Source organism: Chionomys nivalis, chromosome 6 (assembly GCF_950005125.1).
Source record: "Chionomys nivalis chromosome 6, mChiNiv1.1, whole genome shotgun sequence".
Taxonomy (NCBI): Eukaryota; Metazoa; Chordata; class Mammalia; order Rodentia; family Cricetidae; genus Chionomys; species Chionomys nivalis.
Window position 1 is genome coordinate 70993747 of NC_080091.1, and position 144179 is coordinate 71137925.

Sequence of the window (144179 nt, forward strand, 5' to 3'; positions counted from 1 at the left end):
CAGGTGTAAGATGGTATCTCAAAGTTGTTTTAATTTGCATTTCCCTTATCGCTAAGGAGGTTGAGCATGACCTTAGGTATGAACTTAAGAAAACTCTTCCACCGGGCGGTGGTGGCACAAGCCTTTAATCCCAGCACTTGGGAGGCAGAGGCAGGTGGATCTCTATGAGTTCGAGACCAACCTGGTCTACAAGAGCTAGTTCCAGGACAGGCTCCAAAACTACAGAGAAACCCTGTCTCGAAAAACCAAAAAAAAAAAAAAAAAAAAAAAAAAGAAAACTCTAAACTAAATTAATGTTTATTAATGCATTGTTAAACCACAGAGTTCTAATGCCTGCTGCAGCCCTGACTTCCTTCCTACAGGCTTGCCCACTAGCAGCCTCGTACTTTAATAATTATCTCCCTTGATTACTGTTATTTGCTATCGGTCTATTTTTGCCCCAAACTCATGGGTCAGAGCTTCAATTGTCTTGCTCATCACAGGTATTAATACCCAATCACTGCCTCAGCTATTTATTCATTCATTCTTTCTTTCACCCATAAATGGAAATAGACAATTTCAAATAGCAAATAATAATATTCTTAAAAATAAAAACAAAAATAATATGAGAAATACTGTTCATAGAAAAGGATTTGAGTCGATATGCTTATGTTCTGGATGATGAGTGGAAAAGCAGAGAACTCAAGAAATTAAAGCAGAGTGAGATTAAATAACTTTAGATGATTACCCTAGTGTTTAAGAGAGGAGGATAAACCGAGTAAGGCTGGGTGGAAGGAGGCCTCAGATGAGGAAGTGGCACGAACACACAGCTAAACAATATGAAAGATCTGCAGCAAGCATATTGCAGGTAAACAGAATAAATATGAAGATTCTTAAGTGGTAAATTTTATAGCGCCAGAAGTAGCAATAAGGTTAGTGAAGAGGAGGAAGAATTTGAGGTGTGAAGTTAGGAAGGAAAGGCATGTCACATGGCCCGATCATTCAGGCAAGCACTTTAAAATTTTAATGGACATCTAATTCATCTGGAACCTTGTTAAAAATGCAAAGTCCAATTCAGAAGTTCTAGGGCAGGGCCAGGGATTTACAGCTCTTCAGAGGATTCCAGAGAATGCAATCTGTTATTCTAAGGGCCAGTCTTTGCCTAGAAACTTCTGAGCTGTGCAATGGAGGCTGAAGTTTCTTGTACATATGAGTGAAAGCCATTAAAGGGCCTTGGATGCGTACGACCGTAAATAAATCTACATATTCAAAGGCTCTCATGTACTGTGTCTATAAATAACCCTGCTGCACAGAATGCACGGGAGAACGAAGTCAGTGAGTAGACTGCTTCCTTTAGCCAACAGTTAAAGCGGCTTGCATGGTCCTGGCAGGGAAAGAGCTTGAGTCAGTTCCTTTTTGCCACCTTGGCAAGACAGCTAGAAAACAACCTAAAGAAGGAAAGGCTTCTTTGGGGCTCAGAGTTTCAGAAGCTGCAGACCAGTGCTCATTTGCACCATTGGTTCTCAACCTATGTATGGTGAGACACAAACCACGGTGAGGAGCATATGGCTGAGCAGAGTAGCTCACCAACACCAGACAGGAATGGGTCACAGACTAGACATGCCGTCTAAAGGCTTTCCCTCTGGGATCTACTTCTTCCAAGCTGGTCCAGTCTTCTGGTTTCTATTTCCTCTCAGAAACAACATCAGATCAAGAATTCACCAATGTATTAGCCCATTGATTATGTCTCTGACCTTCTGATCCAGTCCTGTCTCAGTAACTGAATGCACTATCTGAGAAGCAAGCTTGCCACGTAAAAGACCTTTGGAAAAACAGTTCTTATCCAAACCATAGTGGGGCTCATGAGACACGGTCACAATTAAAATGTCTGTTCGTGACAGGCTAAATTAAATATTGGACAAGATATTGATGGGAAAACAAAAGTGATCAAGACTCCACTAATCACAAAATTAAAAAGATTTTTTAAAGACAATGAAGAGGACAGGATAGAAATCAAGGGGCTGATTTCTTGACTTGTATGAGCTTATCATACTAAAAATCAAATATAAATATTATGTATAATTTGGATATAGACCAAGAGGCCAGGGAAGAGAATGTACAATGCAGATAAAACTTTGGACTCACTATATTTGAATATTATTTAACTGAATGAGCACAGCCAATAACTTCATATCAGATTTGTGACTGAAAGGTAGAAAACGTCAGCCAAGGTGACAGCTAAGAGAGGTGGCCATTGCAAATCCATGTGAAGAACTCAGTAATTCCATACAGGAGTCAAACCGGGGACCGACAAAACCACCAAGCCAGGACCACTTATCAAATGAGATGAAACTGAAAATTCACAGCTGAATGTTGTATGGTGTATTATCACCAATTTGACAAAGGTGTTAACAGGATGAAGAGTTATTGAGCTGATGACCAGGAAAAGCAAAGAGGAGGTAATAAGATAAAAGCAGAGATAAGACCGCCCTTTCAAGATATTGTTTTCCTATAAAGAGGACTAGAGATATAGACTACCCTTGAAATTTTTATTTTGAGTTAGTAGAAACCAGATCATGTTTATATGCTTGTATGAATGAGAACTGAGAGAAAATACTGGGGATGGAGGAAAGAGTGATGTGGACAGAAGAAAGTAATGAAAGGGAAGCAGAGCAGATGTAAGTAGAATGGCTTGTAAGCAGATAGATGTGGTGGGAAGATGAAACGATGATCTAGACACTTAGAGCTTTAGATAAAATCAGGTCAGAATAACTAATGAGGAAGAAAGATTAGAGAGCTGAGAATAAAGTACTGCTGCTATTTGGTCATCTTAGAACAAAGACAAAATTCAAACAAACATGTAGTATAAGGTTAAAGGGCAGTGCTGAGGGGCATTTCAGAAACTTCAGTCACATTAATACAAATATGTGGGATTTTTCCATCGGAGCATTTTACCTCTTTGGAGCAAATATAGTAAGATCCTGTGGGATATATACAAGGGAGCGCTGCAGTAACAGACCGTAGCCTTTAAAGCAAGCGAGAGAGAAGTGAGAATGTGGTGAGCCGACACCTTCTCTAATGAGACCGCATAACAGTTGTTACGGTAAATGAAGGTGTTTCGTTGACTCTGTGTAGATAAAACCCCTGAACTCTCCAAAGGTGCCAGACTGTATAAATTTTAACCATATGCACATAGTCATGAACGTTTTTGAAAAATATTTATTATAATTAATAAATGTTAAGCATAGGATGGTATTTTACTAGAAATGTCTATGGAAATGAGAAAAAGCAGCCTCTATCAGTACAGAGATTGTATCTCTTAATATTTCAAAAAATATTTTAAGTGTTTTAATGCTCCAAACTGAAAAACGAAAACATCATCGCCACCAAGCAGGCTATTAGAGCGCTATCCTTGAGTGCTGCTTTGTCTCTCTGCTAATATTCTCTCAACAGCCATAAACAGAAGTTATCTTGCTGAATTCGAGTGCTAATGCACTTCCAGAAAAATCTGAACAGCAAGCAAGTGGGATCTTGCAGAGCCACATCGAGCAGTCTTTAGAAAACCGTCAGAAGGGCAAACAGCCCATAAAACAAGGCACAGGGGTAAGCCACGAGGAGCTGCTGTCCTTCCATGGCTAAGGCGGAAATGAAGATCTTAGAAGCTGAGAGACTGCACCAGGTGATGATGAGCAGGGCTGACACAGTTCCGATGTTGCCCCTGTAACAAAGAGAGATGACAGCTGTCTTATGGCTGGAGAAGAGGGGGAGACTGAGTCAGAGCTACCCCTGAAATGCAGCGCTGCATCTGCCAAGAATATTGGTCTCCATTTACAAAGGTGAACCATTACCCGGATGAGCTCAAAAGATCTCAGCCAGTTGGAAAAGATTTCACTAAAATCCACTGCTTATGACTGATTTGTTTATATTTTAGTAAGCCTAGACCAAAAAAAAAAAAAAAAAAGCAGAAATGCTTGTTATAATCAGTCTCACTTACCAACATCCCCATTCCTTTCCCATTCCATATAATGTATTTGTAAGTCATCTCTTACGGTTTGGATTTTTAATAAAGTCTATGTGCTACACATTACTAGCTATAGCGGAAAGTGGTGGAACTAACTTTAGGCCTGAGGTAGTACCTACAGGGAAGACGTTTGGTCAACCACCAGATGCTTCTCATTCTCTTTTCTCCAGGGTACCAATATGAGCAGCTCTAGTCAAGCAGTTTCCTCATTACCATTTCTGCCCCTCCCCAGAAGATCACAACCACGACCTGACACTAAGAGTCAGAGTAAATCGCTCCCTTGTGTAAGATAATTTCCTCAGGTGTTTTGTCAGAGTTGTGAGAATCTAACTCACACATTAGCCCTTATAATTTCAGGGTGGAAATGTCTAAACTGCTAGAGATTTTCCAAATCTAAATTTTATGAATAATCTTCTCTTCGTCCCTTAGCATTTATGTCATTTAAGATGTTCTAAATACCAAAGTCACAGAAAATACCCTTGGACACTTAGAATTTTAAAATTGTACATTATAATAGTATTATTTTGTGAAAACATCAGACAGCGTTGTAGAACCATACCACACTACTATGTCAGCACAGCCCTGTATAGAACAGTATGCCAGAGTCAGCAGTTACACAAACAGCTGTGTGCTTCTTTATAAAACATACAATGATGTATACATACATGTAATAAATACAGCTTGTTCTACTTATGCATTCACAGTGTCCATTTTCTATCAAATTATTTTGGTAAATCCGAGTACTCATTGATAAAGTAAATATTGGGCTCCAGTAATTCTCAAGTATGTTACAATAAAAAATGAGACCATATTTGAACAGAATGAGCACATTTAAATCACTCTCAGTAATTTCATAAGAACAACTCTTTGTGATAACAAAAATATCATAAACGTTTACTTCTCTAACCTGATTATCCTTGTAGTGATAAACTCTCTATATGACAACATCCTTTCCAATGTACCATTAATTACCTAAGACCCGCATCATCCAAGAAGAAAAGGCAAGTCACATCTCCTTTGGACATGAAAGAATGAACAAAAGGGTGAGTGTTTATTTCCAAGTGTTTTGTAGACATGACAGGTAACTGTGCAGTTGCTTGCTTGCTGTCACTGAGTGCTGGCGGTAGGCATGAGCCTTGGGAACGTGCTCTGGGAAACACATCTACGATATCCTTATGAATAGTTTAGAATTGCAAATGCCAGATGTCTCAGTGAAGAAAGAAAAAGGAAAAAATGTATTGACTGAGCATGTATGCCATAAGTTCCCCAGAATTAATGTCCCCATCGGGGTTTCTGGGAATTCTCAGCTGTGAGGAGTCCAGCGGAGACATAACAGTCGCTTCTTACCTAGAAGGCGGATGCCTGGGCACTGAAGTAATTTGTCAGAATTCAGCAGGCATTTGCTCTTCCAAAATCAAATAAGTGAATTTTCTGTAGTTGTTATGTTACCCGTGCCAATAGTTTAGATTGAAGAATGTGACAACTTAAAAGTAGAAGTTTTAAATATTACATGGTTGGATTTATTTTTTAAACTAGTTTAAAAAGAGCAACACCCTAGCCAAACTGAACCTATTCTGCCTCTGAATCTATGTGTCACTTTTAACAAGCATGATTTCCCTCAATTTCAATGATAAAATGTTAAGAAACCATGATTGCCCTGGCCTGGCAGGCCTGAACAAAGATGGCGCATGTGGAGTCAATTAGTACAAACACTTACTGCAATGAAAAGAAGATGGCACAGCTGGACAAGATGACCATGGGGAGCAAACAGTATCCCAGCACGCTGGCCACGCAGCCATAGGAAACCCCTGCAGAACTCATCAGGTTTAGTAAGGTGTGAATCCCAAGGCAGCCAATGGCACTCATGCCATATACGTAACCAAACTGGGCTTTCCCTGCCTGGAACAACACAAAGGAAATGACTGGAAATCACAATATATATGAGATGAAATAAGAATAGCAACAGTACGGGGAACAGTCAAGAGTTTACTCAATGCTGCTGAATATTATGGTAGCTACTATCATCAGGGCTCTGAGAATTCTGGTTAAAATAAGACCTGGCCTGTGACACAAACTACAAGCAAGCATTCTGAATATATGTGCATGAATGTATATGCATGTATGTATAATATTTGGGATGAGCTATTCATGCTTCAGAAAGGATAAAATATTGCCAGGATCATTTTTTATCATGCATTTTCTATAGAGAATGCAATAAGTGACACATGATTTTTTGCCCCATTCTTACTGAATAGCTGAATAATTGAGCAAAAAAATAAGACTTAATATAGCCTCAAACACTTATAAACAGAAATACCCTTAAGATTTTGTTACAAATTTTAACAAAGATTTAATATTAAAATATAAAATAAATCATCTGGCTTTTCACCTCAAATGTCTAAGATCCTCCCTGGGTAATTTACCCATGTTAGCAGGTCTTGATCTAAAATACTTAGTGTTCTTCTAATTAAACACTTAAAAGAAAATTTCTTGGCTGGGCCATGGTGGCACACACCTTTAATCCCAGCACTCAGAAAGCAAAGGTAGGCAGATTTCTGTAAGTTCAAGTCTAGCCTGGTCTACAAGAGCTTCTTCCAGGACAGGCACCAAAGCTACAAAGAGAAACCCTATTTTGAAACCTCTCACCCCCCAAAAAAAAATTTCTTGTAGTTCAGAGGATCAAGCCCCAGGCCTAGTAGATATTAGACAAGTGCTTTACCACTAAGCTACATCTCCAGCCTGGTTTTATGAGACAGGGTCTAGCTATACAGTGCCCACTGGTCAAATTTTTGTATCTTATACTTCCATCTCCCAAGTGCTGGAATGACAGACATGCAGCATAATACCCAGTCCTAACTGTACTTTTGTGTTGCTCATTTTGTTGCTGATTTTCAGACCATACTGATAGCCTGACCAGAACAGTTGAATGAGAATGCCTATGAATCATGTGTTGATATTGGATAAGGAAAAACATCGGAGTGGCTGTGGTTTGCATATTTCCTAAATGCCTATGTATTCAAATGCTTCGGGAAGTTGTGGACTCTGTAAAGATGGGATCCAGTAGAGAGAAGTAAAGTCACTAGGGGCGTGTCTCCTACAGATGATTGTGAATCCTAATATCCAGAAGTATGTAAGGAATTTGAATATTGTCTCTGAATTTAGTTTGCTTTTTCTAATATAATGAATGGTCTATGCAATGAACTTTTAATTATAGAATCAAGGGAGTGCAGAGTTGACTTGGCAGCAAATAAATTTAATCCTGAAATTTGACTTATCTTAAATTGGAGTTTTTGGAATGTCATTGTTGGTACCTATTAACATTAATGTCAATAATAATTGCTAATGAAAAATGATGAAAAAATCTAAGTGTTAATATTTATGTAAAGTGTTAATGACATATATATTTTTCACATATTTCATATAATTTTAGAACTACAAGAAACCTCAGTTTCTAGTAAACTTTATGAAAAAGGTAAAACCTTTCTGTCTTGAAGTGAAGGAATGGAAGCATATAAATGTGAAAACAACATATTAAGATCATATTTATTGGGAATTATGGGTAGAATTCATTTATCACCCCCAGTTAAGATTTCCTTGTTTATAATGTTTTGTATTTAAAGCACAAGAGAGGATATTAAAATAACTCGTATTAGCATTATGTATCCAATAGTGATCTTGATGATGGAACTAACCCTGTCTTTTAAGAAATGATAGTCATTTCTTAAAAGAAAAACAAACAAACAGCTGTTATGTTACAAATGACTTGCAAGGGAAAGATGAGTTAATATATTAAACTGATTGTTTCTGACTATTTGATTAATTGGCATGGCCTTGCACAGCCGCTTAATCCAAGAATAGCATATTTGTGTGAATAAAGAGAAGAAGGGAGCCCTAAGAATAACTGGCAGCTGTGGTTGACAGTGTTTGAGTTAGAGGGCATTCACATTTTTCATACCACAAGGAAGGTCACTATCACGGTGCTGTTGCTGGATAAAAAGGGTGTGATCACTGGCCACACAGAAACTAGGTTTTACTCGGTATCTTGGCTGTCAAGTATTACAAATTATTTAGTGCATGGGAAGAGAACATGTATGTAGTCACAGATACTTTTTAAAACACATTTGAAGGTTATAGCTGCTTTTGTATATATGTGAAGATGCTACATATGTTCATGTGTGTTTGTGTATGTGTTTTTATATGTGTGTACAGGCCATCTTTTTTTTTGAGACAGTGTGTCTCATGGATCCTAGTGCTCACAGACTGGTAAAACTGCTGACTAGGGAGCATCACGGTCCCCAGTGGCTGACTAGTGAGCATCATGGTCCCCAGTGCTTGGGTTTTTAATCATGCTTCTCTACACCCAGCTTTTATGTGATGGGATCTAAGCTCATGTCCTAATTCTTGTTAGAAAGCAGTTTTCTCCTGTTTTAAAAGAAAATGCTTCAAAATTAGCTCCAGTGAAAATGAAGCTTGAAAGTTCAGGTTAGCTTTCAGAAGCTACCATAAGCAATGTGGCTCCCAGAGCCACACAGAAAAGAATGGGTCCCGTGAGATCTGTTTCATTCATGATGCTGCCATCTGCTGGCTTCATTGGGTTTAGCACCGTCAAGGTTTTCTGCCATATGTGATCAAAATTAATTCCAAGTTCTGCAAAAAGAAAATAAATAGTCTAACGTAAATATAGAAAACAAGAGAGTTTTATTATTTCAAAGTTAGTGTATCAATTCTTTTGGTTGACATCTCAAGACCATTGCTCTATTTTGGCATCAGAATCTAAATCTAAAGTTTAAGGCTATATAGAGTGAACAAATAACACACCCCAAAAAAAGAGTTTAAAGAAAAATTCTCTTCTGATGAAATTTTTATCGGTTTCATGCAGCAACATTTTAATAATATTTAGAAACATGAAATTGACATACAGTAAAACCTGCCATTGCAGCTAACAGACTAGACGTGCCTCCATTACCCCTTCAGATCTCTCCTCCGTCCGCACTTCCAACTGTGAGTACTTCTGGAATCCTGACATATCACCCACGGCAGAACTGGTTAGTGACACTCAGACCAAGTCTAGAGTTTTCCTTTATTCTGCCTAATAAGAACATTAACCTTGCTCTAAATTGATAAAACTCCACAAGGAAGAAAGAGAAGGACTCTTTTTGAAGAGAGCTGTGGCCATGAGGTACATGCTGATGTTTATAAATCAATGCACTGTGAGATTGAATCAATAAGCTCAAAGATTAAATACTAAGGACAAGTTCATCTTTTTCTTTTTATGAGTGAGAATATTAGAATAAAATCATCTCACTAAAGCAAGCTCTGACTGATTACTCAGGCTTTACTGGCCTTTCAAGATCTACAAGCATTGGTCTCACATACATATGATAAAGGTAGTGTCAATTCACTCCTATTGTATGCATCAACTGTCTGAGATGTTGAGAGGTTATATAACTTTCAGAATCTGAAAGCAAGTAATAGGAAAATCTACATTTCGACATTGTCCAATCTCATTCCTGTAAAGCACTGAGAAGTCAGGTCCATGTGCAGCTAAACTATCTACCTATCTATCTATCTATCTATCTATCTATCTATCTATCTATCTATCTATCATCTGTTTATCAAATTTATTACATATTTCCTATAAGGAAGGCTACATTTCTAAACTCAGCTCTATCTATCTATCTATCTATCTATCTATCTATCATCTAACTCTATCTATCTATCTATCTATCATCTATCATCTAACTCTATCTATCTATCTATCTATCATCTATCAACCATATACCTGATTTCTTCCATCTTTCCTAAGAAAAGACTACCTACCTTTCTAAATTCAATTGTACTTCCAAGTATGTACAAATAGTTCTGGTCAGATGACAAAAATAGTTCAGCTATTTATTTAGAGACACTGGGTACTAGGCACGCTATTTCCCATTGAGCCACATCTCCATTCTCAGATTTTTTTCAATGGTCACAAATACCACTTTAATATTTTTCAAAGTTGACATTTTGCATAAGATGGATTTCTAATGATCCTCACATAGAGACATAGAGGGGCCTTCCTTCAACAATTTAGAAATTTTTAGAAACCCTGTCAGAGGGTGCTAGCTCACCCAGGTGAACTAGCATAGGGAGACAAACTTTTATACATGCAATCCCCTGGTTGAAATCTGTCATTATACGTACAGAACAGAAAATTACTCAAACCTACTGGCGACATAGGTTAGGTTAGAGTTAAAGCAACAGCTTCAGATTTGTGAGGTTCTAGATTTTCCCCCAGTAGTGGGTTACGAAAGAAAGATAAAGAGAGAGAAAATAAACATTACTAATCAGTGAGCAAGTAAAAGCATACATACAAGTAACATTATAGGGACTAGACAAGTTGTATTTAGGGATGTGTGTGTGTGTGTGTGTGTGTGTGTGTGTGTGTGTGTGTGCATGGGATAGCAATCAATGAAAAAGGAGGCCATGAATTTGAAAAAGATCAAGGATGCATACTTGAGAGATTTTGGAAGGAAAAAAAGAGAACAGTGTAATTATACTATAATCTCAAAAAATAAAAAGAAGCAGTTTTAAAAATAGTAAGTTGAGTACATTTCTGTTTCTACATTTTTCCTTTACTTTCAGTGTATTATACTTTATGACCATATACGCTGGAGGAGATGGGTGGTTCAACAATCTTAAAGTGGGGCAAGATTTTACCATAATTGTTTCCTCTCATATATTACATCTGAACACAGTTTCCTCTCCCTTCTCCCCTCCCAGACCCCTCCACTTTTGTGCCCCCATTCACTTCTCCAATTTCTTCAGAAAGCAGCAGGTCTCCCATGGATATCAACCAAACATGACATATCAAGTTGCAATAAGACTTAGTGCCGATAGAGGAAAAGGTCCCAACATCAGGGGAAAAAAAAAAAAAAAAGTCAGGGACCGCTCCTGCTCCTACTGTTCAGTGTCCCAGAGGAACACCAAGTCACACAATCATAATATGTATGCAAAGGGCCTAGGTTGGTTCCGTGTTGGTTCCCCAATTATTGGTTCAGGATTTCTGAGCCCCTATGAGCCTAGGTTAGTTGATTCTGTGGGTTTTCCTTGGGGCCCTTGATCCCTCTGCTTCCTACTTCTTTGTCAGGATGCCCCAAGCTCCGCCTAAAGTGTGGGTGTGGGTTTCTGCATCTATTTCATCAGTTGCTGGATGAAGCCTCTCTGGTGGCAATTGTGCTAGGCTCCTGTCTAGAGTGTAGCAGAACATCACTAGAGATATTTCATCGATTGTTTTTTCAGTCCTGTTTGGTTCTATCCTGGGACTCCGGACTAATCAGCCTCTGCTTCCTGGTAGTAGGTAGTGTCAGGGGTAAGCTCCCTCTAGAGGCATAGGTCTCAGACTGGACCGATATTGGCCACTCCCATAATTTCTTTGCACCTTTACTCTAGTACATCTTGTAGAAAGGAAAAATTGTAGGTCAAAGGTTTTATGGCTGGGTTAGTGTCCCCGTGCCTTACTAATGTCTTTCCTAGTTATAGGAGATAGCTGGTTTAGGCTCTGTAACCCTCAAATACTAGGAGTCTTATCTAGTCACCATTGTAGATTCCTGGGAGTTTCCAATGTACTAGGTTTTATGAATGGCAGAAAACCATAAAAAATGAGGAACATCACAGTTTAAATTAATTTCATGCCAGGCTTCTGTCACTTTCAAATTTCATTATCACGATTAAGTGCCTTAGGTACAAAAATGTCTTTTTTTTCTCTTTACAAATAAGTAATAAGTCATTCTGAAAAAAAAACTCATATAAAAATAATATACAAAATCAATATTGGTTTCTACTATGTATTGATGATATATTTAAGGACTGCACACAAAATCATGAATGAATATAGGGTGAACTAAATATTTTCATGAGAAAAATTTGTTTCCAAATGACTATGTATGTTAAAAATATTTTCTTTTCAATTTTATTAGCAAGTATTTATTGTAGGAACCCCCAACATAACACCGTATTGTATAAAACAGAAGATAGAACCACTATAAAACTTGAATGTAAAATTTATTATTTTGCTGTCATCTAGTGGTAGTAAAGTATATGACATGAAGTATAAAAGTGAATTAAGATCATTATTTTTACATAAATTATGGCTCTGACCTTTCAGATGTATCAGCCTGTGCTACAAGAGAGAGCTATGAATTCCAGTAACTTTTTCAGCTTGACAGACTAAAGTTAACCCTTGTACTAGAATTAATGCTTATTTTTCCACTTTATCTTATAGGTCTCATTTATGAAAATATAAAACAAAATATTATTTTAAAATCTGAGGATTTTTGAGGAAATTAATATAAATGCTGTGTTGAACTAGAGAAACTGGTTCTAAATAAAACAATTGGAAAAAGTCTCCAAGAAATATTTTTAATTTTAAAATATAAATACTAAAATTCCCATGTTTCCCCAAAGATTTATAAGAAAATTACATTGGAAATAAGCAAGAAAAAAGTTTGTCCAAATTCATCTTCTGGTGTGGAAGGTCCTTCTATATATGTGTTGCTTTTATTGATTAATGAATAAAGCTGGTTTCAGCCAGTGGCTTAAAAGAGGAAAGCCAGGTGGGAAACCTAAACAGAATGCTGAGGGGGGCGGGAAATGAAGTCAGGGAGAAGTCACGTAGCCACTGCTGGAGACAGATGCCTCCACTGGAGCCTGCTGAAATTTTGCTGGTAGGCCATGACTTCATGGTGATACAAAGGTTAATGGAGATGGGTTAGTTTAGGATGTAAAAGCTAGCCAATAAGAAGCTAGAGCTAATAGGCCAAGCGGTGATTTAATTAATAGAGTTTCTGTGTGGTTTTTTTCGAGTCTGGGCAGCCAGGAACGAAGGAGCAGCCTCCGGCAATACATCTTCTAGAGGGCTATTAATCTATTGCTATCTAAATATACCTTAAAATAAGGAAAGGAAAACTAATTTAATGCTAATGTGACAAGAATCACAAAAAAAATGGAAAAACTAAAAATAATATACATGTAAACCTCTCAGGCCTCTATAAAACAGAAACACAAAGTAGTCATCTTTACTTTTTTACATAGATATTGCATATTTGACTCTAATGGTACAGTAGAAAACTCATTTTTGCCAGGTCAACTGACAATGTTCCAAGTGCCTCCTGACCAAATTCTCTCACTGTTACAGATGCATCCCAAATAATGCACACACCAAAAGATTTTAACTATGATGTTCACCAAAATAATACTTATTGTAAGCTGTAACCTGTAAGGTATGTTTAAATTACGGCACTTGAGTTTTGTAATATGATGATTATAAATCAAGTTTTAAATTTTTAATAGCTTTAAAAAACTCATATATAAAAGTTATCATGATACAATAACTTAAAAATAAGACCATATATTATTGTATTATTCTGTATTTTAAAATACTCAAATATTTTCACTGAAAAACAGTATTTACTTTTGGAGTAACGAGGTGTGTACATACATAATAAGTACACAAATAAAAAATAAGAGAGCTGCTGGAAACATTCAAATGTTTTACGGTTAATCCTTAGAGACAAGATTTTAATTGCTTTATATATTAATTCATACGTTTCTATATTTTCAAATATGTATAGTGAATGCACTTAGGCAACTGAAGGGCTTTTTAAGGCAAAATATCGTTAAAATCCAAAATATTTAGTGGAAATAGATTATAGCCTGGAGTTGCTGGCACACACCTTTAATCCCAGCACCGGGGAGGCAGACTCAAGTGGATCTTTGTGAGTTCGAGGCCAGTTTGTCTACATAGTGAGTTCCAGGATAGGTTACAATGTTTCAGAGAAACCCTGTCTTGTAAAAAAAAAAATAATTAAAAAAAAATAGCTTATGAGCTTCAAGTGTATAAGCTTCAGTTGTTTAGTAATTGCAGAGGAGAAATAGAAAGAGCTGATCAAACATAATGGATCACAAAACTTAATAGCTTCTAAGCTTATAACAGATCTATTGCCTAATTTTCTGTATTATTCACAATTATTTAAATCTTTCTCTTGTTTACATTTTTAGGCAAAGAAAGAAGACTATGTTAACTCCAGGAAGTTATTGAATTCAAATGAGGTAAACAGTCCTTTTATGGAAAACATTGATAATTCTAATCTTGCTTTTTACCTCACTCTACTTAGAGCCGGCGTACATGCAGAAGACTGGGACTTTACCACTGAGTAGTTATGCTTCATTCTCTAATGTAAATCCAGTAGAGTTTTAAGTTTTTTCTTGGGGTTGCTACTTCCAGCAAAACCTCTTAAGGCAGACATAGAACGTCTGGGTATGAATAGAAATAAATGAATAGAAAGTCCCTAAAATCTCTCTGGACCTCCAGCTCCAGGAGTCCGGAGTCTCCTTACTAAGAATATTTTTATCAACTAGAACTGTACTCTCCTTTGCCTAGCTTTGCCAAAATGACCAGAGCGAGCTCATGAGAACCAGAGAAGGAAAAGAGTTTGGACTGCTTCCCTGTCAACCACAAATGTAAATGTGAGAAACTATCTCCTTTGCTCCCAGGCAAACAGCAAAGACTAAAATTAGTGTTGTTATGAAGTGCATTCTTAGATGGTTAGAAAGTGCTGTTGCTTCGATATAAACACCTTTCCATAACATGTCTTTTCTGTTTACATAAGGTTCCAGTGCAAATCCCAAAAACAGAGATCATTCAATAACAGCAACAATGAACAATTTCACAGTGGCAGAACAAACAAGCTCAGAAACTTCAGCCAATAATGCAACAAACTTGTAATGGTTTTGGTGTATGCGCCCTGGTTTGGCAGACTCTTTTTAGCTGTGTAGTAATTACACACAAAGCACCGTGTGCCACATCGTGGCTGAACAGGATAAGCCCCGATTCTTGCTGTAGTTCTCTGAGCTGTGCACACCTTAAAAACAACACTTCCTTAACTTGCCTTCCAGCAAAGGAGGCTCCTCATCAAAACCGTCCTCTGAAGGGCACTGTGGATAATAGTCTGAGGTAGACGCTGGCTCAAAGAGCTGCCCTGCATAACTTGATGACAGGAACATCGCTGGTGGAACAGAAGAGGAAGGCTGAAGCTGCTCAGTGACTTGTGCTCTAGAAAATTAAAAATGTCTATATTTTACATACAAGAAAACAATATCCCAACAAATCAAGGAAGGGAAGCACAATCTTCCTTGTAAAGAATTCACTTAATTTAAGTTAAATTGAACTCAAATATTTGAAGTAAGGGATGATGAAAAAGCTCCTATAATAATGATCTACAGTAACGGTATTAATCAAGCATGTGCCATATGGTAGTCACTGTCCCCCTTTCTCATCTGAAACTCTATGTGGTCAAGACTGCACCGTGAATACCATTTCGCAGAAGAATAGAAAGAGTTTCAAAAGTAAATGATCCAAAAATCCAGTACAAGCAGTAGGGTTAAATCTTGGACCTTTCCCAAAGCAATGTGTCTTATCCTCTCTGTGCAGTGGATGGGGGTGGGGTAGGGGAATAAGTGAATGGGGGTGGAAGGAGGTGGAAAGAATAGGAACTTGGATTGGTATGTATAATGAGCAAAGATAGTGTTTTCTTTTTTAAAAAAATAAAAATAAGTTAAATTAAAAAAATAGATTTTAGAAAAAAAAAAGTAAATAACCCACAAAGCATTGTGCTTGGGTTTCTGGACTGTGTTTTACGAGCAGGGCTCTGCTCCCTACATAGGAAACATTCCTCTCTGCTCTCCATCATATTAAAGTTTCTAAAAGCTCTCAGGAATAACTAATAAAAATCATAGCTTAATAGTATTGTCAACATAAATGAAATAAAAATCTATAAAATCTTTTGTTTACAGAGAAATATACTCTCCAATACTGACTATTTCCAGAAAATCACTGTTCATCAAATTATCCACAACTAGCTAGAGCACCTTGTTAAGTATGCAAGTTACTTACTAACTTCTGAAAGTCTTTTTACAGAGAGAAATTTGCTTTTGCCAAAATATGATGTTTTTACATGTCCAGAAATGAGTATTTGTTTTATCATATGAATGAGAAACTTGAAAAATATTTGATCCTTGTAAATAACTTGCAATAGTCCTAGAGGAAGAAAGAAATAAAAAGAGCCCACAAAATTAGTTCATTTTTCATAGTTTTTAGTTGCAGAAAGGAAAGAAAAATCAATAACTATCACATTTTTTCATCTTTTATTTTACTTTTAACCAATGACCCATAGACTAGGATCAATGTAGAGTTCCAGATTCTGAAATGTAAAAATCTTGATATCTCTTTCTATGAAAATATTTTTAAAAAATACTCTTGAAAATTTTCTTCTATGATTAATCTTAATATAAAATTTTACAAAATCATATTCAATTCTTTTTACATATTTAACCTTGATCCCCAAAATGACCTATCTTGGCAAATGAAGCCGTAGACAAAGGGAAGAGTTTTGTCATTCATTAACCATTCATTAAAGGCAGAGATATGATCTAACAACTTTGAATTCCTACAGCATACATAGAGATTACTGTAGCTAACCCAGTCATATGAAATATTTCTCATTTTTTTTCAGTGTGGGACGGAACCATGGCTTATAATTGGGCCATGTACAGCCATGCTGATGCAGTGTAATCATGAACTTTTCTCATTTAGCTGTGTTATCACTTTGTCATCCTGATTTCTGAGACATGTTGGTATAAATAATCAAATGGGGAAAGAATGTCCAGTTGGGTGGAATAGGAAAGCTTAAGAATAAAGACTTAGTTTCCTCATATTAAACTTTATTTTAGTAAAAAAGAAATAAGCAGTACTCAAGTAGAAATATCATGTGGAAGAGGGAATGAATAAAGGAATAGGGATTTCAAGGCAATGTGCACCTTTCTATGAAACAGGGCACTTGAAATGAAAAGCCGATCACATTTTCTCATTTTCCATCATTACACTAACCATTCTGAAATAGCCTCATACTCAATGCACTCACTAAAGCTCAAGCACCCTCTAGTTGTTTCTTTATCCCTTTAAGTATAAATCATAAATGGTACCATGGGATAAAGTTTCAGACACTCACCATTTGAGGTTGTAGAAACATTATACAACAGTACCTTTCCCTTTCAGCTAGAACACCACTCAGGAATGAGTGTAGCACCCACTGGTCATGTGTGTAAGATGATCAGTTAGTAAGAATATGGTCCAGATTTCCCTAGACAGAGATGAAACTGAACACCTTCCATTCCCCCTCATATAAAATCGAACAACCTTAGACCCCAAACCTCAAGCCTGCTTCTTACTAACTGACTGTGATGGTTAGTATTTATTGTCAGTAAGGCTGGATTTAGAATCAACTAGGAGACAAACATCTGGCATATGTGTGAAGGAGGGAGATTCTAGATTGGATTAGTTGAGGTGTAACTACACCCCCTAACTTTGGGCTACAGCATTCTGTACCGTACCCAAATTTTAACAAAAGAATATAATGATGGCAACAGCAGCATTCATGTCCTTCTGTTTCCTGACTGTGGCACAATGTGACCATAATCTCTAACTATGACGTCTATGACTCCCCTCCCACTCCATAAGTGTCTAGTCTCAAACCTTAAGGCAAAGAAAGAAAACAAAGAAACAAAGCCTTTCTGACTTGAGTTGCTTATGGATGTTTTGTCATAGCAACAAGAAAAATGACTGATTAATAACCTTGAAAAAATTATCAATTTATCTCTGTAGCTGGCTTCTCAAAAGTAATACTTACCTCATAGGGTTGTTCAGGATTCCAATGCCATGTTTAATAAAGCTCAAGGCAGCTCATAATGCATGAAGAGTGTTCAGTAAATGTTAATTATGAAAGACATGATCCTTCCTGCAGTTCACTAACATAGATGCACAGAACAATGTGCAGAAAGGCAGCTGAGGAACCCAAATCATAGGATAGCAGAGTGCTTTGGAAACTTATGTTATTATTAATATTCAAATGATGGCTTTGCTTTAATATATACTTTTATAAATCGATGCATTTGTCCTTGACAAAAACTACACAAAGTACATGTCTTTATGTCTCTCAGCTGAAGAAATAAAAGCTAACTGTTCTCGGTATTACAGAGATAAACAATGCTAGCCAGGACAAATTTTCTCAGTTTGTGGGGGTTTCTCTGCTTGCTTGCTTGTTTGTTTCTTACTTTCTTTCTTTTTTCTAATAAAAATAAATACTAAATTCTTCTTCATTTCCTTTATTTAAAATTCAAGTTAAGAGTTTTCAGCCCCGTGTGTGTGGGGGGGGGGGCATACACGCACATGTAGAAGTCAGTGGTCAATGTTGAGGGTCTTCCTCAATGGATCTCTGCCTTATGTTTTTGAGATGAGGAATCTCTCACTGGCCTGACTCTTGCTAATTTGTCTAACATGTCTAGCCACCAATCCTCAGAAGATTTCCAATCACTACCTCCCCCATGTTGTGTTACAGATACATATCACTCCATCATGCGTTTCCACATTATTTCTGGAGATCTCAGCTTAGGTCTTTATGATTTTTTTTGAAAAGCACTTCACTAACTGATCCATCTCACCAGACCTTATAATTAAATTTATCTCCAATACCTAACACATCTTAAAATATGTTTATGTCAATACTGTCAATGGCAAATATTCACATGTTAAAATGCATGGTTTATTGTTCAACTCCTCAAAAATAAAACCTTATCTCTGTAATGGAAAAGACTTTCTAACTCCATTCTAAAAAAAAAAAAAAAACATAGCCTTATACCACAGATAAATGTAGCTTTTATCAGCAGACAAAATGATTATAGAAATTCATAACTGGTCAAAATGTTGAGAACTGGCTGTTGGGTGCCAATCCCACCTGATACACTTCCAATGCAATCCCTACACCTACGGCTAAAAGAACATTTCAGAAAGGGTGGGCAGAAAGACTGTAAAAGCCAGAGGACATCTGCTGTAGCATAGTATCTTCTACACATGACAGGAAGTAACATCGGTGGAATTTCAGTGGCATGGTTGCCTAAACAAGGTCACAAGGACAGTGCTAGTTGACATGCCATCATGAATAAGGGATAGGCTCCACCACTAGATGAAGACCTACAGACAACCAATTGCTGCTAAGAGAGCTATAATCAGTTGTATCCAGGTAAGAACCCCTGATAAACTATCTAGTCCCAAGTGATCAGCATGTATGCATAAGAGACCAACACCAAATGGACTCAGCAGATTCATGTACACACATGTCTGAATTGTGTGTGAGTGTGTGTGTGTGTGTGTACATACACATGTGCATATTCAACACTACTCAAGAAGAGTTGCTCATGAATTTGAGAGAGATTGGGAATGCACACTGGAGGGAGCCAGAAATTATGTGACTACAGTACATATGCAGAAAATTCTCATTTTAAAAATAAAAATTATAAAAAGACCTTGGGTTTCATCCTTACTGTGATTTTGTAGTGACCTTAATTTCTGAGAAAAATTAAACAAAATAAACGTCTTAAAATAGATGGAATCCATTTTTAGTGTCCAGATAACTATCAGGTAAAGGGCTCTTATTAAACCATTATTTTTAAAAGAATAAATGAAACAGTAACTTGGCATGAACACCAACTAAAAAAATATTGGCAGAAAATTGGGGTAATTTATCTGTCTTTTCTTGTTATTTAATGGGGGATACTTCATTGACAACTGCTCGGTTAACTCTGGTTAACTTCTTCCCTCAAGAGAGCCCATGTATCAGGAACTAACTGAAAAAACATTGACATTTCTAAAAGTGGGAGTATGTTTTCTCACTCTCAAATACTTACTCTCTGGATCCATAAAGATTCCCATGAGCATTAGAATCATTAGAGCTCTGCTCCTGATTCTCGATGACATAATCAGATTGGTAAAAGTCCAACTCATACTCTCCCAGGTTAGACATCCTGAAAAATTAAGAGTTTGACTGATTTTATTTCGTTTGTTAGGCAATTCAGGTTTTTGAAATATGTACAAAGATTTATTGATGGTGTGGTTATAGTTGTTTTCCTGTCAAAGGAGATATTATTCGGAGGAATAAATTAACTATTAGGGGAAAAGCAGGAAATTCAAGCTGGAAAGTCACTTTCAAAACCAATCAACTTCAACGACTATACTAAGTTTTCACACTTTCTTATTGTGGCTGTAAGATGACTTCAGCTTTTCTAAAGGAAACCACCAACACCCTTCCCCCATGCACCCCATTCTTGGCAGTTTAGAGAAAATTTTAAACTTGGTGTGCGACAACTGCACACCAAGCAAGTATCTGCAAACTAAGCAATTAAAAATGATGTACAAGTACACAGGTGTGTGCACACAGAGACATGTACTTAGATACACACACACAGTACAAAAAAGGTAGAAAGTAACAACTTAAATTATTAATACTTTTAATTTACCCAAGGATATAAATTTTACTAAATGTCTTTCTTGTTCACCTAAACAAAAAGTAGATCTTTATAAAATATTTCCTAATTATACTTAGGAATTCCTATTAACTATCTGGAACATTTTCTTCCTTTTTTTCAGGATGCTATCATGAGTTGTGAATGAGTGAGATAGAAATAGATTCTGTACCACTAGGCTAAGGAAACAGTCCTTTCACCTACACTTACTACTTTGCTTCAAGTCACGTCTGATAATTCAGAGTTCATGACTTTCCCTCATACTGAATCCAGAAACAATGGATGGAAAAAGGACAAAATGAGATCAAGAAGTGACAGAACAAGATGTCAAAAAGGCAGGATGGCTATTTGGTTCAAAATTCTAGGAGAGAGCAGAGACTTTTGGATTTTCAATCCTATGTTTTTGAAAACCATTTTTATTTTGAAAGAGTGAATTTAGAAACCACTGGGAGTAGTCCGTATAATTATAGTCATCCATGAAATACTCCCAATGATGAATTTAAAATTATAAATCCATAAAAACAGCATTAACTCTAAGATCTTCATTAATCAGAAATATTCAATGACAGTTGTTAAATATATCAGTTATTCGATTCAGTAAAATACAAAGAGCTTTGCAAAGGTGGATATAGCAATTCATGCAGCTGATTTTATAAATAAGTTACTTTTCATTAGTGATGTACATGAAGTAGTTATGAGTTATGAAAACTAAAACCAAGACTTAGTAATGAATCCTTTAACAAACTATAATATAAATTCGATATTAAATATAAAATAAAGACTAAAACTTAATAGTATAAGTTTCTCAGCCCATAAAAACAGTTATGAAGCCCAGAGGGGGATTTTCTTGAGAATACAGTAACTTTAGGTAACATGCCAAGTTTTATGTAACAGCTCTTTGAGTTCTTACATAATCCCCTTTTGTATTTTATTTAAATGCTAGGTGGTTTTTCAAAGGATCAGATAGACTAGACACGTACCTGTCTGTATGTATTGCTATGAGGAAAGATCCTCCAACAAACGTAGCTGTACTTGGGAAATCTAAACAAACCAGTGAGTGAAAAGGAGATGCACTGACCGTATATAAAAGTTTCTAAATTTGTCCGCTGACGGAGTGGACAGATGACACAGCCAAGAAAGCAACGCTGCCAAAAAGCCAACACAGTATCTTATAACACTTTTTTTTTGTGGCTTGAAACACAACGAGCAACATACAGACATAAATCAGATAATGTGGAGAAATAAATCCAGTATCCTTGTGTGCATGTCCATTAAACTTGGCAACAAGATTATTTGCTGGAAGTCAGCCAGGGAAAGCAAGGGGCTAAATGTGACTTCTGCTCTGGTTTTCGGTCTAGTAAGATTTACCAGTAATCTGTGATAAAAATAAATCTGTAGTGCTTGATCTTAACATGAAGAGCTCGGCACTGAAATAAAATGAAATGCTTTCATTTTATCCAAATCTGAGCAAATTTTTAGGAAGATGAATTATGGCGTGATCTTGGCTTTACCTGATATTAATTTCTGCAGTTGAGATATAGACACATTATTCTGACCTAGTTTTTGTATGTTTGTTTTGGTGTATGTTGGGACTGCATGCAGAGAGTGGCATGTTGCCAGAAGTAGTTGACACCAGGTGCCTTCTTCCATCATTCTCCATGATGTGTTCTGAGACAGAATTTTACTGAACAAGGCTAGTTGATTGTCTAGGTTGAGTGGCCAACAAGCCCCCAGGATCCTTCTGTCTCCATCTCTTGGCATTGAGATTAGAGCTGAGCTTCCACACCGACTTTTTACATAGGTACCAGGTTTCCAAACTCAGGGCGCTGTGCTTACACAGCAAACACTTCTTACCCATGTGCCACCTTCTCACCCTGGTCCAGTGTTTTTATGTACAGAATGTGTTCTGCTATATTTTAAGTCAGTTCGAGACATTGGAGGCTTTCTAACTCATCCTTGCCCTTGAAAGATACACAGTTGACCCTCTGTATTATATCATTGAGTCACTCCCAGAAAACATTATAGCTAGTAGTCTCCAGTCCTTCTGGATCAGATAACTTTGGGGCTATTTCCCCTATGGTTTGCTTTCTTCTGAATCTCCTTTCTAGGACTTCAGATTCCTTACTTGTTAAAATCCTGGTGTTAAATTTTTTTTAAAAAAATGAATTGTTTAACAATTTCTATTTCTATGTCAGTGGTAAAATAATATTTATCCACAAATTTATTGTGGACCAGCTACTGAGTACAGAGTACAGTACAGAGTCTGTTCTTATTTTGGAGGTAGGAATCATGAATGGCCCAGACCTATATAGTCCCTACCAACCTTGAATTCATAGAGATTCACTGGTCTCTTGCCTCTGTAGTAATGGGATAGATTAAAGGTGTGAGTCATCATACCTAGGTAGATTCCAGCCTTAATGTATGATTACAGAAATGGATATGCAGGTCTGAATTCAAAATTATATATTTTAGTGCATTAAATACCACATCTGCAACTAATAATGAATAGCTCAGCATCGCATACCAACTTTAACTGTAGGTAATTTAACCTTTGTAGCACTTACATGAGTTTTTATCTGTGCCATTTTCTAGAAAAAAAAGAAATAAAGATGAAATAATATGTCCAGAGACATCAGATACTCAATAGGAGAGACAATGTTTGAAATGTAGTGGACAAAGTTCAAAGTTGCATGATTGATTTAATTAAGGTGTCTATTGCTGCAGCAGAATACCATGACCAAAGAAACTTGGAGAGGAAAGGTTTGTTTGACTTACGCATCCTTAGCTCTGTTTATCATGGAAGGAAATCAGGTCAGAAACTCAAAAAATGCCGAGACCTGGAAGCAGTAACTGATGCAGAGAGCATGGAGGGATGCTGCTTACCACCTTGCTTCCAGTGACTTGTTTAACTTGCTTTTTATAGAACCCATTACTACCAACCCAGGGATGGCACCATCAACAATGAGCTGTGTCCTCCCCGATCAAACACTAAGAAACTGCCCTAAAAACTTGCCTGTAGCCCAATCTTACAGCAGCATTTCCTAAATGAAGATCCTTTCTCGCAGACGACTTTAGCTTGTGTTGAGATAAAACTAACCAGCAAAATGATTATCCAGTTGTGAAGGTCATGTGACTTCTTCAGGGGACAAGGCCTGAGAATAGCAAGACTGGCTCTCCTTATGGCAAGACCCTGGAGACTCTCACCCACTTGGCAAGGACCTGTGGACAATTGGCTGAATGATTCTGGGCCTGACTCGGGGGTTGTGTACTAGTTGCTCTCCTTGTGCGCATCCACTATGCTAGTCATACTGCTGGCCATGAAGTTTACTATTACATATCTGCAAATCTCTTCTTGAAAGAATTATTTAACAAGGGTTTTATATAAATGTTATTAAATAGATGCTACCAAGGGCTAATGGGAACATTCAAGTAACAAGGAATGAAGTAGAATCATAGAAACCCACAATTCCCTCATTTCTAATAAGTGTGCCAATACCCTAAGAAGTTAAATGAGATAGACATAGGAACAAGAAATAACCAGGGCCAACTATTAAGAGTAAGTGGCCAGATTATGTTGCCTATAGGATAAATAAAAAAAAAATACAAGGTATGCCTCTGAAGGGATGGAGTAATACAAAATGTAGAAAGAATTGGTCCAATTTGGCTGTTGAGTTGATCATGAGAACTCAGACCCTACCGGATGCAAATATTAACTACAAGAGACAAAACTATCTATCACCTTGTTTGATGTTGTAACCACTTGTTCTACCAACTGGGCACGCCATTCTACCTGTAATTGTGTCTAGTCAGAAAAGTTCCTTAATATCTTGCAAAACTGCTTATTCTTCTGACGGTAATGAACACCGGCAAGAGAGTTGGGAGACAGAAGAAGAAAGAAATAAGGAACACACTGACAATGATTATAGCCATTTTCAAAACCTTAGGAAATAAAAGCTGATGTTAAAATGATATAAATAAAGATAGCCCAGGATACACATGGCCACGTGCCTGAGCAACAACAGGTGCTCACAATTTCTTTGTGTTCCCAACTACACATATCCATCCAGATAAGCCTATCTGGAGCAAGGCCTACAGCAAACCAAGTTGATGTTAGAAATTAATGATGCAAAATGGAGATCTTTTTGATGATCTGTGAAAAGGTCTGTCTGAGCACAGAACTGATTAATAAAATAGAAGCCCTTGGGAGGTTGTATAAGAGCATTTCGAGAAAAGCCTATGAGATGACAAGGAGCTTGGCAATTTGAGGTTTAAACATAAAGCCAATCTGAGTAGTAACTTTAAACTTGGGGGAGGTTTAAGTAGATAATTCTGAGATGTAGACCAGATCACAAGGGAGTTGTAGGCCATGAAAAGCCATCCACATATTGTTGTATTTGAAATAAGATGCTCTTTGGGGTTTTAAGAAATAGAAAGGTGTGATCAGCTTTATGCAGAAACGGTAATGAGACACTAAGCGGAGGCTACTGCATTGACACAGCATGAGATGCAAATGGTTTAAGAGGGCAAAAACATCAGTGGCAGAGCTGCTGCCAAAGTCATGACAGCTGAAGGATGGATTGAGACGTCATGGCTGGAGCGTGAGTGTCACTGAAAAGGTTCAGATGGGGAAAAGGGTGAGGGAAGCCCCATAAAAATAAAGAGGAGTGAACAAGTACATTGTACATTTTTTTTACTTTGATCAAAGTATAAGATTCTTTCTATTAGATAAGAAGGACAGATTTTGAGTATGATTTCTAGAATGTGGAGAATTGTTCTGTCTTGTTGATATAACAATGAAGAAACATCAAATTTATGCATAGAAGCCACACTAGGATCATCAGTCTCCTCTTCCTCTCTCAATGTTCTTTTATTCTATTATCTCATTTTGAATAACAGGTACTAATGTCATTTATGATTGGGGTCTCGTCTGATAAACACACCCATATAATGTGCACTGATCAAGTCAGGGTATCTGCCATCAAAGTTTATTTTGAAAGGACCTAGGTTTTCATTAACAGCAGAAAATAGAGGAATGTTTTTTTCTGTCATGTAAATTCACTGAAAAGTTTATCAAAGATATTTTAAATTTTATTCCATTTAGATAAATTGAAAACTTTTCTGACTATACATTTTAAAACACAATTTCCTTCATGAAAGCCTGGTTTGATTAAATAAATTGAAAAATACATCAACCAAAAACGGTATATAAAAATGAAATTAGTTTATCTCAAGTGTACTGTAAGTTATGAAACATTGAAGACCAAATGACTTCAATTTCCTGAGAAGTACATTAGCGGATCATTAATACAGATGGTAGAGTACTTTAAAGCTACTCCTAGAAATGCAATGTTTTACATGTACGAAATGGGTTTAAATATTTTTCCCCATTAACAAATCATCTGATTGCTTTAGTGAGTCTTAAAGGACAGAGTGTAGATCAATCAAAAAGATAGCCACAGTGTCATCATTGATAATTCTAGCTTATTCATTTAAATAACCCTTTATAAGGTCTAATGGTCAAAATGAATTTGATCAAAGATCTCATCTGATAAGAACATGATCTTCTTACACACCCTTTCTTTCCTTCTTCACAATCCATTTCTTTTGCTCTTCTCCTCAATAGTTCTTTTTTGTTGTTGTTCTTACTCATTCTCATGGTTTTGTAAAATATGGATATGCAAACAATTTTCAGAAACCTGGACCTTTCTTCTCAGCTTCAGATAATCTACCTGATACACATTTCACACACAACGTATTCCAAAATGATTTCTTTGCCTTCCTCATTGTCTTAAGAAATGATCCCATCTTAAGGAATGATACCAAAATGTAACCATTCACACATAGTCAAAATAAGCTAAATTTTCACTAAGCTCTATTCACTCTGGTTCTAATCTGTCTCCCTCACCAATTCCTTTTGTTTCTACTGCTGTCTGCCTGATTGAAGACATTACCTTCTGATATTATCCTATTTGTAATTATTCAAGAATATAAAATAATGACAACAAGGTCCAGAATGGAGTATACACAGGCAAACTAAAATAATCCCATTATTGCTACAATGGCTCACTAAAACCAGAAATACCTCTCTGTGGTTGTCAGCAGCAGCAGAAATCAACACTAAAAATGTCTGTCTATAACTTCTTTTCTGATTTCATTTTTATTACAGCTGAATAAAAAGACAAACCCTCAACACTTAAGTTTAAGAACATTGTTTTCCTTGTGTTTTTATTTAAATGATAGCATTTTTCAAATGTCATTTTTCATGTATTTTAATATTCATTTCTAGCTTCATATATGCATACAAAGCATGTAGATCATTTCTACTTTGTCCTTTTGGAAGGGAAAGTCATTTTTCTTCAGGAATGTGACCCATGATAGGCTGCCCTACACCCATGTTCATATGGGCTGTACTAGTCAGAATCAACAAAGAAGAAGAAGAAGAAGAAGAAGAAGAAGAAGAAGAAGAAGAAGAAGAAGAAGAAGAAGAAGAAGAAGAAGAAGAAGAAGAAGAAGAAGAAGAAGAAGAAGAACAAGAAGAACAAGAAGAACAAGAAGAAGAAGAAGAAGAACAAGAAGAACAAGAAGAAGAACAAGAACAAGAAGAACAAGAACAAGAAGAACAAGAAGAACAAGAAGAACAAGAAGAACAAGAACAAGAAGAACAAGAAGAAGAAGAAGAAGAAGAAGAAGAACAAGAAGAAGAAGAAGAAGAAGAACAAGAAGAAGAACAAGAAGAAGAAGAAGAAGAACAAGAAGAACAAGAACAACAAGAAGAAGAAGAACAACAACAACAACGAAGAAGAGGAGGGGGAGGAGGAAGAAGAAGATATGAACTGTGATAGTAATAGGGGCATCCTTAATTCCTTAGCATCTTTTATGTGAACTATCAAGTGGTGAGACACTAAACTGTGAAACATCTGTATCTGCAACAACTCACCTTGTACCTGACCGTTTGCAGACATATATTCAACTAAATGACATGTAGAGGGATTCTGCATACTCCAAAGCAATATGCAAATTGGTGAAACTTCATGCTGCTTTTTTTTTTTATTACGAACCACTTAAAAATTTAGTAGCCTAATTATCAAAGAAGCTTAGGTAATACAGAGGCTCCTCTGGCTCTCCTCTCCCTCAAGTGGTGAAAATATCTGATGCTGACAGTGTTTATCCCAGAGGTTCCCAAGTCATTGTTTTCTACAAACACATAAGCTGACATTTTCCTTCTGCAGTATTTTGAGCTGTCCTCACTGCTCCTGTGTGACCTCGAGAAGCTAACTTATCCCCTTGGTGCTATGTGCTCCTCATCAAAACAATGACAATTTTGGACTATATGACCTGAAATGACACCTTCTAAAGTTACTGAAAAACTGCAAACAACGAGACCTAAAAGTAGTAGGCTAGTCGCTCACTACCCAAATATGCCAAAAATGAAAATAAAAATCTGATAACATCTTTTATGAAAAACTTAAATTTTCTATTATCTGAAGAAAACTTTTGCAAGCAGTTTTCAATGCATTTTTGACAGCTGTTTTCCTCATGGTCCTAGAACAGCTTTAAAATCCAGTGTTTATTTCTTATATTCTTTACTCAAGATGCGACAACTCCTTTCCTTAGTAGCAAAAATAAATAAAAATTTTACATCTGTCACAGGGAAATAAAGACATTGGGAAAAGACTGTCCTGAGGTAACTTGCTTTTAAATAAGTGTGAGGTGTTTAACGACAAATCAGAGGAATCAGAGGAGGAAAATTCACCAGGATTATATAAATAATTACATACTTGAAAGAATAAAAACAAGTGAAGGAAATAAAAAGCCAAGTATTAAACAGTAGGTACTAAATGTTATTTTTCCTTGTTAGGTTTTACAGCCCTTGGGGCATCAAGCTTAGGCCTTCTGTATGCTATGCAAGTGCTCTACAGCTGAGGTAAAACTCCAACATATACTGTAATTTTTTAAAGGTAAATTAAATGGCAAGAAAATCACTTCTCTTAAGAGACAATGTTCAATTTCGCTTGGCATATGTTCACTTAAAGTTCATTTTCTAGACAGTTTGAATACTGCAGTTCTTAGAATGGATACTGTTAAGGCTCCATATCCAACCCTCATTTCTTGTCATCACCCAGGTTTCATTCAGAGAACTTCCTGCTGAGTCAGTGTGTGCTAGTCGGTCAACTCGACACATTCTAGAGTCATTTAGGAAGAGGAAGCTTCAATTGATAAAAATGTTCCCACCAGATTAGCCTGTGCGCAAGTCTGTGGTACACTTGTTTGACTGATGGTTGATGTGGAAGGACCCAGATCACTGCGGGTGGTGCCACTCCTAGACCAGGGTTCCTGGGTGCTGTATGAAAGCAGGATGAGCGAGCCACAAGAGCATGCCAGTAAGCAGCATCCTTCTAGGGCTCCTGCACCAGTTCCTGCCTTGAGTTCCTTCCCTGACTTCCTTCAATGATAGACTATGATGTGAAAGTGAAATAAACCCTTTCCTCCTTGGGATGCTTGTGGTTATGGTGTTTAATCACACCAATATAAACCCTAACTAAATACTGTATAAGAGCCATGAGGCTTAAATCATAACGGTTTCTCCTCTGATACTTCTAGGAGGTTCAGATCCTCATCACAGAAAAGCCATTTCATAGGCTGTGAAATCTAGTACTTTCTACCTGAATTATAGAAAACAAAATCATTTCAATGGATCTCAATCAACACAGGATCAAACTAAAGGGTGAATGTAAGCATAGAGAGGGTCTTATTAGATAAAGCCCATATCATAGAGTTTTCCAGGCCCCCTCACAAATATTTTGATGCTGACCAAAAGACACAGAGTATATTGATCACTCTGTGACCACACCAGCTGCTTCCTTTCCTGTCAGGCTTGAACCCAGCTATTAAATATTCTCAGATGCTTATGAAGTTGCTTCTGAAAGCACGAATAGAAGCTCATTACTGCCATGTGCCAAATTTCTTAGACTTTCCTGTAAACTCTAGACCTTTACCCTTCTGTGGCATGTACTCGAAATGAACAACCTTCTGTTACTATTGTTCAGAGGTATAACACTATGCTAGGGGAAAAAAAATGTCTGTAGTAATGCAGTGGACTAATGACCCTGGGAAAAGAAATTTCCCTCTTTGGGATCTTAACCGGCCCAATTTTAGGATTGTTTGGCGCATTTTTGTGGGTATCCCCCAGCCTCTGATTTGGGGGGCCACTCTAAGTCCTAGCACCCATTTAACATCCATTATTAAGTCACTTTCATTTTACTCTGTGTGTGTGTGTGTGTGTACGGGGGCATGTTTACCTCTACCTCAGTAAGAAATGGCGATCCTGCCTCCAAGAATCTCAAAATGAGACTATGTCTGAGAACTGTCTCCCAGCATTGTATAATTCTTTCTAGGGCTGCAATTAAAGGCGTGCAGCACTGGGATTAAAGTCTTGCACCGCTCCGGCTTCTATGGCAACTAGTGCGGCTACTGGGATTAAAAGTGTATGTCGCCACTGCCTGGTCTGTAAGGCTGACCAGTGGGGCTGTTTCACTCTCAGATTTTCAGGCAGTCTTTATTTATTGAAATACAATTGAAATGCCAGTATGGATCATGCTCAGGACACTTGCTTTCCAGAAGATGGGAGAGTGAATTCGGCAATTTAGGGAACAACTAGCAGAAATACTACAGGAATCACAGTTGAAAGACAGGAAGGTATTCACCCTGTGACTAGCAGATCAAGCCAGACCCACCATCTTCACACACAGATGGAAACCAATGGAGAACTCTTCACCAAGTCTAGTCCTAATCATCACAGAGGCCGGAATGCTCTAAACCGGCATATGAGGCCTACAGCCGAGATTTCTAAACTGGGCTGTAACAGTGTGTTTTATCGATGTGTTTGAAAACTATTTTTACTTAAAACTTTGCCACCATAAAAAGCTCATAAAATCGCTATTTCATTGGAATGTAAAATTATGTGTTATCCTGAACCTGTGTTGGATGGGGTGCTGTTGGAGGGGGTGGGGTGCATGGTCTGTTTGGCTCCAGAATAAATTCTCTTAACAGTTCTGAAGCGTGAATTACTTTTGCACGGACAGAGAAGCCCACATCCTTGCTTTCCGATGCGCTCGCTTCCTGTTTTTATACTTTTATAAATAATTCTATGCTTCATCCTGGCTAAGTCTTAAGTAATTTTCTTCGTAGAAGTCATTCACTCCAGTTTTTCTGGTAAGTTTCTCAAAAGAACTCCCCAGCCACGGCGGGCTTCAGAGTGCAGGGGGTCAAGCCGTGTCCCCACCCCATGCAACAGATCACAGATGCTGCACTTCATGGAGACCCATGGACTCCCAGACCCTGCGAGGAGCCGCAGCAGGCGACAGTCGGCATAGGGTGCCTGTCCCACTGCATCCAAAGGCGGGCTCTGACGGACGTCCGGCTGCATTTGCCTAGACAGAGGCAGCCGCAGGGCGAGGACCACAGCACCAGAACTAGGGCGACCAACTGTGGTCAGCCCCGGTCTCTGTAGACTCCGACCGTGACCTTTCGACACTTGCGGAGGCGCGCTGACGTCATGAGCGGCGCGACCGCAGGCAGCGCGTTTTACTGGCGTCAGGCCTGGCGCACGCCTGTGGCCGAGGCAGGAAAGCGGGCCCTGGCATGGGGCGGCCTCTCCCGGCCTGGTCCTGAGCCGCCCCGGCATGTGGACGCTCGCCGGGCGGGCTCTCGCGCCATGGGCCGCCGGCGCCGCGCGCTTGCTGCCTCCCTGCTCCCGGCAGGTGGCCGTCTTGGAACCCGGGGCCACCCGCAGGCCCTTCAGCACGGCCGAGCTCAAGGTGACCGGCTCTCCCCGGGGTTGGCGCTGGGCTTCCGCGTGTGCACGGAGGGCGAGCCCTTCGACCCTGGCTGCTCGCTAGCCTGGCTTAGGGACAGGATCAGTCTTGAGCAGGTGTTGCTTCTGGAAACCTCCGAGAAGTTGCTGCTCTCTTGTAAAGGTCTTCCTAGGTTTGTTAGTTATGCTTCTTGGGCAACTTGCTTGACTTTGCATCCGAGTCTGCAGCTTCGTGTTTGAGCGAGATAATAATCAAACTTGGAGGTTTGTGGGACGCAAAGGCTCCAGCTGAAAGATGCCATGTGGTTAGAAAAAATGGATTTGTATTCGTCCTAATTCAGGGTTTTTGAAAGTGGTGCAGTTCTGAAGAACTTTGACCTGAATGCGATGGGTGAAAAAGAGACTACGATGCAGCTGTGACGGTTTTGTTTGGAGAGTTTCCCTATTCTTTCATCTGCCTTATATTGAGTAACTAAGCGAAAGCTAAAATAGACGTTACAGTCATTACAATTTCATCTTGTTTCCTGGTGATGAAAACCACCTGAGGGACAATGACTAGTGGGCGCACACACAATCCCACTTCTCTTGAATACCAGTTTCCAACAGTTTGTGGTGTGTCTCACTGTGGTAAAGATTTTCTGAGAGTTTTTTTGCTTGATAGGGTATTCTCATACTCTTGAGTATGTCTTGCCTTCTCCATTAATGAAAGTAAATTTGCGATTGGCTCAATACATGACGGAAGTATTAAGTAAGGGGGTTTTATTTAGCTTTGTTTATGGAACTGACGTATTGGTAAGTCACTTGTAATTTGTTCTTTGTAGTTAGGCTTAGTCATATATCTTTATTGTAAAAAAAATGAGGCAAAGTAAGTGCAATAAGTGAAATTGCCCACAGATTAAGAGTCTTCTTTGAACTTGTAATTTGTTTTATGCAAATTTTATGCACCTAAATGTGATGTTCTGTTCCCTTTTTAGGAGAAACCTGACATGTCTAGATTTCCTGTTGAAGATATCAGAAATTTCAGTATCATTGCACATGTGGACCATGGCAAAAGTACGTTAGCTGACAGGCTCCTAGAACTAACAGGTATTTTCATTTTATATCATAAGCTTGTGAGTGCCTCGAGTAATTGGGAATTTTACCACGATGTCTTATATTTTGCTATTATATCTTTAATGTTTTATGCTTAATGTTTCATTTTAAAACCTGGAGAAATCAATCAATGCTTCTTCCGTTTCTAGGAACAATTGATAAGACAAAGAAAAATAAGCAGGTTCTTGATAAATTACAAGTGGAACGAGAAAGAGGAATCACCGTGAAAGCGCAGACAGCAACACTATTTTACAATTTTGAAGGAAAACAGTACCTTTTAAATCTCATTGACACGCCAGTAAGTTTCAGATTGACTTTGCAAAAATTGATGAAGTTAGTCTTGTTGATATTCCAAACAAAATTCTCCATTTGGGGGCTGAATTTGTACATCTACCTTTGGTGTTTGTTTTCTCATTTTTTTTCATGTTAGTATAGCTTATTTCAAATGTTTTCACAACTTCCCCTAGCACACATTTTACAAGTTTTTGTCATATCAGATGATTAGCAATAATATCTGTTCCTTTAAAAAAATATAGCTGATATTTAAATGTACCAATATTTTGTCTTTTAGGGCCATGTTGATTTTAGTTATGAAGTGTCCAGGTCACTCTCTGCTTGCCAAGGTGTTTTACTGGTGGTCGATGCAAATGAGGTAAGATGTTTCTTTATACATGATGTGACATGATGGTAGTAACGGAACACAACGTAGTAGTGATGGAACACAACATGGTAGTGACGGAACGACGTGGTAGTGACGGAACACAACACAGTTGTGATGCTTGTGGGTGGCTCTGGGAACAAAGCTGCTCTCTGTTCAGGAAACACAGGTGAGGAAGAACGAAGGGTTTTAGGTCTTAGGGCATGGCTCTGGCTGGTTGATGGTACCAATCTTTGTCCACCTTGCAGATCTGTCTTCAAGACATGGGACTGAAACGAATGGGGTAGACAGATATGAAGCTACTGACTAAATGTATCCTGGAGAACTAGCTCCTTTTATAGCAAGTTAATTAAAAAATGGTTACAGGAAGGCAAGGAACACCTGTTCCAGAAAATATGCCATAGAAATCAGCAAAAAAGAATTTTTAAAAATGCTTAACAATGTCCCATTTTTGCTCCACCAAGAATAAACATGTCCTATGAATTGAATGCACTGTTTAAGACAGGAAGCATGAAATCGCATCCAAGAACAACACAGGGAACAGAATGCACTTTTGGTAAAGCCCTCTACCTACTTCCTGCAGCCTCTCCCACGTTTCCCCAAGGCTCTGTTCACCATGTGTCATTCTTTGGCTGCTTTCCGACAGAGGGCATATTGTATCATTTTATTAATGTGATCCAAAAATCTCAGTTTGATGATGATATAGGGAATGGCATGGAATTACTAATTTTGTGATACATTTAGTGTCAGTCATCTTGGTCTCTGTTGTCTTGCCTCCAGGGTATTCAAGCTCAGACTGTAGCGAACTTCTTTCTTGCCTTTGAAGCACAGTTGTCAGTAATTCCAGTTATAAACAAGGTAATTAAAATGAGTCACCAATGCCATTCATTATTTACCTTCTATATTTTAATGTTTAATTGTGAAGTATGTTTTTCTTCCCTTAATATGAGGGATCTTCAGTTACTATTCACTTAGATTATCAGTTTGATTTATCTCTGAATTTCTTGTGATAGAATTGCAGGTCAAATATTTCTTTCAGAGAGTTGAAAAGGTTCATCTGAATTGCATGTGTTTCTGTAGGAAAGGGGAGCAAGGCAGACTAAGCAAAGGTGCCAGCCCCACTGCCATGGAAAGGGGCTTAGAATAAGAATCGGTGTTGTCCATGAAACAGGTCAATGCTTACTTCATCTATATAACTCCATCCAGTACTATAGAGTTAGGAATCCTAATTTAAAAATTCAGACTGCATTAAGTTACATTTCTTGATTTTGGTGCTAAATGTAAAATAAGACTACCCATAGGTAAATAATTATTTTGAAAAAATGGAGAGATCTATTAGGTTAACTCATAGAAAGTATTATTGATCTCCAAATATTATTATTGTGAACTAATTTTATTTTTACTATGCTCACTCAGTAATTTTGTTTACAGATAGATCTAAAGAATGCTGATCCTGAAAGGGTTGAAAAACAGATTGAAAAAGTGTTTGATATCCCTAGTGATGAATGCATAAAGGTAAATGCCTTTTTTTAAAAAGATGATTGTCTTAGCTTTTTTTTATTGCTGTGATGAAACACCATCACCAAAACATCTTGGGGAGGAAAGGGTTTGTTTGGGTTATACTTCCACATTGTAGGCTGTAGTTCAAGGAAAGAAATCAGGGCAGAAACATGGAGGTAGGAGTTGGTACAGAGGCCATGGAGGGGTGCTGTTTCCTAGTTTCCTCTGCTGGCTCACGCAGCCTGCTTTCTTCTAGAACCCAGGGCCATCAGTCCAGGAATGGCACCCCCTCAGTGGGCTGTGCCCAGGCCAGCAGTCCAGGAATGGCACCCCACAGTGGGCTGGGCCCTCCCACATAATTACTAATTGAGAAAATGCCCTAAAGCCTGCCTACAGCCTAATCTTATGGAGGCATTTTCTCAGATGAGGTTTCTATCTCTCAAATGACTCTAGATTATGTCAGGTTGACATAAAACTAGCTAGCACAACTATTGAAAGTTCCCTTTATATTGTTAGAATATATAGATTGTTGCTATGTAACTTTTAAATGAACTAAGGCTTAAAGATTTTACCACTTTCCTTATATCGTAGACTTAGTTAGCCTGTATGTCAGAACTAAAAGCCTTTTGAAACTCAGTGTAGCATTATGTGTATGTGTGTGCCAGCACCAGACTGCACAGTGGTACATGTACCCAAGGAGTCTAGAAGTGGGACTTGGATCTCCTGTAACTCCAATTATACGTCTGAGTTCCTGCTGTGGGTGCTGGGAAGTAACCCTGGGGTCCTCTATGAGGCAGCAAGGATTCTCAAAATCTGAGTCATCTCTTCTGCCCTTAGCATTACTTCTTTTTTTTTATATTTATTTATTTATTATGTATACAATATTCTGTTCTGTATATATACCTGCAGGCTAGAAGAGGGCACCAGACCCATTATAGATGGTTGTGAGCCACTATGTGGTTGCTGGGAATTGAACTCAGGACCTTTGGAAGAGCAGGCAATGCTCTTAACCTCTGAGCCATTTCTCCAGCCCTAACATTACTTCTTGTAAGTTATTTTGGTTTTGAAGAGCAGGTATTTTTGGACTTGATAGATATTGGTTAGAGTGATACATTTTATTAAAAGGCATAATTTTTGCTCATCAAAATTTTTGTTTTAATTCTCATTTCATTGCTTTCTGGACACACCAAGAATGTTCTTTCACTTTAATCCTGAAATCATAGGGTCACTAAACCGGATAAGGGGAAGATATCTTTATCCTTTTCTTTTTTCTGTGTTCAAATAAATGAATAAGAGAATTTTTCCTCCTGATCATAAATGACAAGACCCCAGGAAGGATGAGTGTAGCCTTAAATCTCAGTGCTTTTCTTTTTACATGGTTTCAGATTTCTGCAAAACTTGGGACAAACGTTGAAAGTGTTCTTCAGGCAGTCATTGAAAGAATACCTCCGTAAGTAGTTTTTATACTATTCATATATTCACTACTTTAAATTTAGAGTTTAGTAATTATAGACCTTTATAATTTAACAGTTTAGATTAATAGGCCATCAACTTGATCTGTCATTTTAAGCTAGTGGATGTAGCAAGTGATCTTGCACTAGGGTGGAATAACCTTTTGCTTTTAGTAAAATGTAAAGAACGCAAGTTGAATTTCAATATAGTAAAGCGGAAAAGAAAGCAAGGATAATGCCAGTCTCTCTGATAATCGGAGCATAGGGAATTAAGTTCATTGGTAATTGGTCTTTACTGTATAGTGAGCATACATCTCATATTTTCAAATATATATATTTGAATATATTTCAAAAAGTAATGTTTCAAATGTTGTATATTATTTTGAAATAATTTCAAAATTTAAAACTGATGGTTGAGATTTATCTAGCATATTTTATAGAAAGGCCTTTTTGCTTTGGTTCTTGAGTAATTTTCTTTTGAAAAATTAAATAATATGCTTCCTCAATTGAAAATAAGGTTTTTTTGATATTTTCTCTATATACTTTTTTTTTCTATATATACTTTTATAATAGTCCAAAAGTATGTCGTAAAAACCCACTGAGAGCATTGGTGTTTGATTCCACCTTTGACCAGTATAGAGGTGTGATAGCCAACATAGCACTGTTTGATGGTGTGATTTCCAAAGGAGATAAGATTGTATCTGCACACACCAAGAAGACATATGAAGTTAATGAAGTAGGCGTTTTGAATCCAAATGAGCAGCCCACTCATAAATTGTAAGTAATCTGTTGTAGCATGTACAATAAGTTTATGTATGTGTTTCTCCCAATGTGCTCAGAATGGTCATAATGTAGAACTAAAGTGGATGATAGGTAGAATGCACCTCTACATCCAGACACTAGGTCAAAAGGATCTCATGTGTTTGTAGTGGCAGTTTTATGGCTATAAACATACTTAGGTTTTATTAGTTAGTAGAAATAACTTAGTGATCTAGTACAGACTTGGTTCTCATGTTAATGTATTTGATGGTACAATTAAGTATTAGGGGGCCTCAATTCATTCAATGGATTTATTTTTCCGTTTACATTTAATCTCATCACAACTAAATTTTGCAGTATAACGTGCTACAGAAACTGATCACTCCTTTCTTCACTGGATTACAGAGTTAAACCTAGATTAAATAAAATTTATAGAGGAATAGGATTAAGAAATTAGTATGAACTAGAAAATCAGATCTGAGTTAGCTGTGAAACAGCTGCTGAGTGGCTACTCTGGTAATGAGAAGACACGACATCATAGTTTTGCTTCTCAGGTCGTCTCTGAAAACTAAAGTGTCAAATAGAATATTTGAGTATGTGGATCAGAGTCCACAGTTTCATGTTGTATCTAAAAAGCCTCATGTGAAATATGACGTGCTTTGAATCAGTCCATTTTAATTTTAGTGAAGTATTTCTGAAGTGTTTCATGTATTGTATATGTATAATGTGTATGCATATATGTAATGTATGTATTGAACATTACCGCCTCTTCATTCATTACTGCTCCTCTGCTATAACCTATATAAATGAGTCTGCTACTATGTATGTTTTTTGGTTTTTAAACCTAAAACTGAATTCATGGAATCTGCTTTTTTTCATGTGAAAATCAGATATGTAATAGACTGTTGTTACATGTTTATTTTTTCCTGTTTGGTTAAAAATTTATCTTTTTTCCCCCTTGTTAATGAACCTTTATCACATAGTAATAGACATGACAGTCTCCTAAATTTTTCTACAGTAATATTAGCTTCATAATAGATGTTAGAAGCTGGTGTTTAATTTGTGAAAGGTGAGCAGAATCAAAAGGACAGCCTGAGTAGAGAATTAGGGTAATGGATAAGACACTTTGTTTTATTAATGAGCTTCAGAGGTTGAATTTGGTATGTGCCCCTTGCTTGTTTGGAAGGGATATGACAGATTCCTAGGAAGACAGAACTGTGAGTATACACTTTCAACAGAAAAGCAGTAAATATTTGCATATGCTAATTTTATTTAGATATGCAGGACAGGTGGGCTTTCTGATTGCTGGGATGAAAGATGTCACTGAAGCTCAAATAGGAGATACATTATATTTACATAATCATCCAGTGGAGCCCTTGCCTGGGTTTAAATCAGCGAAACCAATGGTATTTGCAGGTGAGGAGTTCACAAATTCAACACCAAAAGACCAAAATTTTTTTAATTAAAAGTATATCTGTGGTGAAAGAAAATGGACTAGAGGATAATAAACATTCTTATAGATCTGTTTGTAATGTGTATATATGTGTGTGTATACACATATACATACATACACACATATATATGATGATATTTGCCTATGTATTTGTATGCAGTATTTCTGTATCACTTTTCATCTTCATGTATATGGTAACATTTTATATGAGAGCTCATTTAGGATTTCTTAAGAAATAATATCTAGGAGATCTTAATAACATGAATTTTCTTATTTCTCTGAAAAGTTAGTTGATTACACTTGGATTTTTTCTAATTAATTAGGGTGTTTTAATTATAATTCTCAGTAGAATTAATCCCACCTCTTAGTCGAGTTCTTTGTAGTTAAACTGTGCTCTCGTGGATTCAGTAGCCTCTAGGACATGTGACATCAGAACACGTTTTACTGTGAGTCTCACAGACATTTAGATAATGAAGACCTAATGGAGGGTCATCTGGTTTTTCTAACCTGGGTCTTTATCCCCTGGCTTCTCCTCATAGTCTCCTCTCACAGATCATGAGCTTTATTACTGCTGCGCTTCAGCAGAGTCAGTCATTTGGAGTGCATGGAATTTGTAAACTGTAGACTTCATGAGCAGGAGGTGAAGAGAATCTAAGGAATCAGTAGTAGCTCTCAGAGTTTCAGCAGTAAGTTTCTAAAAGTAAACATATATTTAGTTTTAGTAACTGATCTGGAAGTGAAGTCCAGTGCCATTTTGGGCCTATTTCTTACCTAGTAATAGTTTTCGTCACAGTAGTGGACCATGTTATGCTTTTAATTTTTAGAGTAAACATAATTTACCTAATTATGTATAGGCTTAATTCCCTTCGTTGTTTAGTTTTTTCTTCTTTTTGTACTTCTCCAAAAGCATAAAACCACTGTTTGGAGTGTCAACACATTTGTATATTTATTAAAGCTAATGGATTCCAAGATACCTAGCAACCAATTTAGTAAAGAAAAGTAAAATAAATGCCAAATGGTTAATTTTGAACTTGACAGTGCTTCATATTATGTTTGTGTCTCCAGGCGTGTACCCCATAGACCAGTCTGAATATAACAACCTAAAGAGTGCTATAGAGAAACTGACTTTAAATGACTCCAGTGTGACAGTGCATCGGGATAGCAGTCTGGCCCTGGGTGCTGGCTGGAGGTAAGGGGGATTTCCACCATAGAGTCACTTTCTTATAGGGAAATAAGTTCTAATTGGGTAGCTTGCTTCTTAACATTTCTGAACATCAGTTTAATTTTTTTGTATTCTTTGTGTGTATGCATACACATGTATATGTGGTGTGCACACCAGGTGTTCATGCTCACGGGTCCGAGATCAACCTGACTCTATACCTTGTTCTTTGAGATGAAAGAAATCTATCACTGACCTGGGATATCACCTGGTACCTTGCTGTCTCTTCCCAGCACTGAGGTCACAGGTGCATTCTGCAATTCCCGCCTTTCTCGTGTGTGCTGGGCATCCAAATTTGGGTCCTTATGTTTGCTCAATGAGCACAGTACCACTCAGCCATCGTACCAGGCATAAAGATCAGTTGCTATGGGTAAAATATCTAAAAATCTTCATGTCTGCTCATTTCTCAAGTGGGTTCATGTTTTGTGGATAATTTTTATACTAATTTGAAATAGTAGAATGTTTGAGTCTTATTTTATAAAATTATACAAGAGATGCAAATTGCTGGAATGAGTCTCAATTTCCATCCTTTCTCACAAAGTAGCACCATGTTCACAACAGAAAACAGAACCCAGTGGGACGTGGACGTCTGGAAGGATTTTGGTGTTTTTTCTCCCCCTTTTCTCCATCCAGGTTGGGATTTCTTGGACTTTTGCACATGGAAGTTTTCAACCAGCGACTAGAGCAAGAATATAATGCTTCTGTTATTCTGACGACTCCCACTGTTCCATACAAAGCTGTTCTTTCATCTGCAAAATTGATAAAGGTACCATAATATTTACTTCTATTTTGTATCAGCCTCAAAGGAAAAACTTAATAAAAATATATGTGTATATACTAAATACAAGAGAAAATTTTTGGTTATTTATAGGTGAATCCCTATTAAAAGTAATTTACAATTGCTTAGTAGCAATATAAATTTTATTACCTTTTAAAAACTAATTCATTATTTTTCTTAGATTGATCTCTTCATTATCAAAATTAGTCTGGTGTTGACAGTAAAAAGAATTAGGAAGGAGAGGACCGTTGTAAATTCTGCTCGTAATATGAAAGATAATTTTGGTCATAAGTAACCAAATAAAAAACCTTCATCCTTGTGGGAAATTTTTAAGTTTTAAGTTAGTGATAAACCAGTACTATATTCCATGTAAGTGGTTATTTACTCATTTATACCACTGTTACCTGAGCACAAATAAACCAATTTTATACACTATAATTAGAATACCTTAAACAGTCAAGTTATAAAAATAACATTTTGTCATAGTTTTTCTAGATTATTCATGAGGTATGTTTTGTAAATATTAATAACCAAAATACTTTAATATATACTTTTAGTATACATTCACTAAGAATGTTAAAAGCTGGACGATCTTTTTATTTCCTAACAGAAAGGCTATATTATGTAATAGTCTAATTTTTAGGCGTTTTTTGTTGATGTTATTGCTGCTGCTTTGTTAATTGCAGTAAGTTCAATAATTGTGTTCTAAAATATACTATATGATAAAAGAAACCTTTAAGAAACGTAATTATATTAGTGCTTGTTTTTAAATACCTTTCATTTTTCTCATTTTTAGGAATATAAAGAAAAAGAAATCACAATTATTAACCCTGCACAATTCCCTGACAAGTCCAAAGTAGCAGAATATTTGGAGCCGGTTGTTCTGGGCACTGTTGTCACACCAACAGAATACACCGGAAAGATAATGGCGCTTTGCCAGGTAGAAACACAAAGGGTGATGATTTCAGTTCCTGCAGCAGTGCTTACCTACGCTTATATTTTATAGGATTTAGGATTCTGTTTGCTAAGGAATTGGCCTCAATAATTAAATAGTTCTTGGTTTGGGGCCCTGCATCCGGAGCCAGTACTGATACACTATCTTGATTTTACACACTAGCTTTAAGTCTGGTTGTCTGTCAGTATTAGTCCAGTATTTTAGTGAAAGGAATGCAAAAGAACTGCGTAATTGTCCCGAAGGGCTTCAGTGTGATTTAGCCTATCTGTGCACTTGAAAGTGAATAGAGTATGATTTTGAAAGTAAAACTGCTGTGACAGAGATTAAAAGCTTTGGTTTAAAAGTAATGTTGCTCTTACATTAAAAAACTCCTGCTTTGTAAAATTTTGGTAGACCATTAAATAATATTACTTCATTTTGTTTACTTTTGTTTATAGAAATAATAATTTGGAAATTAAAAACTTATTTTTTTCTCATCAGTATTTGTTTGGATTATCATTGATCTTTTTTTCTTTAGGCACGAAGAGCAATTCAGAAAAATATGATTTTTATTGATGAAAATAGAGTTATGCTTAAATACCTCTTCCCTTTGAATGAAATTGTGGTAGATTTTTATGACTCTTTGAAGTCTCTGTCTTCTGGGTATGCAAGGTGAGAAAATAATGGTAGTCAGAAATGTCTCAATGGAGCTTTTGAATATGCTGATAGTAAGAATTTGCTCTTCTATCCGTAGCAATTTTAGCTCTGAAATGTTGAGAATCATATAAGGTTAGGAAGCTTGAAACATTATAGATATTATAGAATACTTGAAATTTACTTATAGGAGGAAAAGATTCTTTTTGATTCATCAAGACTTAATCTCTAAAAAAAGTTAACAACCCCTTAAGAGTTTTAAATCCCTTGTGTCTTAAAATTGGACATTAATTTCAAAGAACATCTGTGACCAAGTGACACTTAAAATATATGTGTATGTTATTTTGGCCCTGGAGCATCTACTTGCATTTGAAAAATGGATGTAAATATTGCGCATGAAAACTGCTAAATGTGCACTGCGTTTACCAATGCTGAAGTCAAGAACTAGATCTTCCCAGGCAGACGTTGCCTATCTAATAAACTGTGTATTTTAAGGGAGTGCTTGAAACCCAGCCAAATAAGAGTACAAGAGTTAAGTGTTAAATAAGCAAGAAACTTTTTACATTGCCTCTGGCAGTCTGTTTTGTTGCAGTGGCCTTATGATTTAAACTTTGTGGCTAGCTAGCACTATTAGCTTTGACCATATTGATGAAAATAGTAGCTAACATGAGCACTGGTTTGTGATTGGCTAAGCTTTGTTGTAACTACTTGGTATGTACTAGGTTACACGTGGCTCATTCAGGCCTAACAAAAATGTTGAATGTTCAAACTGTATATCTGTGTAGGAAATCCAAGTGTCCCTTCTTAATGGCAGTTCATTAGTGCATTATCTAAACATGTTTGTTTTATTTTTGTTTCTATTTGTTTCCATTACCAGAGTTGTCATTGGTAACAGAATGAACCATTAAAATAGTGTTAGCCAAATTTCACCACCTGTTAGCAACAATAGAAGGAGCTGACATTTGTTTTTGATGGTTGGTTTTTCCTACTTTACCTTAACCAATTCCTTTTCCTTCCTCTAAGTGATTTATAATTCCTATACTTGGACCTTAATTTCATAAATGAAGGTTGATATATTTGGTTCTTTGCTATGGACATACACATTCATTAAATGAAACTTTATGTTCAAATCAGTTTATATTTAAATTTAATCAGTTTTCTTCAGCTGAGGACACCTAATGAATATGTAGGAATAAGGAATTTGTTGTATTTATAAGATTTAACTTATAGGATCATGTTTACCATTGTTCTCTTTGTTTTCATTAGTTTTGATTATGAAGATGCAGGTTATCAGACTGCAGAACTTATAAAAATGGATATTCTCCTGAATGGGAATATCGTGGAAGAGCTAGTGACTGTGGTGCATAGGTAAGCAGACTAGAAAAGATCACCAACCTAGCATGCTCACTTTGGGTGTTTTTGTGTGGTTGATGGCTCTTCATTCTTACTGGAGCAGATACAGTTTTTAAAACTTTGAAAGATAATTAAAATAGATTTTAATCTACTAATTTTTCTTCTGTTTTTTACATTGCCCTTTCCCTATTACTAAATATAGAATGTAGAATTATCATAGCCAAAGTAGTATTATCATGTAAATAATTTTCCCTTACTGTGTTAATGTACAAGAAAATGTTTTTAATCTTTATAGTAATGGTTTAAGGATTGAGAACAAAAAGATCTTCACATTTCTAAAAATCATTCATGATAATGAAATCAAGTACACATGTTCACAGACTAGCAGACTATTATAAATTATGCCATATCAATGCAATTTTTTGTTTTTATCTTTTTAATTAGTTTATTTTTCATCAATGCAATTATAAGTCAGTATAGATTAATACCTAGTTATAGAAAAATGCCTACTAAGTAAAGTGTTGAGTTCTATTTGAATCTCTTAAAACTTACTTTTATTACAGTTAATTACTGCACATGGACTATAAAGATAATTTAAATATTTATGTTTAGGATAGCTATCTTTTTTCTGTCTCAGAGAGAAAGCATACACTGTTGGCAAAACCATATGTGAACGTCTGAAGGATTCTCTTCCCAGGCAGCTGTTTGAGATAGCCATCCAAGCTGCTATTGGAAGCAAAGTAATCGCGAGAGAAACGTGAGTTGAAGTGCATTTTTGTCCGAGGCTAGCTTTAGAACTACGCCCAGAAAACCTAGTGAAAGTTTTAATCTTGGCCTATACTTTATTCTTGTAGAGCATGAGATGTTAGAATATTTCAAATCTTCCACTGATGTTCGATTACTTTGTGTACTTACATTGAGTTTTGCTACTTACAATTGATATAATTTATGAAGGTTTATTAAAGAATTTCTGCTTATTTTCATTGAATTTTTGGGTTAAAGGATTTCTGTGAGGTTTCATTCAATGGCTTATAACTTGTTCAGGTATATTGTAAGTGATAGGAACAGAACCTAAGGAAATAATAAAATATTTTCTCTGAAGCACTGAATTGGGAAAGATTATAAATAACATGCTGGGTTTTGGTTTCTAGACCAGGTCCCTTAGTGGTTTATGGTACATATGGAAATAGGTTACTTTCTGTAGCAAGCTGGCTGTGTGGATGATGCCAGACTCTTGGGGCAGCACTTCTCTTGCCCCACCCTTAGGGCTCTAAAGACCCTGAAAGTTAGAAACACTCTTCAGTTAAGACAAAGTGGGAATTGCTACTTAATTCTAGCTTAACGTAAACCTAATATGACAGTACTTGTGAACTAGAACCACATTTTGATATAGATTTTATAAAATGTATCCCATTATGGCAATAATTTCATTTTAAACACTATTTTATTTTAGTTATTCAGTATCTTAGAAAATCCAGAAATTAGGCAGAGTTCCAGGGAACATCCTAGAAAATAGAGCACTTATCATGTGGTCATTTTCACATAAATTGTATTGAAGATACATTTTTTTAAAAAGATACTTTTTTTAAAATTAGTGTTGATCTGAAAGTGTCATAGTAATACAGTTATATAGTTGATGATTAGATACATTAACAGTTTGTCTTGAGAAGGGCTGTATAAAACATAGATTTATTAATCCTTTACGCATCACTGTCCATTGGCAATCAGGCCAGCAATGTGATGGTTTAACTTTTTAAAAGGTACTCTTTAGAATATTTCTAGGCTGAGCTGCAAATAATGTAATTCTTTTTATTGAAGTCACAGATGCTTGTATTTCTACTCACGCATACCACAAACCTGCACCTTTCTTACCATAGGATATGCTGATGTTAAAGTGGACTTTTTGCATCTTAAAATCAGTATATGAAAAGAAATACAAGAACATTTGAACTAATTAATTACATAAATCAACTTTGTCTAAAGAACACTATCATTAAACACTATCATATTTTAAAAGGAGATTTGTATATAGAAATCACATACGTTTGAACTGTGTAATAAATTTTCAACCTAAACAGAATTCTTCTTTTACAGTGTGAAAGCATATAGAAAAAATGTTTTGGCCAAATGTGTATGTATATATATATATTTTTTTACTTTACTATATTTAATGGGTTTAAAATCAGTGGGGTTATAAATTTGTTTCTATTTTAGATTTTATGTACCATATATTTCATTTCCAAGTTTTGTTTTAAAAGAGTAAATTTCTACTTAACCATATTAGCATCATTTTAAAAACATTTAAAAATAAATGCCTCTCGTTTTCTCTTTTCTTATGTAATACCATATAAAAGAGAATTTTATGTTACTACCATAATGTTATACATATGAAAGATTTATAGTGACTCTCACACTTAGAAGAGTGACAATTGAAATTTATCTTGCTACGTTAATTTTTATTTATTTTTTAGTAAAATTTACATTGTTGCTAAACAAAGTACTTCTTTTTCTAAGTGCCTGGTAAAGTTTCTGGCACAGGTCTGCTGCTGAGAGTCTCTGCATTCATTAGGTTGTAGCTATGTTATATGCTTAGCTTAAATAAATAATAACATCATTTTCTAAAGAGGAGTCAAATGATGTCACAGTGATATGATTATGGTTGTGGTGTTCCTTGGTGTAATTATATAATTATTTTCTTTGAACCCATTTGGATTTTTTATTTTTCAGTATGGTGGGGATATTACCCGAAAAATGAAACTTTTAAAGAGACAAGCAGAAGGGAAGAAAAAGCTAAGGAAGATTGGCAACATTGAAATTCCAAAAGATGCTTTCATAAAAGTTCTGAAAACCCAGCCTAATAAATGATTCATGAAAATGGGTGTTTTCTCTTTTTCTTCTTATTTGCATTGACAACAGAATGAAAACTATGAAATGTTTATTATTTTTAGGCTCTTCAACTTTAACCTCCTGGAAGAAAAGAGGTAGAATATGTGCTACATTGCCTAGTCCTTTTATGTTCCACTACTCAGTTGAGATTGTTAGTACTGCCTCTGAAAATTAAAAGAGGTTAATTGTTGAAAGGAGAGGCCACTTGTTGGTTCCTGGCTGCTGGGCAGCTCAGACCCTCAATAATCACACAGAAACTGTATTATTTAAAACACTGCTTGGCTCATTAGCCCTAGCTTCTTATTGGTTAACACTTATATCTTAATTTAACCTATTTCTGGTAATCTGTGTATGGCTACTTGGCTGTGGCTTACCAGGTAAAGTTCCCAGTGTTTGTCTCCAGCAAAATTACATGGCTTCTCTTTAACTCGACCTTCTTTCTCCCAGCATTATTCCCTGCACAGGCCCAACAGTTTCTTTATTAACCAATGGTATTCACAGCATACAGAGGGGAATCCCACATCAATTAATATATTTTACATATTTAAGAGGGCATATTATACATTTAATCACAGTCAAATTTTTTTCTTGCTTTTTTTCTTGTTTTTTAGTGTTTTGAGACAGGATCTTGCCATGTAGCCCTGACTAGCCCAGGATTCATACATAGTTCATATTTACCTCAAATTTGTGACAATCCTGCCTTAGCCTTCCCGTTGTTGAAATTACAGGCATGTGCTACATTATCTATGCATGGCTTTTCTTATTGATACTAAAAGGACCTCTGATTCTATCTAGTTCAATTAAAAACTTTCCAAAATTACCCTGCATCATAATTTTTAACCCAAACACTGATATATATGAAAATTAAGAAATAAACTCATCTGGGTGGCAGTGGTACATACCTTTAATCCCAGCACTCAGAGGAAGAGGCGGATGTCTGTGAGTTCAGGACCTACTTGGTTTACAAGAGCTAGTTCCAGGACAGCCAGGGCTGTTACAAAGAGAAACCGTCTTGAAAAACCAAAACAGAAAAAAGAAAGTTAGCATAGGACCAAACTAGGCCCTCTGAATGTTGGTGACAGTTGTGTGGCTTGGGCAGCTTGTGGAGCCACTGGCAATGGAGCCAGTATTTATCCCTAGTGCATGATCTGGATCTTTGGAACCCATTCTCTTTGGAAGGATACCTTGTTCAGCCTAGATACAGGGGGAGGGGCTTGGTTCTGCCTCAAGAGATAACAGTTGACTCCCCATGGAAGGCCTTACTCTGAATGGAGGGGGAGTGGAATGGGAGGAGCAGGAGGAGGGGAGGGAGAGGGAACTGGGATTGCTATGTAAAATAAATTTTTTTAAAAAGTCAACATGTTGCCAGACACTTGTTACAGCTTTTCATGCTTATATATTTAATCAAACATTTCTGAAACTAAATGGCTTATGCTATACACCTAAGTTAAGCTTCGGGTAAGGCCCTGTCTTCTGACATTCAAAATGCATTCATGCAACAACAGACATTTGATATCACCAGCTTCTAATAAATTAGTAGCTATTACTTAAATGCTAAAATGACACAGCTAGTAATGACTTAGTTTCCTGTTCAGTTACAGCAAACAAACCAACATAAATATATTACTGCAAGAAAGAGTCTTCATGTTGGGTTTTACTTACTGCCTTCTGTCTTAAGCATGGCATGCCTTGTAAGAAAAAGGCTATTGATAAATCTTAACATTTTGGTAGAATTTTTTTTTTCAGTTTATTTATATGGTGAATTACATTGACAGATTTTCATGTGTTGGCCCATCCCCACATCTCTGGGATGAAGCCAACCTGATCATAGTGGTGATTTTTTTTAAATTTTTATTGCTTTATACATAATACCATTCAAAATTTCCACTTCCTCCCCTCCTCCCGTTTCCTTCCCGCTTCCTCACCCACCCTTCCCCCTCCAGTGTGCCTGATCTAATGGGAGCTCACCAAAGCCAGCTGGACTGGGACTGAACAAGCATGTGATCAAATTAGACTCTGAGTGTGGCTGACTGAGAAGCCAATGATAATGGCACTGGGATTTGATTCTACTGCATGTACTGGCTTTTTGGAATCCTAGTCTATTTGGATGCACACCTTTCTAGGACTGGATGGAGTGGCGAGGGCTTTGGACTAGAATATCAATGCAAGGATTTAGTAGTTCATTTTAGCAAAGCATACATCTCCCAGCTAGATTTGGTAGGAGTAAAATACCAAATTCCCACAATAGTGTTTTTTAAACTGGCAATATATTTGAAACTAAGACAATCCAGTTGTTTAAAAAATGTTCTATTCTGCCAGGTGGTGTGGTGCATGCCTTTAATCCCAGCACTCAAAGGCAGAGGCAGGCAGATCTCTGTGAGTTCAAGGCCAGCCTGGTCTACAAGAGCTAGTTCCAGGACAGGCCCCAAAGCTACAGAGAAACTGTCTCAAAAAACAACATGAACAACAACAACAAGTTCTGTTCCTACATTATTGCTAAAGGGAAGTCAAAAGTCGAAGCATGTGTGTTCTAATATAACATATCTTCAGTGAAACATCTGAACTTTTTTGATTTGGGCTTATTCCCCTTTTATCCATAACTCTAGGAATTAGCCTTACTTGTAATATGTGGGAAATGTTATTTTAGTCTTATTTTTTAGCATAAGCTTATCTACTGCCCCGTGGCCATTTCCCAGTGTTAATCTTGAGTTTTATGCCTCGAGTGTATTTCCATGCACTCTAATATCACAAAAATGTGCATAGTTGTATGATTAAAAATTGTTGCATTAGGTTCGGCATGGGTTGGCCACTGTCATAGAACTTTGAACCAAAGCAACAGTAGAAGGTGAGATGTTGCCACTTATATTCCCAGGTGACAGATGGAGTTCAAGTAATGATTTCTTTCTTCAAAGATTTTTGCTCTATATGAAATGACAATGGGCTTCTACACTCTTTAATAGTACCCCATGTTGAGTTAGGAAGCTACAATGGCTAGAGACGTACTGAGGTGCTTGAGGACATGACTGTATTAGACAAGATCAGAGTTATAATAAAAACGACTCATTTTAGGTCTTTGGAACATGGAAGCAATGATACATCAAAAGAGACTGTTAACTTTTCACTCCAATGCTGTACAGCCAAAATCATTAGTACAGGATGTTACTGACTGGTTAGTTAAAATATGTTCAGGACATGGGATCCCTTTTGGATATACTATGTTTCTACCAAGTGTTTTGTCCGGGCAGTGAGAAGGTAACAATGCACTGTGACTTAGATGTGGATTGCAGGACTGAGACAGGAAGGTGACAGAGGAAGAACACTATTAAGGTTAACTTGGTGGGGCGCCTGCCTCAATGAATGCTTACCAGTTCTAAGCAAGCAGGGAGGCCTAAGGGATTTAGAAAATTTCAGAACTTGTAATAGTCCTATTTTGTGCTCTTCAAAATATGTATTTGAAGTTCAGAAGACAGATAATGCTGAGTATGAACAGGTTCGAGAATAAATGTTTTAAGTGCTCTAGACTCATGTGAAACCCCCTTGTACAGGGCTTCCCAGCTTGCAGCAATTTTTATGACACCTTCATATTCCCATGCTTCAATATCTTCCATATATATATTTTTCTTTAAATGGATTTACTTTTGTACACAGGAACAAGGCTGTTACAATCATTGGGTATTAAAGCACCATTATTTTGTGTTTTAATGTTTTGCATTTATGTATGTACCATTTGTGTGTCTGGTGCCCTTGGGGGTCCAAATGAGGGCATTAGAGAATTCCTTAGAACTTGAGCTACAATGGGTTTGTGTACCAACATGTGGGTGCTGGGAACTGAACCATGGTCCTCTGCAAGAGCAACAAGTGCTCTTAATTGCTCAGCCATCTCTCCAGCCTCCTTATTTTATTTCTTTGGAATTGTCTGTTGTGGAATATTATTTTGAGGTGTGTTACATTTATTTATGCTGTGGAGCATTTAATGATGTAAAATGTGTTGCTTTGTTTATGCTGCGTTTGTTTAACTCCGAAGCTGTGATTCTTTGCCTGTCTAAAATACCTGATGGTCAGGCAGAAGAAAGGACAGGTGGGGATGGCAGGCAGGCAGGCAGGCAGGCAGGCAGGCAGGCAGGCAGGCAGTATAAATAGGAGAAATCTGGAAGAAAGGGGAGCAAGAAAAGAGGCCAGACACCCAGCCATCCACAGAGTAAGAGTGAATGTAAGATTACAGAAATAAAAAAAGGAAAAAGACCAGAGAAAAAGGTCGATGGGATAATTTAAGCTGACTAGAAACAAGCCAAGCTAAGACCCTGCATTCATAAGTGAGAATAAGACTCTGTGAGTGATTTATCTGGGAGTTGGGTGGTGAGGCCCCAAAGAGCAAAAATCTAAAAGAGTAAAAAACAAACAACATAAACTATCTTTTTAGTTTCCTAACTACATGATGGCAAATTAGAAGCAAATGCAGTGTCATGAGCTGACTGAATTTCCCAATGAATGTTATTTCACATTTAGAAACAAAATTAGATACTTCTTTTATTGTAAACTTTGAGTTAAAGGTAGAAAACAATATTTTTATTTGCAACTTAATTATACAAGTTTTTTTGCAATTTAAACATTTACAGTAATTATTTCTTTAGACATATATAAGGATGATTTATAAAATTTAACAATAATCAGAAAATGTTCTTCAAAAGGAATTCCTTATAGCTAAGTATAAAGCTGATACCTGCCAATATTAAGGGCACTGATCCAAGTCATTAAATAAAAATAAGCATATGTGTAGAAAAGTCCTACATAGGAAGGTGCATAGAAGCATGCACTTACAGATCCTTTCTGAAAGGATGTAAACTACTGCGGGACACTGTCATCTCTTCAGATTTCCTTGGTTAGTGAATGGCAGGACTTCTGATGTCCAGAACCACTGCAGAAAGATGACTAAGGCAACTACAGGCACAAGCATGTGTGTGATGCACAAAAAATACATTCCAAAAGTGAAGGCTTCTATGACACTGGAAAGGGTTGGAGTGCCTTCTTGTAAATAAGTCAGAGATTAAGTCACTGACAATACCTGTGAAGAATCTCTTAAATGCAGACATTTTGCTGCTATGCTATAGGTAGCTATATAGCTTCTATACTTTATAAATCCCCACTTGGGAATCCACTTGGTTCTAGACCCTAGTGTAAAACAGACACATTCTAAATATGGAATGTTTAATACACGCTGTTCTTTTTTCTATTTAAATGTTTTTATAGTTCCCATTTTTATCGTATTGCATAAGCTGAAAATTCATCTAGTAAGAAAAGGTTCTTTTGCAAGCAGAACTTTGCTCCAGTTTCCTTCAGTTTTCTTCTTTCATACTGTAGAGTGGCTCCACAAGTTTATTGTGCACATGCATTAACCCTTAAAGAAAAAAAATCCAGTTATAATTTTGCTAATTTTGAACTTTTACTTAAGATTTTTGTTTTGTTTTGTTTTTTGAGACAGGGTTTCTCTGTGGCTTTTTGGAGCCTGTCCTGGAACTAGCTCTGTAGACCAGGCTGGTCTCGAACTCACAGAGATCCGCCTGCCTCTGCCTCCCGAGTGCTGGGATTAAAGGCGTGCGCCACCACCGCCCGGCTTACTTAAGATTTATATGCTACAATATTTAATTCTTATGATAGGATCTACCAAAACTGTTAAAGAAATACAACTTATAAATTAGTGTAGACATCAAACAGTACAGGCGCTGGCGTCCCAGTGCAGCTTCAGTTCCTGTCTTCAGGAGGATCAGGTGAATTTGAATATGATTGGTTAATTCATTTTCTAGAAGCTTATGTTTTATTTTATGGCAGTTGCTCTAGTTGATGACAAGGGACCCAGAACTATCATAAGAAGATAGCTCTGTTTTCCAAAATACTATTCTATACATCTTTTTCTTTGGGGGGGGGGTTGCATGTGTTAACATATTTGTGTATATATATATGGGTGCCAAGAGTCAAAGTCTGCCCTTTATCACTACACCTCACTGATTAGGGAGATCATTAACTGGGAGGAACTTGCTGCTCAGCAAGTTCCAGAAATCTTGTGTCTGATGTCCAGTCCTAGGGTAACAGGCATGCACCACTATGCTTTGCCTTTTGATGTAGTTACTGGGGGATCCATACATGGTTCTTCACAATTGTGAAGCAGGCGCATTTCCAGCTAAGCCATGTCCCCAGTCTCTACATAGACTTTGCAATGTATTTACGGAACTGGGTGATTACAAGTTTACCCATAACCTACTGAGGATGTTTATCAACACAATAGAGACAACTGTTTTAAATGATTTGAGACAGAAACAGATTCTAAATTTAAGTAGATTTTAAAAATCATTTCATAGTTAGTATGCATATTTCGAGTGGAAATAAAACATTTAAAAATGTAGGTATATTTAAAAATTTATGTTCTAATAGGTATGTGTGTTTGTGAGTCATTAAAGCTTCTGAGTTACACTGTCCTTACAAGATAGTCTAACACAATCAGTGAGCTAAATAAGACTTTCATAATTTGGAAAGCAAAGAAGTTAAATTTTCCAGGTCATTACACACTTAGAAAAACTATAGGGAAGGTATTGAGTTTCTTCAGAGAACTGGGTATTGGATTTGAGAGAAAAGTGCTAGAAGTGCATGGCCCTTATTTAGGAGGCCACAAAAAGCACTCTAAAATCCACACAGTGTGGAAGATCACTTCAAGAGAACTAGCAAATGGCACTGGGAAGTGGTCCAATAAGAGAAAAACCCAAAGAGGCATCTTCAAATAAGGGATGGAGCAGCACTCCATTCTCTGGAGCAACTGAAAATGAGAAGGTTGAGTTCTCACAGCCTGCTTCAAAATTCAGTCAGCACCTTGAACATCACAAGGCCCAAAAGTAGAGGGGACACCAAAGGTAAGCCATGTGACTTACATGTGCCATTTCGTAGATGATCGTCTAGAGCAATGGTTCTCAACTTTCCTAATGCTGTGACCCTTTAATACAGTTCAAGCTGTAGTGATCAGCCATAAAATTATTTCGGCTATATGCCAAAAGTCTATTTTAAGTACCACCAAGAAAAAAAAAGACCCAATTTAAGATGCATCCCATCCTGATTTCAGTCAAGTTATAGTCAGTAAAATACAGCGGCTTTGTTACCCTTTCTTTCAGCATTTATGAAATATACATTTTCTAACACTTGTTAATCAAAGTTACAACAAAAGTGTATATTCATCCATGTCCCAGAATTGTCATATATACTATACATTTTATGAACCACTTACTTAAATATTCAATACCCAACTGAACTAAACAAATCCTCTACACTTTGTGTTTGAGCTTGCAGACAAGTTCACTCATAATCAGGAAACACTAAGCTTAGTGTGGTCTAAATGCTCTCTGAAGCCACCTAAAGTGTTCATTATGTCACGAGTATTTTCCTATATAAAGCCACTACAAATAAAATATAAAAATAACCAGATTATAGAAAATCTACATGTACAAGTCTAAGCAACCAGAGCTGTTGCTTTGCTATTGATATCATACTGTTTTAAAGTATATCCACTATAATACCTACTATAACATCCCGGAATGGAATCGTTTTACATCAGGAAGCTTAGATGGGATAGCAGGTGATGCTTTTTAACCATAAATTAGGTCACAATTAGAAGGATAAGGAAGACCTCTCAAATGTTACCAAACAAATAAGAAACCCAGAAAGGACACTACTGAGTTATTTAGTCTTGAATATTCAATATAAAACTAAAATACTTCATTCACTGAATTTCAGTGAATGTCATGAAAGTTCTAAAAACTATTATATAAAAAGTTTTATTCCTTGAAAAACTGGCTTGGTGTGTTAGCACAATGCCAGGCTTCAAGAAGCCGAATTGTAAGATTAATATCCACAGCATCCAGTTGTCTCCCACTACAAGCATCCCAGGCGTATACTAGTTCAATGCTCACCTTTAAAGTACTTCACAGTTTTAACTCTTAATTCTAAAGTAGCATCTTCATCACAGACAAAAATCGTTCGGGGATGCTGTTGGAAAGCTGAAACAGTCCACATGTGATTGACTCCCTCCTCGATGGCTTTGTACAGGGCAAATGCCTTGTGTGCACCTGTTATAAGAATCATCACCTGCAGAATTCAGAGTACCACTTGTTAATTAAAAGGAAGTAGGAAGCTTTATGATAACACAAAAGTGAAGACTAGAGGTAACACTTTAGTACTGATATGTAGAAGACATGTCTGGGGTGAACAAAATATGTGTCTTCAACAAATTTATATAATCTGGGCTAACACCCCAAATCTCTCTACTTCAGTTACGAAATATCTCACATTAGAAAAGCAAGGGCTTTATGTAAAAGCTGGCTAGGGAAGCCTGAACTTTCACTTAATTGATGTGATGGTCTTTAAAGTTGTTCTAAACACAAACTACTGAGTTTAAGAATTCAGATCTGCTGAAAGACACTGACTTTAAAGCACATGATACTCTTGGAAATTACAGAAATTGCAAAGTCCTGGTTTTTAAATTTCTCAGCACTTGTGAACTAATTCAAGAAACATGCGAGTGTGTGTCACCAAGGATCTTACAATCTTTCAGCTCTCCTCCCACAACTGCGGATGCGTGCGTACATTAACACAGTGTTAGTCTACTGTTCTCTTTTTAATTAGGACTAACCGTAAACTTTACAGGTGAGCACTGAATAAGTATGCTTATGAGACACTTGTAGTGGATGACAAAATTCAAAAACTTGGATTATTTTACTTTTTTACCATTATGATTATTAAACATTAAAATGATTGCAGTTCTAAAGTATTTAAAATAAAAAAAAATCGTATTATATATGAGTATTTTATGCCTAGGTATTCTAAATTACAGAAAATGAAAGATGACTGGATCAAGGAATTCTATTTCTTTTTAAAATCATAATTCACAATGATTTGCTAGGTGAAGGTGAATCTTAACTAGAGTGTATCGCCTTCTCTAAAACCAACTGTCTTTTACAACAAAAATTAACTCATTTGATGTAAGATAAGCAAAATATTAATGAATCTGTACATTTTCCTTGCTGGACAGTGTTAGAATATTGTCTAAAGAATGAAATGTTTGTTACAGAAACAAGCAAAATGAAATGTGTGTGTACTACATGCTCTAAGACATACACATCACTGGCTATCTCAGGCCTTTTCTAATCTCTGGAACATTGGTCAGTAATGAAAGTTTGGTCACCAGCATGCCAATGATCTCACAGAAGTCCTCAGAAGGCAGCTGGATCTCTATAATGCTTCTTTAAAAAATATTAAATGGCCTTTTACTTATTTGTGTGTGCACATCCATTAATCAGCTTTCTCCTTCAATTATGTGGGGCTCGGGAATGGAGCTGCGGGAAACCAATGCAGCCAGTCCTGAGTATAGTCATGAAGAACTCTAATCAATCCCATGTACTGCAAAACTACGCAGGGCATTTGCTCTGCACCACTGTCCACCTGCCCTTCACAAGACTATTCCAATGGAGCAAATCAGAGTTACTAAGATTTTAAAGCTTGAACTGAAGCATGCCTGGGCAGATGAATGGGTGGCTCCTGGGGCTTGGTTTATAACTGCAGACTTAAGTTGATTCTTTACAAATCAATGAGCACGACAAAAGTTAGATGCTGGAAATTTAAGCATTTTTATTGAAAATCAGATAGATCTAAAGTATTTAACACCATAAGTTTTCAATATCAAAGAAAAATGATCAAAGAACATTTCTTACCTCCCTAGCATCCATCACTGTCCCCACACCAACAGTTAAAGCCATGGTTGGTACTTTAGATAAGTCTCCATCAAAATATTTAGCATTTGCCAAAATGGTGTCCATAGCTAGGGTCTTTAATCTTGTTCTCGAAACTAAACTGGATCCTGGCTCATTGAAAGCAATATGACCATCTGGACCTATTCCTTTCAAAACAGATATATTCACTCATATAAACATGAAATAAACAAAGGTTTCCAACATACAGTAAACATTTTCTCAAATTTCAACATAGTTATAAAGGCAAAGAAATAACCATAAACACACTTACCTTCTTTTAGAGCTGAATTCCTAATATTAAAATTGTTTCTATATTTCACTTACTATTTCCATATGTGCAGTATACACAGCATGAAATAACACAGTTCTACCAATAGCAGGGAAGTGTTGTAGGAAAAGTGCAAAAGGGGGGGAGCCTTGTTCTACCGGCAAAATGGTATAGGAGGTCCTTCTGTATTTGTTGCTTTCATTGGGCCTGGTGATAGGGTAGAACTTAGGTAGGAGGGGAGACAGAACTGAATTCTGGGAGGAAGAAAGCAGAATGAGAGAGCCGCCATGGAGAGGCCAGGTCAGACATGCTAAATCTTTCCTGGTAAGCCACGACCTCGTAGTGATATACAGATTATTAAAAATGGGTTAAATCAAGATGTGAGAGTTAGCCAATAAGAGGCTATAGATAACGGGCCAAGCAGTAATTTAATTAATACAATTTCTGTATTATTTCTGTGATTATTTCGGGTGTAAGCTAGCGGGGTGGCTGGGATGACAAGCAGCCAACTCCTCCCAACAGGGAAGCGTCACACATAACACAATAGGCTCATGAAGCATTTTCATAACAGATAATAGGAGGTAATCTTGTGACCTAGTAAGATTAAACATGGATGCTTCCTTCATTGCCAACTTTCTGCTAACACATAAACTGATGAGCAAAAAGTAAGTAAATAAATAAATAAATAGATAAATAAATAAATGGCACATCAGGACCAGAGTTAGTGAAAGCCAAGATACACTCATATCAGCCTTCTGACTACTACTGAGTGGTCTTTACACTCTCACTTTGCTTCACTGAACTCATGTTTAGGTGAGGCAATAACCACTGTGCCCATAAGACAATATATAGATTGTATAATACCAAAGTTTTTCAAGCTTTCTTGATTTTTCGTTCTAATCTAACACACACAAACACACACAAACCAAACAAACAAAACGCATGAAACCACACTTAGCTTTACTGGCAGTCATGTAAGGTCTTTTCTGTTACATTTCATCTCCTTAATAATGCAAGAAGGGAATGTAGGATGTTACTGGCTGCACTGATTTTATGACATACAGGTAACAACCAAAGTGACCTATATACATCTGCTATATTCTAAGACGGCTTTGAAAGTATAGAAAAGAATGTCTTCCTGATTTGAAGACAATTGGAGGTAATTCCCTTCATAAAATCAAAAACCTTTAAAAAAAATCAAATTTATAATACACCTATATTAGTTGTCAGACTTACAGAAACTTCAATAAAAACAAAGCATTTTGCATTTATACTGCACATATTTAATGAGACAACAAGTGTATTTCACAGATACTTGCTATACAACTTTAAGTTTCCCAAGCCATGAAAAATATAACAAGCTATAATCTAGTTTTTGAAGAATTAGGAAAAATGAATACAGTATAAAGCAAAATGTTATTTGTCAATGGCCAATGTTTGGAAGTACATTTTGAAGGACTTTAATGTGGTTAATATTCAAAAGACTGTTTCCAGCACTAAGTATAGACCTGTTTCTAGTATGCTCTAATGGCACTTAAACCTTTCTCACTATGTTTTCCAAATTTCTGCTTTACTCTTGGGGCTATAAATGCACTATTACATTACATATAGATATATCATACTTATTACATATATATCATACATATATATACATATATATATATATATATATAATACATACATCAACACTTTCCTCTTTATCTGAGAACAGAAGAAAGCATAGGGCTGGGAATCTAAAAGCTTCAGAAAACAAATGAGATGTCTTCAATGGCTCATGTCAACATTCTTTGTGGTGACCCGGGCCACTGAGAAGCATATGGCCAACCTGGGATTCTGGTTAGGGGTACTCACAGAGAAGGAGCTCCACACTGGCTTCCTGCCACAGCACAGAGACTGTGGCTCTGATACTGCTTCAAGTTCAGCTAGCTAATAACTCTTTTGGCCTTCAAATCTAAATTAGGATATCAGCATCAGCTCAAGAATTCACTGGTGGGATTATGTTATCTACCCTTGCTTTGTTCCTATAGTTCTGGGGGCAGTTTGTAAGCTTCCTCTGAATAAGGCTTGTGTGTGCCTCAATCTATCACTCAAAACCAAACATTACACACACAAGGCACTCAATAAATCACAGCTGAATGAATCAATGTGCGATACTCTTCCTTGATTGGCTCTGCCGTTTCTCCCAGCTACACCTCTTCTGCTCCACTCCTCAGTACAGGTTGCAGGGGTAGGGGTTGGAGTGGGTCTCAAAGGTAATTTATGTCCCTGTCATACTGAATAAGGGTGGCCTACAGAAAAGGACTCCAAGCAGAAGCAATGGAAATCACTCTCTAGAGCCAGTTCTTTATCTGGTGAAGGGAAACAAAGGAACCGCAAACAAGGAACAAACAGCTGCCAGGGTTAATGAGCTTCTGCTTTTGAGAGCTGAGGCTCTTTGTGTTTTCCAGTGTTTGACCCTTCCCCTAGGTTTTGTGACATATCAGAATCACTCCAATTAACAAATTACTAGTCCCCTTCCACAAGTTATCCCATTACTAAGCCAAGACTTCAACGACTAAAAATTAAAAAGTTCTCCCCACTGCCTTTTAAAAATTTTAAATAAAATACCAAAATTTTAAGAATTAGTTAGGTTTTATGTACAAAATCCCACTGCTGTGTCCCTTACTGCTGAGGACTCCTCAGAAACTCAAGATACACCTTACCTTTCTCCCCATTTCTGCCTTCAGAGACTGAGAGCCCTCAGTGTATTTCTTTCCTCCTTTCTCTCTCTACCCAGGGAAAGGAACCCATCTAACCCGCTGGGGAGAATAGCACAAAAGTATGCTCTGAGGCTCTTCTAGCCTGAGCCGGGTTCACAGTAGAGGGGAAAACACTGGCTTCAAGCCCAACCTACAATCTCTATTCCAACTTTACCTTTAATAAAGCTGACATTTTGATCCCATTTGGCAGTTCTTAGTGTTTTTATTAACCAAACCCTGGAACAAAAGAAGGGTAAGTGGTAAGACCCAGATACCAAGCCTCATCTTAAAAATTCCAAAGATAATTACCTAGATCAAGAATTGCAAAGAATCAAATGAGATTCTTTCAAGAACAAGCACATGCTCAACAATCATTACTCCAATAGGAAAATGAAGCATACACTAATTCCTCTCGCTCTGCACAGAAACTGCATTCCCTGGGCAGTACATAAAAAAATGTCAGGCTCTCGATCATCAGACTCCAGTAAAGATGTTAATGAAAGATGAAAATAATTTTCTTAAAAATATTTTCTGCTTTGGGACGTAGTAAAGAAATAACTATAGGGAGCTTGAAGTAAAGATGGTTTAAAAACAAAGCGACAATAAGTCAGTGACAGGCATAATTGTAACTAATATCCCATTCACTTAGAAGGAAAAAGTGGTGTTTATTACTTTGAGGAAACAGAACAAAATCACAAGAAATGAGAAATGATTTAAAGCAATGGGAAATGAGTTTCTACCAGAAATATGGGATGAGAGAGTTGCAACCTTAAAAACCTACTAAACTGAAGAGTGCTTTCTAGAAGGTAGAGAAGAGCACAGTGGTGTCTTAATCCCCTGCCCAGGATGCTCTCTTTCCTTGAGGTAAGCTACTCAATATCTCTAATATCTGGCATATGTTTCCAACATAATAATTAGTGAAAATGCTTCTTGAAAAGAAAAAAAACTAAGATAAACCATTTAGCAATAGTACAGTCCAACAATTTTATTTTGATATGGAAATCACAAAATTAAGTTTAAACATCCCCAAACATCTAGTATCTCAGCCTTAATACTGACAAATATAGTAATTATCTCAAAACTAAACCATACGTACAAAGCTAGAATATGAACGCATTATATAGGATTGCTAAAGTGAATACTAGCAAGATTTACTTAAAATGGATGAGTATTTAAAATGCAAAATAACAAACATATATTCTTGATCAGATAAATAGCAGTTGTATCTATAAAAGAAAATTGAACAGCACTGGCTCTGATACACATAGATTAAAAACTTCCTCGGAGAAGCATTCAGTCTCGTCTGGTCATCCATAATGTAATTCAGGAAAAACCTCGGGAACTCAATGAACTCAGGGCCAACACTATATTAGCCTCTACAGCTCACGGAAAAAAACCACTCAAGTGGGCCCTGAGTCAGCTGGGTGCTGAGCACCACTCTAAAGCATTTCAAACATGTTATAATACATTGAATTTTCACAAATGTTGAGCAAGTTAAGAGTTAATCCTGTCTTGCACATGATCTAGTTACAATTAACTTCACTAAACTTACCAGGCATACAGAGAGACTGAAGATACAAATATAAATTTTACTCCAAATCCCACAAGCAACCAACCACTGCAAACATACTCAGCCACTGCAACCATGAATCCATCTTAACATACTCCTGGTGCAATTTTCCCATTACTTAGGTGTAAAATATATAAAGGCAGTATAGAGCACTGGTATTTCAGTAGAATACCAAAGATTGGCGTAAAAAACAGTTTTGACTCTAGTGTAGTTGATTATATTTTTCTGACACAACAACTTTCTCAAGCTGCTTCATTCTGGTAATAGAGAGCCACAGCTATTACAAAGGAACAAATTTTCAGTACATTTATGCACACATACATGCACATAAATACATAATTTTAATTTTTACTTGAAATTTGGTTAACCAAATGTTCATTCCCTTTGGAATGTAGTAAGGCACTAGGAGAATTTAACTTGTCTAAAAGCTGGTGATCAAAGTCTTACATCACTCTTAAGCAACATGAATGAGCTCAGCATAACTGGAGTTATGTGATAAAAATCTACCCATTTCTCATATACACAGTTCTAATCTGTTACATAGTCTGTGCTGGAGCTAGAGAGAAATAAACAAACAGGCTTCGCTCAGCACAACGACCAGCAGCGCATTTCCAGGATGTGGTGAACTGCTGACCTTAGAGGTAATCAAACGTTTAACAGGCATGGAGACCTACTTCTCCAGGCATAATGTAAAGGATGTATTAACTGTTGCAATTTTAAGATTATTTTACTTACATTATCTGTACTTTTCAATGAAAATAAAGTAAAATTGGAATCATTTTATTTCTATTATTGGATATTAACAGTCAATTAACAGGTGTTCTTTACATTATACAATGGTGACTTTTAAAAATACTATTTCAAATATTAGCAGATAAAATGATAACAATGTTTCTTTCATACCTCCAACAAAAAGATCTATTCCTCCGGCTTCTTTTATTTTCTCTTCAAATGCATCACATTCTGCTTGCAGATCTTCGGCATTCCCATCAAGGATGTGAGCATTGTTAGGATCTATATCAACATGCTTAAAAAAGTTATTCCACATATAAGAATGGTAGCTTTCAGGATGATTTCTTGGAAGTCCTAAATAAGAAGTTAATAATAAAAATATAACTCCCAGAAAAACCTTTTCTATACATTAATTTTAAAATGGTTGGCATAAAACATATCCTTGATATATACCTGTGTATATATACAATTATATATACACAATTATATACAATTACTTTGTAAACGTACATGAAAATATTACTATCATTCTCATTTTATAGATGAACATATGAAACACAAAACTTCTGTCAAATCAGACAGCTGATAGAGGGTCTACGAGGTAAACATCGAAAGTCTAGTGTAGCCGCTTAGTCACTGCACACTTCTGAAACGTGCACAAAAAGTACTGGTGCTGACTTCTGTATTTTTACCATTTTTTTTTGTATATGTGTGTGATTACAACACAATTACCTAATTTCTCTTTTCCCTTTCCTCCAAAACCTTCCATATACTCTGTCTCATGCTTTTAAATTCATGGCCTTTTGTTTTTACAAGTGTGTGTGTGTGTGTTTATATATTCCTGACAACCTGCTTATTTGTATGTATGTCTTCAGGGCTGACCACTTGGTACCGAATAACTAATTGGTAATAGAAGACAACCTTCCCTGGGGAAGAGTATTTCTCCTACTCTCTCCATTTACTTGCCTATAGTTCTGTGTCTAGGGTTGAGGCTTCTTGAGATTCCAGTTTCCACATTACCATGTATATTCATGACATCTTTGTTAAGATCATGTTATGCAGCCAGGCTGGTGAGACTTTGTTGTGTAAGCTATACCCATAATAGGTTATTTTTAAAGAATTAATTAGTGGCCACAATTTTCTTACATTCAATTTTCTTACATTCATCCTACATGTATGCAAAGTATGCTAAACCATAATAGCTATTTGGCTATTGCTTATACAGACATTGAAAATGTACGCTCATATTTAGGTTTTAGAAAGGGGTTTCTAAGCAACATCATAGATTCTTCAAGTTAAGCAAGTCAACAAATTACACAAGTTTTGTGGGTGCTAACACAAAGTTTGTTTTCTTTAAAAAAAACTATATGAATTAACTTTTACATATGTTTCAGTTAATTTTCTATAATTTTAAGGAAAGAAGCAGAAGGGGATGAGATGGACAGGGAAAAGAGAAAGGAGAGGGAGAGAGAATGGATATGAAGGCCTTGTGACTGGACAGACGCTCAAAGCACATCATAGGAAAAGAGCAGAAGGAATGCAGATTTTCAGATTCCAAGCCTTATATTCCTCCAACAAAGCAGTACACAAAGGGGTCTAGGAATTACATATTCTAAAATTTCAGAATATTCAAAATGTAATATATAATATATTCAAATAGCATCTTCAAATATATCTTACCTACATATTCATCCATGTTAAAAGTCTTCACATATTTAAATGAGAGGTTTCCACTCTTGTGATATTCTATTAGTTTTTTATAACATCCTAAAGGCGTGCTTCCTAAAAGAGATAAAGTGTCCATTTTCTGAACTTGAAAACATGTTTAAATCGATGAGTAACATTCTATGTTTCAAGATAGACAAACAACTTAAATACAGATTTAATGCTCATGATAGGTAGTTTCTTTCCATAATGCATTAAAATTACTTACACCATAATTTGGTTGGTAACCCATAAACAAAAATGGAAGTTGGAAAGCTATTCTGAACTGTACTCAGTATTTTGAAATGTTACTACAAATTATAAGACTAAAACCTTTTAGAATGAACACTGGGTAAAAAGAAAAGGGAACACCACACTTGCTGGAAAGAAAATGAGCGGAAGCATGAGCGAGGCACAACTTGTGCCTCTGCTTCTGCTTCGTGTTTATCTTCCCCATGTATCACTTACAAGGTCGGTTGAGAAAGAAAGTGCTGCCCTTTGAAATAGAGAGGACTTCTAGGATCTCCTCAGAGCAAACACGCCTGGCTATAAGGTGATTATTATATTTTAGATGGACTATAAAATTATTTAATTCACAAGCAATTTTGTTTTTGCTTCATGATATGACACAATAAAGATAAGTTTATCAGCTTATGAAGGGCCTTCTCCTTTTATTTATTAAATTTGCTTTTTGGTTTTCACTATAATCCCAAGGAAAAAGGCACCCTTATTAGCATGTGACCTGTCTTCTCAGACATGGGTGGAATGGATATCTAGGCCACGTATTATCACGAAACAAAAACAAAAAAATGCCACAGAAATGAATATTTCTGGAGCAGTAGTTAGACTTAGGCAATATTTAGAAATCTGGTAGATTAAAAAAAAATTCTCTGGCTGAAACAAAAAAGGGGGTGAGGATTTTCAGGAAGAGTGAGTGCTCCTCACTTGAGAAGACAGAGTAACATATGGCTGTAAATAATGTGGCTGTAATGAAAACTACCACATAGTGCAGAAAGCAGATGAATAATGGACTTTAAGGCTAAGCATATCTGAACTTATAAGTAATATGAAAGTCCAGCCGTAGGATTAAATTTCCCATCCAAACTTAGAGATCTATAGCCCACTAACATGACAACCGTCATGAAGATAGATCACATGCTTCTCTTCCATTTCCAGAAGCACACAGACCTCCTACTGCTAGAAAGCTTAGTCATTCGATCAAGGCTATCTGAATTTTGCTTAAGTGAGAAACTGCCCCAATGGCAGTGATAAAGAACCCATTTACTTTCTAGACTTTTAATCGGTGTAGTTAAAAAAAGAAAGAGGTGATGAGAGTAAATCTGTTACAAAAATTCATTTCATTATTTGCTTTGTGATGTGCACTTAATTCCCTAAAGTAATTCATAACAGGTGTCTCCTGTGAGTCCAAGCTTGTTGGGCCTTTTGCTGTTTGAGAAGAACTCACAACACATATTCAAAGTACAAAACCGTGGCATAAAGTAAAACCTCAGTAATTCTAAGGTATGGTGCTAAAGAAATAAAAGGCTACAATCCTGCTTGCCAAAAGAATGATCTAAGAGAACAGTTCAACTGAGTCATGAAGAGCTGGAATCCTGACAACCACACAGCAATCTGTAATTTAAGACAGACAAAAGATGGAGAAAAAAACGTCCAAGGATATTATCTCCATGCCCAGCCCATGGCTAAATGCTATACAGGTGTTTCCACACATTCCCTCATGTAAATCTCGAATCCTGGAAAACAGGCAGGATCTTTCTTATTGGAAATGTAAGAACTAGATTGAAAAGATGAACGAATTTGCCAAGTACCAAATGGCAATAAAACCAGGGATTTAAAACTAGGTGTGCTTTTTTCCAAAACACACACAGATACAATAGGGCAACAAAATGAGAGAAAAAAAAAAAAAAAAAAAAAAAACGGTAAGCCAGAAAGTTCAGGCTTATTCTTAGGACAAGCAGTCTACTTTCAAACCAATTAAGGGTAAGGAAATGGTCAAAATAAGGTTCTCAGGCAAGTGAGACCCAAAATATGCAGGTCTTTAAAAAAATTCACTTAAAAATACAAAAATTGTGCTTGGTGGGAGAGTTACTGATGTACAGGATGTTGTCTCTAACCTCAGACAAGCATGTTCCAATTTCAGAAGCAGTGGTGGAAGTCAAGAACGCAAACACCAGCAATGCTCAACAAGGAGAGCACATAAGATGTCATCAAAGGGTCTTCAGGCTCTCCCCTGGCACGTGCACTAGTTGTCAATTTAAACACCTAAGAAACATGCCTAGCACCCACTGCTTACATGAAGTACTTGGAAGCCTGCCTGTCCCCAGCTCAAATTATTTTTTCTGTCATAATTAAGACAAAATGATTAATATAGGTAGCCTGAGCATAAGGCATTCATAGTGTGCACACAGACAGAGAGGTGTTAAGTCATCAGAGTGAGCATGAGGGTGCTGATGTGACTATGCAGTGTCTATGCCCAGCTCTCAAAAACATCCCATTGTCATTCTCGCCAAGACCTTCTGTCCTAGACAAAATGAGACAGCAAGATAGCAAATAAAATCTAGAAAAATATAATTCGTAAAAATCAAGTGAGTAAAATGAATTATGACTATAGATTTTACAGTTAGAATGCATGTAGGGAGGATCAGGAAGAGAACAGTCTATTTAAATAAGCATGAGAGCTTAAAGCCATATGGCACTGACTGCATTCAAAAGATCTGCACATACGCTGCTGTAGCTGAGCTTCAGAATAGTAGTGAAGCTATTATAACTATTATTTTATCTTTTGTGCATGTAAGGAATCCAAAGCTTGAGGTATGTGGAATGAATGCCTTGAAGCCACTAAAAGTCAGTTGAGTCTAGGTCTCACACAGTTTGCAAAAAATCAAAAGTTACCAACACAGACGTGCCAAAAGATCAAGTGATACTACCTGGAAAACTGAAGTCACCAGAACATGTAATTGGCATTTGGGTTTATTTATATGATAAAACGACACAAGCATTTAAAATTTACACCTGAAATACTTCTATAACAGAAGAATAAAAAGTAAACACCTAACAAGATCAGAGATCATAAAGAAGGTAATATGGAACAAGAAATAGCAGGAGGCACTTTGGTTCTCACCTGTTACTAATGAAAGAGCTAAGTTATAAGAAATTATATGAAAAAATTATATGAAAGCAGTGCACTAGAAACTCAAGATTATTAGAAAAGGGCACAGAAATATTACAATCACCATTTAACTTAGGGTGCTTTCTGAAATCGCAGTGTTTGGAGGCACAGGTAATACAGAGCTTTAACACAAACAGACTCAATACATTCATACTGCAATAGACTGCACATACTTCTGCCTTTATATACTAATATGTTCAGCGATACAGAATGATAATGAAAAGTATTTTACTAAAAAAAAAAAAGCCCCATTACTCCCTCAATCTTATATAAGGTTAGGATATAAAATAGAAAGCATGACTGATACCTGTTGGTAAGCCCAGTGAAAAATACCTGTCTTGTCCAGGTTTGAACTTAACGATGCAATTGCAGATGTACTTGGCTGCCCATTCACTGGCCAAGTCATAGTTATCAAGAATCACAAGTCTCATTATTGGTGATACACGGATCTTAGCACAAGCGGTTCAAACCTGTGAAAATCCCATTACAGAGTACTTTAGACATCTTTCAGACACCCAGAGTATATATTGTATAATATATTGATTTTTTTTTAAAAAAAAGCTAGGAGGACATGCACATATAAAAATACAATCCATACTAATGAAATATCAAAGAAGATCTGTGCTTTGGACAGCGGGTTAGGTCATTTAGAGGCATATGCTAATCCCTATAACAATCTTGTAAAGTAAAAACAATGCCGTGTTACAGAGGAAGAAACAGGCTCATACAACCTGCCTGTGGTCATGCAAAGGACAAGGCAGAATTCAAATGAAAATATAAGACTATACTATATACAAGCATAATACATACACTAACCAAAGCAACCGTTCCTGGAGAAAGAGCACTCAACAAGTTTACTACAATGACTTTGCACCTTTGAGTTACTGACCCAAACCCAGAACGGTCCCTATAATAAATACCATAATGATCAAATTTCCTTTTTTGTTAAACAAATTCCACCAGAGGTACTGTGCATTATCATTAGCTACACACACGTTTTAATATTTTAGGGTTTAATTAAGATCATACTTGAGGGAAAGTGCTGACCTCTGGGTGAAAAATTCACAAAAAAATGCAATTTTAGTTCTTACTGCCTACTCCCTTTTAAAAATAACTTCTAAAAACATCTATGTTCTATATCCGAAAGTCACAATTCTCAGCTTTAGATTTCTAGTTTCACGTTTAAATGTCTCGGTCACCAACACCAACCCTTTAATGGCATGGCGGCTTCAGCATTCCTGTTTGGTAACTGTACACTTCACATGGACTACTCAGTCAAATGCTTAAGCTAAGGGAAACAGACGAAGACATAGAAACCAAATAATATTCTTAAGAACACGACTTAGAATTCTAATGCAACGAAAGTTTGATGACTACAATCTAGAATTCTGGACAGTAATAATATGGGATACACAGCATTTGTAGGAAAGAATTATAAAGTTTTTAAAAACTCAGCCTAACAACTGAACCCCGTCCTCATTTAGGTATACCAAGAATCTAACATCAAAAATAACTACAGAGTGCCACCCAAAATCCCAAAAAACTGCTGGCTGTCATAGCCAACAACAAGATATGGATTTACTTCTAATATGATTATGCAGCAAACATCTGAAGCAAAAGGCACCGTATGAGAGGCATTACTATTCCAGGTGCCGTGTTATCCCGGAGTTTATCACACTCACTGTATTAAACACTGCCCTGGGCTGCACAGAAACAATTTGATAAAGACCTTGTTGATAAAGGACATTCGACAAGCTTAATACTTCCTCAATTTGCAATTATTCTCAATTCTCAATGTAGAAATTAATTCAAATTCTACAGCAATTACAAAGGTATTTTGGAGTTTTGGAGGGAGCTAGCCTTTAAGTGTAACTGACACAAATAACCATGCATTGAATGTTTGATCCAATTTGAATAACTAATGACACTTTGTTAAAAGACTCTGGGCCCCTCTCCTTAGCTCCAACAGATCTCAAATGGAGTCCAAGAGCCTGTTAGGTATCACAGGTGATTCTTAGAGTTGAGCTAATGAGACAGTTGTCACAGGTGAGTCTTAGACTTGAGCTAAAATGAGAACACTTTCAACCAAGTCATTCCGACCATAAAGCGCAGCCAAGTTATTTGTGGTTTTTATTCTTAAACGGGCAGAGTCTTCGCTTTCAAAATTCCTGAGAGAATCTCCGTCACTCAAGATAAATTCTTCTCCACATTTATTCGGAGTTTTAAGACGCTCCTTTCCCAGGTTTTACAGTCATCAGAAACCGAAACTGTCGATGCTTTGTGACTCTGGCATGGTGAGCAGTTAGCATTAAAAACGCCAAGTTGGCGCTAAGTGCTTCCTGCAGGTGCTGATTCATTTGGGCAGAGCATCCCCAGGGATGGTCAGACGCCAAGTCCCTTAAGTTTCTATGGGGTGGGAACTTCTACACCAGGGAACTTTCACAACCCTTTAACCAGGGGGCCAGCCCCCCGAATCCACACACACGGTGTGCCGGTGTGCCGAGCTCCCGCAGCACCCTCCCCCGGACCCGAGCAGGTGTGATGCCCCGCGCCGCAGATGTCCAGGCTGCCCGCCCCGCCAGCGCACACAGGAACAGACAGCTCAGGACCAGGGCTGCCCTGCCCTGAGCAGCCCGAGACAGGAGGACTCGGTGCCAGCAGGCGCTGGAAGCCTTGGTTGGCCCCACTGAGGCCGACGGCACCCGGGTCTCTCTCAGGGACGCCGCCAAGCAGGGTCGCCCCAAGCGCGCCCGACTCCGCCCCGTGCCCAGGGGGTCAGCGGCAACGAGCCCCGTCCAAGCCCCGCGTCGGAGCTGTGCCGCCTTAAACTCACCCGCAAACCTGCAGCCTCCGACGACACCGGGGCGGCGGTAACTGACGCACCCGGCAACCCGCCAGCGACTCCAGCCGGTGAGCAGTTATGAAGCCTGGGAACCCGGATGCAGACACAAACACAGGAAGGACCCGGGAGGACGGCGCGCAGGCGCACTGCCGACGTAGGTGCCCGGGAGAGGGGAGTCCTCACACCTGTGGCAGAACCGCCTTTCCGAACTATTATATTTTTGGTTGTGAGCCTAGACTTTAATGGCTGAGCCACATCAACAGCCCAGAAACACCTTTCCACCCGGGCTAGGGGCCAGTGGGGTGGGGGGGACTTCTGTTTTGGGGGACCCACCTGCTACTAGTTTTTCCTTAAGTCTTTCAGAGGTTGAATTGCAGGAGATTGATTGTAGGCCTGTAATGCCTGCGAATGATAAAGTGAACAACTAGATTACTAACCCCAATTATTGAATATTTCTTTCTTTTTTTCAACATCGTAAAGTAGCTCTTAACTTAAAGGGAATAGGAAAGAGTTTATCCTGGAGCCAAGCAGTGATGGTTATGGCTAGGGAACAAGATTTCAGTTAGCCAAAGTACTATGTTCCAACGAGGAAACAATTTCATGGAGTTTTTGTTTGTTTGTTTGTTTATTTCGTTGTTTGTTTTCTTTTTTTATAAAATCAATATGCCTCTCAAAGACTTCGGTGAAAACATCAGGTAGGCAGTTACAGCAAAATGGGAAATCTCTGTTCTATACGTCTGCTGCTTCCTGATGAAAGCCCAGCCTTTGAATTTCTGTCAATTTGTTCTAAGAGCGTTTTCCTACTAGTCACGAGGATATTAGGTCAGATACAAGGTAGGCAATAAGTGATCATGCAAAAGGTTGAGACCTCCCAAGATTATGTGGCTCTGGACTTGGAACATTTCTTCTTCCTACAAAGACTGAGTAATAGTCAGTTCTGAAGGGTTAAAACAGGTACAGTGCTCTCTTCTGAGAACTTAGTTCATGCTTTTGAAAACAGTAACTGAATCCTCAGAAAGGTTACCTCGAGAGACTATATATATAGCATTGTGTGACTTGTGCTGACGGATTCTAAGGGGTAGTGGAAGTCTACATAAACTGAATGGTCATTGTAAGGGGAAAAAAATCACCAAGTAAACAGTAGTCACTCACACACGCACACATGCACCAATAACAAAAATCTTTTGTTCTCAGAATATTTGATTAAAAACTGCTGGAGTGTCCATCAAGAGCAACAAATTCACTACCAGCATTGGGTGGCAAGTTGATTCAGGATTCTGTTTCCATAGATACTACAAAATTAAGATACAAATAGTGTGTTATTCCTTTAGACTCCTGAAGTTAGGTACCATCACTACAAATCTAGACTGGGTCAAATATCAGTCTTGGTAAATCCTCCAGACAAATCAAGATTTCTGCTCTTACTTATGAGGGCTAACAGAACAGTTACAATATGTTGACATTGAACAATGTTTCTTATGATCTCATTAATTTAACTTTAAAAAACAAATATTAGCTTTTTCAGTACTATCAGCTTTTTTCAAAGAAATGTTTAGTGTGTCGTATTGCAATTTTACTGATGCGTAAATAGCATTTTTAAATTAGATTTTTTTCCCTCAATTTTTTTTCCTAAGATGTTCTCAACATTCTAACGTAAAACTTGTTGTAGGAATTTAGTAGAACCATTATACCTAGGGTAGGCATTAGAATGAGGTAGCTGTTTTCACTGTGTCTAGGGTAAACATCAGAATGGATTGTTATCTTCTAGAAGTACTTTGACCTTGAGGAATCACTGTAGAAAACATGGATTTCTGTTCCCTATGGAGTTGTTTTTCTACAGGAAATTTGCAGCCTCTACATGACTTTGGTCACAAGACTATCCTGGCACGCCTGGAGCTCTTGAATTACTGAGTACTGAAACCAATACACAAGTAAGGACTAAGGTGGTGGGCATGCGATGTTTTCCTTCAGAAAACATAGAGATTAGATCAGGGACTTTGGTATAATGAACTTGTTTTTACCCCCAAACAAACTTTTGTGTAACAATAAATAAACCTTGGCACTGCTGTCTGATGTTTAGTTCACAGAAGCTGTTCTTCTCGTGTGCCAGAGGTCCTAATATTTATCTTGGAGTGACATTCGTTCTTCACACTATCCAGCACAACACAGAACACTCAACATTTGGCAATAAATAAATAAATGAATAAATAAATAAATAAATAAAAGAGGGATCCAGATTCTCTAGAACTAGAGGTTTCTTACAGGACTCTAGGATTTGGGGGGAACATGCGAAATTTCCCCTCTTAGGAGCAGAAATATGTACAAATAGGAGGACTCTGCCATCGACCACATGGTGATCATTGCTGCTTGATGAAGTTCCAGCATTTCAACATTTTATACCACACTTTTCCAGCTCCTTTGTATGTTCATTTTTAATGATTTTCAATATTACTACCTTTCCCTTTGGGAAATGTTGTGTGGTCTTTGGTAAAAGGCTAAAAATGTGTATAATGGTGGCCTCTCTCAACAAAATAATTCTTTGGAAAAAATTCCCCACCTCTACGGAACCAGGAATTCCATTATGCCCTCTTAATTTCACCCAGAAGAATGCTAGGGATTTACTAGACACACCTGATCCCAAGGATGAAATGCCTACACTTCATATCCAGGGTCTGAGGCGATTAAAGGCAAGAGTTCAGTTAATAAATACAGAATCAGAATAATGGTCATTTTTTGGTCGGAGTCTAGCCCCAACATAAAACATCATTTACCATTGTACCTGCGTGGGAACATTAAACAGAAACTGAGGGGGGAAGGTTATAAAAACTTCATTTGCATTCTATTTCCTCCATAGCAGGGAATGACTTTAAGTCACATCTTGCTTATATCTATTTTGTCACATAGGCTTGAAAACACCTCTTCCTTGGGTGACCTCATAATTACAATAAAAGGAGCAGAACGGCATTAGCATATCCTGACCACTTTCAGGATGGCAACCAGTTTGCTTTACTATCAAAGGAGCTAGGCAACCACCTCCTGTGTCAGAAGGTGCCTGAATGCAGCAGTCTCACAGCTACTCCGACCATCAGACAAATATGAAAAATGATCTGCATTCTTGGCTCCCACATTTTTCTATGTGTCCTGAAAGTCCAGTTCATAACAGCATGCCATCAAGCAGTCCAGGCAAGAGCAGTTTCTTGCCCAAATGGCTAGCAAGCTCCATAAGGAGATTATTCAATGCACATTATCCTCTTGAAGTAATTGGTGCTGCCAGAAGAAGATATGACTCACCATCAAGAAAAGTGTAAGTTCTTAAAACATTTTAAATGCCATATTTTGTAGGTTTTTGAAAGTGGGCATACAAGCACCCAGACCTGGTATACAGGCATTAGACCCATGTTGGGAGCCATTTTGTAGGCGGAGACTGTTCATTTGTTCCCTGCTGCCAAGACTCAAATAAATCACACAGAATCTATATTAATTACAACACTGTTTGATCAATAGCTTAGGCATATTTTGGGGGTAACTTTTTTATCTTAAATTTATCCATTTCTATTCATCTATGTAGTGCCATGAGGCTCTAGCCTACCATTAAGGTTCTGGCTGGAGACTGGAGGCTGGAGTTTTTCTCCTTCAGCAGCTACATGGTGTTTCTTCTACTCCACCTTTCTCTCTATATCCCTGTTCAGATTTCCTGCCTGACTTTACTCTACTAAGCCATTGGCTAAAAAAGCTTCTTTAATAACCAATGGTAAAAAAAGCATTTTTGTACCATACAGAGAGAATCCCACATTGCTTTTCCCAAGATCAGGAATTTGGATAAGGGTCTCTCTTCCTCTGGGGGCTTGAGGAAAGTTTCTGCTTGAAAAGTAGTCATTCATCTTATCTCTAGCAAGAGGAACTTATTTTGCTTTCATTAACATAAGACTGGTACCTATTGTCAAAGTCAAAATTAGCTTCCTCAACTCCTCAGCTTAAGCCACATCCTAGCCCACTTGTCTCTTGTATCCAGTGTAATCCTATGTGCAATTATACAGTGTAAAAGCTGTAATCTTTTTTCAACTTAAGACTGCTGGCAGCCAACCTGATTCACCCTCAGATCATGTCCTTCTCCTTCTTCCACCACCCTTAACTCCATCCATCCTCTTTGGGATCTGAACCCCCTACCAAAGCAGGTCTCCTGCAGCTCCTGAGACCAAGAATATGGAAAAAAGGCCCTTCCTGATGGAAAATGGGGAATGTGTTTAATCAAGAAAAAAAGAAATCTCCCTGGTAGAAAAAATGGGTAATGTTTACGGTCAGATTAGTTGGAAACCTATAGAGATGATAGATCTGAAGCGATTTAAAGAGGCAGTGGTAGCATATGAAAGGCATTTGTCCTTTATAAGACAAATTTTTAAATAAGTGGCCTACTCAAAATAGATTTTTTCCCAAACGATTAGGGGAAATTAACATCAGCTAGAACTCAGAACTCTCTGGCTGCATGCTGACTCTCAGCTCTTTCATCCAAGGGCTTGCCAGTGGAGATTGACAACAACTGCATTCTCAAGAATGATGGGCTGAATGTTACAATCATACCATGAGCTAAGACAGCTGGCACAGAACTTACAATTTTCTTGTTTGTTTGCTTGATTTTGTTGAAGTGTATTTTTCCCCTCATAGCAAGAATAACTCAATATTAAAGGTACCTTACTGGGAAATAATTTTGTTGTTGTTTTATTTTTTTTTTCCTAATGGCCTGAGCAACTCAATATCAATGGCCTCTTCATTGGAGAAAAAAATTAAAACAAGCACAACTTCTAGTACAAAAATAATCAAATTTAGAGCATAAAGTGTTATAGTTCTGCTGGCCTGCCATGTCACTTGGGTGCTCTCTCTTTTTAAGAGACAAGCCCCAATCTCTTCCTGCCAAGACAAAGTGATCTAGTGCCTTCCCTCTTCCTTTTCTTTCTCTCTGTCCATTCTTCTTCTAAAGAGTAGACTCTGTCTCTCCCTTTTCCCTTCCTCTTTCTTCTATTTCTCTGTCCCTATCTCTTTCTCTCCCTTTTTATCTTCCCTCCATAACTGCCTTACCTTTATTCCCTTCTGAATACCCACTAAGTAAACTGTATACTCAAGCTCTTTCTGCATGGCATATCTGTCTATCTCCCACCCTCTCTGAGCTTGGGTCACCTGCTCCATAAATCATAATATTGGTGCATGATTTGGCCAGGCTCTCTCTGTGTTCCCTCCTGCCCACAGGCAGATGGACTGAGGCACATGGGGATCTTGGACTCAGACCCCTTTCCTAATTCCTGTGTCTGTTTCATTGCTGCACACAACACCAACTAAATGGTAAGGTCCCCTTCTTGAAGTTAGATTTTACTGACATTTATCTCTGGTAATTCCCCATAGTTGAGGACTGAGATCTCATTTCTTGTCTCAGACTGTGCTAATGAGCCTTAGAATGGTTTAACCAATCTGCTGGAGCCTTGCCTTAATTTAGGGATGCCTAGAACATTTTGCTATTGAATCTCATCTCTCATCCCTCCCTCAGCTCTGGGTCATGGCCTATATACTCCGTAAATAATAATCTATATTGGTTGCGTAATGACAGACCCCAACACAGGAACTTTCTGATTTATGTCTGCAAACAGGCACATATAAAAGTTTCTATCCAGTCATGTTAAATTCTATCCTGTAGGTATCTCACCCATCTCTGCTTTTCCCTCCATTGGTCTTCCTCCCACCGCAGCCAAACCTGTCTTGGGTGGGATCTCGGGCAGGAGCCAACAAGGCTGGTGGGGTCATTACCCTTGCCACCTGCACCTACCTCCACAGCCGCTGTCTGCCCCTCAGTCCTGTTCCCGCTATTCATGGAGCAGGTCCCTTTTCCCACCTGACTGCAGTTGGCAGTATTGAGAAAGTTTCTTGTATACTTCATGTAGGAAAGAGTGTGTGAATGGTGTGGCCACACGGATGTGATTCTGTTGTAAATGTATGTTCTATGCATCCTATATGTCTCTCTAGTTATTGCTATCTGTTTAAAATTCCCATGGTTTCTCTGTGCTTTCCATCACATGACTGCCACCATCTTTTTGTTAGTGGCAACATTTCTGCGGCTGCTCTGTGCAGTGCACCACATGACCTTGCCATCATCTTTGTTAGGGGCAAATGCCACCATTTTGTTTGAGCTTAAGATAGGAAGGGGCCACAGACTCATAAGGTTTTGTCCCAGGCAAATCGTGCCAACAGCTTACGGCTAACAGGCTGACCGCATTCCAGTAGTGACTTGGCTGCCCCCTAGATACATGACCTGCCATCAGCTACATTTAAGTCATTAACCTGTCTTTTAAAAATTACTTTTATGCTCCATTGCAGTTGGTGTGTTTGCATGATGGTCTAACTTGGCAGAACCTGCTGAGGCATCCATTACATAAAAAGCTCTGTTCATTGCATCTCATTCCATAATAAGAAAGCAATAAGTTTCAAGTATTTTAAATTGGTATGTACTTTTAAACCTATTACAATATAGTGTATATGTGATTGAATTCTGCTTTAAAATATACTCTATATAATGATAAAAAATTTAAGGTTATAAAAAGCTATTTCAAATTAAAAGCTAACCTCCAGCTTTTCCTGTAAGCTGTTCTTCTCTAGCGTCAGTTTTATTGTTAAGCTTCTATTGCAAACAGTTTTTTCTTCCTTGTCTTCCATGACTATAAATCTTACCTGTTAAGTTAAAAACCACTACAATCTAGCTTGGACCGAGCTCTCCAGGCAAATTCTATACTGCAGTCAAAATTATATTTACCCTAAATAGATTTCAAGTGCTTAGAGATCTGGAAAATATGGCATTTAAATGTTTAATTATTAAAAGGCTTTTCATAACAGAGAGACAGATTGGCTCCTAGCAGCAGCATTCCGTTTACTCCAAAGAAGACAGGTGGGCACAGAACTATGTCTATCCACAATTTGCTTAATCAAGTGAAAATGTTAATCACTGGAAAAACTGCCTTTCATCTAAACTCCTGAAGATCTCCAGATGTGGATGAAGGAAAATTGGAATCAACCATCTTGCTGCTCAGGGCAAGGTAGGCTTATCTTCCTATAGATTCCTAACCCACAGGATTTTCTGAAGTCTGGCAGTTCGGTGCTGACCACAAAAGGGAAATACAGCCCTGACAAACCCTGTCTTCAACAACCATGAAGGACCCTTAAGAACAGCTCTAGATAGCCAATTAAGTTCCCTGTCATGACCATCATGGACCCTGAGGACTTGACTCTTGGTAGCCAATCGAGTAAGTTCTAAGTCATTTTTAAAATCAATAACTCAAATAAAATTTTATCGTTCTCAAAGATCTCTGATGCAGCTGAGAGGTTTTTGTCAGTTTAAAAAGGATAACCTCGCCGGGTGGTGGTGGCGCACGCCTTTAATCCCAGCACTCGGGAGGCAGAGGCAGGTGGATCTGTGTGAGTTCGAGGCCAGCCTGGTCTACAAGAGCTAGTTCCAGGACAGGAACCAAAAGCTACAGAGAAACCCTGTCTCGAAAATCAAAAAAAAAAAAAAAAAGGGATAACCTCACAGATTTTAGTATGACCTCTTACCATGTCTAATAAAAGGTCTTTTAAGGTATACAAATACAAATTATTAAGGTATGTACCTGCAAGCTACAAATGCAAGTTATCAAATTATCAAATTTCTCTCTCTCATTATATACTATTCATATACCATGATGGCAATGAACCCCTGAAACTGTAAGTCAGCCCCAATTAAATACTTTCCTTTATAAGAGTTGCCATGGCCACCGTGTCTTTTTACAGCAATAGAAACCCTAACTAAGACACTGGGGCAGGATTTAAGATCTAAGATGCTTAAATCTGGCCAGTTTGTCTCAGTCTCTTTCTGCTGCCTGTCAATCCAGATGTAGAACTATTAACTACTTCTCCAGCACCATGTCTGCCTACATGCCACCATGCTTCCTGCCATGACAACAATGGACTAAACTTTTAAACTCTAAGCCAGCCCCAATTAAATGTTGTCCTTTATACGAGTTACCATAGTCATCGTGCTTCTTCACAGAAAAAAAAAAGTTCTAACTAAGAAATAAGCGTGTGAGTGTGTAATTTTACTTTTTAATCTGAGCGACTCTCATTTATTTTATTCCTTTCTTATTCATTGTTCCAAAATGTCCACCAGTGAGTTACACAGTATTGAGAAGAACAGAGATCCTTATTTGGTTCATAATCTTGGAAGTAAATTCTCAGCATTTCATAGATGAGTATGATGTTAGCTGCGTGTCCCAGATGCCCTATATCAGCCTGAAAAACTACACCTCAAATCTTAGTTTTTCACACTGTGTTTTCCTATTGTGAAGGAGTTCTAGCTTTTGTTTGCTGTGTTTCTTGGTCTATTTAATCAACTGTCTGATCTTTTGTTCTATTCTGTGAAATGCAGAATATTGATATTGATGATGTACTTGGGATAAATCTTGTTTGGTAATTAAGAGCCTTTTTATAGGTAAGTGAATTTAGTATTTTATGGAGGATATTTTGTAGTTATATTTATACCTATCTATCTGTAGCTCTAATATCTTGTACTATATTTGGCTTGCTGTACATTAGGGTGGTATTGGCTTTATAGAGTTAGTTAAGAAGTATGCTCTTCTTTTCTATGGCTATTAAAAAAGAATTTGAAAAGGTATATAGTTGATTCTTTGTAACTAAATCTCTCTATTATTATATATTATTTAGGTTATATAGTGTGTAAATTCTCAAAGCCTTAGTGATTTTTAATTCAATTTATTTCCTATCATTTAAGAAATTGGTATTTAAAAATTAAATTCATCATCTATTTATTTTTGCTATTTGTTTTCTGCCTTCTAATTTTCTGCCATCAGGGACATAAATATTTGTAAATTATGTTGTCTTGTTGGGTTGGGAAAGGATCATATTTACATTCATACTGATATTCGTTGTTTTGAGATCTTATTTGCTTATATTACCAGTCCAATTTTTTTTTGATTAGTGGTCACGCGATACATTTTCATTGTTTTTCTTGTACCTTATTTATAAGTGTGTATTTGAATCTGTTCACAAAAATGGTGTATAGTTGATACCTTCTTCTATTTTATTATTTTCCCTCACAATATAGCCACTCTCTAAGGAAAATGCTTACAGCCCACGGTTTGTAGGATGAAAACAAATGACCATGGCACTACTATCTGCTTATCTTCTGCATAGGAACTTGCATTGAATCACATCATGGCAGAGAAACCAAGGCAAGAGGCAAACTTGTACAGGAGACAATGTGTGGTAGAGAGGCAATTGTCAAGCTTGCTTTACCACAGTCAGCTCTTATAATGAACAGTCAGATTCCATGTGAATGAGAACCCACACCCATGGGGGAAGCTTTAGTCCCTCTTAAAGACTTCAATATCTCTCAATATTGTTACCTAAAAGAGTAAGTCACAAAGGAACAGCACAGTGCTGTGATTTTGTTGTGCAGTCTAGTTGTAGGTGACTTATATTTAATGAGCTATAATCTAGCTTAATTTTTAAATTTTAACTTAATTTATGTTGTGTACATGAGAGTGTGAGGTGTATATTTGTGTGGGGAGTGAGAGGGATGTTGGGTACACTACTTTCCTTTACCCCACTGAGATAGGGTCTCTCATTGAGCTTGGGCCTAGATGGCAGTCAGTAAACCCCAGTTACTCTCTTGTTTCTGCCCCTCCATAATGCTGAAGTTACAAGTGTTCACGTAGCCAGGCCAGGTTTTTGACATGGATGCTAGAATTTAAGCTCAGTTCAGCACACTTCTACATCAAACATTCTGACTTACTGAACCGTCTCCCCGATCCCCTTGTCTGGTTTTTCAACTGTTTTAGACAACAAGTAAATTCAGGAAGTCTGTCTCAGCTGTATTTTTAAGAATATCATTGGATTTATTCAAAACAAATACAGTTTTCCTGTTTGTTGCAACTCGTTTTGTCCTCTGTCAAATATTAAATCATATTTCAGAGATATTGTCATTGAAAGTTATTAATAGGAATTACTTATAGTCACATTAACATAAAAATACACTTTAAGACCATTAAAGTCATAGATCAAGTCAAAATATCTTGAGAAAAAGCAAAATTAGGTTATTTAGAAGTCATATAAATTAGATCTGCATATCCTCTTTAATACTGTCTTTAATATTTTGTATGAATTATGCAATATGGAGAAGCATCAATTTTTTTGACTAGTCTGACATAAACATCCTTAAAATCTCCATGGATATATGTATATCTATATTTTATGTTTTCTATATATGATCATTCCCTTGATATCCTAATACATTAAGACATTGCTAAGTGTTCAGAGAAGTACAGATCTTAGAGAACCTTTGAGCTGTATAATAAAACTGAAAAGTTATGAGCTGGCATAAGAAATGCTATATCTGATGAGAAAGTGAATCCATCATGTTTATGTGTGTTGTTTATGTAATGCAAGCAAAACTGAAGCCAAAATTGTTCCAGAAAATGATTTTATGCACCTCTTTACTAGACATTTTGTGACTTACAGATTTTAAAATGGCCTTAATTCTGTCTGTCATGACATTTGTTTCCTTTCTAATGCGACTGAGCTTTTGGGTGATGATTTTGTAAAGCTTTTATAGCAATTAAACATCTCTGTAGTGCATTAGAGAAAGAATGTAATCATTTATGGCTTCCCTGACCCTTAAAGAGTCAACAATGGTGTTGAGGTTCTCAGAGATGCTGGACATATCCAATGGGATGGTTTTACATCATGGAAGAGTAGGATCGTTGGCAAATTACTTAACTCTTCATAAGCAAGGCAGGAAGCATATGTTAGTTACTTAAGGGTTTGATAAGATTTCATATAAACACACACAAACACAAACACACACACACACACACAGAACCAGAAATTTAAATGAACAGTCATGTGGGAGAAAACCCATTCTGCAATAATGTATAATATGCTCTTGTCACCCATTTTAAAAGCCATTCAGGCCAGACATGTGTCTCACATCTGTCATCTGTCCTCTCAGAAATTGACAGGCTGAAGTAGGTGGACTTCCATGAATTGTGGACAGCGCAGGATACATACTGAGTTCTAGGGCAGCCTGGGTTACAGAAAAGTCATATCTCATAAAAAGGAATGATAACAACAAAAATCAATACTAAGTGCACATTTTTAATGTGTTGATATTTTCATCAATTTTTAATAGATTAGAAAAATCTAATCAGAATTATTATTTGTATGAAAAATTCATTGTTTTTGACTAAATTTAGATTTTAGAGGGTCATTTAGTTTGACAAAATTGGAGGAGGTCTTAACTTTCCATATATTCCTTGTTGGAACTTACTGAGTTTGACTGTGTCCCTTGAAGGTTCATGTCTGGAAAAGTTGATTCTATTAAGAGTAATTAGTCACTAGTTACCATCAGAGAGGCTTCCTTCTGAAGCTGAAGGGAGTCGATATGGAGACCCACAGCCCAAATATTAGGAGGAGAGAGAGACTGGATTGGAGGTCTCTATCAGGACTGTCCCCTCTGAAACCTTCTGAAGAGTGGAAGGAGGAATTGTGGGAGCCAGAGAGTTTGAGGACACCGACCAGTAGAGCATGACCATTGGAATCAATTAAGAGGCAAAAGTGGTTACTGTGAAGCCTGCATTGGTGTGTACTAGGTCCTCTGCATATATGTGATCATTGTTAGCTTGGTGTTTTTATTAGTGGGACTCTTCCCAGTGGGTGTGGGGTTATCTCTGACTCTCTCTTCTTCTCTTGGGAATCCCTTTCCTCCTAATCCTTCACCCAGCATTGGTATGAGTGTGTGCTTGGTCTTAGTGTACCTGGAAGGAGTGGAGGTATGGGAATCTGCAGTTGAGATGTATTGTTTAAGAAATACGAAAATAAAAAAAAGAGTAGTGGAGCCTTTGAAAGGTAGGAAGTAACTAGTCAGAAGGGAGGTCACTGAGAGGATTCCCCTCAGAAGGAACCCATGTTGGTCTCCTGAATTTGAGTTATATCTTTGAGCGCAAAATGATTGATATAAAAGAGGAAGCCTCTGGCTTCCTGCTCAGCCATGATTTTTCTGACACATGCTTCTGTCATGATTCCGTGTGTTGTAATCCTCCCCCAGAGTCCTTAACAATTGGAATCACCTAATTTTAGATCTTTGTTCTGCAAAAGATGTGGGATTTTCATATATTACCTGCCATAAAGTAGTTTTTATAGCAGTGGGAAAGAGGTTAATGTGAATTTTTCCTGCAAAAGCTGAAATCCAATCATGAGTCCCCACACTAAGACTCAGAAGAGCAAATAGATGACTAAGTGAGCAGTGCCCATTGGGTTCAGTCTCTGAAATGAAGGAACCGTGTCCCAAGTCAGAGATAAGATGATTTAACTTTCAACAGTGAAGCGGCAGTAATTTTATAATCAAAGGATACAATAACTTTCTATTGATTTAAGTGTTTCATTAAAATATAATTCTATCAAGTCTTCCTACTGTGGTTTACATAATATTGTATCCATATTCATTATGGGAAGCTTCATTCTGGGCCATGGGATAAGCATTTATACTCAGGCATTATAATAGAGTCACTGTTCCTTTAAATTAAGACAAGAACTTTTGTTCTGAGAAGCCACAAAATCAGATAGTAAAATTTGGGGAATTTACATCAGTGCTGGGCCTTCATGAAAATATCTTTAGACAACAATCATAAAAATGCAGATGGTAAGAATATATAATGAGATTTGGGAAATTTCAATTTTAATAACAGAATAAAACACTGTCTCCTGTCTGTAATTTAATAAGGAGAGTTTTCCTGAGGTTATAAAATGTGAAATTATAGCCTGAGGTTTCCCAGTGACAACTAAGATTAAATAAGAGCTTTCGAATGAAACATTACAGGCTTTTATGGCAAAGAATGTACTTTTGTAAATAACACCCATAAAATCAAGTCAGTATATCCTACATTATTTTTACCACTAGATGCTAAGGAGAACCTGGAGGCAAACTGAATCAATAATTAAATATTGTGCACTAGAGAAATTATTGATGATATTTATTTTTCTCTGATGCTACTATTTGTACTTTATGAAATCTTTCGTCTTCCAACAGAGGAGTTTTGAAATTGAATTTAAACTTTTAGCATGAGTAAAGAAAGTTCTAAGTAATTTTCATGGTGATAAGGGGTCCTCTAATGTTATCTTGGCACCCAGAATAAAACCTATGTTATAATGGGGTCCTGTTTGCAAAGCATTTCTATTTAAAATGAGAGTTGCTGTGTTACACTTCCACACAAGAGGGCAGGATTGAGACAGGCTGAGGACTGGCCTGACAGTTTTGTTGTTTTCTTTGGAAATAGGAGCCTTGTGCATATAAGCAACATGAACAGTCTCCTCAAGTTGCAATCGTGTATTATATAATATATTATTATGGATTGTGTGTGTATATACAGGCACACACACAATCCATAATAATTCTAGAGAAAGAGGGCAAAAATTTCAGAGGGAGTAAGGGAGAGATTGAAAGAAAGGAAGAAAAATTGTAATTGAAATAATTATATTTTAATTAAAATTAAAAAGTATTGAGAAAAGAAATGAGTATGAGCTTGTTTTTCTTCATCTTATGTACACATCACCTTGGAAGATCCTCCATACAATAATACAATAATACTAACAGGTAACAAAAACCATAGAAAACATGCTACACTGAAACTTTGCTGCAGCGGAAAACATTACAGTCATTTCCATTCGTAGAATTTAAAGGATTTACCAACCAGAATGAAGAGAAAACATAAAAATCTGAAATTTTCTTTTTCCTGAAGTGTGTGTAGTTTTTGGGTTTTTTTTGTTTGTTTGTTTATTTTTGATACAAGGTTTCATGTATCCCAGATTATCTTTGAACTCACTAAGTAGGTAAGGATGATTTTGAACTTTGGATCCTCCTGTGTCTTGAGGATCTTCTCAGTTTTGGATTATAGGCATTAGCCCCAATGCCTGATTTATACAGTGCTGGCTGTCTAATGTCATGACACGATGCCAGCATTCTATCAACTGCCCCATTATGATGTGTTTCTCTAACAGTAGCTTCCTCAGAAATTGAACCTCTATATCAGATCATTTTGTCCAGAAATCGTATGTCCTTTTTTATAGCACATTCCTTACATCTCCTTTTTCCTATTTTGATAAATAGTGAACAGATTAATGGCAAAGGTAATCTTTGATAGGGGAAATGTGTTCCTCACAGAATGGTCAACAATAAATAGGAAAAAGTGGATGTTAAAAAGTGGCCTCTACAACTTTATATTTGGATAGGTGAGAGCTTTTCTGACCATGCTAGATCTTACATAGGTGGCTCTCCTGGCTCTTTACAGATTTAAGAAAAGCAGAGCTGCTTCCAGACAACTGAAAATTAAAATTTGTAGCCACTAAGATAACCCTTATATCTCTATCTTCCACCTCCCTCCATGGGAATTCAGATAATATTCCACCAAATATTAATAAAATAGCAAAAAAAAAAATCCCCAGAACAACTTTCCCAATGTAACTATGAAGTTTTATAGCTGATGTTTTAGGAAAGTTATTATCTTATTTGATTTCTGGGAAACATTTAGTTCCACTGACCTCTTTTCCACTTACAAATATCATCTTGAGGTGGAGAGGATGACTCAGTAGATAAAGCATTTGCCGGTCAATTACAAACCCAGAATTTGTACCCCAATTTCTCATGTAAAAACCAGGCAGTTAAGGTGGTCACCTGTAATACCAGCAAGCAAGACTCAGAGCAAGAAGAGCTTGGGGATCAGCTGATCCTCTAGACATTCTGGAATTGTGCTCAATCAATAAGTGAAGAGTAGTTGAAAAGACACCCAATATAATTTTCAGGCTTCTACACATGTGCAGGGCTACACACACACATACACATATGTGTATCACACACAGATAAATGTTCACACACACGGTATGTACACAACACACAAGCATACTCATTTGATTATTATTCCTTCAAGCTTTGCTCCCTACTTCCATGAGCTTTTCATTTTAGTCTCTCAAATGGATTTCAAATTCCTAAATTTTTCTATATCTCTTTTCTAATCACGTTACAGTATAGTTTAAAGACTTCATATAGTTTGACCCATACTTATAACCTGTGCTTATGTTTCAATCATTGCTCTAAAACTTATGAAAGCAAGCTCTGGGTGGACAGCCAGCCACAAATGGAGCAGGAGGTGAATGTGTCTAGCTAATAAAGCAATGAACAAGTAGCTAAGACAATGATTTAGCAGGAATAAAAGAGAGGAGGCCCGAGTGACCCACCCACCCAGAAGTGGTTAGAGACCCACCCAGAACAGTTAGTGACCTGTCTGTGACATAACAACAGACACTGAGGAAACCGAGAGAATCATTATGTCATACTTCAAAAACCTGTACTTTACAAAATTGGAAAATTTAAAGGAAATGGACAACGTTCTGGATAAATACCATATAGCAAAATTAAATCAAGACCAGATAAACAAAGTAAATAGATCTATAACCCATAATAATGAAACAGCCATCAGATGCCTCCCAACCAAAAAAGGCCCAGAACCAGATGGTTACAGCATAGAATTCTACCAAAATTTCAAAGAAGAGCTAATACCGAGACTCCTCAAACTGTTCCACACAACAGAAGCAGAAGGAACATTGCCAAATTCTTTTTATGAGGCACTAGTTACCTTGATACCCAAACCACACAAAGACACAACTAAGAAAAGGAATTACAGACCAATCTCCCTCATGAACATTGATACAAAAATACTCAATAAAATACAGGCAAACTGAATCCAAGAACACATCAGAGACATCAACAACCATGATCAAATAGGTTTCCTCCCAGAGATGCAAGGATGGTTCAACATACAAAAATCTGTCAACATAATCTATCATATAAACAAGCTAAAATAAAAAAAATCACATGATCATCTCATTAAATGCTGAAAAAGTCTTCAACAAAATTCTGCAGGCATCATCATCCCTGATTTCAAACTGTATTATAAAACGACAGCAATGAAAACAGCTTGGTATAGGCATAACAGGCAGATCAAAGGAATTGAATCAAAGATCCTGATATTAACCCACATACATATGAATACCTGATTTTTGACAAAGAAGCTGAAGATATAAAATGGAAGAAAAAGGAAGCCTCTTCAACAAACAGTGCTGATATAACTGGAAGTTAACATGTAAAAGAATGCAAATAAATTGATATCTGTCACCATGCACAAAACTCAAGTCCAAATGGATCAAAGACCTCAACATAAATCATCCATACTGAAGCTTATAGAAGAGAAAACGGGAAGTACCCTCAAATACATTGGCACAAGAGAACACCTCCTAAATATAGCAGCAGTAGCATAGACACTGAGAGCAAAAATTATTAAATAGGCCTCCTGAAACTGAGAAGCTTCTGTAAGCAAAGGACATCGTCAAGAAGACAAAAAGTTGTCTACAGAATGGATAAAGATCTTCACCAACACTACACCTAGTAGAAGGCTATTCTCCAAAATATGCAACAAACTCAAGACACTAGACATCAAACTACCAAATAATCCAATTAAGACTGGGGTACAGATCTAAACAGAATTCTCACCAGAATCTCAAATGGCCAAAAAAATACTTAAGGAAATGTTCAACACCCTTAGCCCTCAGGGAAATGTAAATCAAAACAACTCTGAGATACCATCTTATACTAATCAGAAAGGCTAAGATAAAAACTCTGATGACAGCTTATGCTGGAGAGAATGTGGAGAAAGGAAAGCACTCCTCTATTACTGGTGTGTGTAGAAACTTGTGCAGCTGCGATGGAAATCAGTATAGCAGTTTCTTAAAAAAATTAGGCCGGGCGGTGGTGGCGTACACCTTTAATCCCAGCACTTGGGAGGCAGAGGCAGGCAGATCTCTGGGAGTTCGAGACCAGCCTGGTCTACAAGAGCTAGTTCCAGAACAGGCTCCAAAACCACAGAGAAACCCTGTCTCGAAAAACCAAAAAAAAAAAAAAAATTAGGAATCAATGTACCTTAAGATCCAGAAAAACCACTTTGGGGCATGTACACTCATACCAAAAAGGACATTTGCTCAACTATGTTCATAGCTGTAGTGATGAGACAACTGGGCCGCATCCTGCTGCCCGACTAGCTTTACCTGAAATAATTACACGGAAACTGTATTCATTTAAACATTGCCTGGCCCATTAGTTCTAGTCTCTTACTGGCTAATTCTCACATCTTGATTAACCCATTTCTATTAATCCGTGTTTACCACGATGTCGTGGCTTACCGGGAAGATTCTAACCTACGTCCTTCTCATGGCGTCTGCCTGACTCTGCTTTCTTCCTCCCAAAATTCTGTTCTGTCTACTTCACCCACCCAAGGGCAGGCCTATCAAAAGGCTAAGGCAGTTTCTTTATTAACCAATGAAAGTAACACATAGACAGATGACCCTCCTATACCACATAGCATTTTTTATAATAGGTAGAACCTGGAAACAATCTAAGTGCTCCTCGACCAATGAATGGATAAAGAAAACATGGTACATTTACAAAATGGAGTATTATTTTGTGGTTAAAAAAATACCATCCTTAAGTTAGTAGGCAAATGGACAGAACTAGAGGAAACCATCCCAAGTGATGTAACCCAGACCCAGAAAGACAAATATAGTGTTTTATCTATTCATAAGTGGATATCAGATATATAGCAAAGGATAAACAGCCAATAGTCCACAACCCCAGAGAAGCTAGGACACTCTTTCAGAAACAGATGGAAGCAGATGCAGAGATCCACAACTAAACAACTTCACTTCAGGTGAAGAGAGGGAAAAGTGATAATATGAACAAAGGCTCAAGACCATGATGGGAAAATCCATATAACCAGCTGACCTGAACCTGTGGAATATAACTGACTCCTGACCGACAACTGGGGAACTTGCAGAGGACAGAAGTAGACTCCCTGAATACAGGTGACAATGGTGTGGCTTGGGCAGTATATGGGGCCACGGGCAGTGGTACCAGGATCTAATTCTAATGTATGAATTTACTTTGTGGAGTCCATTCTCTATGGAGAGATACCTTGCTCAGCCTAGACATGGGGGAGTTGGGGTGGGCCTTGGTCCTGCCTCAAGTATACCTACTTGAGGGACAGACTTAGTTGACTTCCCAGGGGAGGCTTTAACCTCTCTAAGGAGCTCATGAGTGGGGTGTGCGGAAGGGGGAGGAGAGGAGAGGAGGGAAACTGGGATTGTTATATAAAAATAAATAAACAAATAAAATTATTTTAAAAAGAAAAGAAGAAAAGCAAGCTCCGAGTTTTGCAGTTAGAAATTCAAATATGCTCAAAGGTTTCTCATTCCCCCTACTCAAATCTAGATTTCCTTGTTTTCTTAGCTTGGTAAATGACAATGTCTCCCCATAACACCCAGATATTTATGCAGGATTTTATGGGACAACCTCCTTAAAGGTGTTTTCATTTTGATTCAACATTGAAGAGATACTTAATTAGAGGCCATTTTTATTTTCTTCCTGTTAAGGATGCTGCTGTCGGAAAATGTTATGCTAATTAAGAAGGTGAAATGGAAGATAACCCATGTATGGAGATGTCGACAAGATGTTTGGATAAGAAGGTAGCAACTAGGCTATGATGGCTAGTTTTATATCAGTTATAATGGACATGGATTTCAGTACAGGTTGTGAACACTACTTGTGGGTATGGTTGTGAGGCTATTTCTGAGAGTGATTAGCACTTGAGTTGGTACACTGAATAAGGAATTGAGAAATGTGTGTGGGCACTACCTGATCCACTCGGGATCTGGACAGAATGAACTTTAGACAAATTGCTATTACTCCTTCAGTTTTGAACTGGGTTGAACACTTCTGGCTCTCAAGCCTTTAGACATGAGCTGTAACTTCTATCATTGGTTCTTGTGATTCTCAGCATATTAGTTGTGGATTGAAACTATACCACTAGCATTCCCAGATCTTGAAGACACAGGCAGTCATGTGCACATACTGAGCTGTACTCCTTTCTTGAGGTTAGAAGAAGTCTCTATATATTGACATACATAAATAAAAATAAAATTACTCTTAAAAAGTGCACAGTGATTCTCTTTCTCTGACAACTTTCCCACACTTATTCTTGTCACGTGGGAAATAGTTTTTAATTTACAATTACCATGATTTTATTGAAATTTAAAGCAAACTGATTTTTATCTCCTAAATATTTCTTGAGTTTACCTCTTTTATTCTTTATTGTTAATAACTTTGTAGTGTGAGTCATTATTTCTTGCATAGATGAAAAAAACAACAGCCCATTGCTTTATTTACACATTAGTCCTTCTTTCCAACTTTATCTCTGGCATCCAAGAGATTTTCTTTTTATGAATTTTTACTTAGAGCATAATTGCACAATTCTTACACAACTTGTAATTACTACTAATAATTCTCAAGAGAAAGTTAAATTTCCTTCAAACAGAGTAGAAAAGGCTCCAGAATTCTCTCCTGGCTGGTCTCTCAAGCCAGGCTGTATTTCCTCCTTTCACTCTGTTCTATCTTTGCTAAGCCTTTGTCTAATTACAGTGAGGTGTGGACTTCACTACTATTCAGAGTCCCATAGTGAATGAACATCTTTCCTAACCCACTTTGCCTGTCTGGCATTTGTATCAAGGCATTTTGAAGACCTTAATGAAACTGCCTAAAGTGTTATACACCTTCATTCCCCCACCATCACTAACACACTTAGGATTGGAATGTCAGATGTTTCCTCATTTCCTTATATTACCTATTTTTAAAGCAGAGATCACATCATGGCAAATGACAGGCTTATCTCCTTAACATTTAAAAATTAATCTTATAAAAATCTCATGTGCTATTTGAGGATTTAAAAAATATGTTTTGCTTCTAAATTGGTTTCTAAACTGACATTAAATAACTGTATAATCATGACTCATCGTTATTAAATCTAGTAATATCTGTCTTAGTAATTGTGTTTTGACAAAGAAATCTATTAAAAAGCTTCCCTTATGTCAAATTACAATGTTTATCTTACAAATAAATGTTGTTTGGCAGTTAGTGACATGACTGAAACAGAATAATTTTCTGCTATAGATAGAAGGTGCAACCTTCCTTTATCCCAATCATCCCATTTCCCCAAGTTCCCCCCATCCTCCCCTTCTCACTTTTCTCTCCCCATCTCCCCTTACCCCTATCCCACCTCACCCCCAAGATCCCAATTTTTTGCCCAACAATCTTGTCTACTTCCCATATCCAGGAGGATAACTAGTTTTTCTTTGGTTTCACCTTCTTATTTAGCTTCTTTAGGATCTCAAATTATAGACTCAATGACCTTTATTTATGGCTAGAAATCAATTATGAGTGAGTACATCCCATGTTCATCTTTTTGGGTCTGGGTTACCTCACTCAGGATAGTGTTTTCTATTTCCATCCATTTGCATGCAAAATTGGTTGCACAAGTTTGCATTCCCACCAGCAATGGATGAGTGTACCCCTTTCTCCACAACCTCTCCATTCTGACAGGTGTAACATGATATCTCAAAGTTGTTTTGATTTGCATTTCCCTGATCGCTAAGGAGGTTGAGCATGTCCTTAAGTGTCTTTTGGCCATTTGAACTTCTTCTTGAGAATTCTCTGTTCAGTTCAGTGCCCCATTTTTTAATTGGGTTATGGGATGATTGGGATAAAGGAAGGTTGGATAGGGCAGCAGGGAAGCACATATCCTAATTAAGGGAGCCATCTTAGGATTGGCAAGAGACTTGAACCAAGAGGGGCTCCCAGGTGCCCAGGGCGATGTCCCCAGTTAGTTCCTTGGGCAGCTGAGGATAGGGAACCTGAAATGACCCTATCCTATAGCCATACTGATGAATATCTTGCATATCACCATAGAACCTTCATCTGGCAATGGATGGAGATAGAGACAGAGACCCACACTGGAGCACCAGACTGAGCTCCCAAGGTCCCAATGAGGAGCAGAAGGAGGGAGAACGTGAGCAAGGAAGTCAGGACCACGAGGGGTGCACCCACCCACTGAGACAATGGGGCTGATCTATTGGGAGCTCACCAAGGCCAGCTGGACTGGGACTGAAAAAGCATGGGATAAAACTGGACTCTCTAAACATGGCGGACAATGAAGGCTGATGAGAAGCCAAGGACAATGGCACTGGGTTTTGATTCTAATTCATGTTCTGGCTTTGTGGGAGCCTAGACAGTTTGGATGTTCACCTTCCTAGACCAGGATGGAGGGGGGAGGACCTTGGACTTTCCACAGTGCAGGGAACCCTGACTGCTCTTCGGACTGGAGAGGGAGGGAGAGAGGAGTGAGGGGAGTGGAGAGGAGTGTGAGGAGAGTGAGGGAAATGGGAGGCTGGGAGGAGGCGGAAATTTTTTTTATTCAATAAAAAAAGAAAAAAAAGAGGATCAGGGGAGAAAAAGGAAAAATAGGAGGCTTTGGAAATAGAAAGAATGGAGAAAAAACAAATGAAAAAGAAAATCTGCATATATTGCACATCTGAATCGCACATCTGGATCGACTATCTGGATTAGCACATCTGGATTTGCACATCTGGATGAACACATGGATCGCATATCTGGATCACACATTGGATCGAACATCTGGATTTGCACATCTGGAACGAACATCTGGATCGCACATCTGGAATGAACATCTGGATTGCACATCTGGATCGCACATCTGGAATGAACATCTGGATCGCGCATCTGGATTGCACATCTGGATCGCACACATCGCACATCTGGAATGAACATCTGGGTCGCACATCCGGGTCGCACATCTGAAAATTAAAGATCATCGTTAGAGTCAGAAGTTTGAGTATGAGAAAGCATAGCAGAGACTTCTCTAATGGTACAATTTCCTGTCTCTTCTCTAAGTAGACAGAGAACTACTTCACCATGCCATTGTAATGGCAATCCCAGGGACCAGTCATGTCCATTGTGACTAGAGTTACTGATACACGAGGAGAAGGCAATAATGACTCTGTTTCACAAACCTAAATCCTCAGAACAGGTGTGGATTGAAGGCTGGAGGCTCCCTGAAAGATTATTTGTATGATTCTTGCATGGTCAGTCAGAGTTTGTGAAAAGTCTGTTGGTTTTAGATTATTCCCCCACAATATGAAAACCAAGTAACCCAAGAGTCTAATAAAATATAGTTCATATTAAAAAAAAAAAAGAAAGTGCAGTCTTTGGGCTGGTGAGGGAAGGCTAGATTAATTTTATTGAGGGCATTCATTTCATATGGCTACTGTAAACCACAATTATAAAGAAGCTGGTAGATTAAACTAAAATATTTTTTGTCTCACATTTTTGAGTGTCAAAAGTCTAAGTTCATCTCATTGGGCTACAGTCAAGGTGTTTACTGAGCTGCATTCCTTCCTGGAGGCTAGAAGGAATCCACATATATCTTTGGTACCTTCTCCAATTTCCCTGGTGTTCTTGACTGAATATTTCCTGCAAATCCTTATAGCTAGAAATCTTTCTCACAATAACACAACTCTGGTTTGACTATTCCACTTCTTTTTTCATGCTAAAGGGCCTTCTGATTACACTGAGCCAACATAAACTCTTTAAGTTCCATTGTTTCACAGATTTAATTTTATCTATGACTTTCACTCTCCCATTTCTATATAATATAAGATATTCAAAGGTCATAGGGATTAATGTGATGTCTTGAAGCAGGTTATTATTTTGCCAACCTCAGGAATTAAGTGGCCTAATATGCCATTAGATCTAGTTAAGGCATAAGTTTAGATCAACAGGACAGAGTTGGATATATACTATAAATTAATACTTGCTCACATTCAGTTCTCTCAGAAAAATGCGATCTCTTAGGTAGTTCCGGCCATGTCTGTTTATGACTGTTTGGCCCAGGCCAAGGCTATCATTGCCAATTACCTTCCTTCATTACTTATTTTCTCAGTCACTTTTACTTGTTGGGGGGAAGTAATCTGTACAGTGTCAGTAATACATGCCTATTTACTTACTATGAGATTTCACATACCTGATATTCCTTTATCATTTTTTTTTCTGGGAAAAAAAACAATTTTATTCACTATGCTAATATTAGTGCTTATTGTAGCCTGTCTTTGAAAGAAAAGGCCCGTGTCTACAACAGTTCACAACAGACTTCAAAATTTCTAATGCACAGAACTGTTTCTTGAAATGTTATTCTATGGAAGTATGGAGTCTAGTGTAAAATCCAGGAGGAAACAAGACTGTTTTGTTGATCTGGATCTCATGCTTCACTTCCCAGTCTACAAACTCCATGATGAAAAAAAGGAGACACATACCTCCTGAAGAGAAGGATGAGTACATACACATACAAAAATCGTACCACGGAATACACATTAACAGAAGTGGCAACAATGTGGTACAAAGTGAGAGAAACAGTGAAACTATAAGAATTCTGAGGCGTTTAGATCAGAAGGAAGCAACAGTGATGTGAGTGAAGAGTGAGTGGCAAAGTAGAGGCTGTGTTTGTAGGGAGCCTAGGCAACCATTTGGTTAACATTGAGAAATGTGGGTCAAAAGTTACATTAGAGAAAGCTTAGGAAGCTTTGAATGCCCGGCTAAAATATCAGACTTTTTGCCATTTGGCCATGGAAAGCATGCACTAAACTCAGGAGCTGCAAATGAAAATTAGGTCCAATTAAAAACTGGGAGCCCATTAGTTTGAGATAGAAATAATTTGAACACTTAATTCCATGTTGGAGAAACTGGTTTGGGAGGATTTGGAACCTTTAGGAGGTGATAGCTACCCATGAAATAGGTGACTTGGGTAGGACTTTCAATTATAGTCCTGCCTCTACTTCAGTTTCTTTTGTTCCTGGTCCACTGTGGCATAGACAGGAACTGACTCATGATCTTTTCCCCCATTTCCCTCATGTACTTTATATTATTTGGTAATGTTATACATAAACACAATTATTTAAATAATATCTACCAACCACGCTTCATGTTCTTGTTGCCACAGGTAAATCTGTTCCAACATGTTTTTTTTTTCTACTATCATGCAGAGAAATCCTTTGAAACAATGAGCCAAAATAAACTACCCCCATCCCCTTTTAGCCACAGAAATAGAAAAGAAAATAACTAATGGAGCATAATTATGAAATTAATTGATAATTATCAATATTACTTTTTTCCTAAGAAGGCATGTTTGTCAATGATGACTACTAGTTTGTCTTCAATTCTGTCATAAAGTAATGTGGTTTGTCACTGACATTTCTGCCCCTAGTTGTAGAGAGTCGCATGGAGTCACACCTGATGGCAATGTGTAGAGAGCTGCATGGAGTCGCACCTGATGGTACTGGCTCCCGCCCTCCGCGATCCCGAAAGCGAGTCCTCTCTGTGATAATCAACTCCTAATATCAACTAGGCCTGACTTATGCTATTATCACGCAATGATTGTCAGCTGCTTGAATATGCGTGGACCTATGGGCAATGCCCACCTGGCAATCTGGGGTTGGCGGCCCGTGCCTATTTAAGGGCTGGGAGAGGTTTGCCCAGGAGGGGGAGGGGAGAGAGAGAGAGAGAGAGAGAGAGAGAGAGAGAGAGAGAGAGAGAGAGAGAGAGAGAGAGAGAGAACGCATTGTCTAAAGGTCTTGAATAAACTGCTTAGCAAGAAGAGCTCCGGTGTTGCGTCCTTCTTGCTGGACGAGGGGGATCACGACACCTAGTCGTTTCCCATCTCCCCAAAGATGTGTTCTCCATTTGCCCTGTTACTGATCTAAAAAGTGCACTTTTGTTAGAGCACTTATCAATTTTCCCACCCTTAGGAAAACTTTGACTTGATTTAAATATAGCAGAACACAACACATATAAATTCTATTTGTAAAGCATCCTTGACAATTGTTCAGGCTTGGTGGGTTTTTATAAAAGGGTAGATCTGACAATGTGAGAATGGACTTTCTGTAGTTTCAGACATCAAAGGAAGGAAATCAGGACACACTTCTACACATTCTGCAAGTATTTGTTGTAAAAACGTAATAGATTGTGCTGTTGTGCCAAACACCAGATGGGTTTTAATTAAAAGATTAATAAAAATGAGTTCTCAAGTTCTTATAGCTAATTTTTAGTGTGTCCTATGGGTGAGTTTGTTTTTCAGATTACCAGAAGTGTGCATGGAATTTACTTATTTTTTTTAGAAAACAAAAATGCCTGAAGATATATTGGTGCTTGGAGATATCATCTACACTTACCATCTACCTGGATTCTCAGGGAAGAAATCAGCATGATTCACAGACCCTTCCTCTCAGATTGAATAGCATGGTGACAGCCATCCCCCTTGCCTTCACTCTACTTCTGTAATGAGCTTGTGCTGATGCCTTCATTTCCTTCTTCACTCAGTGTGGGTGAGCCTCTGACATGACATAAAAACAAATGCAATGGATGAAACATAAATAAATAATTTGGAACTCTTTTCAAAATTCTGACATTAATTTCATAGGGTTTATGCCATGTGAAGTATAATAGCTCTATTTGCAAATATAATACTCCAAGGGTACTAACATTCCTTAATTCATCCCAAGAAGTATTTTAAATATTACCTTACTGAGGTATAGTTCACATGCCACAAAATACACTCAATTAAAGTGTCCAATTCATTGGTATTATATATTCATAAACATGTATAACTATCATTCCAATCAAATTATAACATTTCAAATCAAGTTTTGACTCCTGTTATTAACCTTTAACATATTAATTACTACCCTATAACCGTCTACTCATTCTAACATTAGGAAAACACAATTTAATTTCTGCCTCTAAATATTTGCATATTATGAACATTTTATATAAATGGATTAACATAATTTCTTCTCTTTATGACTGATTCCATTTCTTAGCATAATGGTTTCCAGACTTATTCACATTGTAGTATGTGGATGTACTTCATTGCTTTTTATTGCTAAATAATTATACCATTGGACATCTCATTTACCTATTTGACACCTGTTAGAAATTAAGGTAATTTTTATCTTTTGATATTGTGATGAACTCAAATATGAACGTTCAAGTACACATTTCCCTGTAGATATATGCATGCTTTTTTTTTTTTTTTTTTTTTGTCTTTCTTAGGAGAGGGATTCCTGGTCATACAGAAACTCTAGGTTTCTAAAGTGCTGCCAAAAGTGTCCAACATTCCTGCCAGCTGTGTGAGTGAATTCACTTTCTCTACCCATTCACACCAATTATTCTATTTTGTTTAGCTTTTGCTGTGGGGAAACATTCTGATCAAAAGGGTCAATTATCATCTGCCATTGAGAGAAGTCAGGGCAAAAACCTGGAGGTGGGAACTGAAGCAGGACCATGGAGGAGCAATGCTCACTGGCTTTCTCTTCATCACTTTTAAAGTGAGTTTCCTGTACAACCAGCACCACCTGCCGGGGGTGCCCTCACCCTCTGTGTTTTGGGCCAGTGGTGATTCACCTGCAGGCTTTACAGCAGGTAGGGAAAAAACAGTCCACAAAGATACAAGATTGAATCTTGGCTCAGACCCATTTCATTGTAACCAGGACCAGGACCATTGTAACTGGACCAGGACTTCTAGAGTCTGGCACATATTATTTTACTTTAACCAATTTAAGTACAGCACATTTTTTTTAAAAGTATTCAGATAACAATTAACTCAGTGCCAAGTACACAACAATTTATGACATGTTTACATTGAGATTCCTTACCCAGTATATCTGGCTTCTTTAACAAGAATGGGTATTGTTGACTCAGAGATAGTGCCCTATATTTAGAGTCTAGGGAGTTTGATTGAGTTATACGTAACACCTGGGGTGTTGGAATTGGCTTGGCTCTAAGATACCATAGAATTCACTTAGGCCATGTAAAGCACAAGTGACATCACTCATAAGAGTGCACTGTGTGGTCTAAAAACAGTGCTCAAGATATAGGGAAAAAGGTCTTAGATAAGTTAAAACAAATTCTGGGAGATGTAGCAGAGTCTGTCCCATCAGACAGCAAAGGATCACCAGCTTGTAAAACTACATCAATTTTAGCTGTCCAGGAAAAGCGCTTCCACACCTCAATCCAGTGAAGAGGTAAGGTTTGTGTTTAACTTTCCTGGCATCTCCAATGCTTATCTGTGTGCATAAGGTTTTTTTTTTTTTCTCTCTATGTGGGCCCTTTCGAACAATCATTAATGAGTTTAATGTATACACTTGTCTGCAGGAAATCTGGTAGAGATATTTTCTCCATTGAGGTCTTCTCACATGGATGACTTTAGCTTGAATAAAGTTGGTAAAGACCTAACAAGCACAATCCTTGTTAAAACACATCAATATATATTTATATTTAATATTTTCACAAGTTAATATCTATTTATCTTTAATTCATCACCAAACCAACTTACTCAGCATAGTGATATTTCTTTTAATCTGGAAGGTATTTGAAAATGTTACTTGTTATTAATACTCATGGTAACAATGCTTGAACCCTCATTTTAAAGTCTTTAATATTCTGGCAACATTGATCTTTCCTAATTTAATTTTTGTTTCTGTTAGGTCCAGTTCTCTACTTCTCTTGGTCTTAGCTGTCTCAGTATTCATTAACCTTGTTCATTTCTGTCTGTTTTTACCTTATAAGTGGTTTTACTAATGCAAATCAAAACCCAAATTAAAATATTCCTATTCTGAATATTTTTCCTAATTTACATCAGTAAATATTGCATTTTTCTTTCTGTGAATACATTTTACATCTGTATCAAAGATCATATGCTTGGCCGGGCGGTGGTGGCGCACGCCTTTAATCCCAGCACTTGGGAGGCAGAGGCAGGCGGATCTCTGTGAGTTCAAGACCAGCCTGGTCTACAAGAGCTAGTTCCAGGACAGGCTCCAAAACCACAGAGAAACTCTGTCTCAAAAAACCAAAAAAAAAAAAAAAAAAAAAGGATCATATATCATATGCTTGTTTTTTTCTCTTTAATTGAACTGAAAATCTGGGGAATCAGAACTATGCTGAACACATTTTTGTGAGTTTCCGTTATCCGGGAGCCCCTCAGCAAATAGTTACAAGCATGTATATTTAAAGATGCAATTGTGATCTCATTTATTCCTCAGTGTTACATCACTTGAATAGTGAAGCCTTGATACTGATTCCTAGCACTGGCAGAAATGAAGAACACTGATAAGTTAAAAAAAAAAAGTGGGATTGCTATTGTTATACGTAATAGTCTAAAGATTTGTCTATTTAACAAACTGGAAGAAGTTCCATAGAACTACGTACTATAAAATATTTTATAGTATAAATTATATAATATACTAATTACTGGAAACTGCTTTTCTGAGGAACATTTTTAGCACCTTAGAGAAAATGGAAGTATATATTTTCCTCCCATGGGGGTCTGAGGTAAGCCTTCTGGACTGGCTGACAGCCCTGCTCCAGGCAATGCTTTAGGTCCTGGCTTTCCAGCTGTTTCCTGGTTGTGCTTTAGAGATTTGTCCTCATTTGCTTGTGTGGAGCCAAGCTCAGTTGCTTCTGTCTTCCAGATTGTGAAAAGGGAATGGGAATACAAAGGCTCTATGAAGGTTTGAGAGGCCAGGCCTGAAAGTGGTGTCACTTCTGCTAACCTCAATGAGAAGAACTCATTTAGTTAGTGACATGAGCTCATAAGTGGCAATGGGAAATGTAAGTGCGTGCTAGGCAATTTTATTAGCAATAACTTTCTGAGCATTCTGGAAAAGATAGGATTGATTGTGAGCAAATGTCAGTGTCTTCCTCCACATGTGTCCTGAGCAACCCCTTAATTTACTAAAGAAAACACTGAGGCTGCGGAGATTATCATTACCACCTATATAACCTCAGACTCATAAGTCCTATCACAGAATATGACCATACCCTTAACATTTTAAGTTCCTTCACTTTCTCCCTCGACTGTTGAAGATTTTCTCTATATGAATGTATCTACTTACATAATCATCCCTTTATCCTTTTTGAGGTCTTAAACAAAAACTTCTACTAGAGACAACTTCTCCCATCTGTCTAGCATTGAGCACCCAGTTGCCAAGGAAATAACTAGTAAATGCTGGATGCTCATAGATCTATGTTTACATAGATGGTGAGTGGTTGAGAGGGTGAAAGCGCAGGAACTTAAAACATGAAGGGCACGGTAGTGAGAACACTACCGTGTAGGAATTACAAACTCGAGGTGACATAGGTGGTTAATTGTGTCAGTGCAGCCTCAGTGCTCTCACTAGTAATAAAAAGTTGGTCAGGATATGTGTGTAGGAGGACATTGACAGTTGCCCACAAATCAATTTGATCCTTTTCAGAATGCTCAAGGAATTATATCTGATAGGATTAAGTAATTATAAGTTCCTTCTTTGTAATCGAGATTACCTGCTCTATACTGAGAATACCCACTCAGTATCACATATCGACCACTACTGTTCAGTGCTGATGAGATGCTGGAGACACAGTATTTGACAGTTACCATTTTCTGTGAATTGTGCTCAATAATCTGTGTCACCTGGCACAATATAACTTTGACCACAGTACCTTAGTAAGCATAATAATACTTTCTTCCCCCAACTATATACAATCTTGGGGTGTTGTGTGATGTTTTACTTTTTTTTTTTTTTTTTTGGCTTTTTTACTCTTTAGGTCTTTTGGGGAATCTATGACCCAGCTCCAAAATAAATCACACACACAGAATCTTAGTCTTAGTTATAAATGCCCAATTTAGTTTGATTTGCTTCTAGTGAGTTTTTCTTAAACTAACTCATCTATCTTTTGCCTCTGGACCTTTTTTCTTACTTTCAGTCTTACTCCGCAACTTGGTTGTTGAGTGGGTGCCCCCTAGTGTTCTCCTCTCCTTGTTGTCTCTTTCTCTTTTTCTTGGTTCTCCTTCTATGTATACTCTTTGCCTGCCAGACCCACCTATCCTTGCTCCTGCCTTAGTATTGGCCATTCAGCTCTTTATTAGGACCATCAAGTGTTTTAGACAGGCAAAGAATCACAGCTTCACAGAGTTAAGCAAATGAAGCATAAACATAATTCACACACCTTAAAACAATTTTTTCCAACATCATGGAATTAGTCCAACACACAGAAAATGTATTAGAATAATTAGTGCTTGATGAATTTAAGTTTCTGCTGCTGTTTCTGTTATCACTCCCCATAATATTACTGAATTTGTTATCTTTGAAACAGAAAAATACTTAACCGTTATAACTAGCATTTCATTAATATATAAGATGTTTAAGGGACTCTAGGTTAGCAACAGGAATTTTTCTTATTTTTAAGTATAGATATACTCTTAAATAAAAGTTATGATTACATTGATGCAAAAATACTCATTAAAATGCTGGCAAATTGAATCCAAGAACATATCAGAAGCATCATCCACCATGATCAAGTCAACAATACCACTTTTGGGTATATACCCAAAGGATGCTCAAACATACCACAAGGACATGTGCTGAACTATGTTCCTAGCAGTGTTGTCATAGCCAGAACTTGGAAGAAACTTACATGCCCCTCGACCAAAGAATGGAAAAGGAAAATGTGGTCCATTTACACAATGGAGTACTACACAGCAGAAAAAAATAATGACATCTTGAAATTTGCAGGCAAGTGGATGGAGCTAGAAGACATCATATTGAGTGAGGAAACCCAGACCTAGAAAGACAGTTATCACATGTACTCACTCATAAGTGGTTTTGAACATAAAGAAAGAAAATCAGCCTACAAATCACAATCCCAGAGAACCTAGACTACAATGAGGACCCTAAGAGAGGCATACATTGATCTAATCTTTATGGGAAGTAGAAAAAGACAAGATCTCCTGAGTAAATTGGAAGCATGGGGACCATGGAAGAAGGTTGAAAGGGAGGAGAAAGAGGGGGGAGCAGAGAAAATTATGTATAGCTCAATAAAATCAATTAAAAGGTATGGTCAGTATACCAAGATAATTTAATTTAGACCTTGGCATACTCTGTAGCAGTTATAATCTCAGCACAGCGGAAACACTGACAGATTTGTATACTCTGGTTTTAATTTTCAGTTAAGTAATTCTATGACTTGCTAATTTAATATCTTTGTGGGGAAATTCTGAACATCAATATTGTCATAATCTGTTCAGGTTATATTATTAGACTTAAAGTAAATTAGTTCATTTCACCTATTACTTTATCATGCTAAAATCTCCAGAAAGGTAGGTAAATAAATGGTTTCTTTTATTTGATAAATAAATCATTTAGTTTGAAACGAGTCCAGTAGCTAAAACACTCATCAAGCATGCTACTAGTGCTTTTTATTCATCTGTAAATTTTTATTCCATATTCCTGAAAATCATTTGTCTCTTCTCCCATCCAGCGATCTAACAAGAAAGCCAAGAGTCCTTGTCTCTCAGGCAGGGCAAACATGTGGCTATCAAAAACAGAGTTATTTTTGTTATGTCTCAAGAGCAGCAGTAACAGCAGTTTTAGGCAGTTTTAGACATTTACCTTCTGTCAATGTTGTCCCTTCCTTTTTTTTATTGTCTTAAAGAATCCACACCCATTCACATACAGCTAATGCTCAATGGACTCTGAGTTTTAAAAAAAGAGATTAATGTTGTTGGAGTGAAAAATAGGTGAAGTTGAGATGAATCACTGGAAGAGAGGGAATAGGGAAATAGGTTTGGTCAAAACATTGTATTCACGTATGAAACTATTAACATGTTTATGCTTTTATCGCCAATAATTCACTTCAAAATGTATTAATTCTTTATTTAATGAGAATTTATGTTGCTACTGACCTCATAAAATAATGAATTTCATATAGGGTAATGCTCTATAAATTTGTGTGCTTTATAATTGATTGTGCTGTAAAACAATTAAAATTAAAATTTGTAGATATTTGCCAGGCGGTGGTGGCGCACGCCTTTAATCCCAGCACTAGGGAGGCAGAGGCAGGTGGATCTCTGTGAGTTTGAGGCCAGCCTGGTCTACAAGAGCTAGTTCCAGGACAGAAACCAAAAGCTACGGAGAAACCCTGTCTCGAAAATCCAAAAAAAAAAATTGTAGATATTTGATATGAATTTGATATGATCACACATAACATGGATGCTCATATGTAAACAAAAGAATTTAATAGATTCGGTGGTTTAGATTTAACATATGTATAATGGAGGCATTTTTCATTGAACACAGATATAAGAAGAAAGGAAATTACTGATAATAAGGATACAACTAATGACAAGTGAAGTTATCTTATGAAATGACCTTTTAGAAAGTGTAACTTTGGCTAAATTAAGGCTTAACTGTCAAAATCATCACTGATGTTGCTTGATGCAATGAGCAAGTCAACCATGTTCATATAAAAAAGTGAAAATATAAATAATAAAATTATTTCAGTTGACATTCTCAAGAAGATTGAATACTTATAGGTTTATAAAGACAAAAAAGTATAGCTATGTCCTAAAACTAATAAGAATTCAAAACCTGAAGTTATTGTGCTTATGAGTTAAATTATACTGGAGAGTGCTGTGGATTTCTCTTGCTTTCAGATAATTCTCCTGAGATGGAAGCACTTATTTTAGAAAGCAAATAATCACTGCTTTGGTCTCTCCTTAAATTCATCAGTCAATTTGAAAACATCCAAATGATAGAGTTCAGAATATTAATAAGTGTAGTAACATAAAGATTCAGTTTTAAAATCTTTTAAGTTATGCTCATAAGTGATTTTTTTAAAATTGTATTTTATGATAAAGTGCAATGGTAAACATCGCTACTTAAAATAAGACAATATTGAATTGCACCTGAGATGACAAGTTTCCACGTCTATTTTTGTAAATGATACATTTATGATTATTTACTTTTATATTAACAAAATAATTGTATTATATGTCAATATTTTCCTGGTAGTTAAAATATTGTCTTGACATCATTTCATTTTAATCTTTGTAATTTGAGGGATACTAACAAACTGTGCCACTAGAGGTCACTAGTGATCTATATTTTACTAGACAGTTGTTTTAAAATGATGTAATTGGATAAAATACTATGTGTGGCTTCTGGGTTAAAAAACATTGCTACAGTAAAAGTCTAAATTTAGACAGAGGTGCTTAAAGGAGAAAATATCTTCCTTGAGAAGCTAAGTAATTCTACAGAGGTAAGTAGCGACTGTGTTCATGTACACATGGAGAATTAATGAGTGTATTAATTGGAGGCAGTCTGTTGAAGGCAAACATGGAATGAGACCGCCTTCAGTGAAATCGTTGGAATGTGACCGAGGACTCAGCTCAGTAAGGACAGCTCGGTTGGACTCTGTCTCCATGGCTCCCTGGCTAGAGGATGGATTCAGCCTCTACTGTCCTAAATGAAGGCTGCAGGCTCCATGATTCCAGTAATCTCTTCTAGGCTTATCCACGAGTGTCTGTCAGATTCTGAAGTTTCTTTGGAAGAGAATGTAATTACCCTTACCCTTTAATCTCAAGCAGATAGACACGTATTGAGAAATCAACAACATACAAAAAGTATACTTTTATGTTTGTATTTTAAATGTAAAAGAGGAAAAAAATAATTAACATTGCTGGTAGTAACTTGTTACAAGTGACTTCATAGAAGGGTAGGAACCCATTCATTGCCTTCAAGTCTTTATGACATTTTAGATCAAGTGTACCTAATTTTGAATCATTTGCTTTAAGAATTATATCAATGACACCTAACTCAGTATTTAACACTGATGAATCTATTTTAAGAGTCAAGCATCTGGCTGTAGCTCCTACCTACTGTGGTCCATAGCAATATATAAAAATTTCTATCCAGCATTTTAATTATTAATTCAATAGTTGATGAACATCTAGGCTCTTTCTAACCTCTAACTCGTGAATAGACCAACAGTAAACATGAATATACAGTTACACTGTAGTAAAACATTGATTCTTTTGTGTATATGCCTAAGAATAGTGTATATGTGTAGGCAGAAACTGCTCATTTCTCAGCTTCCCAGATCTGAAATTATCACAGAAAACTGTATTAATTGCAATAATGTTTGGCCAATAGCATAAACATATTTCTAGCTAGCTCTTACATCTTAAATTAACCCATTTCTATTATTTTATATTTTACCACGAGGCTTATGGTTTACCAGACTGTCATGATTGTGTCTTTCTTCTCTGGCAGCTACATGGCATCTCACTGACTTCACCTACTTTTCTCCTCTGTCTCTGCTTGCAATTCTCACCTTGCCCTATTATGTACTGCAATAGGCCGAAAGCAGCTTCTTGATTAACAATGGTATTTACAGCATACAGAAGGGAATCCCACATCATCGCCCCCTTTTCTGTCTAAATAAAAAAAGGAAGGTTTTAACTTTAACATACCAAGATTACAAACAACAAAACAGTTATCAAGGAAGAATTATAGTTACAATATTTATATCTACTTTATTTTTTATTATTACTAAGGAAAACTATAACTATCTATTGTTCATCTCCATCAAAGACCCCAGAAGGATGTAATAATACCTAAGTTAACAGGAAGTGCAAGGTAAGCAACTTCCAAAACTGTAGAATTGACAGAGACATCTTGCTTCCTGGACAGTCACCCAAAATTCTTCTATATCACTGCAGCATTCATATTCACTCACAGAATGGCCCCCAAATGTTTGGAGCTGACATCTGCCGCACACTTTGGGCCCCATATTTGTGTGCCCAGTTGGAGTCAGGAAGAAAGTAGCTGAGACCATGCCTGTGGCTCAGCTTGTACTCCCACCAGCAGTGCATAAACATTCCCATTTCCCTACTTCCTTGCCTGTGTGTTTTGTCATTTATTTTATTGATCTTGGACATTCTTACTGGGGAAAGATAAAATTTCAAAGTAATTCTAGTTTGCATTTCCCTGATGCCCGATGAGTTGAACATTTTTTTAAGTTTTTCTCAGACAGTTGTGTTTCATCTTTTAAGGAATCTATTTGTCTGTACCCAACATTTTAATTACTTGTTTCTTTTCTTGGTGTTCAGTATCTTTAGTTCTTCATACATTCTGGATACTAACCCTCTACCAGATGTGTGATTGGTAAGGATCTTCCCCCTTTCCATAGACTGCTACTTTGTTTGGATAATTTGTCCTTTGTGGTACAGACGCTTTTCATCTTCGTAAGGTTCCAGTTTTCAATTGTTCGTTTTAAGGTCTGTGCTTTTGGCATCTTGTTCAAGAAAGCCCTTTCCTGTGCCAATAAGTTCAAGCTTATTCTCTACTTTCTCTTCTGTTAGATTCAGGGTATTTCATTTTATGTTGAGGTCCTTGATGCATTTGGAGTAGAGGGTTGTGCAGTGTGATAGACAAGTGCATATTTTTATTCTTCCACATGTAGCCATTCAGTTTGACTAGAAGCGTTGGTTGAAGATACTGTCTTTTACTTATCCATTGTGTATTTTTTGGCTAGTTTATAAAAATCCAAGCAGGTATTTAGGTGTATGGAATTATGCCTGGGTCTTCAATTTGATTCTGATGATCAGCATATCTGTTTTTAATTCCAGTACCATGCTGTTTATTACTATGGCTCTGTAAGACAACTTGAAATGTGGGGTGCTGATACCTCCAGTTGTAATTTTATTATTCAGAATTGCTTTAGCTAGCTTGTTTTTTTCCTGCCATTGATATGCTCTTTGAATTAAGGCAGTTTGGAACTGAGTAAAAATCATTCTCAGATGACAACTTTTGCTTACATGTTCAGTACTGTTTTGAAACATTACACTAAATGTATGTCATATGAACCTGGCCTCATATCTATCACTGAAAAGGTAATTAGCTTGGAATTTTTTGTTCTTTTTTTTTGTATGTGATTCAAGGTATAAAACCAAAGTAGAAATCCAAATTATAACAATTTAAACCTTTAAATACAGGTTTCAAGACTCTCAGACAACTGTAAATTAAGAGGGCTGTCTTTTTAAAAGAGGCAAGGCCCAAAATACGTATAAAATTTCTCTCACAGACATGGGTAAATTGGAACTGTACATGCACAGGGAGAGAGTCCAAGCAACACACAAAAATAACTCAGTTTGCAATCTAAAATGTTAAGCTGTGAAGATTTCCTGCAAACCACAATGATGGCATAATTGACATTTAAATGTTTCTAATGAGGACACTTAATAGAAACCTCAGAACCACTATGACATGGAAATAACGACAATATCCTGAGGACTAAACCTTCATTCTAAGATGATGGCTAAAGTGAATTCCTGTCTAGAAAAGTACAAAATGAAAACCACACAAGTTCAAGACGCATCACACGTATTTCAGCTGCCAAACCCCACAATTACCTGTAGTGTAGCAATCTGCTTGAAATTTAAACATTCTCTTCTGGAAAAAACAAGGAGGTGCACAGGTTTGGGGGAGTCACACAAACTTGTACAATGTCAGAAAGTTCAGAAAGTTCCAAGACTATTAAGACTCCTTCTCAAGGTTATAAAAGAAGCAGCAAGTACTGAGTTGCTAAGAGGTGAGGGTCTTCCTGGCTGGGTAGCCTCAAAGTTGTGCAGTGAATTTCAAGATGTAGACTTGGCAAGTCAGCACCTATATTAGGCTAGGCTATTTGGTAAGACAGTTGACTTTGAGTGACCTATATACCTGTAAGCAACCCTTCAACAATAGTGTAGAAAGTAGCTAAAATAAATTCACCAATCCACTATGCTAGACCTGGCTAAAACTGTTCATTTAGTTTCTAGCCAGTGTGATGTGTGGAGTGAACAAACATTTTTTCCCATCCCCCCAGGAAGGCCACATGGAACTAATCTGCAAAAAGATTTGATAGCCCATAGTTTGACTGTACATAACTGGCAGTGTGAAGGTTAACCAAAGTTACTGTCCGAGTAAAAAGAGTAAAGGAAAAACTGGACCTGTAAAAGTAAACCACAGAGACAACTCCTAAGATGACTCAAATGTTAGTATCAAAGACTGGATTTTAAATAGGCTCCTGTATATATGTTGAAGGATTTAAATTAAATGATGCTGAACAGATAAAGAATCTAGGAAGAAACCCCAATAGTATTTGGCTAGCTTGTTTTTCATCAACTTAACACAAGCTAGAATCATTTGGGAAGACTGCTTCCTCCCTTCCCACAAGACAGTAAATTTACATGAAGTTGATTCCTAACCTCAATCTGTAGATACATTTCCACCTTACTATTATTAGATCCCAGTCAATTGCAGGTAAAACACAGTGGCAACTTAACCATAATTAAGGGAGGATTTTTGGATTACATACATGGGTAATGAGGGTTATGACACACATAGATGTAAAACCCTTAAATTACAGGTTTGCAGCAGTAAAATAACCAGGAAGAGGGTGACGGAGTACTGTGTTGGCAAAGCTCTAACTTTTCATAGAGTAAAAGAACTAAGAGTAAGAAAGATGTCATCAGAATTAACCCTTTGCCGTCACTCATGCATCTCCCAAACTATAGCAAGTCTGATTATATGCTCAGTGTTAGTTATTCTATTTAAAGAAAATAGGCCCCCAAATTCAGATTTAATAGTAGAGATTGTGTTACTCATTAACAAAACTACAACCAAGTCTCAACAATATGTTGTTTAAGGAATTCACTTACTGTAAAAAAGTGATTTAAGTAGGTGAAATTATAAGGATAAGAGAATCTACACTATGTAAATGATAGCTGATGTGAGTATATTAAAATAATACAAAATGCATCTCAGGGCAACCAGCACTACCTGAAATAAACAGGATCATATTTTTGGTGATTTTCACAAGATAAAAGGATAAATTAACCAAGAAGACAAATCAAAAATAAATACTATGCACCTAATATTAAGGTGTGAGACACATACATCATAAACAAGCAGAACTAATAAGGAAAATCAAAACACAAATACTATGGAAGAGTTTGGCACTTTTCTATCAGTACTTGATAAAGCAATTTGTTACATTATTGAAAAACATATACATTTTTATTCTTGACCAGATTGCTATTCAGAGCACATTGTCCTACGATTGTGAAGATAAAGCATCAATGGGTAGTAAATATTTCTCACCGCTATTCAACTGACTGCACTTGATAGAGTATGTACTATACTGCAAATTACAAAAAGATCAATGATCTATGAAAATATCATGTATTTAGAAATGAAACAATTCTTGTATACAAATAAGTAAATTTTCAAAGGAGAAAGAAAAGTAATTAAACCTTGTCTTAAGAAAACAAGAGCCTTTATCCAATAATTGATGGAACCAGATGCAGAGATTCACAACCAAGCACCTGGCCGAGCTCCAGGAATCCAGTCGAAGAGAGGGAGGAAGGAATATATGAGCAAAGGAGGTCAAGATAAAGTTGGAGAAACAGAGACAGCTGAATCAACCTCATGGAAAATCATGAACTCTAGACGGACAGCTGTGGAGGCTCCATGGGCCCTAACTAGGTCCTCCCTGTGTGGGAGACAATAGCGAAGTGTGGAGCTCCTGGCAGTGGGTCCAGGATCTATCCCTGGTGTAAAAGCTAGCTTGTTGGAGCTCATTCTCTATGGTGGGATGACATGCTCAGCCTTAGTGCGGCGGAGATGGGCTTGGTCCTGCCCCAACTTAAGGTGGCAGACCTTATTGACTCCCTGTTGGTGCCCTTGCACTTTGGGAGGAGTGGGTGGGAGGTAGGCTGTAAGGGAGGCAAAGGAGAGGCAGAAAAAGGGGTGGGAGGGAGAACTGTGGTTGGAATGTAAAATAAAATTAAAAATAAATAAATAATATTAAGAAAAGAAAACAAACCAAAAATTAGGTGGAGTTCTCCTGAAGAACGACTTCTGAGGTTCACCTCTGGCCTCCACATGCATAATACATACATGTGCATGTAAACACATATGCAAAAATGCACTCGCCCACACATGAACATGTACACACAAATACCACATTGTACCTCATTACTATGCACAAACATTTTGTGTTCATAAATAATAAAATACATTAATTAAAAAATACCTAAGTGATAAATTTTCATGTAGTCACAAAAAAATGAATTCAATGATATTTTGTGGGATTTTTATTGTTTGTCTCACAATGTTTTGTCTGGACTTTTATTTTCCCCTCATATCTTTTGCTCGTATCTTATGGTTTCTGGTTTTGTTTGTACAGGGTTTTCTGTGTGTAAATATGTGTGTGTCTCAAAGTCTTTATGTGTTTCTTGTTGCTTTTCTTTGACTCTTTTTTTTTTCCTGTTTGTTTGATTTGTCCTATGCTGGTGGGTTTGTTTTTATTTTATCTAATTCTACATTATTATTATTATTATTATATGACTGTATTCTAATGAGAGAGAAAAGAAGGTGTGAATTTGGGAGGGTGGGGATGTGGGGAGGATCTGGAGGAGTTGGTTGAGGTAAAATCATAATATGAATATAGTGTTTTAAAATCTATTTTTAATAAAAATAATGGTTTTCTTCAAAAATATTTGCATTTTGAAGAGAAAACGGGCATTTTTACATCACTGCCGACACAGTGACTTACAAGTCAGTCCTTAGTGTGTGGTTTTTGAACTTCTGCTATTAAGATTTATGATGTTCCCCTGGCCTCATGTGGCACTTTACATCATCCTGACATAAAGGCATTGGGGTAAGAGGGTGACCTTAACTATCTAGGAGCTGTCTGTAAGTCCCAGCCTGTTCCTGCCTGAGCGAATCCACAGGGAGTACCTAGGTAATACTCAGCAGGACTTGGATAGCTCTCTTTCACTTCTGGAAAGGATCTCTGTGAAAACAGTGTCAAAGAGGCAGGGCAAGAATTTGCAATACTGCTAGCCAGGCTGATGCTGGGCGAGACTAGCAACCTCACCAGAGGCTGGCTGGCAGCCTGACATACTTTTCCCGTGATGCTCTTTCCATTGTTTCCTCCTTGCCTGCTGCTCAGGTTTTCTCCCATTGCTTGACAACATCCTCCTGTTGGCCACATTGTCTTATAAACACAACAAAACTAAACCAAAAAAAAAATCTAAAAAAACTCCTTTTGTTTTTGCTGAATAATATTAAATTATAGATTGGAAACCAAAAACCATGGGTAACCAATTATCTATGCATACCCAAATTTGTTGCCATCAGCAGTTTGTGAGACTTCAAGATAATCTTTGTCCCTTGGTCCGCATGTCAGTGCAGTACTTTGTATCTCTCTCTCTCTCTCTCTCTCTCTCTCTCTCTCTCTCTCTCTCTCTCCCTCCTTCTGTTTCTCTTTCCTCCTTCAATCAAAAAGTCTTTGTTGACAGTTCAGTTCTAAGCAAAAAGGGTACAGAAGTGAAAATTTTTATTCTTCACTTAAATGACAGAACTTGGGAAATGAAACCTCTACTGTAACCCACCATGTTTATTGTAAGAGTGGGCAAAACTCTGGCAGAGGTGTGTGGGTAGGTGTGCTTTTTTGAAAAGCATTTTTTGTGGTGTCAAAAACCTTAAAGTAAACCAGGGAATGAGTTGAGTCACTAAAATACCCTCCGAAGCTGGAGTCACTTTGGAAAAAAGATACCTCACTTGAGAAAATCCCCCACAGACTTGCCCACAGGACAATCTGGAATATTCTTGATTGATGATTTTTGTGGAATGGTCAAGCTCACTGCAGGCAGTGAAACCCCTGGGAAGGTATCCTGGATGCTATAACAAAGGTTCACAAGAGCACACCTGTGTACTATAACCAAGGTTGAGCAAGCAGGAGAGTGTTCTTCCATAGCCTCTGCTTCAGTTTCTGCTTCCAGGCTCTTGCCTTGAGTACCTGCCCTAACTTCTCTTAGTGATAACATATCACCCAAGAAGTGTAAGACGAAAGGAATATTTCCTACTCCCCAAGTTGCTTTTGCTCATAGTATTCATCAAAACAATAAAACAACCTTAAAACAGCCAAGAAGTCAAGAAGAAGGTAGACAAGGCAAGTGTTCTGAACAGAGGGGTTACCTTGCTATGTTAGAACCAATGCCACAGAGCCCAAATGTCTTGTTCTTAAAAGTCTTCCTGTATCACCTATATTTTAGTGTCTTTGAAGTGTAGTCTTTGTAAAGACAACAGTTCTTCTCGACAAAGGGCTCTATGCCTCCAGGTTCTTAGTGTTATCTAAAACTGGAAAAATGGTAAATATCTCTGTCAGATATTGAAAAAGGAGCATGAACACAGGCTAATTCTCATCATCTAATGCTGCAGGTGACCGAAGTCACTATTGCCTCTATGATGGGATTGTAACTACTTTGCTGTGCACAGGTGCCTACCTTAAAATGACTTAAATGTAGTTTGAATGAGCACGTTTCTTCCTGTATAATTGTTATTACTGAAGTTATTGCTGAAAATGTGGCAGAAGAGTACGGGAGAGATAATCACCTAGATCCTTGAGCCACCACCCGTGATTTTGATTAGGAGACTCCCTCAGTAGAATTGCATCCACTCTGCCTAATCCCCGTCTGCTGAATGCTCTTGTGTTTGCTTGAAAATATCTTCTGAGAAAAGATGATTTCCTGGCCACTGCCCATGCGTTCCTCCTTCTGACTCTAGCCCTGAAGGAGTAATTTCTTAGTTATGCCGCTGGGTTTCTATACACACCCCACCTATGCTGTAGACAGAAAGCATCCTACCAAGCACATATTTATTGCTCAAATATCCTGTGAGCAGCAGTGGGAAGACATGTTTCCAACATTCCTACCAAATGTTGAATTCCACATCTTCCCAAACCACTCTGGTTTGCTTTTGAGTCATTCCTCTTCTGTTTGTTTGTGTTGTCAAATCTCCTACCGTTTATCTCCCCTTGAATTCCATTTTTCTGGCTCAGCAAAGCGGTAGTTATAAGAAGACATGGTGCTTTTTGCCCGTTGGTTCTCCAGAATTAGTGTATTCCTGCTGATGAATGGTCAAACGTTTTGAAAAATCTTAAGATTTGAAACATTATCCTTCCGGTTTTGTAGCGTTTTTGGTGTAATCTCACTCCCGCATATTTAAAGAAAAGACTTTACCTCCTAAACTCCAGTTTATACTTTGGACTTGAAAGCATCTCTTTCACAAATGCTAAGCTAACGTGACCTTTGTGTAGCCTGCTTTATGAAAATCACACAAGCTGGCAGTTAAAGAAGTTCTTTACAGTGAGTGTGTCCAACACAGCTATCTGCTCACACCTTGTCTTATTTTACTGTTCTACTTTTGACAAACAGATAATGAAGAAAGGAAGGGAGGGAGGACAAAGAATAAAAACCTGTACTTTGTGTTCAGAGAGCTAGGACCAAAATAACCTTAACTATTGTGTTCTTTCCAGCCTGACCAAAGGTGGTATGGTCTCAGACTGGGAACAATTTGTCTCCTTGACTTTTGGTGTCACTAGAGGAGAATGGGGAGTGACATTATCTATTCTAAACACTGTTTGCCAGAGTTACAAACTACAGCTTAAACAAACCTAAGAATACACACAATACCACTCTGCATTCCATATATTTAAAAAAAAAAAAAAAACAAGCAAGCATGAGTGGTCCTTACCATTTCACATGCTTCTCCTCTTTGTCAATGTCTTCACCAATGGCTCCAAGACTATTTTTTAAATATAAACTGTCATGTTTTCTGAGGATAGGTGAACCTTTAATCATTTCTGATATGCCTGGGAATTTGCTTAAGGCATAGCTTTTATAGAGCTAGGCTAAAAATACACCAGAAACTTTGAACTGCTTTCTCCCTCTCTCCAAACCATATGAGTGGCATACAATCTTTAGGAAAACAGCCATAATATACAAGACATTTCCAAGCAGCAGCCTAATATTCTGCTAAATAAATAATTGTGCTTATTTGGGAAATAGCTAATGTGATTACTCTTAGATTACCTTTTAAAAACCTGAGCAGGCATTTTTACTGATATGTTTATAAACACATATACATGCACAAATATATCAATTAAATAATATGTATTATTATGATAATAATAAAAAATATATATATAATAAAAACACACAATTAGCTGAAGAGTATTTGAGTCCTTCTTACATTCTGCTTACTTTAAATAATGCTTACATGCACATTAGTGCTTTGGCTTTTCAATTTGGGAGTATATTTCTAGAGGTGAAATTGCTGGATGAGAGATATTCTCTTTTCTAAGTAATCATGCACAAGTATCCCAACCTTATATACATTTTTGATTTTTACTATTCAGTGTTTGCTTGCAAGTATGTACATGTATGTGATAATCACTTACTGAACATTTGCTATTGACAAGATGTCAGCAAAAATCAAGGACAAATAAGGTGTCAGACTTTCTTTCTCTCTCTCTCTCTCTCTCTCTCTCTCTCTCTCTCTCTCTCTTTCTTTTGTTTTTAAGCAGGGTCTCTGTATATCATGGCTGGCCTAAACCTACCAGACTGACCTCAAGTTCATTTACTTTATATATTGTCTATCAGTCTTAATTATTTACATTTTTTTGTATTTAAATATTTTATGTGGCCTTGCATATTATTCAACTATACAAATGCAGGAAATATTTGCATATACTACCAAATATTAAATTTTTCCCCAGAGTCCTTAAGAAAGAAACACTGTATTCTCTTTTTATATGCTCAATATAAAACAGCACTATAGACAGATGAAACAAACTTTTTGCAGCCACTCTCTTTTTAATGTTTACTAAGAGATGAAAACTGAATTATGTACTTAATAAGCACCATCTATGAAATGGAAAATGTTATGCTTATATTAGGAATAAAGACTTTCGACTTACTGAGCTGTATCCCCCACTCTTTAGCTGTTTGTAAATTGTTATGTCTTGATATGACCACATGATGGGACCTCAGTGTTAGCTCCACTGCTCACCAATGTACTGTCAGTATCCTCTCCTCAATTTCCCGATGGACGTACAAGTTGTTTTTTGTCACCTTAACATAAACTAGAATCTTCTACCAGCCCATGTCTTCTAAGGCATTTTCTTGAGTACTAACTGATGTGGTTAAATGTTACCTGTGGGATGCTTGTATAAGAACCAGGCCGAACAAGCCTTGAAGGTAAGCTAGTAATCAACACTTCCTCATGGGCACTTCCTCATTAGTTCCTGTCTCCAGATTCCTGGTTGAGTTCCTGCTCTGACTTTCCTCAGCAAATTACTGTGAAATGTAAGTGTGACCCAAATAGATTCTTTTTCTTTCCAAGGTGGTTTTGACCAGTGTTTGATCATAACAACAGAAGGTAACTAGTACAGTGACTGATTTATATTTATATAATATGTTACTATTTAACATAGACAAAATGGAAATTTAAATAGTCTCCTATATGGAATCATACATTTATAAAATTTATGAGAACATATATTGGAACATTTGAGCAGGAATGTACAAATGGATAAATTTTCATTTTATAATTTCCAGTTCCAAGAAAATTAGGAAGAATCCATGGCTTCAAAGTGCATCCACATTTATTTTTAATGAAATGAAGGATTTATTCCTTTCATGAAGTCTTCCAGAGAGGGTACCACATATAGTCAACATCAACTTTGTCTGGCTTCATTCTGAATAAAACTATAGAAGTGGCTTCTGAAATGATTAAAGTACTAAATTCCAAGTTAGGGTTCATGTGTTCATGCCTTTATGTATAGGCTGAGCAATCTTGAGAAAATCAAAATTACTTTATTGGTTGGTTTCTCACTATTATAACAAGCAAACAAATGCTGTCTACCTCACAAGTTTGAGAGAACAGAAACGTGGGTAGTAAAGTTATCAATCATTATTAACATCTGAAACTACAGAGTGTGTAATGACATTACTTCACAAATGTGTTGAGAGTGCCATCTAATCCACTGACAGTCATATAAAAGAAATCCTGGAAGAAATTTTCTCTGTTTGAGGTGAAACATTGATGGACACTCATGTGGCCTGGTGTCAGGTCTTCCGGCACAATCTAAGATGACACTGTTGTCTTCCTTAGACCTCTAACTTGTGTATAGCAGCACATTGTTAAATTTCTCCATAATTACAAGAGCTAACCCCTTAAAAATCTCTTAAGAGTATTTATGTTTAACCAGTATTTGTTTTGTTTCTCTAGAGAGCTCTAATATACTAGAAGACAGGTCAGAATGCTGTTGCCCAGAACAGAGATAAGATATATATGATTCAAGAGAAATCTAGATTTAAGAATTTATGAAACTGACAGATAACCCACTAATATATCCCCAATCCTAGTTTGTATCCTAGTGTTCAGCTAATTCCTTCAATGAATATGGAAAACAAAAGATCATCAAAAATATTATCTTAATAATGGATGTGTATTATAACAGATGTTATGCAGTTTATTCTGCTAGACAGAGGAGGGGCTTTCTGTCGTGGATACCATTAAAGATAGCCAAATTACTCAGCTTTTCTTCTTTCTTCTTCTTTTTCTTTTTTCTTTTTTGCTATTATTTTAAAGTTCTAAAAAACCATGAAAATGAATAGATGGCCCTTTGAAGTCCAAGACACTTTCTGGAAAATATCAGAAGAAAGGAACCCAGCCCATGAAGGGCATATTCCAGGGAATTTGGCATGCTACATTTAGGAATTTTCCACATCCATAAATTGCCTTGCCCATCTGACACTGTTAAAAGGGATTGGCAGTGTAAAGCATTTTGTATTGATTTTTGAGATAGGATCTCATTGTATTCCTGGCTGACCTGAACCTTTATGTAGACCAGGGAAGCCTCAAACTTACAGAGATCTACCTGTCTATGCTTTCTAGGTGCTAGGATTAAAAGCATGAGCCTCCTTTTCTTCATGGTTTGCCATGGAATCTAAATACTTATGTATTAATATGTGCCAAAATGCTAATTTCAAATATAAATAATAAAATCACTTCTAGAACTACGAGTTTCCTCAGAATATGTTCAGTCTGGGAACTAAAAGGTAACTTTCTATAGAATCTGAGATACTGGCAGAAGATGTGGACTCCTAATTCTGATACAGGAATTTTATTACCTTGAGCTCAACAGGAATCCTGGTTTCATATTCTGTCTTTTCTCCTTGACTTAATGCCTACTGAGCTCCATAGGAGCACTGTGGATCAGAACCCAAATGAACGCTGTGCACACAAGGTTTTAATATTGGTGGTGACAAACATCCTGCACAGGAAGCCCAACTATCTTAAAAGATGGCTGCAAGAAAGCCTGCCGAGTGCTTGTTCTGAAGGGAGACATTTCTTTTTTATCACATAAAATCAGAGACAAACCACTCTTCTGCTGGTCTATGTGGAAACCTAATGTTTCAGTCTAGCAGGCAAATCACTTAGCTAAAAGACCACCATTCAGGAAGGCAGGAACTTCCTAGGAAGATGGGCTTACCTTAAGCTACTCTAATGAGAAGTGGGGGTAATTAGCCCTTTAAAGAGCACCTCTACCTCTATTTCCTTCCCAGAATTCATAAGCCCTAAACCCTTAGGTTACAGAGCTATGGTTGGCCTTTTAAGTCTGCCTGCTTTTCCAAATTCCTCAGAATGATCTGTTCTTCCTTCCAGGGCTCTAATGACTTATGAGCTGCCTAGGCCATTTTGCATCTTATGTGGATTTCTGAGCACCAGAGTCCTGGTCCTTAACTTCAGCAGCAAGGGCTTTAACCAGTCTGCCCTCTCCACAGCCCTCTATAAATAGTTATTTTAAAGAAGATGCCAAGGTGCCAGACAGCCGTCACCTAGGAACCGAACCCCACAGTGCTATGATTCAATTTGTTACATGAAAGAAATGGAAAACTCCAGGAAGCAGAAAAACCTCACTTGAAATTGCGTGACATTATTTGAGAGTTTTCCCAGCTCAGAGTCCTGCAACCCCACATCCAGGGAGCAGCCATAACTCTTGTTAATCCTATGACTGACCACGAAGTCCTGAGCCATTGCAGTGGAGTTGTCAAAAGAAGTAGTAGAAACACTGGAGTTGGTGATGCATGGGAGCACAAGGGCCAAGGAACCGGGAGAGGTGGGCAGGGATACTTCTGAGACTTGAATTGCAGTGTCTCTCTTGCTCTGATTCCTCGATGTCTGGAACCCAGGCATTTCTTCAAATTCTCACTCTAATGAGTATCTGGCAATATCAACCTTTTACTCCTGTAGTGGACGTTAACTCAGAATAAATATTGATTAACTCTGTATGTGCTAATCTGTTAACAACATATATAGGTGGGTTACTACACTATAACCACATCTTTATAAGACAGAATATAAAAGTGCCCTTATCTGTGCTTTGTGTCCCCTCTAGTCTGATTTTTTTTATAGACTTCTTGCTTCTATCTGAAAACTATTGGCATGGTCATTAATATCTGCTTCTCTGTTGTCTTCTTATCCCCCAAAGTACCAGCAAAGGCCTCATAAGCAAACCTGACAGTATTCTAGGTTTTCTCTACCATACATTTCCAAACTTTTCCATGTACTCTGAAGAAATCATTTCTAAAGGCCCAAGAACTGCATTTTTAGGTTTAAAAACAAAAATTATCCTACTTTTTCAGTGCAAATTTTCTGTTCCGGTTTCTTTTCTGGTTATTTTGTCAGAATAACAAGAGAACAAACAGTTCAAAAGAAGAGAAAATCATTCGACTTCAGGATTGCAGAGGAATTCAAATCCATGTTTTCTAGACAGAACATCATGGAATCATGCGAGAGAAGAGAGATGTTCCCATCATATCAGGCAGGAAAAGAGGGCAGTCTGGAACCAAGAGTGTATATAACCTTCAAAGGTCACTGCTATGAATTATTTCTACCAGTCAAATCTCTCTTCTATAGGCTCCACAGCCTTCAAAACATCACCCACACCAAAGATGGATGGTTAAAAATGTCTCCTATGAGAGGCATTTCAGTTTTAAATCATCACTGAATTTTCAATTCATTATTTAGTTATGTTTCTTCCTATATTTTAGAAATTATTTCCTCAAGTATTATAACTAATTGTACAAAATTAACTTGCTCTCTGAATAAATTTGCAGAATTTTGTTTAAAAACGAGTTAATCTTAGATTTTGATAAATTTTATATGTATATACATGCACACCACACACACACATATATTATTCTATTTACTCTCATTCTACCAACCCCATTTGCTCCCTACTTCTCCTTTCCCGACTCATGATTTTGGTTATGTTATGTGACCCATTTTTTTTTTTTTTTCTGAGACAGGGTTTCTCTGTGGTTTTGGAGCCTCTCCTGGAACTAGCTCTTGTAGACTAGGCTAGTCTCGAAATGTGACCCATTTTTTAACCAGGATCATCCGTCTAACTGTTGGACTAGTTATTAGAGCCTGGTCGAATCACAGTGTATACAAGACTGAAAGAAATAATCCTCCGTCCCTGAATCTGTCGCAGGAAGCAGTTTATCAGTGAGGGGAAGGGTCTCCTGAGCTCTTCGTCCATCCTGTTGGTAGGCCTGTCTTCTATCAACCCAATGCAGTCATAACCCATAGCTTTTGAGTTTGTGATTATAATGACCGTGTCACTCAAATGATGACATTTCATAGGCCCTTTTGCACTTAACAATCTTTCTATTCCTTTTTATCTGAGCCTTGGAGGAATGGTTTAAATATCTTGATTAGGGTTGAACTCTTAACACTCACTTAATAATAGTATCTTATGAAACTGTAAGTCTCTGCCTTCATTGCAGTTTACAGGTTTCTCTGAGACTGAATGTATTAGTTGTATGTAGGTACAAACACATGCATGTATAAGATGGTTCAACACTATGTCAATTTAGATGAGCAATAGAATTAAGTTCCTTTATTGGGCCTATGACACCTGCTACCCATGTGTGGCATTTCTAATCATTTTGCAGTAGTATGTATAGCTTCTTTGTTGTGGAAAGGGGCTTAAATCCACTCAGATTTAGTTAATATAGTGATTCATGGATGATTATACAAAATTTCCTTAAATATAATTTCATAACCCAACATTATATGAGATAATATGCCCTCCAGAATTTGCAACAGTATCATGCACCTGCTCACATGCTTGGATATTTTTATTCAATGTCTTGGTCTTTTATAACTCTACCTTAATCTTCACGTCTTTGTAAAATTGTGACCATCCAGAGATGACAAGCTATGGTCTTTTAAGGTTTTTTTTTTTTTTTTTTTTTTTTTTTTTGTTCTGGGCATGTGTGCAGATCACAGTCTTCTAGACAACTAAGCATATGGCTTCCCAAGAATACTTTATTCTCATTTTCCTTGCATTTTTAAAACACTAAAATTGCATTTTAATAGTCTTTTGTTTATTTGTTTCAACAGATATTGTTGGCTAACAGTTGTGATATAGTTACCACTGTTTGTTTTTTAAAATGCCCTGGAGATAGTGCTTATACTAAAGAGTGATGTTGGTTTATATAAAAAAGACAACAGGATCAGTTAATAATTCAGTAGGCAACAATAATTGAACTCAGTGGGTAATAAGTAAAAAGAGAGGATATGATATAGTTGATTGGGAAGAATCCAGGGTATGTGGGAGAGAGGAGTTGATGACAGACATTATCAAGACATATTATTTATATGTATGAAACTACCAAAGAATAAATAAAAGTTATTCCAACTTCCCGGAAAGCCAAATAAGAGATAAATTTTTAGATGGAGCTTTTTTATGAAGATGCTAAGAGGTTCAAGCAGTTTTTTTTAAAGTTTGTATTTAGGAAATTCTAGTTCTTTTTTCTTATAGCTGCTAGATGGGTGTTTTTATTTATTATAATTATTAAAATTCAGTTTTAAAGGAAAGTATAAATCTATGATAGAGGGGTAAAAACTTGGAAAATTTTAATTTCACAGTCAGATATCTTTATAAAGATTCAGCTCTTTTTCTTCAAGGATTTCTATTAAAATGCTGCAAGCCTCTGGCTGATTTCTAACTTTTTATGCCACTGCTCTTGATATTTTTTTTTTGTAAGCGTTCATTTTGACTTGGGGTGCAGTAGAATTCCTTTGCTGTTGCACAGAATTTATGTGATAGTATCTCAGATTTCCTGTCATTCCTTTCTTCATCTCACTGTGTGTTCTATACAAAGAAGATAAAAATAGATTCTAAAAGTATAAATCAGATCATACCCCTCACTGATAAGAAATTTAATTGTGTATCATAATATTTGGAATAAATTTCATGATTCCAAGTATAACTGGCAAAACAATTTGATTCAACAGTCTTTATATAAGTGAGAGTCACAAGCGACACTAAGGTACGCAGCCTTAGTGCATATTAGTACCTATATTGAACCCATTGCTTTTATTGGAGGAAGGTTAAATTTTGTTTGATTTAATTGGGACAGTTGAGGTGATGGGCCTTCTGAGATCTATTGTTTAGTCTTTCTCTGGCCTTTTACCTGTTTATTTCCTCCTGGAAGCTACAACCTTCTGTTTCTGAATCCCCATTCAGGACCCATTTTCAGTCACATCTGGATTTTAATCTATTGTTATAGTCAGGGGACTTGGTATCCTAAATCCTTTCAAGGAAGAAACTGTTGCCCAGATGTGAAGAATTCAATAATCTAAAAGGTCAATATTCATTTGCTCTATGGTTAGACTTGGCCACAGGGGATAAATGTCACCGAGGTAGTGTATTATTTTGGTAGTCCTATTCTAGCTGTGAAAAAAGCATATGTATAAGGTTTGTGAAAGAAAGTATGACAGGCAGTTTCCCCCAGAGCTCTTTGTTGTATCGGTTAAGGCTTTGTAGACTTGCACGAAATATATTACTTTATGATTTTTTGAGTTATTTTTTTCTATTCATTCCCTTCACAGCTATTGGTCCCTAATAAAACATTTTGAGTTTCTAAGTTACAGTTATACCTCAGAAATAGAGTCAATTTCCAAGAAACTTAACCTTTCACCATAGAGATTAGTTATCTTCTGAGAGTCTAACAACCAAGATGATGTCAATTCTTCAAACTACCCAGTGGTGAATTACATCAGAAGTCTGAGAAACATGAATAACAGCTGTAGCAATAATGAGTTTGTATGGCTAAATCTAAATTATATTGATTTACACTAAAGAAAGGAGAAAATATATCAGGCAAAAGATATTCAACCCGAATGACTTTTATGTTGTCTGGGAAGATGTGTTGGATTAAGGGCTGCCTTTCAAAGATGACTGAAAAGCCCACTGAGAGCAACTCCTTTCCGTTCAGATTAAGATGCTAATTAAGGAGACCGAGACCCTGACAAATGTAGTAGAAAACATCTGGATGAATTTTTCTAATTATTTTCCTCCAGACTTTTTTGAATATAGTAAGACTGTATAGATGGGACCTGCCTCTTTCTACGAGGACCTTGATTGGATTGTTTTGTAAGATTAAGTGCAGGACAATTCATATCATTCACCCCAAAGTCTATCCTAAGAGTCCTCCTAGCAATTCCTTTCAGGCTTGTACAAAGTGATACCTACTAGCCTATGAATAGAAAATGTGTGATAAGGGAAGAAAGTAAGTATATACTAAATTAATCATAGAACACATGGAACAGAGACTGGCAGACACTGTGGAGGTGGAGAACTGGGTTCTGAATGTGAGTGACCATGGTGTTCTTCTAAAACATTAGATGAAGAAGTAGTATTGATTTGGAATTTTTCTCTCACTATATAAAACTTAACTATGGAAGGTCCCAAGCACTGTGGAAACTTCTATTACGATTTCTCTGGAAGTGCAGGAAAACTGAGGAAACATGCTTAGTCAAGGAGAAAAGTCAGACTTTAGATGATGAAAGATACAGAAGAATGCTCAGGTAAGTGACTATACTGTCATGTTACATTCTGTATGGGCTCGAGATTCTTCAGATGTCTTCCTTAAGAAAGGTCAGTGATGTAAAATATCAGTATCTCCCAGAATGTTTGGTTGCATAACTAGGAGGGAATACAGCAAGGGGGGATTATTAATTATGATCCTTCTGCTAATAGAGATAAGAGGACTCTCAACACGTGCAGGGTTGGTGACTATGGTTCACCACTAGAAGCGGAAGAATCTTATCGTTGTAGATAATGGAATGGAAAATCAAGGTGTTTACCTATAAACTGGGATTTTTGTTTGAACATGGAATCTTAAAAGTAAAAATAAGGGTATCTGACAACAATACCAAAAAAGTATGCAACTGAAAGACTAAATAATAATGGTTAGATAAGGACAAAATAAGAATGGTTAATTAGGGACAAAATAAGAACTATTAGATAGGAGGCCAAAGGTAGCAACCTAACAGGAAGCCTACATTTTCAAACAAGGATTCCAGAGTCCCAAGGAATAATATGGACAAAACTAAATATCATAATTTAAAGCTTTCAAATCCTCTTAATTCATAAATAATGAAAACAATAATTCATTATAAAACAGAAGCGTTGAATCCGAAGTTGAGCACAAATATGTTTGAAGGAAAAATAAAATTTGTTGTAATGGGTAGTCACAGTTCCTATGGCAACCACTTCCTTATTCAGCTCATTCTACTGGCATATCACTGGAAGAAGAAAGAAGGAAATTCTAGAATTTGCTTTACACATGTGCCAGATTGATTTTAGGACAGCAACCACACTATTACTTAACTAGAGTGTTATTTGGAACAAGCATAGGTACAGTACAGGAGTGAATGAATAGTGAGGACCGGGTTTTGCATATAATACCCGGCAGTGAATAGCCGCAAATGAAGGAGCACCAAACAGTCAAGTAGACAAAACGACCTAGCCAAGCGTTATCAGTCAAGGCTCTCTTCTTAAACATCAAAATAATGAGAAAAATATTTCCATGAATAAAGATGTAACAAAAAAAGAGGAAGTATGCTTATATCCTAAATCATAAATTTTCCCTTATAAAGATTGCTGTAGCTGCTGTAGCCTTTGTTATAATTTTGCTGGCCTTCTCTGTCAATTGTTGTTGATGAGATGGGAAACCAGGTCTCATACCAGAAACCTAGATAAGTATCCCATTTAGTGAATTCATGGTGAGTGGAGGACAAGCTATAACAACTAATTTATTAAACCAGAAAATCTATAACAGCAAACTATAAACATTTGATATGTAGTTTTCACCCTTTGTCAAGAAAACTTCTCTTTGCAATATATGGATAGTACTACCAAAAACTATAATCAACCTAAATGCAGAGTTGTATAGGTCAGTCACAATGGATATTTCTACAAAACATTCCCACACTAAGACTCAGGGAACACTGTTGAAGTGGGTGGTAGAAAGATTTGAAGAAGCAAAGGATCAGGGAGTTTTTTGTAAGATCATGTCTCCTAGTAATATCAGAAGCCACACTGAGTAATTTATTTTAATCAAATTCCTTATATACACGGTACCACCCCTAAACACTGAAATTATGTCTTTGGCTATGAACACCCACAGAAAGCCACAAGTGTACATAATTTAATCATGTTCCTTTCTTAGCTAGTCTTGCAATTCTGCTGTAGAATGGTTGTATCTTATTCCTTTTTTAAGTATCAATGATCCACCTCTGCCTCCTTGGTATGCTGGTAGCCTTCATTATTTATTTCTAAAAATTAGACATTTTTCATAGCAAAAGAGATCTTGCAATCAAAGCATATAAACTGTTTTGATAGTTGAATATTTCCAAGATATAATTCACCTCTTTAGTATTTCATGAGACAACTTATATTACCTTCTTGGCAATCATATTGAAAGACCACACATAAACCAGTGGTGAAATATGGAGTAAAAACTACTAAATCTCAAGGTAGCAATTAATGGCACTTACATTCATTCTAAAAAAAAGTCGCTAAACTACTGCTTAGACCTGGCTGAGTTTTGATGGAAGAGATTGATTTCTTGGCAATATTTTCTATTGTTGTGCCCCATGCTGCCAGCAGCTGGGTCAGAAATACTCTCAGCATTGCTCTTCTCCTTGGCAGTTAGAGTTGTGACCATGTTAATTACCACCCTGTCCTATAACACATTGGGAGCGCTACATGGTGCTGAAAGTGATTATAGCCTTGCCTTCTGCAGAACAACTTTATTGGAAGTCATGAGTAATTTGTAATTAAAGAAAAAGCTCCAATCATTCATAGTAAATATATCTCTCTTCTACCATAAAATTCTATTTCCTTTTATTTTAATTAGATATTTTGCAAGTCAGATAAGTCTGGGGATGAGATCCTAAAATTCTTTTTGTTGTGTGGTCTGCAACAGTTTGGAATGAGAAAATACATTACAGTGTAACATTATTATATAACTTTTAAATAAATATGTGAAGCAAATGCATGTTAATGCAAAATAATTTGTCTTTTCTTTTTTCATAATCTATTTTATTTTTAGTTATGTATGTGTTTTTGCATCTGTGTTTGGGAATGTACATGTGTGAGCTCAGGTGTCTACAGAGTCTAGAAGTGGTTGTCAGGTCCTCTGGACCTGGCATTGCAGATATTCGCATTGCCCAAATTGGTGTTCGGGCCTGAACTGTGGTCCTCTGCAAGAGCAGTACACACTCTTAACCGCTGAGCCATCTTTCTCGTCCCTTTGTTTTCATATTTACAAGATATTCTCTTTAGGAGTGAATGAAGCATAAACTGCAACTTAATGAGTTGGGATGTAGAAAATGAATAACCTTGAAACCATTTTTTAGACCAAAGTGTACTATATCAGCAGAACAGGAGGAATCTCCCATGTGTCCAATAGCATTTAACATTGCTGTAGCACTCCAGTACCTACAGAGAGTTTACTTCTGAACCCTGCAATATATTCACTCTTCTTTGTAAGTTTTAAATAGAATCACAGATTCCAATATGCTCCAATACAATTGAACTCATAGAAATGAATTATTTCAATAAAAAATTTAGTGTATCTCTGTTCTTTGGCTGACTGTTCTTAGGGAGACTTGTCATGTCATTACAGTGAAATCATCTTAACTAATTCTCTTGTTAGAGCATTTCATAAACTATCTTCCATTTTAGTGCTAGTAAATATTTGGACTTTGTCAAGTTTGAGCATCTATAAATAATATGCAAGCACATGCACACACACACACATATCCAAACATACATACACACATTTTAGGATACATACGGAGGAGTAGAATTCCTGTTTAATGTGTGCATATGTTCAATTCTACTTCTGTGTTCCAACTATCCCCAGAATGGTTAGCCCAGTTAAAAAAACATCTCACCAGCCTTACCTTTCTGTATCCTTGATAGTTCTGTTGGTATTTGCTCATCTTGAGATTCCTTTGTCTGTCAAGTTATGTGACTTTTAACTTGCATGTCCCTGATGACTTCTCAGATTGAAATAATTCCTTGCATTTGCGTTCTACTGGGCAAGCTCTTGTCATGAGTCTCTTACAGTGTCTCGTTTTTCTTCTGTATTAATTAACTTTCAGTATAGAAACATAGCTCTTCATATATTCAGATATGTGTATTTTATTTCTCCTGTACATTGTTTAATCTTTCTCTTCTTTCATAACTTTTTAAAGGTTATATTATATGATTGTATGTTTTGTATCTCAGTTTTCTAATGTTTTACATTTTAGCATTTCATTTAAAAACTTTTATACTCAAAGACCATAAGGAAACTTTTTTATAGAATTACCTAAAAATATTTAGTTTTCTCTTTTAGATTTATAACGGTATTGAATTGGTCAATATTTAGGTATGATATGAAATAAAGGTATATTTCACTTTTCTCCAGATTTTCCCAACTATTTCAGATATCATTTTATTTTCTTCTTCTATTTGAATAATATTTTAACTATTTGGGATTTCTGGCTTTCAACTCAAATTTTAAGAAAATTTATCAAGTTAAATAGTCAAAGAGTTATAATTTTAAGAATTATGTAGAAGTTTGAGAAGAACTCATGTCTTCTGTACCATAAAGTTCTCCACATAATTAAACCATGGGAGAGAGTTGAAGGGGAGAGGAGCAGAAAAAAATGCATAGCTTAGTAAAATAAAATTTAAAAAACCACATTGCTTCCCCTTTTTTAATTTAGGTTTCCTTTAGTTATTATAGATAATGTTTTATTATTTCTTATATGAATGTCCTAATATGTTATTTAATTGTTATGCGTCATGATTTGATGCTTGTTGCAATTAGTGTATTCTTTAACACTTCTATTTTCTGATCATTTTTTTTACTATGTTGACCTTGTAATTGACAATGTTTGCAAAGTAATTTGCTAATTTTATAAATGTGCATGAGGACTATTTTGTATTTCCTGTATATGAATATGTGTCATGTTCTAGAACAGCATGGAACTCTGGTCAGAATTAGAGGTCTTCTAGCTGAGCTTTCTGAGTTTCATTTCTAGCTATGCCACATCTTGATGGATCTTTGACTAGTAAGCTTGAAGGTGCACTGTGTTATATTAGTAATTATTTACTAATTAATCCATTATAACATCTCCTGTATTAGAGGATCTTTTGAGCTTTAATTCTATGATTAATTGGGAGAGCTTCCAAGAAATTATTTTGTCATAGTTTGAAAACAAAGAACATGTCTGGAGAGATGACTTGGTTGATAAAGTGCTTGCCACATAAGTGAGAAAACGAAATTTTTTTTAATATTTCATATTTAATGAAATTTTGAATATCATCATTCATATAAAAATACAGATTTCATGATGATCTGTAATCTCCATGCTAGGAATTCTGGTTTTAAACCCTTCTGGACAACCAACTTCACAGAATTAATTAGCTCTAGGCTGCTGTAGGAATTCCTATAGCCAGTAGCCGTTAAGTTACCCACCCACTTGAGAGTGGCCTCTTATATTATATGGATGTTCTTCTTGTTTACTAAGGTAATATTGTATCCTTCTGGAATCTTTGATGGAGTTGAAGAATAGATATAGTTTTCCTTGGTAATGATAAAATATAAAATAAATATAAATATTGTAAATAGAATTCTTGCTCGATAACTGTTTTGTTATATGTAATTTTCCTATGTTAAAAATAAAGCCTTCCTTTTTATTTAAACAGAAAAGGGGAGGTGATGTGGGATTCCATTCTTTGTGCTGTGAATAGCATTTGTTCGCAAAGAAACTGGCATGGCCTGATAGGGTAGAACAGAGCTAGGCAGTGAAAACTAAACTGAATGCTGACAGAAAGGAGGCAGAGTCAGAGAGAAGTCATGTAGTCCACTGGAGATAGACACTAGGAACTTTACGTGGTAAACCACAGCCACATGGTGATACATAGATTACTAGAAATGGGTTAAATTAATATATAAGTGTTAGCTAATAAGAAGCTAGAGCTAATGGGCCAAACAGTGTTTTAAATAATATAGTTTCTGTGTGATTATTTCGGGGCTAGGCAGCCGGGAAACAAGTGGACTCCTCTGACACAAGGCAAAATGAAAGAATCTGTCTCAATATGAAATGTTGAGAGCAATTGAGGAAAACACACCACCATGTCAATCTCTGACATCAAAAAGCACATTATGGACAGGCACACCCACATACAAATATTCATATACTCAGTAGTATCTCTCTCTCTCTCTTTCTCTCTCTCAAACCAGCAATATGTATTTGTATCTATTTAAAGTAAAAAGTACTTAATGATTGTTTTAGTTTTACAGAAATGTTGCAAGAATAGCACTCTATATCTGATTTCCTGTATTCAAATATCTTATACTATTATGGTTTATTTGTTAAGATTTATAAATATATGTTCATATACACTCATTATCAAATAAGTCCATGGATACACATAAATTATTACTAAGTAAAGTCCATGCTGAGATTTTTTAGTTTTCTATTAATACCTCTTCAGTTATTCCCAGACTCTGTCCTATACACCACGTTGCATTAGTTGTAATGGTTCTTGTAGCTTTCCAAAGCTGTGGAAGTCTTTCCAATATTTTTCTTGTCTTCCATAATCTTGATAGTTTATTGTATTGGTAAACCTTTTCATAAGATACACTTCTCTAAAGATTCTGTAAATCTTTTTCTCACAATTAAACTGAGATTCTGTGTGTTTAGAGGAAAGCCACAGAGGTCCAATTCCATTTTCATCAGAACCTCTCAATAGTACCTATCTTTAGCATGACTTCTCTTTGGTGATGTTAACCTTGATCATGGGGCTAGATGTCTGTGCTCATCAGGTTTTTCCATTCTGATGTGAGCATCTAGCCACCTTTTCCATATTGTGTTTTGTAGAAAGAAGTCATAGTGTACAGTTTATTTTAGGAATAGAGAATTATGCTATACGTCTTTGAAAACATAGTGCCAAGCCGGGCGATGGTGGCGCACGCCTTTAATCCCAGCACTCGGGAGGCAGAGGCAGGCAGATCTCTGTGAGTTCGAGACCAGCCTGGTCTACAGAGCTAGTTCCAGGACGGGCTCCAAAGCCACAGAGAAACCCTGTCTCGAAAAACCAAAAAAAGAAAACAGTGCCTACACAAATTATTGGAACTAATTTTTTCTCACTTACTTATCAACAATATATATTTATATATTTAAAGTAATTTATTTTCATTTTGATTATCCCTTTAAATTATTTTATTACATTAATAAATATTTTTTTTATTTTTAGTGTACTGATGAGTGTACATCCCCACAGTCAACTCTCAGAAATCAGTTCTCTCATTCTACTGTGTGGAACATGGGGATAAAATCAGATTGTTGGAGTTGACGGCAGTGAGCCCTAACTTGATCTAGCTTCTCCCTTACCTTATATTTTGGATTCTAATAAAGTATTCATTTATTAATTGTGTTTTCCAATATATAATAGTGGTGACCACATCATACTCCTTCAGTAAGCTTCCATGTCTTGATCATTTTACTATAACCCGTGTTTCTTTTCTTTTATGGCACTCATATAAAATTTTAATTCCTATAAGCATTTAATGAAGATGTCTTAGTGCACTTGGACTACTATAAGAAATGACCTCACACAGATTACAGCAAAGAAAACTGTATGATTCATAGCTGTGGGAAGGCTGGCATGAGAGGCTGTTTCCAGATTTGGTGGTTTTGTTTTGTGGCATTGCATTGCCAAGTAGCCTTAGGCAGCTTCCTAGGGGCTTTAATTTATCCAAGCATTAATACCCTTCATAAAGACCTTCATGACTTTCATTCCCTAATTCCCTACTACCTAATGCTATCAAAGTAACATAACACTTTTGACAGCAGAAATTTTCATGCACCGCAAAAGAACAAGAATACAAAACAGTAAGTAGAGGAAGACATCCTAAAAAGTGGTATCTTTACTTCCAATGAAAAGAAAAACATGAAGTCTTTGTGTCTGAATGTGAAGTTTGAATGTCTTGGTGTTCAGAACATGTTCTAGCAAGCTGAGGAAGTGAATATCAACAAAATCAGAGAGAGTTTTTTTTTTTTTTAAATGTGTTCACAAGAAACTGTAGAATGGTTGAGCCAAGATCTGTTTGATTGTCGCCCAAAATAAAAAGGGAAGATGAAGGAGTGGAGGGGTTATACTATAGTCCTAGAAATTTGCATAAGTCATATAATTTGAAAACTGCTATCTTCTTCCGATTTTTTTTCCTACTGTGGGATAAATTTAATTTCTTATTAACATGTTGCCTTGTGGATCTGTGACTCATCAAAGTGAAGAATTTCAAGAGGCAAAAGAGATTGGTTATTTTGGAGAAAGGAGTCAAATTATATCCTGATTCTGCAGATAGGACGTGGCTGGCTCTCTGCTACTCCCCTTTGTAAATTTCTAATCACTCTCAGCAAGGTACAGAGAACACCCAGCAGTTTGTTTTAATCTGTCAATGCAAGCATCTTTCTCCCTCTGCTTACAAAGAGCATACCTGCCACTAGCTCTTATAACCTAATCTGCTGTTACTGGTAAACAGCATTCAAGAGAGTGGTGCCGTGTACCTTTGGCTAACACGCGATGCAGGATGCTCGAAGTCCAGCTGGGAACAATCTATTTTCTCTGTTGTGGCACTGACCTTGGATTAACACCTGCTTTTGGTCCAAATAATGAGATTTTCGGGTGAAATCACACATTTCTCCCTCCTCCGATTCAAGAGATGGCAGGGACCAGTTAGGTTATTACCAGACAAAGCAGGGGGCTTTAATTTCCAGACTACCCCTGCTCTCCTGATAATAGCCATTCTATCCTCTTGCATCTAACTGGAGTCCAGAAAGACACCTACTAGTTCTAAGGCCACTAAAATATCTTCAAAGACCCCCATGAGCTCTTTATAGAAAGGCTTATTCAAAACACATTTGTTGCTAGGCACATTTAACCCAAATATAGACAGAGTAATACCCTCATCCATTTAAGTGATCTTTTTAAAGACACTTTCTGCAAATTGATGATTTAGTTTCTTTGGCTGTTATAACAGATTACAATTTAATCTGGTACCCTTAAAAAAGAGAAATTTATTTACTTTGTCCTGCAGGCAATAAGTCAGAAGTCACAATATTGGTAGTGTTATATTTTCTCTCTGATAGTAGCAAGGAAAATATCCTTCCTTGATTTTATTTTTCTAGTGTCCTGTGTCTCCCAACAATACTTCATGCTTCTTGGTTTAAATTTTATCTCTCACATTTCTGTTTACATCTTTAGGTACCCTATTCCTTTGGGTAAAGAAAATGCATATTTCTATATACAGATCTCTAGCCTAGACTGTTGAATAGATGTCTGGTATTCAAGATGTACAGTAAATGTCAATGAAGCCAGATGCTTGAAGAAATAAGATGTCCAGTGTCCAGTGTTCACTTTTCTTCTTTGTAGTAATGCGATTCTTCAGGTACTCTTTTCTTTTACAGTGTAGCACAGTGAGCTTTTTACTCGTCTTATATTGTCATTAGACAGTGGATTTTTTGGTCTGTCTTAATTCAGTATTATCTCATTTCACCTTAAACAATTATAGCTGTAAAGTCTCTTAACCCAGATAAAACTACAGTCCCAGGTTCTGGGTAGATCTGAATTTTGGAGAATATCTTAAAATAGAGTACTCGTGGCTCCTTCTTTGCTCAATTTGAGTCATTTAGGCACAGGACAGGAGTAACTTAGACAGAGAAAATTGCATGTGGAAGAAATCACTGAGAAATGCTACCTAAAAAAGGAATGGAGAGGGACAGATTGAAAACCCTAAAACACACCCAAGATATTTTGTGTCTATTACATAGGAGACCCTAAATGTGTATATGCCATCATTATAAGAAAAACATTCTTAGCTATAGAGGTGCTCATTATGGTTTTATGCTATTACTAGCTTTTGGACATCATTTTATAAACATTAAATTAGGAATGTAGCATATATCTACATATACAAGAAATAAGGCACACTAATTATGTATCAAGTAAATATCCATGTTTATTTGTGAAGTTAAGCAAAAAATTAGTGTTATATATATATATATATATATATATTACATGTTGGAAATATATGTGCATTAGCATATTTTACATGCATCTTTTATTGACATTTTATTATAATAATTATAAATAATATCACTTATTTAAGGATTCAGAAAGACATATGCTCTTGAAAAAATTTAAGATATTTATTTTTAAAATTATGCATTTATGTGTGTGTATCTGTCTCTGTATGGGTTTATGTATGTGTGGTGGTGAAGAACCTACAGAAACAAGAGGCACTGGATCCCATGGATCTTGAGCTACATGTTGTTATGGGCCACTCACTGTGGGTTTTGGGAACTGACTGTGAAATCTACTAGAATGGTACATGCTTTTAATCTGATCTGACGAACCATCTTTTCACCTCTAGGAGGCACACACATACACCACACACACACACACACACATATATACATGTACATATATATTTATATTTATGTATGCATATATATACATATTAATGATGCATTCTAGCCAAGATTTCAAATTACTAGAAGTCCCAAATTGAAGATATGAAGTGAATGTCAATAATGCCAAACACTTGAGCAAATGTTATGATCTTTTGGTGTTCATTATTCATTTTATATCTTTGTCATTATATGCCATTTGAGGATTTTTCCTTCTTTTATGTACTAACAGTTAATTTACTTCATGCATGTATATAGCCAACCATCCAAGTGAAGATACAGATTGACACCCAATGTTTGGCAATGTACATCCACACAAAGCCTAAAATAGATTTAAAAAGAAAAAGAGGGCTTTTAGACCTACAAAAATGTGAGCAAAACACAACTTCTTGGTAGCCGCATTTTTATTTTTTGCTGGTGGTGAGTTTAAGTGGGGTCTTCCTGAATCAGTGTTGTCAGCAAAACCCCCATGGCTTCTTTAAGAAGGCTTCCTGGTTTATGTTAGTTGCATGAACATCACTGATTCTTTTAGCAGACTGAGAATTTACATGAGGTTTGCTAGCAGCATGTTACAAACTGCTTAATGGTGCAATATACCTCCACCATGTTGGACTGGGCAGAGCCAAAAGGGAACACAGCCTGAGTACTAGCCACACCCACTTAGTATTTATTTTAAAAACGTTATTTTTGTCAGAAAATAATTACAGATATGCAATAAAGACAGATTCAGACAAATATAAACCTCTGAACAGGTCACGTGTGCTTTAAAATGTACGTAGGTTTGAAAGAGAGAGAATAAAAAGAGTATGGACAGTATTAAATGGAAATAAATATTTTTTTAAAAAAAAAATAAAACAAAGTTTTTAAAGAGACACAATACAGACAGGTATAGATTAAAGGAGAAAAGAAAAATAAGCCATGTAAATATGAAATATACACTGAGAGTCTGGAGTATATATATTATTGTGTTTTCTTTGAATTTTTTTCACTGTGAATGAGCTAAGTACAAAGACATTTCATTGTATGGGCTGCTAAGCTAAACCAACATATATACTTTAAAAGCATATTGACTTCAAAATTTCAGTCTAAGGATATGTTGATTTGGAAAAGAGGCTCTGCTTTTGTTTTCACAGAGAATGAGAACTTGTATATTCCTTCCAGACTAATGTGGTTTGATCAAACAAGATTTCCTGAATATGGCCCAGATGGTCCAACATCCATGACAGTTTTAGAATTGCTGGCTGAGATGGACCTACCACACAGGATACCCCATGACAGACCTAATTAACAGTGCCTCCAATCAGCAGGAAGTAGTCTAGACAAGAACACCCAAATACCTAAATATTGTTTATAAATGTTTGTTTCATTTAAAAAGGGATATGATATAGAGATTAGCATTGTTATGGATCTTGGTTTATTGATACAAATTTAAGGTCAATTTTGTTATATGTATATTTCCACTCTTAATTAAGCTATTATGTTTGTGCAGCTTATTTAAAAATGTAATGTACAATTAGGAAATACAGATTAATAGATAGTTGTCTATAATAGTCAATTTTGTCATCATGTTAGTTAGGTTTTCTAGACATATAGAGATATAGTTTATTTAGATAGATAATATTCAACCCTTTCAAAAACTACAGAATATGGCATTTAAAATGTTTAAGAAATTAGGACTTTTCTTGACAATAAGACATATCTACTCCTGGCAGCACAAATCTATTTCAATAGGAAGATGGGCATTGGTTATTCTCCTTATGGAGTTTTTTGGCCATTTGGGCATGAGACTGCTTTTGCTTGTACTGCTTGATGTTATACTGTATGAACTGGTCATGCAGGACCCACAGAAAAATGACTGCTGAACCTGCTTAAAGGTGAGAAGGCCCTTTGGGGTTTCTGGTTCATGAATGAGTCTACCACACATTCTGCAGGACACAGAAGAAAATGAACGACAAACTGCCAATATAGGTGAAACTGTCTTTGAAATTTCCTGATTTGTGGCCTGTTTACTGAAGACGGGTGCCCCAATGTTACAGAAGAACTTTGGGCGAATATCCAGGCAGCAAGATGTCTCTGTCAATTCTAGAATTTTGGAAGTTGCTTACAAGGTACTTTCTGTTTACTTAGTACTTTCTGTTTACTTAGGAAATATTTCTTTCTGGTGGTCTTTGATAGAGTTGGAGAATATACAGTTATAATTATACTTTTCCTAAGTTGTGATAAAAGATAAGGTAGATATAAATATTGTAACTATAATTCTTGCTTGATACCTGTCTTGTTATATGTAGTTCTACTATGTCAAAGTTAAAACGTTCCCTTTATTTAGACATAAAAGGGGAAGTTATGTGGGAAGTCCTTCTGTATATGTGTTGCTTTTATTGGTTAATGAATAAAAAAGCTTCTTTGACCTGGAATAGGGCAGAACAAAGGAAGACAGAAAAAATAAACTGAATGCTGGGAGAAAGTAGGTGGAGTCAGGGAAACACCATTTATCTGCCAGAGGAGAAAGACACAAGCTGTCAGCTGGAACCCTGTAGGGAGGCCACGAAACTCATGGTAAAATATAAAATAATAGGAATGAGTTATTTTAAGATGTAAGAGCTATCTAGAAATCGGTTTAAACTATTGGCCAAACAGTATTGAAATTAATACAGATATCTGTGTGATTATTTTGAATGTCTGAATGGTCAGGAAATGATTGCTAAATATAGATGTTTGCGCTAAATTTATTTTGTTATTGAAGAGTACTGCATTATGCTGAATTTATTTCCATCAGTCACCATATAGCCAGACCCTCTTTACACATTGAGATTGTTCATCTGGACCTTAAAAATTAGAGGTGGAATAACTTTGGGGATGCTTCAGTGGTACTCAAAGTCTCTATGATGACAATTACTCTTTTTCTTTGTTTCTTTTCATGGTTCTAAAACATGGACTGACTCAATCGTAAACCACAATCTGTGGTGTATGACTTTGCATTTGTATTTGAAGAAATAACCACAGTGATCTGAATGCCAAGGATCTATGATGCTGCCTTATGCTAAAAAAACTGACTCATTCAAGGAAGCCCCCAAGTGACTCTCTTAGCAGAGTCCAATCCAGTGGAGTCCTGGAGACATCTTAAGCTTCATTGAAAAAAACTTGGAACAAACAAATGACTTATCTCCAGACAGGCATACAAAATCACTTGGGTTGAAAAAGAGGAGACAGTCTTGTCCCTTAGAATATTAGTATTTTGCTGAAAAGTAGATGTACTCTGTTGAAAGCAAAATATTTCCACAGTGAGTATGTGAAATGCTTAATATAAACTCTCTTTCTCATTCTAATTTCTCTATTTTTGAGAGAGAAATTGTTATAATTAACTCTATGGAAATTTTATTCTTACTAAAATCAAAACATTAACTCCATTCGCCAAACTTTTTAACCTTCAAATGTTCAAGTGCATATTTTAAAACAATCTGTTCCTGTCTTTGCAATGGGACTAATAACCCCCAATTTCATGCTGCCTTATGTTATGAATTGAAAAAGTGTATTCTACCAATAAGTACGGCAGATAACATTCATTCTTTTATTGAATATTCCTTAGCTGACTGCTGGGAGAGATTATAGAGAATCATCTCTTTTGTAGGAGCAGACATGAGTAGTTCTTTTCCTTGAGTTTACTAGATGCAGCAAAATAAAAAGTATTCATGTAGCATTATTATGTATACGAAATTCCATTAACTGAAAGTTCTTGAGATAAAATTCTATTTTGAGTAAAAATATATATGTATTCCCCTAATTTGCATTTATGAATGTATTTGCATATATGAATCTACAATCATATACATATGATTGTAGATTCATATATATGTATTTGATTAACTGCTACATTTTACCTGTTTTTCACCTTTGAAATTAATTTTCAAATTGTGATCAACGGCACCCAAGTTTTGATAAAATTAATACTATCTACAGCCCTCTTATAAGCATTTTGTATACAGAAAGCAAAGACTGAGAGGACCCATTGTTTTAGGCATTAGTATTCATACATTTACATTATCTAATGAGTGTTCTGAAATGAAATGTCCCGTTATTGTACAGAGTGTTGAGATATTGTGAACACTTCAGGTGTGACTATGTTCTAAGAGGGAAGACTATGGAATACATTTATATATAATATATATGTATATATTTGTAACCTATTTATCATCAATCTATCTTTTTTTGGGGGGCAGGGTCTCAAACTGTCACCCACATTTACCTGGAACTCACCTGGGAGCCTTGATTTGCCACAGATTTCTGATAATCCTCTGGTTCGGCTTCTATGTGCAGGGATTATAGGTGTGAGCTGAGCTACCATATCCAGCTCTTTTAAGTTTTTAGATTATGAAGTCAAGGACAATTAGAAGGAAACTTCTAAAATTTAAAAAGAAAAACACAATAAAACACTGCATTCAAAAATAAACACTTTAAAGTTGATTGGTCTGAATTTTTTAAAAGCAATTCTTCGTGTAGAGTGGGAGCCTTCTGGGCTTTCCCCTGCTCACTGTTTGCCTATTGTCCTTCAGCCTATGTTTAGGCAGTCACGTTCATGAGACTTTATGGGCATAGCTTCTGATAATCCTGGGAGACAATCTCACAGTTACGTTTTTAATGAGCTGATTCCTACAACTTTTCAACACCATCTTCTGCAGTGTTCTCTGTTTTTGTGTGCAGAGGTTGTATTGCATATGTATCCACTGAGAATATATTTTCCAAAAACTAAATGATTTATTTATTTAAAGTGATATATAAAAATGATGAACAAAATCCCATTTTAAGTATAAAAACTTCATAAAGAAGAAAATCTAAACATCTTGTTAAACTCTCATATGAATCATGCTTTTTAAACTTTTATTTTACTTCTTCTGATAATTTTATAAACAGGTATTATATATACATAATTTTAACCAACACTCTTTCCACTCCAACTCTTCCTATGATTCCCCTACTCTCTCTCAACTCCATGACCTCTTCATTTTTAGTTAGCATTTTTACATATATGCATGTCTCTATATATAAACACAAATCCATTTTATGTTGAAACCTCTGGAGCAATATATGCTAATAAAAAAGCTGACTCAGGGATGCTTTTCAAGCCCCCTGACTCTTTATAATGCTCATTTTCCACTCCACTTTTGACTGCACAAATGAGCACAAACATTTTGTGTACTACTAGAATGTTGCAGCAGATAAATTAAACCCCCAGAACACCCAGGCTTGAACATTCTGCAGAGTTACTATCAGGCATAGCCAGAGTTGATAGCAATAAATTATGTTTCATACATTATGAAGACTCAATGATTTATTTTTAAAAAGTTATATCTTGAACTTTATGTTCCTGATAAATCAAACTCTGAACTCAATAAAACCATTTGAACCCAAGAGTTGTTCAGAAGAGGTTTTCTAATAAACCTAATATGATTTCACATTTAGTGGGTATGTATAAAATCCTACTTGTTTGAAAATTAATGGCATTTTAATTAATTAAAATGTATTCATATTAGAGGGAAAATAATTCCAGCAATTTTACACTCTATGAGCCCTGGCATTAAATGTCTTTATTCTTTGGGAATAAGCCAGATAAATTAGATGTGGTCTTAAATTAGAAGATAAAAATCTGAAGTCTCTCCTATTAGAAAGGCAATTCTAAGGCACAACTATTATCAATACATAGAAACTGCACCAGAGGCTCGGAAAGGCACTCCTCATGTCTTCTCTCAGGGTGAGGCTTGTTTCAGATCACATCAGCTGTCTCTTTCTTTGCTTAAGTCCATATTCACCCCAGGGAGAACTGGCCCACTTAGAGTTTCTTAAAGTAAGCTACACTGACGAATCATAGTGGTGGATAAAGCCCTACCTACTTCCATTCATCAACACATGAATTGTATCTGTTTTCAAGTTCTACATTAGATTTTTAGAAGCGGAGTTGCATTTCAACTGCATATTCTTCTGAGGACTGCAAGCTCAGTGTTACCCTGCCTATTGAACTTTTTCTTATTGGTTCCTTCTCAAAAACCAGGTTTAGCAGGAGTTTGGATACTTTTATATGTTAGAAAAATATCAAGCCCTAATTTTTCTGTGGATATGTCACAATAGACATGCAACCTGGAGACTACTAAACAAATACTTCTCATCACCTTGCTAGACACAGAAAAGAAATAGCTGGGAATTTGCTAGGGTTTAGACATTAACTTAAAGCAGTGTTTAAATAAGTTATCTCTAAAAGGTAAAGAACTACCAAGGTACATGGACCCTGTGTCAGAATAACACCTAGGCTGGCATACGACTAACTGCTTACTGGGGCAAGCTCGAATCAGTCATTATGCTCTGAATGAACCACTGCGTCTACTTTACAATAAAAAGTGCCGTGTCACTGAGTAAAACCATTTCACAGAGTGTAAGGGAGTCTCATCGTCCTCTGAGAATGTAAGTGGAGGCAGTGTGCCATGCAGGCTTATGCTGCAGTGAGTTTTTAAAATCGTCAGGGATGCATTGACAAAAGAATAGGTACATTGGCTCAGGGTGGGAATACAAAGTGAGATTTTCACCTCCAGGAGATAGCTGGTAAAATTGTTCAGCAAATTAAGAGGTCATATTCTCCAATGCTCCCTCTAAAGTTGACAAGATAGTTATGAAAAGAATCTGTCAGAGTGTGGAGATATTTCGTTTATACTATAACGAATAAAACTTGCCTGAGGATCAGAGTGTGGAGCGAGTCACTAGTTAGCCATAGAAGCCAGGCAGTAGTGGTACATACCTTTAATCCCAGCCTTCTGGAGGCGGAGGCAGAGGCGAACGGATCTCTGTGAGTTCAAGGCCACCCGGGGTTACACTAGATCGATCCTGATTCAGAAACAGAGTCAGGCAGTGGTGGCTCACACCCTTAATTCCAGTATTTGGTAGTCACGTGCCATTAATTCTAGAACTAGGGAGGTGGAGACAGGGAGGGATATGGTTGGGTGGAAGGGATATGGTTGGGTGGATAAGTATACTGGCTACTTTTTTCTTTGCTGTGACCCAATACCTAAAAAGAAGCATTGATGAGAGGAAAGATATATTCCAGCATATAGATTGAGGGGTTCAAAAGCCAGGAGAAGACAGAAGCTCAAGGCATTTAGTCTGAGAGCTTGTAACTACACGATCTGCCATTTGGGCTGAAGATTTTGTAGAGGTAAGAACTAGTGGCTAGCTGATCTGCTTCTCTGATCTTTTAAGCTTTCACCTCCTAATATCTGACTCCAGATTTTTTCTTATTAAGACCAACTAGAATTCGCAGTGCCTTAGAGTGCGTCTAGAGCCTTTTGACAAGTAGACTCCATCCTTCTGCTCTATTTCTCTGCACTATAAGAGCCATTCCAAGGTCATGTTTGTTAAAGCACAGGAGAAAAATGTTGAGCTGTACACATTGCTCAGGGCCTTGGCTGCCTACTTCAGTTACATTTACATTTTTAGGGCTAGCAAAGACCCGAAATATCCTATTTATTTTATTTAAAAATAAAAAGTTTTGCCAGAAAAGACTTGCATGTGTACCTACGGTCATAGAAATTTTTCAGTGGCAGCTCCAAAGAAATGCATTATTAGTGAACTTCCCAGTGGCAAGGTCAAGCTAAAAATCAGCTTTTTTTTCTTTCTTTCTATTTCATTTGATTTTGTATTGGGAAGTTAGTCTTTCTCTGTCTCTCTCTTCTTTTTTGACATTTTGAGTTATTATTTGCCTAATGCCAGAAAAGTTGATTATTATATCTAATACAGTATATATACAAATGTGTGAGCTTAGTTTTCCTTTTGTAAGAAAAATTTAAGCAAATAATCTTTGACTTGTAATAGACTGTGGACATGGCCAGAATTGCCCCACCGCATGTATGTAAATTTTGGATGTCAATTCAATAAATCAAACTCCCCTATAATCCTTAAATTTCAAAGCGTAGTTTAGCAAGGGTTCTTGTCTCCTTTCACCAGAAAAATCTGAAGAACTGACATAAAATTCTCTCAGAGAAAGACTATTGTTTTGTTTTTGAACTGAATGTTTGAAAAATACTCACTAAAATGAGTCGGGTAAGTATACTGGCTACTTTTTTCTTCGCTGTGACCCAATACCTAAAAAGAAGCATTTATGAGAGGAAAGATATATTCCGGCATAAAGACTGTGGGGTTCATGCCTTCATGTTGTGGAAGGTGTGATGACAGGAACAAGAAACTAGCCAGTCACACTGCATAGAGTCAGGAAGCTGACAGGAATGGACAGTGGGGTCCTACAATAAAACCTCAAGGAAAATCCGGGTGATCTATTTCCTCCAATAAGGCTCAACTGTATGAAGGTTCCAAACCCTCAAAAATAGCTGCTTCACTAGGAAGTAGTGATCAAACGAAGAGAGTGTCTTGAGAAACATTATTCATCCAAACCACACCAGTAGGTGATCAGATGGATTGCAATGATGGACGGAAAGGGGTCAACCTTACAAAGATAAGTGAGAAATGTAATTATTTGATATGTGATGTATAGTTATTAGTTTTATTCTTTGTTCATCATGGGTGTAACTAAGGGAAATAGGAAGAAACCTTACACAAGGCATCAAATCAATCTTCAGATTTAATCAGGTCTCAAACGCTCATAAATGACAAACATTAAAGATTTATGCACTTAAGATGAGTTTAGAAGTATGTATGACAAATATTCACCAAATCAAAAACCCCATAATTTTAGGAATTCCATTATTTAAAAACAGTGGAAAGCTAATGTAGAAAGAAAAACACTTTGGGGAGTTAGAGAGAGGTACTTCTGTGTTCAGTAGGGAAGTCTGTAAGACATAACAGTACTCATAGTTAGGTAAAAGTACACCTGTTATCCACCCCTGACCTCTAACCATAGTTTCATGTCCAGGAGCAAGTTTTATTCATCTTGGAAAAACTGAAAGGATAAGAAGGTTCCATGTCATGTCCTATAAAGTCAGTATGCTTAGTAGAATTCCACCATTGATAGTTGAAATTTATAAAACTAAGTTTAAAGGAAGATTTGTGTTAATAAGGTTTTGTTTATTTAGAATTTATTTTAAATAGCAAGAGAAGAGAAAGTTGCTTGTTAATAACATAATAACTTTGTCCAGTTATTCTGTGAAACTCCTTTTTCAGTGGAAGAGCCTTTAACTATTTCAAACCTGTTTTGTTCAGAATAAAATTATAATCACAAAATTTTTTTCAGAATAAAATTATAATCACAAAATTTAATCTTTGACTTTCAGTTTTCAGTTTCCCTACACCCAACTTCAAGCTACTTAGCACTTCTCTCCCATTGAAATATACACAGATTCACAGTACTTAGCCAATCTTTGAGACAAAAGTTTAGACTCTTAGAAAATTTCTGGGACTATATGTCTGTCATAAAATCATTTAGGAAAATAAGATTATGACATGGACCTAATTAGACCATACAGCACTGCAGGCTGTACATGGGAATCAGCACGGTTCAGTTGTGAATATTTATGTAACCGTGAGATTGAATGCAATAATGTCCAAATATGTAAGATTTGTAACTTTAAAATCTTGTTATTAGTGTGATATGCATTTTCAGGATTAAGTAGATTGGGCAAAATAGCATTCCTGCTAATTCTCAAAATGCAGCGAAAATTAGAACAATTATTAAAATCAATAAGTTTATCACATCTAAAAAGCTTTTATCAAGTCATTTTATTCACAGAAAGTTCTTTAAAAAAATCTACCAAGGACTCTGGAATGGACCCTTAAACACTAACTGCTTAGACAAGACAAGCACACTTTCTCATTTCAGCTTTCTTTCTCATAGCACAAAGCAGGGATCTCGGGACACAAGAAAGTCAGGCTTTATATAACAAGGGCAGAGTCAGAGAATACAGGATAGAATATCATGGTCCACAAATAGTGAAGCTAGGGGACATGATTCAGACATTGAACTCTGGTTAGGAAATGAGGAATACTACTGTGAGACAGTTAAGCATAGGGGATAGTTTAGAAGTTTGGGGCTCTTCTTAATTTTTGCTCTGTGCAGAACCCTGAATGAATATAACAATTTGTTCACAAAGTAGAGCCACTTGGCATCTAGCTGCATGTATTCCCTACAGGAAATAATGAGGTCCATTTATCCTCGACATAACAATCAAGACTTGCTCTTTTGCTAACATTTTCTATACATATGTATTCAAGATTATATTTGAATATTAGAGGTGGGGAGGATCTGGGTTAAATTAGGCATGCGTAATATGTCAAATTTTGCCCTCTGAGTGAGCTTTAAAGAAAATACCATATTATTACATTATAACTATACTTATTTGGTATGACTGATAAGGTTAAAATCCGATGCATTGTGAGAAGGGACACAAGCAATGAGGAAACAGTTCATATAATTCCTTCAGTCAAAATACAGAATCATCCTTGCTTCCAACATGGCAACCAAATTCCCCTTATTCCTAGACCTCACAAAAAGAAGTTCCAAACAATAACCTGGGTCCTATGTACTTTTCTCAGAGGGAGTTCATTGTCACTTTTGACAGTGTTTTCTGACACGAATCATGACTTCACTTTTGAAAAGAGTTTTCTCGCAACTTGGCAATGTGTGTGTGTGTGTGTGTGTGTGTGTGTGTGTTTATTTCAACTCTTAGAATAAGATAAAATGAACCTTGAAACACCCATTCCAGATTCTGATGACCCATAACAATGGGCTTTAGATGTGAGGTTTTATTCCGATAAAAGATGACCTGTATCACGAAGAATTTTGAAAATTAATGACAAAAAATATTGGTTTTGGGACTTTTAGATGTGGTGCTAATGGGAAGTAATTTTGGCTTGTTGTTTTCCTTTGTCTTTTTTTTGTAAATGAGAAATAATGTTCATTTCATGGTGATTTGTATTTAAATAGAATGATGTTCATGAAAGCATATTTTACGCTTCTGAGAGTTATACATGAATTAGTAAACAAGATTAGTGATGATGCTTATAGCCTTTTAGTTTTGTATGAAGATTAAATAATCTGTAAAACAACTAAAGTTACAAGTTAAGTTAATTATGTTATTAAATATTTAAGGGCAAGAACAGTTTTCCTATGAAAATATTCATTGCTCTTTTGTGAACCAGATATGGAAATTTAGTGCTACACGAACCATCTAATGATATAAGGACACAGAATTTGTACAAAAGTTCTGTTTAGACTTATGTGGATGATATGGGATATCCTTTTCCTTCTGTATACTGTGACTATGTGTTTATTTTATTGGTTGATGAATAAAGCTGTTTAAGCCTATGGCCAGGCAAAATATAGTTAGGCAGAAAGTCCAAACAAATATACAGAGGAACAGAAGGCATAGATGGGGAGATGTCATGTAGTGACTGGGGAAACTAGCTCTGAGGTAATAAGCCATGAGCCTCATGGTTAAATATAAACTAATAGAAATGAGTTAATTTATAGTTAGCACTAGCCAGTAAGCCTCAGCCATTAGCTAAACAATTATAATTGATATTAAAACTCAGAATTGTTATTTTCAAAAATAACTGTTCTGTAAACAGAAACCAGACCAGGGGGACCAGCAGGACAAAGAATACTTCTAGTTACATTAGACAGAAGATATTACAAAAACAAAGGTAACCTGTTTGATAAGATCACACAGCTGTCTGTCAGCTGTTGTGGTATATTTGATCACACTGTGTGCAGATTTTTGTCCTTCATTGCCTGCCTGCTGTGCCTTCTGATTGGTTTAATAAGAAGCCAAATGGCCAATAGTTAGGCAGGAGAGGAAAGGTGGAGTTCCCGGGGAGAAATAAAAAGAGGGGGAAATGAGAGAGGTGGGTTTTGCAGTCAAATACTGAGGAATTTGGATGCATGGTACTGAACAGAGGAAATAAGCCACAATACAGAAAATAGATTAATATAAACAGGTTGATTTGAGTTTTTAAAGCTAGTTGGGAAGAAGTCTAAGCTAAGGTCAAGCTTTAATTTAATTTAAATTAAAGATTTTATGATTAACACAGTTTCAATGTCATTTTTTGGAAACTGGCCAAAGAAAGACCTGCTACAGTCAACTTTTCCTGACAGAAGATATGTCAATGTTTCTCCAAGCTTGTTATCCCAACTCCTATTACTATCTACTTAGAGGCTAATTGATGGTATCTTACTTTTGATTCTGGTGACACCAAGAATGGTGTTGTGAGTGACAATTGCCTTGTTTACTATTTGCAATAAATTTGTGATGCCTTTTCTTCAACATTAGCTGCTGTACACTTCATGTTCTAACCAAGATCCCCTCTCCCTGATCATAACCATTTAGACTAAAGATCCTTTCTCCAGTGTATGTGTACATCCAGTTTAACATCAGCCACATTATGTTTATACATAGTTGATATTTATCTTCCTGTGTTTGCACATTAGGTATTTGTTTTCAAATGTTGACTTTCTAGAAAAATATTAGCTATGTCCTACATTAGTTAGTTTTCAAAGATTACTCTGACCAACTTAAGAAAGGCAGAGTTTGTTTTGACTTGGAGTTTGAAGGGATACCAAGCATTTTGGTGGTAAAAGCATGTCAGCAGGAATCTGAGGCAGCTGGTCTGATTGCCTCTGCAGAGAGAATGCAGAAAGAACTACAGTGGAATTTCTGCTGTGTTTCTGGGCACTTTCCAGTCTCTAAAAGAGACTCTTTCATGTTTTAGTTTATTATGACTATAGTTCATTTTAAGTTCAAAATATTTTTGGTTATTTACTGTTGCTTACCAAATTACTTCTGAACTTGATGATTTAATAACCAGTAATGGTTTTCCTCTTATCATAAACAAGAGAGCAGCTCAGGCATTTTTCAGAGACAGTCATCTATATATCTGCAATCATCTACAGCTTTGACCAGCACTACTAAGATGGGTACTTTCAATAGTTTCTGTTAGTTTGCATTTAATTATAATTATATTGCCCTATATTCATTGCATTACCTTTTTGAGGACATTTGTATATTTTTATAGTTTTTTCTCAAAATCAAGTGTTTATTAGTGTAGGAAGAAGTACAGATATGGACAGGGGTGCTCTTATCTGCTTGTGGTGGTTGACGATATGAGTCTCAGACATAGACGCTATTCTAGAGTGGCAATTTAGAGCCAGCTCTGACCTCACATACTCATGCACCATTCTTAGGTTAAGCACAAATATTACTATTAAGGATTAATTTTTAACTGTGATTTAATACATGACCATATGATAATAAAACAGCATTATAAGTACTATATAAATATTAATGTGGTGTTAGTTTTCACAAATATACAAGATGAATTTTTTAAACATACTGAATTTTTCTTTTGAGAATGATAAGCAACCTGATTAAGGTCACAGAGCTTGTAGCAAGAAATAGAGTAGGAATTTATATCTCAGTCTGACTAATTTCAGTCTAGTATTAGCTTTTATTCAAGTTACCAATTCCCATTTTAACTCTTAATTATATATTATTCCTTAGTAGTCCCCATATGTCTTCTTGCTAGCATTGATTCAAGTAAGGCCTCTATTTAAACTGGCTCTGTAAACCCAAATTTCACCTATTGATTAAAAATGTATAATTTTAACTTTGAAGTCCAAAAGTGGTTAAAGAGATACTATAACGTCTGTGCCAAAAAATCATTGCTGTTGTATTCCAATTTTTAGTTTGAATGTATAAATACTCATATATGGGGAAAAGTGCCACTTCTTAAAATGGTTCACAGCTAATTTTCCCGTAGGGACACATTTTTCATTTTCTGTCTAGGCATAGAAAG

At 36.8% G+C, this 144179-nt stretch overlaps 3 protein-coding genes across 6 annotated transcripts; 1 reads left to right on the forward strand and 2 right to left on the reverse strand.

Moving 5' to 3' along the window:
- Positions 1-3180: 3180 nt before the first annotated feature.
- On the reverse strand, positions 3181-21431 carry Yipf7 (Yip1 domain family member 7). Its single transcript, XM_057772200.1, has 6 exons — positions 21373-21431; positions 19778-19894; positions 14929-15092; positions 8502-8647; positions 5718-5899; positions 3181-3697 (listed from the first exon to the last, which is right to left on the reverse strand). Exons 2-6 carry the CDS (start codon positions 19891-19893, stop codon positions 3535-3537), a joined length of 771 nt encoding a protein of 256 aa, XP_057628183.1. The 5' UTR covers position 19894; positions 21373-21431; the 3' UTR covers positions 3181-3534.
- Positions 21432-30987: 9556 nt separating this feature from the next.
- On the forward strand, positions 30988-45946 carry Guf1 (GTP binding elongation factor GUF1). 2 transcript variants are annotated; one of them, XM_057772567.1, is made up of 17 exons: positions 30988-31209; positions 32180-32291; positions 32447-32595; positions 32869-32949; positions 33736-33813; positions 34387-34470; positions 35841-35905; positions 36480-36683; positions 37942-38081; positions 39184-39307; positions 39971-40103; positions 40912-41055; positions 41588-41721; positions 42970-43071; positions 43694-43813; positions 45151-45187; positions 45784-45946. In XM_057772567.1, exons 1-17 carry the CDS (start codon positions 31075-31077, stop codon positions 45919-45921), a joined length of 1980 nt encoding a protein of 659 aa, XP_057628550.1. In that variant the 5' UTR covers positions 30988-31074; the 3' UTR covers positions 45922-45946. The 2 variants fall into 2 exon arrangements, with proteins under 2 accessions (XP_057628550.1, XP_057628551.1); XM_057772568.1 differs by having other exon boundaries at positions 36546-36683.
- Positions 45947-50480: 4534 nt separating this feature from the next.
- Gnpda2 (glucosamine-6-phosphate deaminase 2) lies at positions 50481-68864 on the reverse strand. 3 transcript variants are annotated; one of them, XM_057773018.1, is made up of 7 exons: positions 68763-68864; positions 66263-66399; positions 62716-62817; positions 61207-61389; positions 55689-55873; positions 53892-54066; positions 50481-51337 (listed from the first exon to the last, which is right to left on the reverse strand). In XM_057773018.1, exons 2-7 carry the CDS (start codon positions 66333-66335, stop codon positions 51276-51278), a joined length of 780 nt encoding a protein of 259 aa, XP_057629001.1. In that variant the 5' UTR covers positions 66336-66399; positions 68763-68864; the 3' UTR covers positions 50481-51275. The 3 variants fall into 3 exon arrangements, with proteins under 3 accessions (XP_057629001.1, XP_057628999.1, XP_057628998.1); XM_057773016.1 differs by having other exon boundaries at positions 55689-55867; positions 66237-66399; XM_057773015.1 differs by having other exon boundaries at positions 66237-66399.
- Positions 68865-144179: the final 75315 nt, after the last annotated feature.

Coding starts and splice junctions, on each gene's coding strand:
- Gnpda2 (XM_057773015.1), bottom strand. CDS start 66,360: ATGAGACTTGTGATTCTTGATAACTATGACTTGGCCAGTGAATGGGCA. Junction 61,390..62,715: donor TAACATGGATGAATATGTAG/GTAAGATATATT, acceptor CTTCTTATTTAG/GACTTCCAAGAAATCATCCT. Junction 54,067..55,688: donor CAGTGATGGATGCTAGGGAG/GTAAGAAATGTT, acceptor TGAATTCTGCAG/GTGATGATTCTTATAACAGG.
- Guf1 (XM_057772567.1), top strand. CDS start 31,075: ATGTGGACGCTCGCCGGGCGGGCTCTCGCGCCATGGGCCGCCGGCGCC. Junction 34,471..35,840: donor CTAGTGATGAATGCATAAAG/GTAAATGCCTTT, acceptor ACATGGTTTCAG/ATTTCTGCAAAACTTGGGAC. Junction 43,072..43,693: donor CTAGTGACTGTGGTGCATAG/GTAAGCAGACTA, acceptor TTTCTGTCTCAG/AGAGAAAGCATACACTGTTG.
- Yipf7 (XM_057772200.1), bottom strand. CDS start 19,893: ATGTCTAACCTGGGAGAGTATGAGTTGGACTTTTACCAATCTGATTAT. Junction 5,900..8,501: donor TGGGAGCCACATTGCTTATG/GTAGCTTCTGAA, acceptor GTGTTGTTCCAG/GCAGGGAAAGCCCAGTTTGG. Junction 3,698..5,717: donor GCCATCTTCTTTTCATTGCA/GTAAGTGTTTGT, acceptor TCTTTGTTACAG/GGGCAACATCGGAACTGTGT.